Source organism: Lutra lutra, chromosome 4, assembly GCF_902655055.1.
Source record: "Lutra lutra chromosome 4, mLutLut1.2, whole genome shotgun sequence".
In the NCBI taxonomy this organism is placed as follows: domain Eukaryota; kingdom Metazoa; phylum Chordata; class Mammalia; order Carnivora; family Mustelidae; genus Lutra; species Lutra lutra.
In genome coordinates, this window is record NC_062281.1 from 70,285,305 (window position 1) to 70,429,483 (window position 144,179).

A 144,179-nucleotide genomic window follows, 5' to 3' on the forward strand; every position below is an offset into this window, starting at 1 on the left:
GACAAATCTTTTATTTTTTAAAGATTTGTTTATTTCAGAGAGAGAGAGAGAGCACACATGCAAGTCTGGGGGAAGGGCAGAGGGAGAGAATCCCCAGGAAACTACATTGAGTGCAGAGTCTGACACAGGGCCAGATCTCACAACCCTGAGATCGTGACCTGAGATGAAATCAAGAGTTTAGATGCTTAACCAACTGAGCCACCCATGCATCCCCGGACAAATGTTTGAAATCTCAGTTTTTCATCTGCTACCCTGTTGTGTCACAGGCAATCAAATGATTCACACAGAAAAAGTGTTGAGCTACAATAGTGGGTTTCCAAAATAAAACAATAGGGATAAATTGTTGAGTCTTAGTATCACCACTCATCCATGGATACTAGAGGACGGCTTTAGAAATTCACGTTAGTGTCAGTAAATGGACATTGTAATTTGAAGGAATTCTTCCAACTGCCCGCACTTATCGACAATATCCAAATAGTTGGTTTTGTTACAAATTAGATAGTGCTGAATATTTGAGGTTAGTAACATCTACTTCTGTGTCTGGTGTTCATGACACCGTACTAATAAACAAATTTCTCAACATTCCCCCCGCATATTTTCTCTTGCTATTGGGTCCCAATTGCCTGGCCTGAGGCTACCAGATTATTTTACTGGGCTGCCACATTTAAAAGTTGATGGCCCAACTGTTTTCATGTTTTACTGAGTTATTTGTCTGATTAAACCCATTGTTAAACAAACAAGTCAGTATGGCAACTCAGAATGGCAGTTGTATCAGATTGCAATTTACACCTTCAGAAAGGGATTTAGGAGAATATTGTTTTGACACATTCCTTTCACTTTTAAATCTTCATTCAGATTTATGGCTTTGCTCCTTTCTTTTAATCTTGACAATATGGAGCAGTTTTAAACTGGGGAAAAAAAATTAATGCTAATTTCATTGTTTTTAAAAAGATCTAATTTCAAAATAGTGGTAAAGGACCTGAGAGACCTCCATTTTATACTAACTGACATACAGAGCAGTTAGGACCCTCGTCCAAAAGTACAAGGCCAATGGGTGGCAAGGTCAAGTTTCCCTGAAACATGGACCTGGGATTGCTCCACCCAGAACTTGCTGTTGAAGATATTATTCCGTTTCACTGACACTGGGCTACCATTTTAAGAAGCAAGTTGCAAGACTCATGGATTCTGCTACTTTACTTTTATAACTTCTTTACCTAATCGAAGTATTTTATGATTGGCATTTAAGTGTCTCATAAAAGACTGCACACTTCTATGGTTTTCTCAACATGTCAATGTTAGTAAAATATTACAAATTATGACAAAAATAATACTATATATCATACCTTTAGTCATCCCATGCCAAATTCAGAGGATACTTAAATGGCATATGGAGAAGAATTTTGCATCACTTATGCTCCTGCAAAATACGTTCATTTTTTTTTCTCTACAAGAAAGTTGTAGGAAGTTCTTTCCCCATTTGTCATTTAATCAGAGTAAACTTTAGGTACCATCCAGTCTAAAGGCAGAAAGATAAAAGTGTTGATTTCTGGAAGTGCTAACCCCCTTGTATTTATGGAACTGTGCTTGTCTCAAAATAACACTTGTGTTGGTAAATGTTTCTTGGTTTATGGGTTTTAGATTCCAACTTATTTCAATTTATTCCAGTAAGCAGCTACTTTATGTACACAGCAGAATTAAGCATAGAAGAAACCAACACTTCATTAATGTTAGTTTTTTGCTAATTCTTTCATATGCTTTGAACTTTCTCAGTTCCACGTCATTGTCCCTTCTGCTCCTTCCACTGGTAAGCCCTCCCCCATGTTGCTTATGTCACAGTTCTGCTCGGTTTTTAAGGTAGACCTTAAATGTCACTATTCTCCTGAAGTCTTACCTCATACTTGTACCTTACTAAATGTATCTGTGTTTCATGACCCACCTTTTAACTTCTATCATAAAGTATAACATATTTTCCTTTATTAAAATTATTTGTGAATAATTGTGAATATATCTCCACAATGAAATTTGAAGTGCTTTAAGGAAAAAAAAAAAAAAACAATAGATCTCCTGTTTTTGTTTCCTTAAACAAAAACTTAATACAATGTCTTGCATGGAAGAAAATTATAACATAGCCTGGTTAAGTAAACAGATGTTCATAATTATTCAGTCAAATGGCTGAGCCCAGAAAATTTTAATGTTTCTGTAGAGGCTGCTTTGAGGCAACAGACTTGAGCAAAGGAACCCTGATCAGTGCAAAAGGGCCCACAGTAAACCCCTGGCTGAAGACAGGCAGGTCCATCAGGTGACCCACCCCAAAACATCCATAGGCCCTAACTCACCAATGGGCTATTTAACAACCATACATAAGGGGACACCTGGGTGGCTCAGTGGGTTAAGCCTCTGCCTTCAGCTCAGGTCATGATCTCAGGGTCCTGGGATCAAGCCCCGAGGGCTCTCTGCTCAGCAGGGAGCCTGCTTCCCCCTCTCTCTCTGCCTGCCTCTCTGCCTACTTGTGATCTCTCTGTCAAATGAATAAAATCTTAAAAAAAAAAAAACAAAAAACAAAAAACAAAAACAAAAAAACCAACCAGACATAGGGACCAAGGAAGGAAAACTCTATAAGATCCCAAACCTCCTCACCTCCCCCTTTAAATACAAACCTCACCCACTGCCATGTTGCTGTCAGTCTCAGCTTCCTGCTTTGCTGTCCTAACCATCCCCCACCACACCCCACCCCAACTCACTTGCTTTGTATTCCAGAAACTTCTATCTCCTTTGTTCTGCATCAGGTGAATCCTTTCACCACCTGTGCCACTGGCTTCCACCCTATAGGGTCATCTCACATCCTGTCTGGAGAGACATCACAGTTTCCAGGTGACCATATCCCTCCACATAGTTTCTCATTCTCTGCTTAGACCTCTGTAGGGATGAGGTAAGTAAAACTTCCTGCTTCTTTTACCTGTAATTGATGCCTTAGTATTTCATTTAAAACATTACACATTGCACCATGAAGGAACCACAGCAATCAAATATCAGGAAGAAACAATTTATTCAGGAATAATGAACTAATTTTCTATAAGCAGGAGAGAACTCTAGGTTACACTTTTTTAACACTCTAGGAAAAGTAAAGTATCTAGTTAAAAGATTTTATTCCATGAGTGCCTTCAGTGTTAGCAGATGCATCTCCTAAAACTGGAAATGTTTGATTCACCGATATTTACTGGATTGATTGTACTTGGCAAGTGTAGCAGAGTTACAGCCATTGTAAAATGATTTAGGGAGTAAATTTTGCTCAGAAATTACTTTCCAGAAAAAGTCACAAAATTCTTCTGCAGCATGATAACAACTTTTTCCCCTCCCTAGCAAACCTTAAAATGTAAAGTCTCACCTCAATAGTTCAAAGCTCCCTTCAATAAATTCACAAGTATCTGTCAACTGTATTCATATATACATACTGTTTAACTTTGTAATGAACACTGAAAAGGAAATGCTTTTATATTTTCATTTAAAGGAGAATGGTAGAGAATGTAGTTTCAATTCTCAAATTTAGGCACATTCAGGAAACAAAATACTCAATAATTTTAATTGGCTTTAAATTTACAAGATACTTAACCTGTCATCCTTTGTCAGCTCTGAAGATGTTACCAGTGTATTGAGTGCTTATTTGGAATCAAAGCATGCAATTCCGTGAGTGTTTTTGCTAGAACCAAAGTGATACTGATCCTTTCACCTCTAAAAGGCTTACCCTTGGGGGGCCTGGGTGGCTTAGTCAGTTGAGAGTCTGCCTTCAGCTCAGGTCATGATCCCAGGGGTCCTGGGATCCAACCCCACATATAGCTCCCTGCTCAGTGGGGAGCCTGCTTCTGCCTCTCCTTCTGCCCCTCCCCACTGTTCATGCTCTCTCTCACTCTCTCTCAAATAAATAAATAAAATCTTAGGGGAATAATAAAAGCTTACCCTTTGCAAGTCACGCTAAGAACGGCATGCTTTCTTTTTTGAGATTATCAAAGCCTTTAAATTCTTTACTACATTACTTTTACTAGCACACATGACATACTGGATTCTCAGAGATATTTAGTTCAATCTTCTATATTTTGGCTTAACTTGTATTCGATGCTACAGTGAAGTCTTCCCTCCAAAGGAGAGTCTCTTTGTCTCTCTTATTTTCTATGCGTTTCCAGGATCTAGCAGAAATTCAAATACATTTGAGAAGAGAGTGACTTAGTGACTTCTAGATAGCCTGTGTTTGGCAGGATACCACAGGAGTACAATATTTTTTAAGGTTTTGGACAAGCACGTGATTTACCCTCTTTTTAAATGGCTGTGGTCCCCTGTGTGGTTTTTCTTTACTATGTCTTGGATTACAATATCTGGATGGTATATTTGCCCCTAGAATGGAGAGATGAAGAGCTATCCTGTGGAAGGCTCACCTATGGTCCAGAACAGAGAACCTTACAGGTAAACCTGAAATTACTTTGTGTCCAGCCTGATATGCAGAGATGTTTTTATTTCTCTCATCCCCTCCAATGATGAACACATTTGCCTGGAAATTAAATAGTAACAGTAATAATAATAATAATAATAATAAATTCATTGAGTTTCTCTTACATGTTCCCTATACTATTAATTAATGTTTGTCACAATAATCCTATAAATTGGGTACTATTATTATCCACATTTTGCAGATGAGGAGACTACAACATAACTTAAATAAGGGAGAAAAACATTAAACAAGTCATTATCCAAAAGTATATATATATATACACACACACACACACACACACATATTTGATTACAGCTGTCCTAGTGCTACCAAGAAAGTATAGAATGTAGTAAAGAGGTATAACAGGGATTTGGAATCAGGGAAATCCTCTCCAAGGAATGCTGAACAAGAGTTTTAATGAGAAAAATTGGTGTGAAAGGCAAACATGAATATGATATTTTCTCTGTACTTAAAGATCATCTGGATTAGTCAGGGAGATATACAGTAGTGAGTTAATGCACATGACTTAAGTATTCTAATAAAAGTACGAAGAGCAAGCTATGTATGGACAGTGGAGAAAACAATTAGTTACTTAATTCCCTGGACTTCAGCTGTAATCTCTTGTGATTATCCCAACCCTCCTATGAAGTAAGAAGGGCATTATCATTTCTGTTTTCAGTGTGATTGCAGAGAGAGGCATTATAAAGGCCAGTGACTTGCCCAAAAATGCACACTAAGTTCATGCTGGGGTTGAGTATGCCTTCTCATTGATTTCTGTTTTCTAAATATCATACTATGACCTATATTAATTAAGTATTGATATTTTAAAAAGCAGCTGTGCCATTTTGGCTTGCACACATTTCAGGACATTTCTTACAATAAAAAATTGAGCAAAGTAATGTTTTCTTTATTCAAACTCTTCAAAATATTTACCAGTAAGGGGGGTAAGTAAGGGACACCTGGGTGGTTTGGTCAGTTAAGCATCTGCCCAGGGTCCTGGGATTGAGTTACCATAGGGCTTCCTGGTCAGCAGGGAGCCTGCTTCTCCCTTTTACTCTGCTGCTTTCTCTGCTTGTGTTCTCTCTTTCTCTCAAATAAATAAATACTTTTTTTTTTAAAGAGGTAGGGTTTTTTTTTTCTTTTAGCTCTAGATGAGATTATTTCATCTTCTCATGATTCAGAAATCTTCAGATGCAAGTTTGCAAGAGTTAAATAAATTCCTTCTTCATTTTTAAATAGTCACAAAACCTATAGATTGGTAAATTGAGAATTCTTATTATGTCTATCTCATAACAAACCAATTTTTTTTTTTCTGGAAAATCTACCAATATCTGAGCTGTAGAGCCATTCCCCACGTGTGGCTCTCACTCCATTCACGGCCTCCTCTCTTCTTTTCCCTACATTCTATGGTATTTCTCACAACACCTACAAATATCTGTGCATTACCTAAGAAAGAAAATCTAATCTTTTTTCCTACCAAAAAAAAAAAAGAAAGAAAGAAAGAAAAAAAGAAAGAAAGAGAGAAAGAAAATAATGTCACCAACTAGGATGGAATAGTAGGCGAGCTATCTGATAATTCTTTATGGACAGCAAGTGCTCAAAAGCAGTCACAAACCACAGTGAATTTACCTGGGTTCCATTTAATGAAGTTTTCTGAATAAAAATAAATCCATATTTTAAAAGCATTGTACAATATGTCACATTTCAAGAAAGAGAAATATTTCTGAATGTAATCCCTGATAGAATATTGGAGCATTCTGTACAAAGTTCGTTAAAGTTAACAGAATTTGTATTACTATGTACTACGTGCCCCTTGAATATGCACCATGGAATTAATTAATTTCAAGACCTTGTGAGACTTACAAGGATAGAATTTCAAGACAGAGCTGAATAGCTGAAAGTATGTTAAGAAGAAAGGATATTATAAGCAGGAAATATGAACAACAATAAACAAGTGAATGCCTTTAAATCTAATAAAATATTTCTCACTGAAGATTGTATCTCCTTAAATAGAAAACATAATTGTTGCTACTCCATAAATGTTTTATTTGGTGGAATGTGTTTGCTAGAAAATTATTTTGCTTCTTTACATCTGTAATGGCTTGTTTGGAAGGTTTTTAAAATAATATCAAAAATTTTATATCAAAGCATATAGAGTTTATTTTAATGTAATTATTTACCACACTAATAAAATTTTAGCTACTATGTAATTTTCTTTAGTTCTATAAGAGGAAATTGCAAATTATAAATATTAAAAATTTAGAAATACTAAAAGCTTTAAGTCATATAGAACCTTCATCTTCTAAGTATCTTAGGAAAAATAACTGCTTCAGAAACACTTCTACCTGCGAAGGAATCCTGTTTTTTCCTACCTGACGTCTAACAGCAAGGAAAACATCTTAGATTACTGCTTACTGTAGTCAAAGAGGTTTTGGCTATGAGAAATAGATCAATTTCAAATTAGTTCAAGAAATGGAGAGTGTGTGTGTGTATGGGTGTGTGTATGTGTTGCCTGTGCCTGTGTGTGCTTTGGGGATGAGGGAGATGAGAAGTGGTTGTCAGAGACTCGGGATTTGGACAGCATCCAAGAACAGAGAATGCAGTGTGAATGGGTCTCATAGGTATCAGAAAACTACCAGGAACCTAGGTCATCCTCCTTCTTTTTACTTACAGGCCTTGATTTCTTCTATGCATCTGTTATTCATTATTTTTCTCTGCGCGTTTCTCTGTTCTTCAGTCTGTCTACCAAACACCTTCTTTTGCTTCCTCTTTAGTTTATGCATGATCCAAAATTGTCCATCCCATCTCTCAAGACCAAATGGATTTCTAATTCTAGAATACACTACCAACTGACTTGAATTTAAAATTTTGCCTCAGTTTCAAACTCCCAAGGAAGGAATCCAACTGATCTTTATATCTTTGTTTAAACTAGATCTTACATAGGTTTTTAAGACATGTCTACCTCTGGTCCAATCAGACATACTAAAGAAGAGTTTTTCATTTCAAAAGGCTATGGGCAGAGCCCTTTAAAGAAAATTCTTTAAAAGAAAACCCTTTAACAATGAAACATGGGATCCATGTTAAGGAAAATCCTTTAAAAGGAAAACCTTTAAAGACAGCCCTTTAAAAATGAAACATGGGACCAACATAGAGGTTTAGGAAAATGTGGTATTTATGTAACAAGCTGTAGGGAATCTGTGGACCACCTTGAAGAAAGCCCATGGCTGTCATCAGATGATCAATGTGCCCCATTTCTCCTCCTCACCCACTCCCCAAATTAAGAATCACTTCTTTAAAGAAACTTTCATGCTTATTCCCACAGTCCCCCCCCCCCTCCGCATTGCACCTTAAATTATTGGCATCAATTATTAAGGGCTGTGGAGAAAATTACCAAGATAGATAATTATCATGTAACAGATATGGTAGAGTCATTTATGTCATGTTGTTTATTTTTATTTTCTTTTTCTCTATTAATTTCTTGGATAATCGCTTTATGTATCCCCTTTTACATAAACTACACTGTTGGTAATAATGACATAAAATGAAAATCTGCCCCAAAGGGCTTCAGTAACCTGATCAATGAACATTTATTGAATATCTATAGTATACTTAGATTGCTAGAAGCTCTAGGGTACAATAGAAAAAGAAGTCCTAGTGTATGCTCCTGGAATTAGAGAGAGGGAGCATCTGGATGTGAAACTGCTGCTGAGCAAGAAACATTAAGAAAATGCTAAGCTATGTGTGTGAAAAAGATCCTACAAGGTTGAGACCTTGAAGGTCCTCTCAAGCTCCTCCCCACTTTACACATCAGGGACCTGAAACCCATAAATACTCAGGGATTTGTCTAAGTGATTGAAAAATATAAAAGTCCAAGTCAAGGCTCTTTCTAGAGTTCTTTCTAGGCCATTTCTAATGTCAATATCAAGGTTGGCATTAATCATTGCATGAAGAGTTAAAGAATCAAGGTATTAATATGGGTGGACAATGAGGAGAGAAATGAACTGGACTTCTAGTAACAGGTGACCCATAGAGATGAGCAAAGAGGTAGGGGGATACAATCAAATGGGCAGTAGCTTTTAGCAATGGCTGGAAGCATGGATTGGAATGACAGACTGTCATGACAGAAGGAAAAGAGGGAAGGTTCAGTACAGAAACCTGCTTTAAGGGAGGTGAGGTCCATAGGGGCAGAAGTAGGGTGTGAAATAATTCATGATGAATCATTCATCTGCCTTGAGATTTATGGCCAAAGGCTATTGGCATTGTCATATGTGCTTTTTGTTTAGTTTTGGGTTTCGGTTCTGTGCCCTCACACACATGCACACAGCAAGTTAGATAGTGAGGTTGTTCAGTGTCGTTGGAAGGGAAGATATGTAGTTTTGCCATTGTGGTGAATTTTGTGGAACTAATTCAACTGGTGGTACTTGGTGTCAAGTTACATAATCCCCTTATTCCATTCAATCGTACTGTTTTCCAGCTTGATTTCATACAACAGTGAAATTTTCTTCACACATCTTAGATTTAATTTCTTCACTTCTAAAAACTAATTTTTCAAATCACATCTTCAAAACAGTATCACTCATATTTTATAACAGGACATAGTTAATCAGAAGCATTAATGTTTTTCAAAACATCCGACTCTTGGAACTAAAGTTGTATTTTTAAATAGAAAATACTTTAAAGGGTTGTACCTGTAAATAAGCTAGATGCCTTGAGAAAAGATTATAAAAATGGCCCTTCTTTGGGAGCAAATTTTAAAATGAAACTAACCAAAAATATGATCGATATAAAACATCCACAGCAAACACCTATTTCAGCCACATCATACCCCCCCAAAAAACATTTTAAAACCTTTTTAAAAATAGAATTTTATGTTAGTTTATATTCTAGTAGAGAGAGTGTTTTTTTTTTCTTTCTCTAATATTATTAATCTACAGAACAGAAATATGATGGGACACATTGGGTATTCAAGACAGGGCCCACCCCTGACCACTCTCCAATTGCATTGAAATTAGAGACTGTGTGAATAATAAACTTATCTTCTGCATTTTACTGATCACTTTATGGAAAAGGAAGGAATAGATTTCAAATATCAAATATTATCCCTTCACATATACACTTGCTGTTCTCTTAGAGGTAATTGGCTGAAATATAATTATTATTCATCATCTATCCTGAAAAATTTAAACAGAAGGGGGCAAGACAGTGTGCCCCCACTCATCTCTCCCAACACAAAGTACTGCCTGATTCTAATTACAATTTTAACCACTAGCTGCTGATTCTTTTATGGGTGGTGAGGTAATCCAATCAGGTGGATTGGAAGCTCATGTTAAACACACCACACATAGAAATTAAAGTATGACTGATGGGCTTTAAAGCTGTTAATCAATATGTAGAGATAACGAATTCAATTCCTTTGTGTTTCCCCCCTTCTAAATCATTGCCCTAAAGCTTATTTGAAGTTCCCATTCTTCCGTGTAAGGAAATATAGGTGTCAGGCTCACTTTTACCTCTTTTGCAACTTTTCAGATTGCTAGTTGGCTGAATTAGGTCTGCCTAACTTGTATTTTTTTTTTAATTAGAGGATTTGAGGTAATAGTATATTCACTAGGTATATTTACAGGTCAAGGCATTCCAGGTTTCATTAATGTGCAGGTCTACACGGCGTTAATCTACATCTGTAAGATATTCACTCTAAGATATACTGGGTTTATTTCTTGAAGTACCTTTTTAACTGATTCATTTAGAAGCATGCAAATAGCCAATTATCTTTACCTCGAAAGCCATTAAGAGTCTACCTGCATCAGGGACAGGCGACTGTGGCTAAACCATGATTATAAATTGGCAGCTTACCCCTTAGTGCTTATAAGCACTAAGGCTGGGATGAGGCACATAAGCAATTAAAAACATTCCCAAAATTGAAAGTGTATTTTCCTTTGAGAAATGTTCTTGGTTTTGGATGATGATGCTATATATGGGGTTTTCAGCTGCACATTCTCTTGTGCATGAAAGCAAGCCATATAATTTGGAGACATCTTAAAAGAGCTCCAGTAGAAACAAATGAGCTTTTATTTTTTGATCAGCATACTCTCATTTTTCTTAGGACTTGAAATTAATGGGAGTTGGGGAGGTGGGGTCCAGATGGCTGTGTGATACATGTAAGAAGAATTTTGGTTTTAGAAAGTTATTTACTTTGTGATGAATTATTAATGTCTTTAAAGATACAGGATGAGGAGGAAACCTTAGAAGGAAAGAAGCATTAGCCATTTTAAGCAATGGTTTTTCTCCTAACATGGATGAAGAACACTGGTTTCAGTCCAGTGGGTTTTGCTTAGAATATAGAGTTGTCAGGGGCACCTGGGTGGCTCAGTCAGTTGGGCATCTAACTCTTGATCTCAGCTCAGGTCTTGATTTCAGGGTCATGAGTTCAGGTCTTGCGTTGGGCTCTGCACTGGGTGTGGAACCTACTTAATGATAAATATATATATAGAGAGAATCTGTCTATATATATTTATAGCAATGTCTGAGTTTTAAAAACTCATGGGATTCTCCATGACCTCTCTCAAAAGAGTGAACATACACAGATTGACTTAATACAAATCTATTTGAATTAATGCTCAGTGGTTTGTAATTAAAGTGAATGACCATGAAGTGTTTTGTGACCATAAGTTTACACACATAAACCAAATTTTTAGACTTCTGATTTGGTCTCCATCTCTTAATTATTACCATATGCTTAGATTGAAGCATGAAATTTTATCATTGCCTAGATGCATGCACTTCTCACTGCTCTACTGTCCTGCTCTGCTAGGACTTCCAGACCCAACTTCATCCTTGCCCTTGACTGTGTCATGTGTCTATTTATTTGGCTCTAACTTATATTTCTGAGTTGTTGTTGTTTTTTTTTTTTTTTTAAGATGTACTTATTTATTTAAGAGAAGGAGAGAAAATGTGTGAGAGTGGGAGGAGGGGCAGACGGAAAAGAGAGAGAGTGAATCTCAAGCAGACTATCCACTGAGCACAGAGCCCAGCACATATTTGGCTCTCACAACCCCGAGATGAAATCAAGATGAACTGAGCTCAAATCAAGATTGATGTTTTAATTGACTGAGCCACCCAGGTGCCCTGCCAGGCTTCATTCCTGATCTTAACTCCCTCACTGGGTATGATTAAAAAAGCAAACAACTTTTGTATTTGAAAATGAGTGTAACACTCACATTCTGTCATAGATCCTGACTAGGCTATGGTAGCCACAGCTTGGGACAGACAGACTTGAATTATTTTCCTGTTTTCAAGACAGTGGGAGGGGTTACAGTTGATGTATCTATGGTTTTATAAAATATTAAGATGTTATTGCTTATAACTATCATGTATAAGAAAATAAACACAGCTAAAGAGGAAAAACTATATCCTAGATGATGGAGGGATGGAGTAAAATAGCACTGCTCTAAGACCTAGGCCTGACATTTACTATTTTCAGTAGCCTCAAATTCTTTCCTATAAAATGAGGAATTTCTAATCTTCTATTCATTCCATGATTACTACGTATATTGGCTTTTCCCCCAGTTTATACCTAAACAATTCTCTAAGGTATGTGCCATTTTACAGATAAGGAGAATAAAGCTTCACAAGTAAGCAATAGAGCCCAGATCCAATCCCCAGCCTAGTGTGCATTTTTAGGCAGTGGATAGACTCTTGCTTAATCACTTCCTTTCAGAAAGGACTCTACGATAATCCACCTTCCAGGTCTACCTGATTGTCCACTGAATGTTCTCTGTGGGTCTCTGGAACTAGTGTTCACAATAACTTGAAAGCTAATTTAATATGAATTCACAAGGCCAAGTTATGCATGTAGTGGGATAATGTAGCTGGACCTAAAGTGAGATCAGTTCAGATATAATAGATAGGGGCAAAAGGAAAGGGAAGCAGTTAGTACATGATGCAGATTTAAGGAGATTATGAAAAAATGGAGAAAAATGAGATGGTTCCCAACCAGTCTTAGGGACTATCTCTAAGCCCTTATATAAGAGATAAAAGGATGGATGAGGAATCTTGTGAGATTTGGGCTGCAAGCAATGCTGTTTCAGAGCCTCCCCCCAACCCGTGATTCAAAAAGTATAAAAAATGGGGGTGAAATTCTTCCATTTCTACATGGAAATCAATAGTTTCCCATGGAGGATGTGTAAGGAGCCCTTGCCAGGATAGTAGCAAGTTGAGGGAAATCAGTGGCAGCAAGGCCAGTATGGAAGGATTTCTTCAAAGGACTTCTATTCAATGGGTTTCAGTGAGGACAAACGAAAGGAAAGGACTGAGCGTTTCTGAAAACATGTGACATACCCCAAGGTACTCCCAGAAATAACTGGTGTGAATTTAACAGGAGTGCTGATGTGGTATAGTCCTGCACGTAGGAGCCATTGCAAGCCAAATTTGGTAATTATGTTCATATGACCTTGCTGATAGTCAAGTTGGGAATGGGAAGCCTAGGGATCTTCTCTTTTCTCTCTCCTAGAATGTAAATATATATAGTATATGTTATATACTAGTATGCTGTGTGTGTGTGTGTGTGTATGTGTGTGTGTATGTATGTGTGTGTGTGTGTGTGTGCATATTTTTTTTTTCTTTCCTCAGCAGTGGGTGGAATTCTTTTTTTTTTTTTTTTTTGAAAGTGGGTGGAATTCTTAATGCAATGCAAATTCCAGTGCAAGTGAATATCACTTCCATTTGCATTGTACTGAGAGAAATGTTGTAAACACTAACAGTTTATTAATTCCATTGAATGGTGATAATGTATGCCTGTTAAGTGGCTCTTTTTTAAGGATTAAATCATATCCTTTAGGTGACCTGATTTTGTTCCCCTATCACAAACGATTCACAAGGAAAATTAAAGATGCTAAATAAGGTCCCTTATGTTGCCTAGTTCCTATGATAATAAGAGCTGCCATCTTAAAGTTAACACACCGCATGAAGGCTTCAGTCCTCCCGGCACACCACTTGAATTCCTGAATTATTAAGTGGCACATAGGAGGTCTGCGAAATACCATTCACTTTCCCAAAGTATCTGATATATTTGCCGACTGGTGAATGCTACTGTGTCTGTATTGATATGAGGGCCCCTTGTATTTCTACTTCCCCTATTTTTGCTTTTCCAGGATCAGTTGGGGGGTGGGGGCAGACTGGCCACCATCTCTTCAAGTTCCACCTCTAATCTGTAAATCAGATACTCATGAGAGGTGATAATTAGGCAAAAAGTAGACAAGCTCTGTGCTAAGCTCAGAGATTCTTTCCATATTTCCCTTTGGTTTTCCCAGTTCGCCAAAATCCCATAGTCCCCTGTACTCTGAGTCTTGCTTGCCTGCTCAGCATGGTGCTTGAGGCTTGCTTGACTCTTAAAGGTAAACTAACTGTCTGATCATCAAACACTGTCTGATCTTTCCTGTTGACAAATGAACTTGGGTTTTCACTGCTCTCCCTATGGAGATCTGCCTGATTTCTCAACCCAAGACTCCACTTCCATCCGTTTCTAATGGCCTCTCTTTATTTCTTCCCAAACAAGGTAACCATAAAAGAAGTTAGCTATGCATGAAAAACATTATTAATTTTAAGTTGAGCCAACACTATGAACTTAACACTTAAAAAACATTAAAATCAGAAGATTAAATAACAACCTTAAGGAATAGTTCGCAACACCTCCTGGTGTTTGCTTCCTTTTATTAGCTAATAAGAGTAACGATAACAGCTATCATATTTTGAGTGTGCACGCATACTGGTAGGGTCTGACATTTCTCATACATAATCTCATTTAATTCTCTCCCCATGATGCTAGGGAAGTATATATAATATCATTTTGCAGATGGCATATTAAAAAGTACTGCATCTTTCTTGCCCTCTATGAACAATAAGGTAAGCAATTCAACTCAATGAATTTATGCAACAGTTGTGTCCTTTTAATTGCTATAGTAATTCTTGCTTGCCAATTCAAATAAATCCTCAAATACTGGAATTTCAGTTTGGGAAAGAAGTTTGGGAAGGCCACAAGTTTTTCCTTAAGCCACAACAATTACTGCCAGTGTGTTCAGTGGCAAAGGTCAGCTAGAATACACAGCAGAATTAAAGACATATTTATGGGCCTCATCCCTGATCCCTTTTACCAAGGGAGAGGGGAGAGTGGGGGTCTGAAAGTTAACTGGATGGTTCTGTGACCACCCTGGGCTAAAATAGTCCCTGAACTATTTTAGAAGATTTAACTGAAGAGCTGAGTATGTTTCTAGAAGCTGGTGGGGGACGGTGAGATTTTTCTGTTCAGTCACTATTGCCTGAGAGAGTTTAGGCTTCGCTTTTGCTTCTACCTGTCACTCAGGCTTAGCTGATGCCCTCTGAGTTTCTCTTCTCTGTAATGTGGTCAAGTGACCTTTCAAAGCACAGAAGATGGATCTCATTTTACCCTGAACCCAGCCAGTCACACAGGTAAGTCACACACTTAATCACTCATAATGCAAACTGCTCTCAGAAAGCTACCTTCCATTCCAGCAGTGGGCTGTCCCTGAGGCTGAGCGTCAGGGAATTCAGAGGACTCAGTATGGGCTGCAGCAGAGCTAAATATCCTTCCAGTATTCCCTTCTAGAAAACTGGAAAAAAAAAGTTTATACTGTAAAAGTTACAATAACTTATGTGATCAACACAAATCTCACATGTCTTTAGCATAATAATGAATAAATATAATATCGAGTATTTACCAGAACTTATTGCACACTAATTAGATTGCATCCTTTCAGGATATTTTGGCTTTAGAGCCTGTTGCTCATCTTGCAGAGGCACCTGTTGAAAGGCTTTATTCATGTATTTATTTTAATGTAAAGGAATGAGGACCCTGGCACCATACTTAGCCCTCAAGGGAAGAAAGCCAGGCTAATATGCTGAGAGTGTAGTAGATGGAAAGAGTGAATTATTAACTGTAGGAGGAACGTTCACAGCATAGGCAATTCTGGAAACATCTACCTGACTGCTCTCTCCAAGGAAAGATCTAGATTTTGTTATTCTTATCCTCCAGGTCTCTTTAGACAACACAATTTCCCATCTGTGAGTCGGGAGTCCTGAACCCCAGAGGGAAGATTAAGGAGAGTAAGTAAGCAGAATATTTGACCAAACCCTCCACCGTGAGTCAGGTTCTACCCAGCATATGTCTTCCAACTACAAAAATGTTTTGAATTTTTATTTTATTTTATTTTATTCTTATTATTTTGAGAGAGAGAGTGTGTGTGTGCATACCATGCAAGAGAGAGCAGGGGAGGGGCTGGGAGAGAGGGAGAGAGAGAATCCCAAGCAGGCTCCATGCTCAGTGGGAGCCCAATCCAGGATTGATCTCAAGACCCTGAGGTCATTACCTGAGCCAAAATCAAGAGTCCAACTGAGCCACCCAGGTGCTTCCCCAAGGATAGAAATATTGGACTCTCGATGTGCTAACCAATAAGGAAAAACCAACTCTTACAAAAAGAAAAGTAGCCTTCTAGATTTGGGCCTCTTGATTTCTTATATGTTTACTGTTTATTGACTTCAGTTTGAATTGCAATTATTTCTAACGGGCCTACTACTCAAGAACGTAAATCGTGCTTATTGTGTTTTTCTTTCTTGGGGTTCAATTTTGAGACTTTTAAGAAGAGTTTGGAAAGCAAAAGAGAAAGTGGTAGGATTGGCTAAAACAGCCACCGATCAAAATGTCAGCTTCTTTGCTAGTCAAGAAACAGAAAGTAGTTAACTGACACATGACTTTCGAGTAAGTCACAATTCTATTGAGTAAGACTGAATCCTTGGAGACAGGCTATGCGATGCTGTAAAATGGGAGGTAGCTCCTTTCCACTGGAACAATTACAGGCGATGCATATGCCCAGGTGACTGGTGATGGTGATGATGAATTCCCAGTTGGCTGGGGAGACAGCTACCCAGAAGCCTGAAGCCAAATGTAATGAATATCATTAGGGACATGCCAATGCTGCACACAGGAAGAGAAGTTATGGCTGCAGCCTCTGAGATTTACCACCATGGGAACTTTCCTCTCATCACAATAAACTTGGGGGAATAATAGCTACTATCCAGTAATCAAAGTTTCAAGGATATTGCGGTGGACCCCCTTTTGACAATGACCTTTTTTCAGGAATAAGTATAGTCTTTACCTCAGAGGTCCTCAGTTCTTATTGAAAGAATAAATAAATATCTCCTTTATTATTTTGTCAACAAATTGGGAAGTCTAATACTTCAAAGCGTGCTTAGAAAAGTTTTCCGTAAGTAGCTTCCATTATGTATGAAATTAAAATGAAGGTTCAATTGAACCTTAAGAGAATTCTCTGTAGGGGCACCTGGGTGACTCAGATGGTTGAGTGTCTGCCTTCAGCGGGGTCATGATCCTGGGGTCCTGGGATCGAGTCTCACATTGGGCTCCCTGCTCCTTGGGAAGCCTGTTTCTCCCTCTGCTTCTCTCTCTCTCTCTCAGTCTCTCATGAATAAATAAATAAAATCTCTAAAAAGTTGTTCTCTGTAGTAGTGGAGAACTTCCAATTTGAGCTGAAATTCCTTCAAACCAATGCAAAGGTTTAGTCCAATAATCTAGTATCCCAGGGCCTTATGTCCCTAGTAGATTATGGATATTTTTCATAGTCAAATAAAAGCTGGCTTGCATTCAAGGAAGGCATTTAGTGATTCTACCCACTTCATAAAATGTGTGGCTTGTATTTTATTTCAGCTCATTTTTATACCTTTTAATATGCAGTCTGATTTCATTTATATTTTTTAATGTCATATTTCTACTTTGAAAATATTGAAATCACAGATGTCTCCTTCCTTTATCCTTGAAAACTATTGGAATCATCTGTAAACAATTTGAAATGATAGTATATACATTTACAATGTTATATAAAATATAAAACCTGAATATTTACTAGAAGGTTTTTATGTTTGAAGAGCCATGTGTATGTATGTATGTATGACGAGCCATATTCCTACAAGCAAGTTATACAATTCAAACTCTCTTTCATAAAATATAATGTGTGGTGACATCCACAACAATGGCAAAGTTTAGTGGTTTTTTGAACAAGACCATCAACTGCAATATTCTAGTGGAGAGCTGTTTATACTTGGTTCGTTAAGTAGCACAGAAGAGCACACTGATCTTGAAGGGGCTGGCTTATGGGTTGGAAAGGATGGCATCTTCAAAAATCCTTTGTCTCCATTTTTTTTTTAAATAATAAATGCTGAAGATACTTTGACTCCATAAAAAAAAAATGGTATGTTTGGTAACTTCTATAAGGTATAGAAAGTGGACAGCAGAGGCATGCATCTTGGTTCTGGGTGGGCATTACAGTATTAAGGAAAGTAGAGGAAGAAGAGAACGCCTAGGACACAAGGTTTGGAACATTGATATTTAAAGTGATTGAGAGAAGAAGAGATGCAGAAGAAAAGGGAAGACAATAGGAATTGATGGAGAAGAGAATAAAAGCAAAGCCAAGAAAAAAAATTATTTTCCAGACAAGGAAGTAGTAAAAACGTCAACAATGAGTAGGAAGAACTCTTCCCTGGATCTGATAGGAGACAACTATGCCCCTAATAATAACTTCAGCTCCAGCTCTAAAAGTCTATGACTATTCTAAGCCATCCACGCTTAAGAGAATTTCCCCTTCCCCCCGCCCTTTTGCCATAGTAACCTGTTACTGGATCCCTCCAAGACTTCTAAAACTAGAACAGGAGGCTACAGAAAAATTAAGTCCAAATGCTAACTAACAATATTTCAATTAAACTTTTATGAGGAAATACATTCCTCAACTGATCAAAAACCACCAGATGATATTAAGATCGCATCTTCAGATTTGGAGATAATTTGAACGGTGTAAATATGGTGACTGGTATTTGTAAATAACAAGGGAAATCAATAACCTTTGTGCAATAAACCTTGTATTATAAGTAACGGGAGTTAGCAAAGAATTAGTTTTTTCCCCTGCAACTGGGAAATTTATAACATTAGCTGCATGAAAAGTTGAAAGAAGGGAACTTTACAAAGAAATTCATACACTGGGGTGCCTGGGTTGCTCAGTGGGTTAAGTAAGCCTCTGCCTTGGGCTCAGGTCATGATCTCAGGGTCCTGGGATCGAGCCCTGCATTGGGCTCTCTGCTCAGCAGGGAGCCTGCTTCCCCCTCTCTCTCTGCCTGCCTCTGCCTACTTGTGATCTCTCTCTGTGTGTCAAATAAATAAATAAAATATTAAAAAAAAAAAGAAATCCATACATTGGATAACTTTATATAAGGATTAGAGTAATTAAATGAGCAAGGGAAAAATATGTTTAATGAGAGATTTGTCTCTACCATTAAGTAGTGGACTAGCTCTTGAAGAAAAAGAAAAAGGACCAGGGATAATGTGTCAATCAGAGTTAAATCAAGAAAACAAAAATCAGGGATGCCTGGGTGGCTCAGTTGGTTAAGCATCTGTTTCAGTTCAGGTGCTGATCCCAGGGTCCATCCTGGGTTGGAGCCATGCACTGGGCTCCTTGCTCAGCAGGAGTCTGCTTCTCCCTCTGCCTGCTGCTCCCCCTGTTGTGCTCTCTCTCTCTTTCTCTTCCTCTCTAACAAATAAATAAATCAAATCTTGAAAAAAAAAAAAAAGAAGAAGAAGAAGAAAGCAAAAATCGCTCTTAGTATTTAAAACAGAATTTAACGCCAAAAAATATTTATGTAGGTGATAGGAGTTGAGAAGCCAAGCCTGAGGAGGGGATCTCCATGATGGAATTCAGAGAGTAGCAACCATAGGAGGCTGCTATCCCCTAAGCTGGATGGACCAGAGAGAAGAGGCAATATCCTTAGTCTCCTTGAGTGCTTGGGCTGAATAATGACCAAAAGACGAGCAGTCTAGACCTAACTTAAAAGGATCCTTAATCTCCCAGTGCACCCAGGAAAACCTTTTGGTAGTTATGCGTCCTGGAAACATTGGTTAATGGAATGAGGGCAAAGTCCTTCCAGGATTGCAGAGTCTTAGGAAAATTTATGGGCTTTGAAAATAGCAGGGTGGGAGTAGATCCGGTTATTTTTCAATTCCATTCTAAGAAATAAGTTATAATAACATATTATGCCATTTTTTCAGCTGAAATGCCCCCTGTAATAATGAGAATTAATTTGAATGAGATAAGAAAGTGTGAACCTGAAAATGGGACCTTCAATTTCTAATTTGGAGATGGTTCCCAAGAGCTCTCATCCAGTAATCTTGACTTTCTTTTGGTGAACTCTAGGTGGCTATGGCATTTGTCACTAGCACAAGAAAGATCTCTAGTTCCATTTGGAATCATTCAATAATTTGTCACATAAATCATGCTTAGATCCCTTCTATCTAGCATCAGAATCAAATCAAATATTCATGTAGGGATATCTTCAGTGTCCTCACCTCTGTGGTTAGGTGCAAATCCTAACAGAAGTCCAGAAAACAAAAGACTAAAGGATCTACAAGCCATTTTTACCCTTCTTTTAGGGTTAGACAACCTGAAAAACCAAAGTTATCTAAGAGGTAAACAGAACACTTTGGACTTTGTGGCCGCTAGTGTCTGGGGACTCCAGAAATGTGCTTTTCCTAGACTATAGGGGTTCTGGGGTGCTCTGGGGGATATGTGGGAACTGGGGAAATAGGTCAAGATCAGAGCCTGGAGCACAGCAAAGTAAATGGTAGACTATTGGGGGGTTTTGAACCTGGAGTATTCATGACTAAGGCTTTAGGAAAAAATAATCCAAAATGGATGTTAGCGATAGACCAACATCTCACATTGACAAAATTCTCAGAATTGTTATTTAATGTTGCATTTTGACCATGCAGCTATTGTTTAATTATACTTAATTGTATAGAGTTATATTTTAACCTTTAAAATTATTCTACAATGAATCAGAGTAAAAATGTGATTGAAAGATGAAGAGTTGATTTCAATTTTTTTCTTAAACACAAATAATGTCACCTATGCTCAATGCTTTAGAACTTCTTAGATATGTAAAATGATTTCTGAAGCTCTATCATAAACATGTCACTGATGACAATTTCTTTAGCTTGTCTGCTAAAATCTGCAAAATTCTGAACTAATCACCAACTTAAATATACCTATTTCCAAAAAGGATGTAAGGGGGCTTAAATTGGAATATAATTTTAGTGAAAGAACAGATAAAATATTATTTCTTCATAGTAGTACTTACACAAAAACTTTCTGAACTATTCATACTACAAGGGGCATATCCACAACACTCGGATATTAGAACCATAGAGGGGAAAATTCCATCTCTGATTAGCTAGATATGAATTGGGTCAAAGAAAACATGCTTTATGTTTTAGTTTCAGGTTAGAATTCATTTTTGAAAAAAAAACTAGGAATCAAAACTATATGTGACATATCTGGGACAAACACATACGCAAACAATGATTTTATTATACTGCATTATTTCCCCAGGAATAGTCACAGAACATATTACATACCTTTCAAAGAATGAAGCTATTTGGAATTGATCTCTTTAGGCTAATGTGGATTGTCATAGTATGTCAGCACAAATCCTATCATTTGGGGAAATCTCAAGATAATAAAATAATTTAACTGTGCGATCTGCAAAATTTGGGAGGCCACTTTCCTAATCTTTGAGCATTGTCTTCCTCCTTTCAAGTCCTCCCCTTCTTATCTCCTGGTCTTTACACTCACTCTCTCTTATTTTCAATCCATCCCTCTCTTCCTCCCTCCCTCTTTGCAATTTTTTTAGTCTTTTCATCTTTGAAACGAGATTGGAAAGCAGAGGCAGCCAGAGGAAAATACATGGTTCATTTTCTTCTAAATATACTCACATTTCTATTCAAAATAATAGGTTCCTTCTATAATTGTTTTAGAAGCAGTAAGCTGACTCACAAACCACAGCTAATAACTAAAGCAACTCAATTTAGCCCTTTCTAGCAACTGCCTAAGGCACTGGCTAATGGTGAGAGAAAGCCACAAAGAATGTTCCAAAGGGGGAAAAACAGCTACAATTAAATAGCTTTTGTTAAACTAATGTTTTAAAAGGCATATACTACAATTTTTAAGTGGGCCAAAGTTAGCAAGAGTTTCTAGAAGAAAGGAACGGGGAAGGTCATTCTCCTTCTTTCTCTCACACCCTGCACAAAAAGGAGCACTGATTTGAACTGATCAAAGCTGGGAAGATGGATTGGGCTCCAGTCACTGAGGATAGAGCTTTCAAAGGATTACACTGTTCGCAGTATTTGCTTGTAACTTCACAGACTGTCTCTAGGACACACAAGAAACTGATAACCTCCAAGGAATAGAACTGGGGTTCCCAGAGAGATTTTGATACAGTTTGAATTTTGTCACACGAATGTATAGCCAACACGACTTAAAATATATGTCTACAAATTCTTTGACATTCCTCTCCTCAAGAGGCCCTACATAATTCACCTCTTGGTGAGTGTGAGCTGGACTTACTGATTTGCTTTTATCAATTAAAATATGACAGAAGAATGGGATGTCACTTCGAATATTGGGTTGTAACAAGCTCGCAGCTCCTGTTTTGGGCACTCTTTCTGGAATCACTCACTGGGGAGTAAGCCAGATGCCGTGAGGTGTGAGCAGGGTGATAAGGGGCCCGTATGGAGTCACCTGAAGTGTCTTCTCTTCAGAGAGTGAAGAGAGCTTGAAGGAAGATTCTCCGTTTCTTCAACTGCCTGACTCCAACCTAGTAAGAAACCCTGATTGAGAATCATCCAGCTAGCCCCTCCCAATTTCCTGACCTAGAGAAAGCTGGAGAAAAATTTGAAATAATAACTGTTTGTTGTTTAAACTGCTAAATCTCAGAGAAATTTGTTAGAGAGCAACAGATGACTAATACAAGACTAAAAGTATAAGCAAACAGATTAGTTAATTAATTAAATGGAAATGGGAAGTCATTGTACACCCATGTGTTCTCTTTGGTCTAACTCGCTTCTACTGTGCTTGAGTGGGTGACAATATTGAAGCTGCTCTGGAAAGAGATGATCTGTCTTTTCTCTCAGCCACTGCTTCCATCTCTCTGTATTTAAAGAATAAAGGACTGCTTTGAGATGGATTTTCCAGACCCAGTCAAGTTACTTTGTTGTTTGGCTTCTCATGTATCTCCCATTTTGGCTATGCTTGCACATAAGTTACCTGATTGAAGATATCTTTCCTGTGTCTGAAAAGACCTGATGATACTGTAATGGGTTTTTTCCACTCCGTGAAAATGGAAGGAAAATATACACACTTCATCTCTCACTTTTCCCAATGTTTCTCCCTAATATCTGACCCCAGTTGGAGAAGGGAATGAGTTACATAGGTCTTTAGGTCAAAGTGGAAATTGTGGCCACCAGAATATGCTTCTCATATCTCCTGCTTTGGGTATGGAGGGTAATTAATGGATAGCCCTAGTTGCCATGTCTTGAATCTATCACCGAGCCCAAACTCCTCATGACTACTCTCACTGAAAGACAGAACATGATAGGGATACAGAGGTGGGTCCATTCCTGCAAAATGGGGGATCTGTCTGACAGGGGACTTCTCAGACAGGTAACTTTGACCCAAGAACTTCCCGTTGGCCTGACCAAAAGATGTTTAAAACTTGTTGAAGTCTGCCAGTCTATCTCACCTCCCTACCTTCTCTTTCTCCTCCGCAGAGGTGACTGCCCAGTTGTCCCCTTCTAGAAACCTCCCCTCTTTTCCATCACATGTGTTTTTCCCAATAAATCTTTTTGCAGCTAACCTTGGACTCTCTTTCTCGGAAGACCCAACTAATGCATTCTCCTTCCATTCTAAGGTACTCAGGATAACCGAGCTTTAATAAAGAAAGGAAATTTCTATTAGATCATGTGTTATATCATTAATATTCTGGATCATGGTTTGGGAGCCAATCCCCTAAATAGTGATTAAGTATTAATTTGCCTTACTTTGTTCACTGTGCACATATGTTGATCACAATTTTGATAGCAAAGGTAGTTTACCAAAGATAGAGTGGACACAGATGGCTGGATTCCTACTCATTCTCCATTACCTTAGTCAGATCCATTATATATCAGGGCAGTGGTACACCAGCCAAAAATAAAATTACTTTTTCATGTCTACCTTACAGATATACTAGCCAATGAGTTATAAGAAGAGATTATTTGGTAGGACTTTTAGGTACCTTTGATAGGCGGAGACAGAAGCTGCCTTTTCTTCCCTCTTTCTCCTGTATAAAATGAGGATGGGAGGGCTACATTTGAGAGGTCATCTAGTGAACACAATGTGACTCTGAGACTAGAACTCACCCCTGAAATATGGTAGAGATTTCTCTTATGTGAAGGTGAAAAAATTTCTTCCTGCTAAAGATGCAATTAATTGAGGTCATTGTTACCATCAGTAGAACCCAATTCTAATTGGTGGAGATATTCAATTATTTTTTAGTCTCTGACCAATTATCATCTCTGTCCACCAACTTCTTAATTGTATCCCATTGACCCCAAAAGCTGGTATAGTTAATAGCACCCCATTTCAGAAAGGCTTACATTTTACTTTAAGCAAAACCAGGGTAGAAAAATCTGACATTGTGAGTACTCCATATTAGAGAATGGTTAGTCACATTATAAAAGATTTTATATCCCAAAGGGATTTACTTTAACATTCTATTAAGTAAAGTCTACTGTATTTCAATATTAGTTCCTATATCATTAAATTCATGACAGATACTGCTGTTGGGGAAAGGGAGAAGAAGCCTGTCAGAGAAAGTTACAACTAAATTCTTTAAAGTTTTTCCCATTGAAGAGGAATGAGAGAGGGAGATGAAGGCACTGCTAATGGAAGGTTGTTATCACCACCATTAACTCTATCAATTTTTCACCCCAACCCATGGTACTTTGCTAGATAGCTGCTGACTGTATTATTCACAGACCGATAATAGAGCTTTCTAGTTGTCTACCAAAATCTGTTTTTCTCCCATTTGTCCATAGTAATAGGGTTAAAACACAGCAATAATGATCCAGATAGAAACTACATTTCCCAGGCTTTCTTGCAGTGAGGGCTGGGCCTGAAATTAATTTATGAGCTTTACCTGCTTAGAAGAAAATAGTTTTCACTAAACTTCCACTCTTTCCTTTTCTTGTAAGCTGAAAGAGGAAGGTGACCACCACACTCAGCATTAACCATGTAGAGGGGACAAAATGGAAGGGCCTTGGGTGCTTAAATTATTCATTAGAACAGAGCTGCCCCACAAGGCTACATTGCTCACCTCATGGCTCTTAGAAGAAAAAAAAATTCTTCAAGCCATTGCAATTTGAAGCCTCTTTGTTTTAACAATTTCATTGTTTTCCTAAAATTAAGCCTTATAATATGGCTTTGCTTATTACCCTGAAATCTTAAAAAAAAAAAAAAAAAGTGTGTGTGTGTACAGGTTAAGATGCTTTCAGGACCTCTAAGAACCACAGATTCATCTGTATTTTATTTCCCATAACACAAATATACTAGTTCCTTATGAATTCAAATTAGATTAAAGAAACAAAACTCATGAGAACGTATCATAGAATCTTACCATCAACAATAACCTCTTCTCTTTAGTTAGCAATGTTTTAATCAGTAAAGATACAGTCTGTTGTGGGTTTATTTCTCAGTCACACAGTTCAGGGTTTGTCAAAGAGGATGGGTTCTGGAAAGCACCATGAATAAGAATCATGTGGTTTGAGAATTGTGATTCTAGTTTAATGGTGGATTACCATGGCCCTATTTCAATGATGGCCAGGGTGGGTGAAGTGACACTTCTTAACCTTGGTGATATTAGGATGTCCATGAGGATAGAGTTGCTCATCAAAATCAGATTGTTTCTTTATATGTGGTTCTTAGTCTCATCAAACCAAAGAGTGGTTTCCAATTATCCCTACTGAAATGATACACTAAGAGGTAAGGTTGTAGTAAAAGGGCTCTGAGTAGACTGCTTTCAGATTAATCAACATGGTGAAGACATATTTGTCCATCTCAATGCTTGGTGATACCTGTTTAATTTTTGTTATTTCAAGTATATTAGTAATAATTTATTTTGGTATGTAGTTAAAGTACATCAGATGTTCCTTGTATATGATTACACATTAAAATACAAATTTATTTAATTTTTATGAGCACTAAAATAGTTTTTTTGAGTATAACCCAACTTATTGGACAATCCTTTTCACAGGACTTCTTGGGTACATAAGAATGTATAGAATTTTAATGTAATTTTTTAATTAAAGAATTTTATTTATTTATTTGAGAGAGAGAGAGCATGAACAGAGGGAACAGCAGAGAGAGAAGACTCCCTAGTGAATGTGCAGCCCAAAGCAGGGCTCTATCCCAGGACCCTGAGATCATAACCTGGGCCAATGGCAGACAATTAATTGACTGAGACACCCAGGTGCTCCAATGTAATTTTTAATGTGATTATAGAAGCAGTATGTTTTACCTGGAGAACTCAAAAAAAAATTAAGGAATAAGACAAAATTTACCATAAATTTTGCTAGCCAGAAATACCTACTCTTAACAATTTGGTATACAGTAAATCATTATAAAAGCTCTGAGATAAGTATGTACAGGACCCAGTGGATTCACAGAAGAAGTGGTGGTACATTTCACACAGACTAAGATGAGTAAGACAAAGAATGACCCTAAAAATTCAGTCCTGAGAAATTAGTAGGATGCTCTGAGTGGCAGTGAATGGCTATCCCATCCCAGACAAAGGCAGCAGTCTAAGATAAGTAAGAAATGTGTGTGGGGTGCCTGGGTGGCTCAGTAGGTTAAAGCCTCTGCTTTCGGCTCAGGTCATGATCCCAGGGTCCTGGGATCAAGCCCCACATTGGACTCTCTGCTCCACGGGGAGCCTGCTTCCTCCTCTCTCTCTCTGCCTGCCTCTCTGCCTACCTGTGACCTCTGTCTGTCAAGCAAATTAATAAAATCTTAAAAAAAAAAAAAAAGAAATGTGTGTGAAGGAAAGAAACTGCAAGTTAAGTAACTTTAAGAAATTTTCTAGAGATGGAGCACATTATGCAAAAAAAAAAGAAAATTATACTTTAGGGGATAACTTTATTACAGGTCATAGAAAGTGGCACAGATTTAAATATGCCACTCACTCTGCTAATCACTGTATCTAGAAGGGTATATGCTTACAAAAGCCCTATGAGGTATATTCACTGTAGCTCCTACTTCATAAAAGTGGAAACGGAGACTCAGAGAGGTCAGATGATATGTACAAGGTAATAAGTGGTAAAAAAAGTAGCTAAACTTGAAAATGATGTTCACTGTATGGTGACAGGTGGTAGGTACAGTCACTGTTGTGAGCATTGAGTAATGTATAGAGTTGTCGAATCACAATGTTGTACACCTGAAAGTGATATAACATTGTATGTCACTATATGTCAATAGCAAAATTTAAATATACAAATAAGTAAATAAAAATTAAAAAACCGGATACCTGGGTGGCTCAGTTGGTCGAGCAACCAACTCTTGGTTTTGGCTAGGGTCATGATATCAGGGTCATGACCTGAAGCCCATCATCAGGCTTCATGCTCAGTGGGGAGTCTGCTTGAGAGTCTTTCCCTCCTTTTCCCTCTGCCCTTCCCCCAATTTGTGCCTACATATGGTTGTGCGCTCTCTCTCTCTCTCTCTCTCTCTCGCTGTCAAATAAATAAATAAATAAAATCTTAAAAACAAATGTTACAAGGGCACCTGGGTGGCTCAGTGGGTTAAGTTTCTGCCTTTGGCTCAGGTCATGATCTCAGGGTGCTGGGATTGAGCCCCACATTGGGCTCTCTGCTCAGCAGGGAGGCTGCTTCACCCTCTCTCTGCCTGCCTCTCTGCCTACTTGTAATCTCTCTCTCTCTGTCAAATAAATAAATAAAATCTTAAAAAAAATGTTACAAAGGGGGAAGCGAAAATTGTGTCTACCTGACTAAAATTTTTAACTTAAGGTAAAGTTGGAGAGATTAGCCAGATATAAAGTATACATCTGAGAGTTGGAAATTTATAAGAAATGAGAATCTATTAGATTCTGAAAAGGCTCATATAATCCAGTTGGTTTTCAAATGTCAGGCTAGGACAGTAAAACTGGAACTCAGGAGAATGGTTAGGGGACCGTTGCAGTGATGGGTTGTGGGGAGGGGATGAAGAGAGCCAAAGCCACAAGGGATAGGAGCCTGAGACCCATGCAAGCTGTGGTGAATGAAATAATCCATTGGAATTTATGACTGATGAGGTGGGAGTAATGAAGGAAAAAGAGAATAGTCTAGGTCAATGGCTATCAGACTTTAACTGAGCATCAGAAGCCCCAGGAGGGCTTGTTAAAGGAAACATTATGCAACCATTCCAGGTGTCTAGTTCATTGGTCTGCGGTGGGACCTGAGAATTTGCATTTCTAACAAGTTCCCAGTTGGCGTTGATTGCATTTGTTTTAGAACTACACTTTCAGAACTCTGCATTAAATTAGGAAAAAGATGTTTTGTACTTGTCGAATACAATGCAAAGATACCCAGGTATGAGCTGTATTTATCTTTCTGGTGCCCAGAAATGTAGTTTCGACTAAAGATTGAGTTTCGGAGTTACCAACATAAAGGATGGTACAAGATAAGCATCCAGAATTTAATTTCCATAGGTGTTCAGTAAATATGTGGTTAAGTAAATTAATAAAAAGATAAAAGAGAAGAGGCAAATATAAAAGAGGATTAACACTTACATGCCTAACAGAGGAGGAGAAAGCTTGAGGGATAAAACAGATGAGAAGAAATGAAGGGGGGTCAGAGTGTTGGAGGAGACAGAGGAGGGTAGTGTCATTGTCAAGAAGGAAAGTGCCAGGAGAAGGGGTATCAAATATTTAGAAGAGATTGGAGGGGAAAGTATTTTGACTCTGGCAATTAATAGATGACTCATTACCTTTCCCCGTGATGTGACGGAAATTAATCGCAGAATTAATTACATGGAAGAAAATAGAAAAATTGTTTCTAGACCAGGACAGTCCAATAGAACGATGAAGTGAGCCCCACATGTAATTTTAAGTGTTCTTAAGGCCATGTTCAAAAGGTAAAAACAAACAGAATAAATTGGTTTTAATAATATATTTTATTTATCCCAATACATCCAATATACTATTGTTTCAGTATTAAAAGTATGAAAGATTTTACATCCTTTTCATAGGAATTACCTAAAATCTGGTGTATATTTTAAATGCATAGTGCATCGAAATTCAGACCCGCCACACATCAAACACTCTGTAGCCACACAGAACTAGTGTTACTGCCTTGAGTGCAGGGTAATGGCCTGTCCTTTTATGGGGTTGACTGTCAAAGAAAAGGAAGAAGTAAGGTACTAGTTAGAGCAAAACAGAGTTGAGAGTTGAGAGTCTTAATCTTCATTCTTTCTAGCCTCTCCCCTTTCCTTCTTTCTTGCCTCCTCATTCTGCTGTAAATTTGCATGTTTATATCCTGTGAACATAGGGACTCTGTGATTTGTTACACTTCATCTTCAAAAGTTTTTATAAAATATTGCATATGTATGAAATTATATATAACAAAAACATAACAACATAACGTAGTATTTACCAACCATACTTCTCTTGACATCCTTGCATATTCCTGTGTAAGTGAATAACCCTCCCTATTCTCCCAGTTTAATCATGATCTGAAATTTTGTATTTATTGTTCCTCTACTTTTCTTTATGTACTACAATATTTTTAGATATCTCTAAATAAAATATAATTTTTGTGTGTTTTTAAGCTTTATAATACAGTATCATATGTGTATTTTTCCACATACTATTTTTGTTCAAAATACATTTTTGAGAATTTAATGCACATTACTGGAGTTTATTTTTATTGTATCCCATTTTTAAAGTATATCACGGAAACTGTATTAACGTCTCTATTGATGGATATTTGAGTTATATGTTATTTTATGCTTCTATGAATCTTACCATTAAACATCAATTTCCTTATACTTACCACCTGGTTAGTGAGATAGGGAGAGAGAGAGAGAGAGAGAGAGACCAACTCTCAATTCTGATTTCTCTAGATTACATAACTAAGAATGAAATCATGTATTCTCACCTTTATTAAATAATGTCAAATTATTCCCAAAGTATTCATATTAAGTTTTATTTCCCACTAATAGTTATCATTGATCCACATACTTAACAACATTTGATATTGTCAGACCACAATTTTTGTGAGTCTGGTAAATGTATGATACTTCATTGTGATTTTAATCTTTTTCTTGATTACTATTGAAGACTTTCATATATTTGTCTTTTCTGTTTCCTTCTCTTTCACATACATGTAAATATTTTTTGTCTCTCTTCTGTTTCATTTTTTCTTTGTTTGCTTTTTTATTTATAAGAGTTATCTATGGAGGAGTCAAGATGGCGGAGAAGTAGCAGGCTGAGACTACTTCGGGTAGCGGGAGATCAGCTAAATAGCTTATCTAAAGATTGCAAACACCTACAAATCCAACGGGAGATTGAAGAGAAGAAGAACAGCAATTCCAGAAACAGAAAATCAACCACTTTCTGCAAGGTAGGACTGGCGGAGAAGTGAATCCAAAGCGATGGGAAGATACCGCGGGGGGAGGGGCCGGCTCCCGGCGGACAAACGGAGCAAAATCAGGACTTTTAAAAGTGTGTTCCGCTGAGGGACATTGCTCCAGAGGCTTAACTGGGGTGAAGCCCAGGCGGGGTCAGCGCGGCCTCAGGTCCCGCAGGGTCGCAGAAGGATCGGGGGTGTCTGAGTGTCGCAGAGCTTACCGGTATTAGAACGGGGAAGCCGGCTACAGAGACAGAGCCGAGGAGTGACTCTCAGCTCGGGGTTGCCTTGAACCGGTCGCAGGCTTGGTCAGCTCGGAGCGTGGCCGGAGGCCAGGGTGGCGGGAGTCATTGGGCGCTGTTCTCTGAGGGTGCACTGAGGAGTAGGGCCCCGGGCTCTTGGCTCCTCCGGGCCAGAGACCGGGAGGCCGCCATCTTTATTCCCGTCCTCTGGAACTCTACAGAAAGCGCTCAGGGAACAAAAGCTCCCGAAAGCAAACCAGAGCGGATTACTCAGCGCGGCCCTGGGTAAGGGCGGTGCAACTCCGCCTGGGGCAAAGACGCTGAGAATCACTACAACAGGCCCCTCCCCCAGAAGATCAACGGGAAACCCAGCCAGGACCAAGTTCACCTACCAAGGAGAGCGGCGGAATTCCAGAGGAGAAGAAGCAAAGCACGGAACTCATTGCTTTCTCCCCATGATTTTTTAGCCTTGCAGTTAATTTAATTTTTTTTTCTTTTTCAATTTTTTTTTCTTTTTCTCTTCTTCTGCTAAATTTTTTTAACTTTTACCGTTTTCTTTTTTTAACGTTTTTTAAATAGTTTATCTAATATATATATTTTTTTCCTCTTTTTATATTTTTTCTTTACCGGCTTTCTTTTTTTTTAATAGTTTCTTCTTTTTTTTTTTTTCTTTCTTTCTGAACCCCTTTTTATCCCCTTTCTCCCCCCTCACAATTCGGGATCTCTTCTGATTTGATTAAGCATATTTTCTTGGGGTTGTTGCCACACTTTTAGTATTTTACTTGCTCCTTCATAAACTCTTATCTGGACAAAATGACAAGGCGGAAAAATTCACAACAAAAAAAAGAACAAGAGGCAGTACCAAAGGCTAGGGACCTAATCAATACAGACATTGGTAATATGTCAGATCTAGAGTTCAGAATGACGATTCTCAAGGTTCTAGCCGGGCTTGAAAAAGGCATGGAAGATATTAAAGCAACCCTCTCTGGAGATATAAAAGCCCTTTCTGGAGAAATAAAAGAACTAAAATCTAACCAAGTTGAAATCAAAAAAGCTATTAATGAGGTGCAATAAAAAATGGAGGCTCTCACTGCTAGGATAAATGAGGCAGAAGAAAGAATTAGTGATATAGAACACCAAATGACAGAGAATAAAGAAGCTGAGCAAAAGAGGGACAACAGCTACTGGACCACGAGGGGAGAATTCGAGAGATAAGTGACACCATAAGACGAAACAACATTAGAATAATTGGGATTCCAGAAGAAGAGGAAACAGAGAGGGGAGCAGAAGGTATATTGGAGAGAATTATTGGAGAGAATTTCCCCAATATGGCAAAGGGAACAAGCATCAAAATCCAGGAGGTTCAGAGGACCCCCCTCAAAATCAATAAGAATAGGTCCACACCCCGTCACCTAATAGTAAAATTTACAAGTCTTAGTGACAAAGAAAAGATTCTGAAAGCAGCCCGGGAAAAGAAGTCTGTAACGTACAATGGTAAAAGTATTAGATTGGCAGCAAACTTATCCACAGAGACCTGGCAGGCCAGAAAGAGCTGGCATGATATATTCAGAGTACTAAATGAGAAAAACATGCAGCCAAGAATACTATATCCAGCTAGGCTATCATTGAAAATAGAAGGAGAGATTAAAAGCTTCCAGGACAAACAAAAGCTGAAAGAATTTGCAAATACCAAACCAGCTCTACAGGAAATATTGAAAGGGGTCCTCTAAGCAAAGAGAGACCCTAAAAGTAGTAGATCAGAAAGAAACAGAGACAATATACAATAACAGTCACCTTACAGGCAATACAATGGCACTAAATTCATATCTCTCAATACTTACCCTGAATGTTAATGGGCTAAATGCCCCAATCAAAAACACAGGGTATCAGAATGGATAAAAAACCAAAACCCATCTATATGTTGCCTACAAGAAACTCATCTTAAACCCGAAGACACCTCCAGGTTTAAAGTGAGGGGGTGGAAAAGAATTTACCATGCTAATGGACATCAGAAGAAAGCAGGAGTGGCAATCCTTATATCAGATCAATTAGATTTTAAGCCAAAGACTATAATAAGAGATGAGGAAGGACACTATATCATACTCAAAGGAACTGTCCAACAAGAAGATCTAACAATTTTAAATATCTATGCCCCTAACGTGGGAGCAGCCAACTATATAAACCAATTAATAACAAAATCAAAGAAACACATCGACAAGAATACAATAATAGTAGGGGATTTTAACACTCCCCTCACTGAAATGGACAGATAATCCAAGCAAAAGATCAACAAGGAAATCAAAGCCTTAAATGACACACTGGACCAGATGGACATCACAGATCTATTCAGAACATTTCATCCCAAAGCAACAGAATACACATTCTTCTCTAGTGCACATGGAACATTCTCCAGAATAGATCACATTCTTGGTCCTAAATCAAGTCTCAACCGGTATCAAAAGATTGGGATCATTCCCTGCATATTTTCAGACCACAATGCTCTAAAGCTAGAACTCAATCACAAGAGGAAATTTGGAAAGAACCCAAATACATGGAGACTAAACAGCATCCTTCTAAAGAATGAATGGGTCAACCAGGAAATTAAAGAAGAATTGAAAAAATTCATGGAAACAAATGATAATGAAAACACAATGGTTCAAAATCTGTGGGACACAACAAAGGCAGTCCTGAGAGGAAAATATATAGCGGTACAGGCCTTTCTCAAGAAACAAGAAAGGTTTCAGGTACACAACCTAACCCTACACCTAAAGGAGCTGGAGAAAGAACAAGAAAGAAACCCTAAACCCAGCAGGAGAAGAGAAATCATAAAGATCAGAGCAGAAATCAATGAAATAGAAACCAAAAAAACAATAGAACAAATCAACGAAACTAGGAGCTGGTTCTTTGAAAGAATTAATAAGATTGATAAACCCCTGGCCAGACTTATCAAAAAGAAAAGAGAAAGGACCCAAATCAATAAAATCATGAATGAAAGAGGAGAGATCACAACGAACACCAAAGAAATACAGACAATTATAAGAACATACTATGAGCAACTCTACGCCAACAAATTTGACAATCTGGAAGAAATGGATGCATTCCTAGAGACATATAAACTACCACAACTGAACCAGGAAGAAATAGAAAGCCTGAACAGACCCATAACCAGTAAGGAGATTGAAACAGTCATCAAAAATCTCCAAACAAACAAAAGCCCAGGGCCAGATGGCTTCCCGGGGGAATTCTACCAAACATTTAAAGAAGAACTAATTCCTATTCTCCTGAAACTGTTCCAAAAAATAGAAATAGAAGGAAAACTTCCAAACTCATTTTATGAGGCCAGCATCACCTTGATCCCAAAACCAGACAAGGATCCCAACAAAAAAGAGAACTACAGACCAATATCCTTGATGAACACAGATGCAAAAATTCTCGCCAAAATACTAGCCAATAGGATTCAACAGTACATTAAAAGGATTATTCACCACGACCAAGTGGGATTTATTCCAGGGCTGCAAGGTTGGTTCAACATCCGCAAATCAATCAATGTGATACAACACATTAATAAAAGAAAGAACAAGAACCATATGAAACTCTCCATAGATTCTGAAAAAGCATTTGACAAAGTACAGCATCCCTTCCTGATCAAAACTCTTCAAAGTGTAGGGATAGAGGGCACATACCTCAATATTATCAAAGCCATCTATGAAAAACCCATCGCAAATATCATTCTCAATGGAGAAAAACTGAAAGCTTTTCCGCTAAGGTCAGGAACACGGCAGGGATGTCCGTTATCACCACTGCTATTCAACATAGTACTAGAAGTCCTAGCCTCAGCAATCAGACAACAAAAGGAAATTAAAGGCATCCAAACCGGCAAAGAAGAAGTCAAACTATCACTCTTCGCAGATGATATGATACTATATGTGGAAAACCCAAAAGACTCCACCCCAAAACTGCTAGAACTTCTACAGGAATTCAGTAAAGTGTCAGGATATAAAATCAATGCACAGAAATCAGTTGCATTTCTCTACACCAACAACAAGACAGAAGAAAGAGAAATTAAGGAGTCCATCCCATTTACAATTGCACCCAAAACTATAAGATACCTAGGAATAAACCTAACCAAAGAGACTAAGAATCTATACTCAGAAAACTATAAAGTACTCATGAAAGAAATTGAGGAAGACACAAAGAAATGGAAAAATGTTCCATGCTCCTGGATTGGAAGAATAAATATTGTAAAAATGTCTATGCTACCTAAAGCAATCTACACATTTGATGCAATTCCTATCAAAGTACCATCCATTTTTTTCAAAGAAATGGAACAAATAATCCTAAAATTTATATGGAACCAGAAAAGACCTCGAATAGCCAAAGGAATATTGAAAAAGAAAGCCAAAGTTGGTGGCATCACAATTCCGGACTTCAAGCTCTATTACAAAGCTGTCATCATCAAGACAGCATGGTACTGGCACAAGAACAGACACATAGATCAATGGAACAGAATAGAGAGCCCAGAAATGGACCCTCAACTCTATGGTCAACTCATCTTCGACAAAGCAGGAAAGAATGTCCAATGGAACAAAGACAGCCCCTTCAATAAATGGTGTTGGTAAAATTGGACAGCCACATGCAGAAAAATGAAACTGGATCATTTCCTTACACCACACACGAAAATAGACTCAAAATGGATGAAGGATCTCAATGTGAGAAAGGAATCCATCAAAATCCTTGAGGAGAACACAGGCAGCAACCTCTTCGACCACAGCCGCAGCAACATCTTCCTAGGAACATCACCAAAGGCAAGGGAAGCAAGGGCAAAAATGAACTTTTGGGATTTTATCAAGATCAAAAGCTTTTGCACAGCAAAGGAAACAGTGAACAAAACCAAAAGACAACTGACAGAATGGGAGAAGATATTTGCAAATGACATATCAGATAAAGGGCCAGTGTCCAAAATCTATAAAGAACTTAGCAAACTCAACACCCAAAGAACAAATAATCCAATCAAGAAATGGGCAGAGGACATGAACAGACATTTCTGCAAAGAAGACATCCAGATGACCAACAGACAGACACATGAAAAAGTGCTCCATATCACTCGGCATCAGGGAAATACAAATCAAAACCACCATGAGATATCACCTCACACCAGTCAGAATGGCTAAAATTAACAAGTCAGGAAATGACAGATGCTGGCGAGGATGCGGAGAAAGGGGAACCCTCCTACACTGTTGGTGGGAATGCAAGCTGGTGCAACCACTCTGGAAAACAGCATGGAGGTTCCTCAAAATGTTGAAAATAGAACTACCCTATGACCCTGCAATTGCACTGCTGGGTATTTACCCTAAAGATACAAACATAGTGATCCCAAGGGGCACGTGCACCCGAATGTTTATAGCAGCAATGTCTACAATAGCCAAACTATGGAAAGAACCTAGATGTCCATCAACAGACGAATGGATAAAGAAGATGTGGTATATATACACAATGGAATACTATGCAGCCATCAAAAGAAATGAAATCTTGCCATTTGCGATGACATGGATGGAACTAGAGGGTATCATGCTTAGCGAAATAAGTCAATCGGAGAAAGACAACTATCATATGATCTCCCTGATATGAGGGAGAGGAGATGCAACATGGGGGGTTGAGGGGGTAGGAGAAGAGTAAATGAAACAAGATGGGATTGGGAGGGAGACAAACCATAAGTGACTCTTAATCTCACAAAACAAACTGAGGGTTGATGGGGGGAGGGGGTTGGGAGAGGGGTGGGGTTATGGATATTGGGGAGGGTATGTGCTATGGTGAGTGTTGTGAAGTGTGTAAACCTGGCGATTCGCAGACCTGTACCCCTGGGGATAAAAATATATGTTTATAAAGCTATAAAAAAAAAAAAAAAAGAAAGAAAGAAAGGATGAATACCCAAGTTTTGTAGCAACATGGGGGTACTGGAAGAGATTATGCTGAGTGAAATAAGTCAAGCAGAGAGAGTCAATTATCATATGGTTTCACTTATTTGTGGAGCCTGACAAATAGCATGGAGGACAAGGGGAGATGGAGAGGAGAAGGGAGTTGAGGGAAATTGGAAGGGGAGGTGAACCATGAGAGACTATGGACTCTGAAAAACGATCTGAGAATTTTGAAGGGGTGGGGGGTGGGAGGTTGGGGGCACCAGGTGGTGGGTATTGTAGAGGGCACGGATTGCATGGAGCACTGGGTGTGGTGCAAAAATAATGAATACTGTTATGCTGAAAAAAATAAAAAATTAAAAAAAAAAAAAGAGTTATCTATATGGCCTGCATACTGATCACTTGTCAGTTTTATTGTTGGCAAAAACCTTGTCACATATGAGTCTTGTTTTTTCACATTTTGTGTGTGTGTGTGTGTGTGTGTGTGTGAGACCTTCTTTTAATTAAAGAAAATCTAGCCTAGGAGCACCTGAGTGGCTCAGTTAGTTAGGTGCCCAACTCTTGATTTTGGCTCAGGTCATGATCTCAGGGTCCTGAGATCCAGGCCCACGTCAAGCCAGTTCCCACCCTTTCCCTCTGCCCCCGCCCACATCTCTCCCTGTGTTTAAAAAACAAAAAAACAAAACAAAACAAAACAAAATGCAAATCATAAATGCCCAGTTGATGAATGATGATTTTTTAAATGAAAAACTTCTGTATAGAACAACTAAATATTGTCACAACCTAAATCCTTCCAACAGTCATTGTTCCAAAAAAAGGTAACCAATATTCTGACTTCTATTATAATAGTTGAGTTTTTTTTTTTATTTTTACATAAATGAAATACAACAGAGTGAACTATTTTGTACCTGGATTCTTTTTTTTTTAAAACAGTGCTTGAGGGGCACCTGGGTGGCTTAGTCGGTTAAGCATCTGCCTTCAGCTGGGATCATGATCCCAGGATCCTGAGATCGAGCCCCAAATTGGGCTCCCTGCTCAGCAGAGAGCCTACTTCTCCCTCTCCCTCTACTGTTCCCCCTGCTTGTGTGCTCGCTGTCTGTCAAAGAAATAAATAAAATCTTCAAGACAAAACAAAACAAACAGTGCTTGAATTCATTCATGTTGGTGCTAAGAATTCATGTACTAAGAATTTGTTATCTTTCAATACTGGATCATGTTCTATTGTGTAAACATACTACAATTTATATAGCCATTTGCTGGAGAGCATTGGAGTCATTTTCTGTTAGGAGCATTTGAAAATAATGTTACAGACATTCTTATGCATGTCTTTTCATATACACATCATTGAGAGTACCTATATCTACAATTTTAGTAGTTACTGCCAAACAGATTTTGAAGTTGTTAAATTAGATTTTACTCTCACTACCAGTGTACAATAGTTCTTGTTGTTCCATATCCTTATTAAGATACTGCTATGTAGTCTTTTTAACTTCAGACATTTCTGTAGATTTAGACTAGTACCATATTTTGATATCACCATGTTCTTTTTTTTTTTTTTTTTTCCTCTTTAATCAGCATGTTCTTGCTGTCTAAATGTAGTTGAGTACCTTTTCATGTTTGGTCACTTTGATACCAACTTTTTGTGAAGTAACTGTTTCAATGCTTTTTCCTATTTAATTTATTAGATTGTTGATTATTTCTATTAATGTGTTGGGGTTTCTTCTGGATAGGAGATCTTTGGCAGACACACGCATTCCAAACCTTCTTCTCACTTTGTGGTTTGCATTTTCAATCTCCTAATAGTGTTCTTTTGATGAACAAATGTTCTTAATTTATTCAAAGTAAAATTTTCCCATTTCTTCTTTTATGGGCAAGTAATTTTTTTGTCCATTTTAAGAAATCCTGCCCACCCCAAGGTCATGAACATATCTTCTAGTAGCTCTAAGTTATCTGAGTTATCTTCTAAGTTATTTACCTAAGTTATCTTCCAGTAGCTTTATTACTTTAGATTTCATAATTAGGTCTATAATTCATCGGAATTTATTTTTCCTGTGGGGTAAAATAAGGCTAAAGTTCAATTTCCTTGCGGAGAGCTACTTTACCCAGTATCACTTATTGAAATGACAATCTTTTCTTCCCCGAATTGTAGTGGAAACTTCAGCAAACTCAGGTGACTTCGTGCACATTTTTGAACTGCTATTCTATTGTGTTAGTCCATCAAACTGCCCAGTGTACCTACCATACTGTTTTAACTAAAACGGATTTTCAGTAAGTCTCCATATTGAGTAGTGTAAGCCTTCCAAATGTGTTCTGTTTTATTCAAATGTCTTTTTATTTTTTTTATTTTTTATTTTATTTATTTAATGAATTAATTAACTTACTTTTTGACACAGAGAGAGACAGAGGGAGAGGGACCACAAGCAGGGGGAGCTGGAGAGGGAGAAGCAGGCTTCCCACTGAGCACGGAGGCTAATGTGGGGCTCTATCCCAAGACCCTGAGATCAGGTCCTGAGCCAAAGGCAGATGCTTAAGGACTGAGTCACCAGGCACCCGGTCTTTTGAATGTTCTGGAAACTTTCACTTTCATACTAATTTTGAATCTTAACTTCAAAGCTTCTTCTCCACACACAAAAAATTACTTGAAATTTTTATTGGAATTGCAATGCATTTTGAGTTCAGAGAAAACTGGCATCTTTACAATATCAAATCTTTTAATACAAAAATATGGCATGTCTTTGCATTTGTTTAGAGTTTTTGTAATTTCTTTCAATAATGGTTGGTAGATTTTCAGTACAGGGAACACTTTTCTTAGTTTTCTCCTAAGTATTATTTAAAAATTCCATGTTTACTATTACTTGTCACTAATACACAGAAATAGTTTAATTTCTCTGTATGTTAAGTGTGCATCTAACCATATGCTAACTTCATTTATTAATTCTAATAGCTTATCTGTAGAGTCTTCAGATTATCTACATATATTATCCTGTTGTCCTGAATCATGACATCTTCCTTTCTTTTCAGCTTTGCAGAAGCTGTTTGTTTGCTTTATTGCAATTGTTAAAAAATCCTGTCTTAATATAGACCATAGGATCATCCAAAATAGATGTGGTTTTAAGAATTCCTTCTCATATTCTGCATGTATATGAAACACCTGGAGATTTTAAAATGCAAATTCTCATTGAGTAAGTCTGGAGTGGGGCCCAGGATTCTATATTTCCAGCAAGCTCCCAGGGCAGACAGATGCTGTCCATATAGAAATGTTTCTTTAAGTAGCAAAGATGTATGGAAATCTTTGTCTGATTCTCACTACAAGGGGTGAAGCATTTAATATTTGAGCTCTAAGTCTGATGTGTAATAGAGGTTTGGCTTGTTTATTTACAGATATCATGTAACAGATTAATAAATTATTATTTCTACTTATTAAAATTACTAGTAACTACTGAAATTTATAAAATTATTTTGCTTTTAATGAAATCATCGTATAATTGTTCCACAGTATTCCATTAATGAGGTGAATTGCCCTTATCGATTTTCAGACTTTAATCAACCTTGCATTCTTGAAATCATTTCTACTAGGTCATGAAATATTATTCCTTTTATTCATTGCTGGATTCGACTTGCTAATATGTTGTTCAGAACTTTCATATCTATGTTCATAAGTGATATTGGAATGTAATTTTCATTTCTTTTGATATACCTATTAGGTTATGGTATTATTACAACTTTGATCTCATAATTAATACAGTTTGGGAGTGGTCTCTCCATTTTTACTTTCTGAAAGAATTTGTGTAAGAACAGTTTTATTTTGTCCTTAAATGTTTGAAAGAATTTATGGGTAAAACCAGCTAGGCCTGGAATTTTCTTTCTGTAAGGTTTTTAATTAGAATTAAAATTATTAGATAGAGAATTTTCACACTGTTTTCCTAAGATTTTTTCCTTTTATTTAAAATTTTAAATTAAAATTTAAAAAAATATTTTATTTATTTATTTGTCAGGGAGAGAGAGCACAAGCAGGGGGAACGGCAGGCAGAGGGAGAAGCCCAGTATGGGACTTGATCCCAGGACCCTAGGATTACAACCTGAGCCAAAGGCAGATGTTTAATGACTGAGCCACCCAGGCAGCCCTCACATTAAAATTTTTATAATGTAGTCTTATGATCTGAAGAATCTGTAGTGATTCTTTCTTCATTCCTGAGATTGGAATTTGTACCATCTTTTTTGGGGTAAATCTTGCCAAATATTTATCAATTATGCTATATTTTTAAAGAAACTGACTTGTAGTATGGGTAATTCTCCATTTCCTTCTATTTCATTGATTTTTGTATTCTTTATTTCCTTCTTTTTGTTTTCTTTGCGTTTCTATTGCTACCCTTTCTCTTAACTTTTTGAGCCAAATTTAAACGATTGAATTTTCACCCTTTCTACTCCTCAAATATAATGTGTTTAAAATGATAAATTTGGGGGGCACGTGGGTGGCTGAGTCAGTTAGGCATCGGACTCTTGGTTTTGACTCAGGTCATGATCTCAGAGTGCTGCTTTGGGCTCTGTGCTGGGTGTGGAGCCACAGACCCTTCCCGCTCCTCTCCCCCACCCCCCACCCTCACCTCCACTTACACATGTGCATTTTCTCTCTCTCAATCTCTCTCTTTAAAAAAAACAAAAACAAACAAACAAACAAAAACCCTATAAATTTTATTCTAATTATGAGTTTAGTTTTATAAGTTTGGACATAGTTATGTTTATTATTATACAATAAAAATAGTTTCTTTTATCATTAATAGGTTTTCTTCCATACTTTTTGTTTTGGTCAATTTGTTCAACTGCTACTTGTATTTCCTCTCATTTCCATGGATGGGTTTTTAGGCTAATGTTTTGCTATTGTTTTCAAGATTAATTTTACTGCGATCAGAAAACATGTTCTGAATTATTTTCATTCTTTGAAAGTTTGAGGGATTGGTTTTGTGCACAATAGATGATCAGTTTGGATAAATAGTCCATATGCACCTTTACCTCTCCCTTACCAGCACATTTTTTTTTAATTTGTTATCATGCCTTTTAATTCTATATGAATTTTAGGTCTAAAACACTATTCTTATATTTGTTTAATCATATAACATTTATTTTTACCCACATATTTACCTTAAACTTGTTTCTTTGTTACTTCCTGCAATTTTGTGTTCCTGTCTAGAATAATTTTTCTTCTGCCTGAAAAGTCCCTTTATTTTTTTTTTTCCTTAATTCAGATTACTGGCAATAAATTCAATTGTAACAGTGTTTTCTTACCTGGAAATTTCTACACTGGTAAAGTTTTTCCTAGATAATTTTCTAAAGTATAAAATTTTAGGTTGTCATCTATTTTTTTTCCTTTATTTTCCTCTTTAAAATTGTCATTCTTTTTTTTTTTTAAAGATTTTATTTATTTATTTGACAGACAGAGATCACAAGTAGGCAGAGTGGCAGGCAGAGAGAGAGAGGAGGAAGCAGGCTCCCTGCTGAGCAGAGAGCCTGATGCAGGGCTTGATCCCAGGACCTGAGCCGAAGGCAGAGGCTTTAACCCACTGAGCCACCCAGGTGACCCTAAAATTGTCATTCTGTTGCCAGTGGCATCTATTGTCTCTGATTAAAATTAAAAAATTAGTTATTCTCCATACTGTTTCTTCCTTGATGGTAATGTGTTTTATTTTTTTCTGGCTTCCTTTAACTTTACTTTTTGTCTCTTTCTTTCAGAATTCTTATTCTGATGCATCCAGAAGTGGTTTGTTTGTATTTATTCTACTAGGGGTTCACATTTTTTCTTGAATTTGTGGGTTGATGTCTTCTCTCAGTTCTAATGATACATTTTTGTCGTGATTTCATTGTCATTATTTCAAATATTTCATCTGTTATGCTTTCTCTTTTCTGACTTTCTGAGACATTTATTAGACCTTTTCACATTTCTGATGTTTCTTATACTCTTTTACAAAATTTCCATCTTTCTTGATCTTCCTATTTGAGTCAGATATTTTCTACTATCCTATATTCTACTTTACAAAATGTCATTATTTCAAATATTGCATCTGTTATGCTTTCTCTTTTCTGACTTTCTGAGACATTTATTAGACCTTTTCACATTTCTGATGTTTCTTATACTCTTTTACAAAATTTCCATCTTTCTTGATCTTCCTATTTGAGTCAGATATTTTCTACTATCCTATATTCTACTTTACAAAAATATTCTTCTGCTGTGTCCAGTCTAGGTCAAACAGTTACTGGTTCTTAATTTTCGTTATTAGATTTTGTGAGTTTATAATTTCTGCTTGATCCTTTTTATGGATGTCATTTTCTAGGGAATATTTCATTTTGAACATATGAAATATATTATAATATTCAACAAATATTTCATATGTTTTTCTCAAACATGATAATTACTATTATTTTAAAGTTTGTGTCTGATTACTCCAATGATTGGGTCATCTGGAAATTTTGAATTAGTTTTCTTTCTCTTGACTTTTTGGTATGCCTGTAAATTTTTTATGCTTAATGACAGATACCAGACGAGAAAAGTGGAGAAGACTCTGGAGGATAAGCACCTCATTTTCTGTCAAGCAGCCTGAGTTGGAACAGATCACCTTAATCCAATCAAGGAATGAACCAACTGAACTGAAGTTTTATAAATTACTTTCTACCTCTGGCTCTCCCCTGTTTCCAGGCTTAGATCTTCTGGGTTTTCACTGATTGTCTGGGATTCTTCCTACTTGCAAGTCTTGAAGTCTACTGAGAACTACTGAAAACTCAGCTCCCGTGTAGTAGCTTCTATATGTCTGTTTTGCTTCTCACCTTGAGCAATATTAGAATTTATAAAATGTCTCTAGAGGGAAAATGTACATATCTTGAACTCCTTTCTCTGTGCATTCTTTCTCTCAAGGATCTTTTTCTTATGCTTCAGAACCACCATTATGTATATCTACCTCTATCTGTATCTACATCTCTACATAATATTATTGTATATATAGATAGTCAAATATTGATAATGTTTAGAAATTCAGACTCTATGTTGGAAAATAAAGAGAGAGCTTTTGATTGCCTGAGGTACCAGAAGAACTTGGAAGTGCTTTAGTTTAAATGTTTTGTTTTTATAGAAATCTACTTAAATGTTGTCACAAAAATATATAGTTCTAATTTCAACAAATAAATAGAACGCTAAACTTAATTACATCCAGGATATACATAACTGAACATACTTCTTAATTGGACATGAACAGAAACCAAATGGTCAGGCAATAGTGAAACTCAAAATGAAAAACAACCACACTGAGAAAGAGTAACCGTGCTCTGGCATACAGAACACCTGGTACTGAGATTTTTCAAAATGGCTGATTTTGACTCACTGACAGTTAGTGTTAGCATTTTTAAAGTTGGTTGTTTTTATTAGCTGAAGAGTAAAGTTGGCATCCTGTTGAGATGAGTTTCAGTGAGGTTTACGGTTGTTCTTTTCATTTCTGGGCTCTTGTCCTATGAGATATTATCCATTTCAAAAAGTTGTGCTATTTCAGCAATTTCTTGTTCAACATTGACAGTTGCCATTCCACAAATATTAGAGAGATTGAAAAGGCCTATAAGATCATTAAATCCATCCCCCTGGCACTGTTGGCGAAGCAAGTGAAGCAAAACTATTTTTTTGTGTGTGGGTTATATTTGGTCTGGTCGTTTCTAGTAAAATAATATGGAGTGAATTGGGTGGTGGGAGTCTAGCTAAGTGAAAAGTTTCTGCAGGAATCTTCAGTGTTTCCTTTCTTTCTTATCAGTCTGAATATCATTAATCATTAGGTGCCTATTTTATATCTCAAATACATATTTTAAAACCATTTCTGAGGTATGACTTCTCTTCATTTAAGTCCCTCATCTGGTTAATTTAAACACTGACCAGATAATCTGGAACTGAGTGGAATCCCACAACCAATAGTCTTAGAAACCTACTACTTCTATGTGTAAAATGATGAAAAATAAAGACTGCGTTACTTTTATTTTAAGGATAGTAGTTTCACAAGTATTTGTATTTTTACTAAGGTTTAAAGGTGACAAAAGTGTTTTGTTCTGGTTAATATTAAATTATTATTTAAATAACTATTATTGATTTTAGTCAAATTTACTCTTTTGTATTAATGCTCCATATGAGAATACTATTGAAGAAGCATCTGTGTATACTTATTTGAACATCAGTGGTGTCTATTTATTATATTTCATTAATATTAACTAAATTTACATTTATATTTAAACATCTTACAAGTATCTACCATATTGTAAGATTTTAACAGACCTATCTCAAGTATAAAAATAGTTAAAATAATAAACATCATATTTAAACATAAGAAATTCTTTATAATCATATTATTAGCAAAATACTTTCTGACCTTACTTGTTATTAAATATTATTTAATTAAATCACCAAAATTATTTCATAGCAGGAGATTTGTAATACAAATCAGCCACATATAAATGAGTAACAATCTCCCTTAGGCAATATCAAAACATCACTCCCAATGAATAAATTAAAGGAAGAAATTGCAAGAAAATAAATAAGATATCAACTATTACACTGTCATTAATGTCACCTAGTTCTTAAAATTTGGCTTCTAAACTCTTAAACTAGGGAATAAAACAATTAAACCTTATTCATTTTTTTGTTTGCTCGTTTTAAAGATTTATTTGTTTATTTGAGAGAGAGAGAGAGAGAACGTGCACACTGTGGGGAAGGTCAGAGGGAGAGAGAGAACCTTAAGCAGGATCCATGCCCAGTAGAGTCTGATGTGGGTGTCGATCTCACAACCCTGGAATCAGGACCTCAGCCAAAACAGGAGTCAGACACTTAATGGACTGAGCCACCCAGATGTCCCTAAAACTGATTCTTTAGAGCTTTACTATATCAGTTTTAAAATGTTTGATTATATTGTTTGGAAAGCACAAAAAGCCAAATATTTTATTTTAAAAAAATCCTTTAGCAGCTCTCAAAATGTTACAGAATTAATTGTGGAACAATGGTCACATGCTTGTTACTACATTTTGGGCACAAAATAATTCAATATTATAGCACCATACACTCAGATCACACTCGGTAAATAGGTGTCACAGGCAATCTCACTCTTAAGGAGGACTTATGATGACAATATTAAGTTCAGTCTGGTAAAGGTTGTAACTGTTCCCATTTTAGTATCAAATAATGAAATGTCAGTTCCAAGACACTACTCCTCTCGCACTGCTTTGAACATGAAACCCAATATGCTATTTGAATAATTGAGCAGATCTTCACTAGCAAAAACAAAGTTCTCTTGCCATAACATTTAAAGAATATGCATGAAAAAATTTTCATAGGTATAGTCCTTCTATTGAAAGAATAACTATGGAAATCGACATGAGATACTATGTTATGCTGTCATTAATACTTTCAAGTTTTCAACAAGACCGAGGATGTTTGGCAGGAGACAATGACAAATGAGTAAGTAAGCAAGACTTCAGGTAAACTCATTGAGTCAAAGAAAGTCACTCTTGAAGGATGAAGAAAACCTTTCCTAAGTAAGAGTTGACACATTTTTCACCCTCTGGAAGGTACATTAAATTCTATACTTCCACTACCTAAGTTCTGGGAGCTATGTCCCTTCACCTGGACTCAGGAGAATGGATTTTTCTCATAAGGTAAGCACCATGATGTATGGAGTGCAACTGTATTGGAAATGCCTTGATACATATTTTGCACATATCATTGCCCCTGAATAAGAAACATCTTTTTTATGTGATGCCCCCCAGTATGAAGACTGCTTCAGAAAGAAAAACTCATAGTGCTGGATTTATTAAAAAACTGTGTTTTGATTCCTAACATAATGCTCTCCTAAAGAACATTCAAATGTAAATCTGATCACACACCAAATTCATCTTCACTATCTTCTCTACCTTCTATGCTTCATGTCTCTACTTTCTACACTTCTCCACTTTTTCCCTTCACTACATCTCTTCACCTCCTCATTCTCCACTGAGGAAGCATCCTTACTGTGATTGTATGTTAAAATCTTAAATCTTTAGGGACTTTGTAGATCATCTGCTCCTATCTCTCATTTAAGGAGAAACAAGACACAAGAGCAACACTTGATTTTCCCGAGTTGCATTAGGTAGCAGTAAAGTTATCATCACTAGATGCAAAATAGTCATGAGACCCAAGTCTGTGTTGCACCCTGTGGCCTGTGGTTTTCCATGAACTGTGATGTCTTGAGGGCTGGCGTGCCCATTCCCAGGCGTGATTCTTGTCCTAGAGATGATGTTCACCTCTTGACTTTTGTGTCGCTGCCCAACTGACTCCTACACTGAATGCTGCAAGAAATTCCAGATTTCCTACTTTGAAAGAACAACTATAAAAAAAGACATCAACATAATTGCACAAATTCAGGGCAGCATCATTAATTTTGGTTTATAAACTTAGGAGAACACAACTTTTAATGCTAGAAAGCTGGATTAGGAATCAAGAAGCTAGTTTCTGATTTGCTCTAAGTACCTTGGAAAGTTTGGGTAAATTTCTTAATCCTTCTGTTTCTCATTTCCCATATCTGGAATTTAAGAGGATTTGTACTAGATGACTCTTAAGGTCCCTTCTTGCTAGAAATCTGTGATTCTTTATCATGCAAAGTAAAGTGGAAAACAGATAACCACATAGGTGTAACAAAGGGTAAACAAGGCTCAATACTTCGCTTTATTTGTCTGCATATTTCAGACGAAAATAATTTCTTAATCCTGAATCACCAGTACAATTGTGTCTGCTTTGACTTTACTCTGTGTGCCGATGCAGCCAAAACCCCATGCTTCATTCATACATAGAGTCTGGTAGACCATGGAAACAGAACGCTAGATTGAGCTATGTGAAATTGGCATACACTGTACTTATATTAAATGGATCCACATTCCCTGTGGCAGAATCGGAAAGGCAATGCACACAAATATAAATAAATGGAAAACTTCAAGGCTTGTTTATGTAACTACATTCCAGTGTATGTATGAAGACATTGCAATTAGGAAAACTTTGCTTGTCAAAACTGGTCATTTAAAATTTGTTCTCACTTCCTTCTCTCTGTGATTTTTTTTTAGCAATGATTTTTAATCACCTCCTTCACCAAAAATAAGTTTAAGTGTCTCTTCAATTCATTTGCACTTTTACTTTCTTAGCTTTTCCTGACAGCTTTTTCTTGTACGTGGCATTAAATAGTTCTGCTCTGGTTCCCCTGTATTAACCCTGGGGCTGAATTTTGCCTTGACACACATCCTAACGCATTGCTAGTACAGTAAACTTTCATTGAGTCCTTTAAATAAGATTTGAGACTATTATTAGAACAGTACATGCATCTAAACAATGATCTGCCCGCCATTTTCTATATTTCAAAAGTTTTCCTGCCAACACTCAATTTTTAAAATTGCAACTATTAAATCTCCTATTTCCAATGAAGCTAAAATGGAAATAGTTTCCAAATAAATGTTGCCCTTTACTGCACCCCATCCTCATGCCTGGTATCTTTCATTTTCTGTTCAGTCCAGCAGTGGACACTGTATTCAAAGTAGGAATCAAGCAAATGCCTTATGAAGGTTCAGTATCTCTCTTCATTCTCATCTCCTCCCCCTTTGATGAGATAACCTAGTATATCCGGGTTGCTTTTCTAATGAAGTTCTGCTCTATGCTGATGGTTTTACAGATTTTCCCACAATATCCTCCAAATCCTTTTCTGGGTGTATGTTCTGCATAATTGGCTCCTTGATCCTGTACTTCTTAGTTTGTCTCTTTGTACCTGAACTGCATTTAGCATCCTCTGCTTTAATCACCCACAATTCAAATCCTTTTCAATCTGGTAATATTGCACCTTATTATTTGCTAAGACTTCAATTTTAGTATCACTAGCAAATTCAATGATCTTTTCTCCTCTGAATATGTCCCCAAATATGTAGGCCTTATTCCCAGAGCTCTGGAAAGCTTGCTATTTCTAACCCCTTTCAAAGCTGAACTTGCCATCTACAACTGCCTTCCGTCTACTACTCTTAAATTAGTTTTCCGCTGCAATATGCTATTTTACCTCCCATTCCCTGGGTCTGCCTTAGATATAAATCTCTGATGTGAAACCTTGTCAAATGTTTTTTGAACACAATTTTTTCTTATCTGTTGAGGCAGTGGTGCTGTCCAAGAGAGGCTGACAATTAGAGAAATATGGCCTCCTGTGCGTGAGTCCATCTTGATGATCTCTAAGCAATCTTGCTAGGATTCTCTGTTTACATTTGGAGAAATCCAAGCAGTCTCTTAAAATGGACAAACAGATAAAGCAAGCCATAAGCATTTCCTGTTTTATTTTCTTAAACTTTCAGGGACAGAAGACTAAGGCCCAACTTTTCCATGTCTGTTCTGGAGGTTACTATATGTTGGTAAGGTGGCCTTTGTAGTGTAGGCTCAGATCTGGAGCAGAGTGTAGTTTTGTGCCGTGTGGAAGTTTGTGCACAGATGAGGGGTGGCCTGGCAAAGCAGTCTGGACAGACTGGTGGCTACAGTACCATTGGTGATGACTTGCTAGACCTTGTTAAGTATTTACCACATGTCAAACCTTGTTCTAAGTCATTTCCATTCTTTTAACCTAAGAGTGAATAGACTTCCAGAAAAGCTGTGAAAATGATATAGAGAATTCCTGTATACCTTCCACCCAGCTTCCCTATTGTCAGCCTCTTGCATAATCAAAGCATGATCACTAAGACTTGGAAAGTAACATGGGTGTAATACTATTAACTAAACTATAGACTATGGACATTTTTCCAAATGTGTCCTCTAATGTCTTTTTTTCTGCATTAAGTTGTGCCCTCGGAGTCTTCTTCAATCTGTGACAATTCCTTGTCTCTTCCTGTCTGGTCTGTGTCAATCTTCTCTTATCTGTCATGATTTGACATTTTTGAAGTGTACTGGTTGGGCATTTTGTAGAATATCACCTAATTATTTTCTTTTCCTGATGTTTTCTTATAGCTACCTTAAGATTATGCATTTTTTGGCAATAATGTCACAGAAGTGATGTGCCCTTCTCAGTGTCTTATCAAGGGATGATGCTAGCCTTGATCATTTGATAAGATGGTGTCTGACAGGTTTCTCCACAGTAAAGTTACTATTTTTCCTTTTGTAATTAATAAGTACTGGGGGGAGATATTTTGAGATTATGCAAATACCACATTTCTCCTCAAACTTCTGCTCACCAGTTTGAGCATACATTAGAGTAACTTACCTATAACAATTATTACCCTAGTGGTTGTCCATTGGTGATTTCAACTTCCCTCTTTTATTTCATATTTATTCATTGGAATTCTTCTGTTAGCAAGATCTTTCCTTTCTCCTCTCTTTATTTATTCACTTACTCAGTTTTGCACCTACCTTAATATGAAGCCATGGATATTTATTTCAAGGGCGATGTGTAAAAGGGTCTCTGTAGAATTCAGCAACATAAAAAATATATGGCTAATTATGTGTGAAAACATTGGCAATGTCTGTTTAGGAGAAAATAGGTCTAAAAAATATGCTTAGACAGATATTCAGCGTGAATAGATTGTCTGATGGAGAAAATGGCTTCCCAGAACTGTCCCAACAGCCTCATTGGATTTGCCTCATTGGATTTAAAACAAAAGAACATCATCATTCCTGGACCTCACCTCATGAAATGTCAGGTTGGAGGAAGGTAAAACAGATATGTATAGATTCAGTATTGGAGATGATCAAGTAGCTGCTAACTCTAACAATTCAGGAACAGAGCAGGTAGCAGGATGTGATAATGGAAAGAAGCAAAAAATTGCCTGCAAGCTGTCTATGGAGGAAGTCAAGTCTGGGAAGTGGGACATACTGGCATAGAGCAGAGGAAATTGAAACTGATAGAGGGATGATGGAATAACCTTGCCAAACGCACCTTGCTCACCCAAAGCTGTCATTAATAAGTTGCTGACACAGTCCCAGAACTTATTCCTGATGCACCAGAGCTTGGCAATCAACAAAACTGAATCCCAGGAGTATAGGGCTGAGGCCACTGACATAATTCCTGCCCCTGTCACACCCAGCTCAGAGCCAGCACAAGCCTGGGCCTACAGGGCTGTCTGCCAACATACTCAGTTGCAGGGAGTAGAAGAAGACAAAGGCAGGAGAAATGAAATAGATGGCAGAAACTCAGCATTTTATAGCAATCATTTCATTGACAGCATCTATTCATTCATTATTCTATATGTCCCTTCATTTTTTGAATAAATATTTATGGAAGTCATACCATATTCCAAGCATTGTGCTAAGCTCTGAGAGCCCAAAGGCAAACAAGTTATGATCCCTGTTCTCAAGAGGTGTTTATAATCTTCACCTTCTCTCTAAATCCCTGTTTGAGAGTTGCTGCCTCCGATTTATTCATTCATTAACAACAAAAATATATGTAATGAAGATCTATTGTGACTCTACGGAGATATACCAATAAAAGTCTCTGCACTTGTTCTAAAAGAGCTCATAGGTGATAAGCACAACTGTTATACGGTGTGATAAGTGTTACAATAGTGATGGGCACAGGATCTGTGACAACAAATGGAAGAGGCTCCTAACATAGACCGGGAAGTGTCAAAGGTTTCTTCACAGCAAAGGCACTAGCCTGAGTCATGAAAAAAGGGGAAGGTTTGCAAGATAAGTAGGTATCAAGAGGACGGCAATTCTGGATGCAAGAGACAGCAAAGCTCATTTATTTTAGAAATGCAAGTCACCGAGTAAGATTGAATTATAAAGTTCAAGGAGAAAATAGGTAAAATATGAGAGTGGAGAAGCAGGCAGAGCCAGATAACAAAGCACCTTGGAAAATATTCTACAGTTTAAAGTCTATCCTGAAGGCCACAAGAAGCTATTTAAGCAAAAGAGGTGACTAAATCAGGTTTAGATTTTGAGCAATCATTTTGGAAGCAGTGTAAAGAATAGATTTGAGAGACCTAAAACAATAGACAAGGAGGTAATAAAGAAGGCCATTAAAATAAATCAGGCAAGACTTCTGGGTATATATTCAAAGGAAATGAAAACAGGATATTGACAAGATATCTGCATCCTCATGTTCATTGCAGCATTATTCACAATAGCCAAGACACGGAAACAACCTAAGGGTCTGTCACCAGATGAGTGGATTAAGAAGACATAAGCTATAAATATAGATATCCAATTGTATATTATTTGGCCATGAAAAAGAAGGAAATCCTGCCATTTGTAACAACATGGATGGACCCTGAGGGCATTATGCTAAGGGAAATAAACCAGACAGAGAAAGACAAGTACAGCACGGTATTACTTATAATACAGAATCTAAATAAAAGGCCAAACTTAGAAACAGAGAGTAAAAAAGTGGTTGCCAGGAGCTAGAAGGTGAGGGAAATAGGGAGGGTTTGTGACAGGGCACAAACTTTCAGCTATAAAATGAATGAAGTCTGAAGAGCTAATGCCTAACATGGTGACTGAAGTTGGTAACTCTATATTGTGTAGTTTGAATTTGCTCAGAGAGTAGAACTCGAATGTTCTCGTGCACACACAGAAAGTTAAATATATGAGGTGGTGGATGCATTGATTCAACTAGATTGGCAGAGGAATCCTTTCATAGTGTAAGCATATATCAAATCATCATGACATACACTTTGCATGTTTTACAAATTTACTTGTCCATTAGGCCCATAAGGCTGAAAAATTAATAAGTAAATTACATATAGTACTAATAAACTGGTAGGACATATAGAAATCATATTTCTTAAATTAGAAAATAAATAAACATATCAGGCAAGAAATGACTAAACAAGAAAAGGAATAGAAAACGTAGCCATGGCCTTAGAGAGAATGGAATGGATTCCATATCATTAAGAAGTCAAGATACAATGATAGACTGATGGTGTAGTTGGGGACAATTTGACTTAAAAAACAGGGTACTATTCTCAGAGAGAAGGAAAACAAGATGTGTAGCAAATTTAAGTGAAAAATCAGCATATATATCAAATTAGAGGTGTCTGTAAAAAAAAAAAAAATCAGGAAATGTCCACTTAGGAGTCACGATTCTAGGACTTAGGAGAAATGAGCCTCATGTAGAGCTTTTTGGAGTCTGTCTGATACTTGAATGTGCATATGAATCACCTGGGAATTTTATTAAGATGGAACTTCTGATTCCTTGGTAGGTCTGAGGTGGGGCCTGAGGTTCTCTGTTTCTGACAGAATGTCACATGATGAGGAAGAGGTTGGTCTGTGTACCACATTGTAACTAGAACTGTTTTGAAAAACTTGCTGTGACACATTTTCTTAAGCCCCATCCCCAGAGATTCTGATTTGATGGTGAGGGTTGGGCCCATGAAATCGCTTTTCCAATAAGCTCCCAGTAACATCAGTGCTGCTGGTCTGAGGATCCCACTCTGAGAGACTCCCTGTTTCTAGATGGTGTGCACATGATTTCTATGTGCTCAGAGTGTCAGGGAATCATTTTTAGTATATAGAAACAAACAAAAAAAGTCTTTCTCCAAAGCAGGGAAAGAATAAATAAAATAAGGGGAAGTAGCAAACACTGTCCCCCAGGGCCTGCAGTGGGCATCTGAGAAAGGAAACACTATCCAGATTTTGGCAGAATAAGAAACCAGGTTCCAAAGAGAAAGAATAAACATCATCCAAGTAACACAACTAAGCTGAAGGCCTGAGGTTCAAAGTGAAATTGACTCTGTCTCTAGTGTTTTCCACCATGAAGAGCACCTCTCATGGACCCCTTTCCTAGGCTCCTCATATTAAATCTTTAAAAATTTAGACAAAGAAAAGGGATTATTGGAATTTATCCTACTTATTAACAGAGTCATTATCCAATGCCCTCGATCTTGAGCAGACTCATGCAAGTCTAGGATTACCTGCTGAATGAAAGTGACCAATACTCACCAGTCATCTTCAGTGAAGAACTGGTTTCCTTCAAGTATTGTCTTCTCCTCAGCTAAGAGAAGATCTGAGACCCAAACATCTCTGTGACATTGCCTTCATGACATCCTTCCCAGCCTTTATGTACTGTGATCAAGAGCCAAGAGAACCAGGACTTCCCCAAATTCCATCACCCATGTAAATGTTATTAAATCCAACTTTATTTGCAAGGGATCTAGCAATCACAGTTTACACCCTTACATAGAAAGGACTTCCTTCATCTTTGTGAGACATAATCAAAGGTCTCAAAGAAGAAACATTGACTTTGCTAGTAGCTGCCCTGGGATCTGAACCAGGGCTCTGAATTTAGTTCCTTTTCCTGCTACTTAGGAAAGTTTCTTTATAATGGCCCCCAAAGTTGAATCCCTCCCTTTTTTCCCCACAGACATCTCTTACAAATTCTATACATTTTGTGGACCAGACTGTATCTGGTGTTTGTTTTGAGAGACTGCACAATTTTGGGCCGCCTTCAGAAAACTCTCTTAGCTTTATAGAAATTATCATGCACACTGCCTTTTTCCTTCCAACTAGCAAAAGACCTGCTCATGGCTCAGTCACACACACAAAAATAATAATAATATATGTCCAAAAAGTGAAAAGCCATTGCTCTCCCTTTGCCATGGCAGTATTGCATAATAAGCAAACGGACAATAGAGAATTCTGCAGAAAGTCCTGCAGATTCCAGCACAGAGACAGACCAAAACCATTACATGGTATTAGAACTATAATCCTACATGACCTTTAAAATATATTTTACCTTCACTGTTGTAATGACCAAAACTGTGTTCTAACCAAGCCACCAAAACTGCTAATGCATATGAGGGAAAGTATTTAAGGAAAGAGGTTATAAGACTTGTCAATGATTCCCTCTCTCTTGAGCGGGCGCACACACACACACACACACACACACACACTCACACACTGTTTTTTACACTCTCTCATGCACACTCTTTCATACATATGCACACGCTCTGACACACACACTCCCTCTCTCACACACACACTCATACGTGCACTCTCATACACAGACCATCACTAAAAGGAAAAACTACCAATTATTTTCTCCTCACAAGATTAAATTCAATTCCAAACAGTCTTAAGGCAATGGAAAAAGGTGGAAAACTTCCTGAGAGATCAGTGAAAGCTTTCAAGAATACTTGTGATTAAGGAATTGATTGCTTTTAAGGCTATTGAATTCTCAATTTTGCAAGCCTATGAAAGCAGAGAACACCTGGGTTGGTTTGGATATTTGTGCAAAAAGGGTAGGTTATTGATATCTCTCAAGACCTTGTATCATGGACATTGAATATTGTACACATGAAATACTATTTTGCATTGCTACTGTTTCTAAAGGATAAGTGATAATCTTTACACAATAAAATATAATGTTTCAAATTATAAATTTTAAATGTGTGTTTTATTAATCAATTTATATATGATCTTGACAAGTAAAATGATTTACACTTATATAATTCTTTTACTTCGAGAATATTTTATATAAATATATATATTTAATTTCATACCTCATAGCTAAGTAAGTCATTTTTAGACAGTCATATCATCGACGATTTATGGATGAGCAAAGTAAAGCAAAAAAGGACTAGGTGAATTTTCTAAGTTTAGAAAAGAAGCTAGGGCCAGAATCAGAATGATAGGCCAGGTTGCCTGTCTCCCATTTTCAGCATCATTATCCAAACAAACTGTCAAACGACATGAAGACTTTTGGTATGTATGCTGCTGTACCTACCAGCCAGAATTATTTTTTGATTGTAACTTTAATAATTTCAGACATCTTTAATTCTCAAAGTTAATTGCTTCCTATATTGGTAAGTAAAAATCAAATTCTGAAATTCAGACAAATAAAATACACTTGAAGAAGAAGGAGAGGAGGAGGAGAATCCTAAGGATGCCTGAATATGACACTCACACTGAGAAATCACCACCCCAAGTACCATGTACTCACTCAATCTAACTTAAATACAAATGTGATATAGTAGCCACTAGAAAATGAAATTGTTCCAGACTTAAGGGGCTTATAATGTGAAATGAATATTAGATAAAATTAAAAGTATGGAATATGCTTGTATGCAACTGATGAAACACTAAATTCTACCCCTGAAACTAATAATACACTATATGATAACTAAACTGAATATAAATTAAAAAATTTAAGTGTGGAATATGCATATTTTAAGCAAGCTATTATCAGTATTATATGATGCCAACTTTTTTTGCAGCGATTATCAGTCCACAGTGATAGCAACGAGATTACTGTGAGGTACTTCTAATATGTCATTAATTCTTTCAAAGTTTCAGTTGGAACAAACAGATTATTAATAAGGCACTGCCAAATAGAAAAGTTGGAGGATAAATCAAATGGATATACTTAATATGAAAAATTGAAATCATATAAAAAGTATATTTGAGCATTTTAATTCTTTTAAGAATCAAAAGATTAAATAACTAGAATCATAAGAAAAAAATCATGGGCTTCACATGGCATTCTCTCATGCCCAATATGCTGCTGTGCTTTTTATGGGAAATTATAGCTGCCAGAGTTAATTTAATTTAATATAATTTAATTGTTGAATTTGTATTTTCTACACATCATTGGAGGCCCTAAAGCAATGATATGTTTTTCTTTAAATAAATAATTTCCTCTAACAGTTTAAAGAAATGATTGGCTTAGAAGACATTAGTAGACTGTAGAGAACAACGAAAATATACAAAGTATCACACAGAAAGATTTCCCTGACACCAATTCACCAATGAAAGCACTGAAATAATTAAGTAGTTTGTTTTTCTCCTTTTATAAAAATGTAATTTAGTCCTAAATTCTCCCCAAGCATAAATGCCACAGTTACAGAGCTTGGTATAGATGTTATGTGCCCCTCACAACTAGCTTTTCTTTGCCCCACTTTCCATCATGCACTTCATGCTCCACCATCTTGCACTGACCCCTCTAAGTGCATTGATTATTGTGTAGAAACAAGTGCCTTCCATTTAATTTATTCATGAAACAAACTGTCATTAATGTCAACAAAAACAGAGTAGTCCTTAATTTTAAACAGGTTAATGGACTTACTTAAGGACACAAAATTTAATGAAAAGAAGAATGAAACATGAAGAAAAATTACCTTATACCTGGCTTGAGTTACGAACAGTTGGGTATTTGACTCCTCTGGATATCATCTATCTTCAAGTCACATCTTCTCTCTTCCTACCTCCCCAAAAGCCCTCATCTTAATAGGGCTCCTGGTCTGAATCTCAAGGGGTCCAGAGAAAAAAGGATATGCCTGCCCTTGAAAATTCTTACTTCCTTTCCTTTTTGAAGGCTGAAGGATATACCTAAAAGAAAATGATTCAGTAATGAAATGGAATACACACTCACACACACACAAACACATATATTTCACCTTATATATTTTTCAAATTCTTACTATGTTTTGGGAACTGTATACTTCTTTAGTCATCATTACATACTAGTGTAGGCAACATTATTATTTGCATTTTACCAATGGGAAAAACAAGGCAAATAAAATTAATAACTTGTCCAATGCCGCACAGCAAATAAAGGCACAATTTGAATTTCTTCCTTGGTTATGATTAACACTGAACTGGTTTTGAATAAGATGTTCAATTGCCATACCTTAGTCTTTGTGATGCCTGGGCTCTGTGCAGGCATTCATCGAGCCATCCATGACCACACTTGATTGTATACACACTTGTATATAAAATTCATGACAAATTCACCTCTCAATCTCAAAGATTGCTTTGGTATCCAGACTTTCCCAGGCAGCCAAATGCCCCTCCCTTCTCAGGAGCAGCAGGAAACTGCATTTCTTCTCTATTTCTACCATTGGGGTGACTCAGTGAAAGTTCCTTAGGCCCATGTGACACTGACCCACACACCCAATTTTAACTCTTCCATGTCATTATGGTTGTAGAATAGAGTTCCCAAAAGTTCCTATTGAAGGTAATAGTGAAGGTGGTCAGTGAGGCCCCTTCTCAAAGAACTTTAACAGTCACTATCACTTACAGTGATGTGTAGGGAGTTGGCCCATATCAACTTGTATGGCCCAATTGCCACACCTCCTCCCAACTCTGCACTGAGTGATGGCACATCGGTATCTTGAAATTAGCCATGGCAAGAGTATTTATAACATAGAAGTTGAAAAACATTATAATTCACAGCTTTTTCCCCTCAAAAGTTGATTATTAAACATTTACAAGTATTGCTTATGCTTCTCTTTGAATTCCTTTGGCTTTCCTCATCCAGAAATTATATTGTTTATTATTTCTTTTTCCTCTTTTTCTGTGGATAAGGGTGAACAAAACTAGATCCATATGCATTCATTCAAATATTTTAGTCTTATACTTATTCTAATCCTTCTTGAACTATCAGAGACCTTATTATCTAGTGGTCAAAATGAGGACAGGTAATAGGTTAAAAGAAAGTAGAAAAGAAAGTAGGGAAAATCTGGTTCATACTTCACAAAATATACTCACAGAAGTAATGTGATGCAATTGCACATGGAACATGTCCCAGCACTTTCAGATGGGCACAGTGTTATCAGAAAAGTGTAGTTGTTCTGAGGGTCCTGAAACTCAAAGGGTGGTCTTCTTTAGAGCATTCAGGGTCTGACACATGCTTGCTACTTTTGGATGCTCCCTGCCCTTAATGCCCTTAATTAAGATCCTGGTGACCAAAAAAAGAAAAGAAAAGAAAAAAGAAAAAATCACAAAGATTTCCATATCCAGGGATTTGGAGCAGGCATGTCTTCCCTATTCATCCCACTAAGTACAATGACAGACTATGAAGTATATGTAAAACAAAATAAAAAGACTTAAAGGTGAAGAAAGGAACAACCAGCTAAACATCTGAGTCATGAGAAATGACACAGTGAAGAGTTCCCTGTTTTGTTTTGTTTCTTTCTTCATATATTTCAGAGATGCGGCTGAAGAAGTCAGCAACCCAAGACACAGACAAAAGAACCCCCCAAAAAAGCCTGTCTGTCTAAGAAAAGGACCAGAAAAAGGGCACCTAGGAAGACAGAAAACATTTAGATAATCATTGTTCTATTCTAGCCAAACACCACTAACAAACAAACAAAATGCATCCTCACCCCCAACCACGACAGAAAAGCCCAAGTATGCAGCCCAGACTTGAGGCAGCACCCCTGAGGCTATAACAAGAAGCCCAACATCTTTGCTGGGGTGGTGTCATGGAAGGTCAAGTGGTGATCTGAAATGTTCATGCTAATCAGGTGATAATGGAACTCTTCTTTCCCCTCATGCTTTAATGGAGATGATGGAGACAATATGGGGGTCCTGAACTTCCACTCCCCCAACTGAGGCCACCCTTAACGTGATGCTGGTGGAGACCACCTGGGAAGTCAAATTTCTGTTCCCACCTAGTAGTAGAGTAAAGCTAGGATGTAAAATGGGGGGTCATTGGGGATCCTAAATTTTAGGATTTAGGATCCTAAATCCTAGCAGTAGCAAGGTGGCACCCTCCTCCCCATGCTAGAGTGATGTCAAAAAGCAAACTAAAAGAGAAGATTAAAATAAGATAAAAAAATTTCCTAAGAGGATACAAAAATGAACAAGTTTTAACAAAAAATTACGCATCATGCCAAGACCAGGAGATCTCAAACTGAAGGAGAAAAAGATGGTCAATAGATAACATCTGGGAAAACTGGATATGCACATGCAAAAGAATGAAAAGGGTCCTTATACGCCATTCAAAAAAATGAACTGAAATGGATTAAAGATTTCAATGGAAGACCTGTAATAAAACTCCTAGAAGAAAACAAGGAAGAAGTTTGTTGACATTGGTCATTACAGAGATTTTTTGGATTTGACACCAAAAGCAAAGGCAACAAAAGCAACAATAAATTAATGAGATGACATCAAACTAAAAAGCTTCTGCAACAACAAAGGAAACCATCAACAAAATGCAAAGGCAGCCTATGGAATGGGAGAAAATATTTGCAAACTATCTAATGAAAAGGAGTTAGTATCTAAAATATATAAGGAGCTCAAACTATTCAGCAAAAGAAGAAAAGAAAAGGAAAAAAAAGTCAGATTACAAAATGAGCAGATGACTTGAATAGACATTTCCAAAGAAGACATACAAATGGCCAACAGGCACTGAAAAAAAATACTCTCATCACTAATCACCAGGGAAATATCAATTACAATCACAATGAGATAGTACCTTACCCCTGTTTGAATGGTTACTATCAAAGGCAGAAGAGATAGCAAGTATTTCAGAGAAGGCAGACAAAAGGAAACACTTCCAGACTGTGGGGATGTAAACTGGTGCAGCCTCTATGGAAAATAGTATAGACATTCCCCCTCAAATTAAAAATGGAACTACCATATGATCCAGAAATCCCATTTCCAGGTATATATATCTGAAGCAAATACAATAATTATCTTCAAGAGACATCTGCACATCTGTGTTCTTTGAAGCATTATTTACAAGAGCCAAGACATGGAAACAACCTAAATGTCCATAGTAAGAAAAAATGTGATATAGAAAGAAACGGAATATTATTTAAACTATAAAAAGATAGAAATTCTGCCTTTTGAAGCAACATAAATGGACCTTGAGGGCATTATGCTAAGTGAAGTAAGTCAGACAGTATAGGACAAATGCTATATGATCTCACTTATATGTAAAATCTAAAAAGAAAAAGAAAAAAAAATGAACACCCAGAACAAAGAGAAGAAAGGCAATTGCCAGTGGCAGGAAAATAGGAGAAGGGGGAAGATTGTTGGTCAAAAGGTACAGACTTTCAACTATAAGATAAATTCTGGGTATCTCATGGGCATTATAGTGACTACAGTTAACAATACTGTATGTAAATTTGTATATATACTGTATTATATACTTATATTGCTAAGAGAGTAGAAATTAAATGTACTCATAAGGAAAAGTGGATACATAATACATACAGTGATAGATGCACATAAGATAATAGAACTGTTAACTAATCTTACTCGTATATATTTTGCAATATATATGAGCATGAAATCATCACATTGTACACCTTAAACTTATGCAATATTATGTCAATTATGTCTCAATAAATCTGGGGAAAAAAATAAAAACACGTGTAAAAAAATAGATGCCAACATCAAGTTGACAAAGCTATTAGAATATTCTGACAAAATTTTAAAGTAGCAATGATATAATTGATTCAATAAGCAATTACAAAAACACTTGAAAGAGATAAAAAGGAGAGATAAACACATCTACAGTTGTTGTTGGATACTTCAACATTCTTCATTCAAAAAGTGCTAGAACAACTAGATAGAACATCAGCAAGGATCCAGAACTCAAAAACACTATCCACCAACAGGTGCTAATTGACATTTATTGAACACTCCATTCAACAACATTAGAATACATGCTCTTTTCAAGTGCCAAGATAGATCACTTCTTATTCTATAAAACAAATCTCAATGGTTTTAAATAAATTGAAATCATACAGTGTGTTCTCTGACCCAGTGAAGTCAAATTAGAAACCTGTAATAGAAAGACGCTAGAAGGGATGCCTGGGTGGCTCAGTGGGTTAAGCCTCTGCCTTCGGCTCAGGTCATGACTCAGGGTCCTTGGATGGAGCCCGCATCGGGCTCTCTGCTCAGCAGGGAGCTTGCTTCCCACTCTCTTTCTGCCTGCCTCTCTGCCTACTCATGATCTGTCAAATAAATAAATAAATAAAAATCTTAAAAAAAAAAAAAAGAAAGAAAGAAAGACACTAGGAAATTCTCCAAACATCTAGAAACCAAACAGCACCCTTTTAAATAGTCCATTAATCAAAAGAAATTGGTCTAAGGAGAAATGAAAACAAAACAAACATTCAAACTGAATGAAACTAAAAAGGCAACATAGTTTGATTTCCTAGACAAATAATATCTTTCTCCTATTTCCTAACTGTGGCCATTAGTGCCCCTATGACCATGGGGGGAAAGGAGAGGAGAGAAGAATAAAAGAGAGGAGAGGAAAGGAAAACTCTGACCTACTTCAAGTTTAAAAAAAAAAAAGTTAATATTCTTATATATATATATATATGTATATATGTATGTATTTAAGATTTTATTTATTTATTTGACAGAGAGAGACATCACAAGTAGGCAGAAAGGCAGTCAGAGAGAGGGGGGAAACAGGCTCCCCGCCAAGCAAAAGCCTGATGTGGGACTCAATCCCAGGACTCTGAGACCATGACCAGAGCCAAAGGCAGAAGCTTAACCCACTGCACCACCCAGGTGCTCCAACATTCTAAAACTTTTTGAGAAAGAAACATGGGAGTAATCTTTTCAGGATCCAGGACTGAGCATGGAACTGGTAGTCTTGACAATGAAAGTGTGATCAATAAAAGGAAACATTGACAAGTTGAAAAATTTTGCTCCATGAAAGACCTTATTAAAAGAATGAAAAGACAAGCTACATAGTGAAGAAAATATTTGCAAAACCCGTATCTGATAAAGGACTAGTACCAAGAATACATAAAACTCTCAAACTCAATGGTAAAAACAAACAATCCAATTAGAAATTGAACAAAAGACTTGAAGAGACATTTCACTAAAAACAAGCACATGAAAAGATAATCAACATCATTAACCAGTAATGAAATCCAAATTAAAACCTCAATGAGCTATCACTACACACCTACTGGTATGGTAAAAACAAAAAAAAAAAAAAAAAAAAAAAAAAAAAAAGACACCAAAAGCTGTAAAGATGCACAGAACAGGAACACGCACACGCTAAGGGTGAAAGGTACGGTGTTGGCAATTTATCAGATTCTTAAAAACTCAACATCAAACTATCATACAACCTGGCATGTATCCTGGAGGAAAGATAACTTACGTTCCCACAAATACCTGCAGGTTAACGTTTATAGAAGCTTAATTCAGAATAGCCCAAAACTGAAATGGCCCAGATGTCCTTCAATGAGTGAAGGTTAAAGAATCTGTTCTTTGAATTAAAGAATTAAGAATTAATTAAGATTAAGAATTTGATTAAAGAATCATACCATGAACACTATTTGGGGATAAGAAGGAACAAACTATTGCATGTAACAACCTGGGTGAAATCCCAGAGAATTATGTTGAGAGGAAAAAACCCAATCTCCAAAGGTTATACATGGTATGATTCCATTATATAACACCCTTGAGGTGGCAAAGTTATAGAAATAGAGGACAGGTTTGTGGTCACTAACGTGTAAGGAGAGGGTGGGCATGGGAAGTATGGATGCCGTTACAAAATGGCAACCAGAGCATCTGGTGAGGGTGAGTTTTCTGCATCTTGAACATCAATACCTCTGTCTTGCTTGTGATGTCGTAGTATAGGTTTGTGAGATGTGATCACTAGGGGAAGCTGCATAAAAGGTACGTAACCTCTCTCTGTAAAACTTTGTGCAAATCTACAATTATCTCAAAATGTAAAAGTTTTGTCAAAAAGAAAGTCAGGCACCCAAATTAGGAGGAAACCCGAGGCTGAGGCACTGCCTGGTCCTGTCAGCTTGCCAGTTCTGTCTGAGCCACGTTCACCCCTGTGATGTCCTGCAAACACCCACCAAAAGCAGCTCTGACACCCTTGCTGTGCTCCGGGGATTTGACTCAGACACTGGGTCATATAATACCTCTCATCCTATGCTTCCCAGACCTGCCTGGCTTCTGGCCTTCTGCTTTGTTTTTCTGCTTGTAATTTCAAATCATTTCTTTATTCCTGCCAATGAAACCCTTTCTCTGTCTTCAGTCATTCACTGATTTCCTGGACAAACAATCTCTTTCTCCTGTCTCCTGACTGTGGCCATTAGTGTCCCTTTGGCCACAGGGAGAGAAAGGTCTCCGGCGCTCCAGCCGGTAGGTGAGACTGTCCTGGAGGAGGGAGTGTAACACTGAAGCTGACTGATGAGGCAGAGGGTCACTAAGATACCGTAGCCAAAAATTTGAAAGTGAGGTGGTCTCTCCCTCCTTGCTCTTTGTGAATCTTCCCTCTTCTGTGGTTAGAAGGCTTTTTGAACAAGGCAGTGGCCTATGCTCTGAGCTAGACCCAGGAAACGAAGTGTTTCCTTTTCCTCAAGTCATCCACATTCTTTCTGCCTCTAGAACCAAAGCTAAACAAACAAGCAGAGGGATGGAATTTGAGATTTTTCCAGTTTAAGCTATCGAGTGCCACACTCTTAAAATCATGAAAGGTTCTCTTAAAAACAAAGCAAAACACAACTCTATATTCTCTCTTTCATTAACTGTCAGTAATGGATGCCGATACTCCCTAAATGGACACTCTGATCTCTGGCCTCATGGGCCCCACATTCAGTGTGGCTGAGGGGAGGCACAGACAACCTGATTCTGTTGGCTTTATTTAAAACAATAAAAGGAGACAGAGCAGTAGTACCTGTGCTCTGACTTCAGCCATTACTAACAAAGATTCTCACTGAAGCTATCTGAACCGATGTCATTTTTTTTTCCCCAGATGGCCCATGTGTTTTTTCAGAGAAGAGCTGCACACACGATACGTCTTGGCTGCATAGCACAGGCTTCTCAGGAAGAACTGGATGGCAGAGTCCTAGAACTGCATAGGAGCTGATCTCTGAGGAAGAAGAGGTGGTTTCCTCCACTCAACCCTCTCAATCAAGCTCCTCACCTCTGTGCGCAAGCCGCAGGCCCTCTCTGGCAGACGCTCGCTTCTCCAACCTGATCAGGATGCAGGCACGGTTCTGAACCTGCTCTCTGGGCATGTTTTATTTTCTACCGTTCCAGCAAACCCATCACTGAATTTACTCTGGTAAGAAGCAATTGTAAAATCAACTCGTGTGGTACAAACAAAGCAGGGGAGAAATGGTGGTGCTCCTTCCAACACCCTGTCTCTGGGCAGAAGAGAGCAAAGGAGAGGAAAAAGAGCAGACACCCCAGTCATCAGTGTCCAAAGTGACTTGTGTGGATGTCTGCTGAAATCAGAGACACTTTTTAAAATAAGTCCAACAACTGTGCTGGCTTTCTTCCATCCCCTCCCCTCAGGTTTCTCCCACGGTCTCAAATTGCATCAAATTCCATTCTCTAATTTTTCATGTGAATTTTAGAAAAATCTCCAACCGTCTTTGGGAATGTTTACTCTAAATTTTTTTTTCCTTTTTTAAGCTGAAGAATCTTTGTCTCAAAGGATCATAAAATATTAAACATTTCCCTAAATCTAAAAAGGGAATGACATCACACAGTAGTATTTCAAAGGTCCAGTCACAGTCTGACCACGTTCCGCAAGAGGACAAGATAGAAGAATACCAGGCGGAAATAGTTTAAGAATGGTTGTTTCCCAAAAATGTCAACTAAGCCATAATTTCCATGTTCATAAAAATTAACATAGGGTGCTCTTTCAGGAAAAAAAAAAAATAAATCAAAATATTCTGTCTCCCTGGTTGTTTTGCATCCGTGTTTGGAGCCAGACATACTTTTCGTGATGGTTCTAACTCCTCTCTCTTATGGGTCCCCCTTGCACCTGCACTCAGTGTTTCCATTTTATTTCCAGCTCTCCCTTCATACCCAGGAGGTGACTCATTTTTGGGTGGTAAAACGAGCAAGAATATACCCACGGCTTGAAAATTTTCAAATCAGTGTTAAGTGAATGCAGAAGATTATCCTTAAAATACCTGTCACAACTCAGGTGGCATCTGTTTCAAGAGCACAAATAATCCAATATTTTGTCATCTCATCATTCGTGGCTTTTGAGAGAAAAGAGCAGAACAAGCTATAAGTGAAACCAAATAAACAAATTTTGGTTTCAGCAAGGACGACCAACCAATCTATTTTAAAATCTGAAAATATAATCACCTTACTTGCCTGTGTGAAGGTGCATGTATTTTGACAAAGTTTTAAAGACTGTGTTTCCTGAATTAACATGTTTGTCCAAATACCAGTTGATTTAAAGTGAGAATGAAGAAGACATCGGTGCTCCACTATATATAAGCTATCTGTAAGAAATTACACACTTACATATATATATATATATAAACTTTCTAAGTGATCAGTAAGGCTTCTTAATCCGTATAATTAAAACGAACTTAAGCTTTATGTTAGAGCCCGGTTAACACCTTTGGAGAATTTGAAATAGATAAAAACCACGAATAGTACATTTTACATCTTTTGTAGTTCATTTTCTATTTGTACAAACAAAACAAAATATAAATGTCTATCTTAAAGGTTGCCATGCAAGTTGCCGGGATGCATGATTCTATATAATTCTATCACTCCCATACTCATATCAATATTTAGAAATTTGCTCTTGAGAGAGATTGATTTACCATATGTGGTGATAACAACCATTACGAACTCCCAATATTTCACAAACCACGATATAAATTGACTTTACTTCACACTCCTGGATGCCATTAGACTCCTCCCCTACCAGGGAAATTGTTTCCATGGTAACCGAAAGGGAAAAAGCACAGGGAGGGGAAAAAAAGGCACAGAAAGCTAATGAAATGAGAGATCTATGGAATAAACAAAATATGGGCAAGTGTTGGATGTCATAACACTTTTATTGTTTTTAGATTCCACATACTTCTGGAGACACTAAGTTCTGCCCAACAACCGGCAGGGCTGCCTGTTTCCCAGTATGGAGGATGCCTTGCAAATGGAGAAATGGAGTCGGCTGAATCTTTCTATCCACACCAACTCTGTAGAAAGCGTGTGGTCATGGCTGGACTGATTCAGAGCACGGCAGATAGTTAGCTTGGAAGCAGAGCTGTTCACAGGAGCATGGAATCGCCCTTCCTAAGGTAGCTGCAGTTCTTTTTCTAGCCACACACAGAATTCTCCAGTGGGTGTCTGAGCGCTAAAATCCATTCAGACCATTTGGGGCGCTCCGGAAGTTCTCTAGAATGAAACATTAGGCAACACCTGCTTTTATCTTTTTCTTCATGTTGCTGAAGTAAAATATGCAGCTAATGTAATTTAATTTTTACTAGATTCTGCATATATGTGGCTTTCAGAGTGAACTCAGGGGAACACACATTACTCATAAACATATACTTTTTAATTAATTTTTCTTTGTAATTCAAAGTAGATGTCTAATGCATTCATGGAACGATATGCACTCCCTCTGGGGGGCAATTTTAATACCTGCAATTCCCTAGCTTGTTAATCAAAGATGTTTTAGCCTTGTAGATAATTTATATCTGCTTAATGTTCAGAAGGTTGAAATTGCAGCCATATGAAAAAAAAATTATTGCCTCTGACAAAATCAGAGAAGATAAAAACGCCATGCAAATTCTACAGACATGGAAAATGGTGGAAATATCCTTTCTTTCTGAGCTGCTTTTTGTGAAAATATTTTGTGGCTTTATAGGGGGGAAAAAAGCAGCTTTTTTTTTTTTTTTTTTCTGGAAAACACAGTGAAACTGCTTGGGTAAAAATGCAGCAATGGCCAGAAATCTCCATCTCAGAACATTCCTATTTCTAGTACATTTATATTTTGGAAGAATACTTTTTTTTTGCTTCTTAAGAAAAATATTATTGGCAATAAAATTTACATGTGAAAAATTTAGATTCTTGTGCGCATTCAGCTTAGGTTTAAGTTCAGCTTTGCTAGCTCTGAGGCTCCCTGTGTTTCTCTCCTGTTATGGTCCTATGTGACCCTGTCATTAAGCTCAGTTTTCTCCAGCACATAGTGAGACAAGGTGAGAAGAATGGTCCAGCTACACCCTGGGCAGTGGCTTTAGATCCGGAACTGTGGAGAAGAGGCATCATAAGTCAGAGAGGAACAGGGACGGGAACACCATGTGCTCTCCATCTGGGATCCTTCTGCATGGTGCGGCCCTGCTCCTTGAGATATGTGCCTGCTCATGTGAGCAATTGTACGTATACAAATACGTTCACCTGGACACACTGATGCGCACGCACACACACACATATACACATATACACTCTGCCTTGTAGGTACATAGCTACATCATTTTTTAAAAGATTTTATTTATGGGGCACCTGGGTGGCTCAGTGGGTTAAGCCGCTGCCTTCGGCTCAGGTCATGATCTCAGGGTCCTGGGATCGAGTCCCACATCAGGAGCTCTGCTCAGCGGGGAGCCTGCTTCCCTCTCTCTCTCTCTCTCTGCCTGCCTCTCTGCCTACTTGTGATCTGTCCCTGTCAAATAAATGAATAAATAAAATCTTAAAAAAAAAAGATTTTATTTATTAGACAGAGAAGGAGAGAGAGCACAAGCAGGGGGAGTGGCAGGCAAAGGGAGAGGGAGAAGCAGACTCCCTGCTGAGCAAGGATTCCCCGCCCCCCCCCCCCCCCCCCCCCCGCCATGGAGGACTCAATCCGAGGACTCTAGGATCATGACCTGAGCCCAGACCAGAAGCTCAAACGACTGAGCCACCCAAGAGCTCCAAATAGCTACATTTTAACTGAAAATGGCATCTCTACGGGTGGGGGGCAAGGAATAGAATGGTGGACCCTTAGAGATATAAGGAAGGTTTGAGAACTCTGCATCTGACCTCCCACAGTGGGGAGGAAGGAGTTCCCTTGTAACAGAGCTGATTGTGGATAACTCAGCTTGGGCTTACACATCCAGGGAGAGGGCACTAGTACTATATGAGCCAAGTTAGAGCATTGTGAGACTGCGTGAAGTTATTACAAAAAGACCTTTTATATAATCTCACATCTACCTTTAGCCAGTATTATACTCTGAAACCAAATAGAAAAAGATGAATTTTTTTTTCAACTGCCCAGCGGTCCTTAAATCTGTTTAACACAATTGCCTTCCCCTTTTCTTGAGCAAAACGTCTCCCTTTGCCTCCTTTATTCCTCTCATGATAGGGCTTCGGGGACCCTCCTATCTCGGTCAACCTACTTGAGCCACTTTGGCACCCAAACTGGATACGGTACTCTAGATATGGTTATTATTTACACAGGTGAGAGTGCAGGCAACTCTGTTTTCATTTATTAGCAGTTTGCTTTTATTGGTGCCATAGAAAATCAGATGTGGCTGTACTTTCACAGCCAGGACATGCTGCCAGCTCACCCTGGACTTACCAGTTACCTTTACACTCTTAGATCTCTTTACTGCTAGAAGTCTGGTCTTCCCACTCTGCACTGGGCAGCTGACATTCTGAGGCTAACTGCAGAACACTATGTTTATCGCCGTTACAATTTATTTCACAGGTTAAGCCTTTCTTTTAGCCTGTTCATATCATTTTCAGTCCTCAGTGCTATTATTTTAGTATTTGCTGTTAAACTGCGATGTTGAGTCAGTCACAGAGTTGGACAGGATGTGATTCATGACTTAGTCGAAGTCCTCAGTAAAATTTTACACAGGCCCAGGTGAAGAATGGATGTCTGGGCTGCTACCAGCGACTTCTGTTGGAGTAACCAGAATATAGGTTCTCTGATGTTTAATCCACTGCGAACTCACCTAGCTGTGCTATCAGACCACATTTCTAAACTTCACTCGTAGGAAAACTATGGAAGAGTTTACCTTTTGAAATTAAGGAGTATTCACCTTTGCTCATTTACTGTTTACTGTGCGCATCAAGAGAAATGTGCTGAATTTGATGTGACCCATACACATTGTGTTGCTTTATTGGGCATTTCTTCTTAGTGGAAGCTTTCTGATACAGCTATCTTGCACTAGAGACATTATTTTAATAGTTTGATCTGAACATTTATCTCTCTTTATTTAGAAGCTTCCCACTCTTATAAGAAAATCTCTTGCCAGATGCATTTTTTCCTGACCATCATATCGCCAGTCCCTTATCAAGAACCCAGGCCTTAGTGTCACAACCTCTAGTTCAACCCCACCTTCACAGTTATTTCTTAGATCTGTTAGATGATATTTTGAGAGGCCATTTTGATGCGGTGGACATTTTGTGGCTCTGGGCATGAGAGATGAAGTGAGGAACAGAGATGTTGCAATTACTACTTGGTAATTACTTGTTTACACAAACGTTTTCTTTTTAGAACCAGAAAATGCCCATGATACCAAAGTCTGCATCAAAATAGTTATTTGGATACCTTTCACCTGGCTCTCTCAGGTTCAGCTTCTGACCTCAGCTCTGTTGAAGGGGATCCTGCTCTGTATCACTTCACACACCTCACACCCAGCCCCGGCCCTACGAACTTGGCCTTCTGACCCGGCCTGCTGACTCCTACTTGCCAATGCAAAGAATTCAGATAAATGTGGAAATCAATTGAGCTACTTTTACACAATTCTGACTAGTTCTGGTTTTTTCATATTTATTATGTAGGGGGGGAACCAACCCTTCTTTATGCTGCTCACAGTCTCTTCTCCAGGCTACACAAGAACAGAATCTGGGACAAGCAGCACAGAGTAAAATGATTTGAGAGAGCATAAGAGTTCAAATATGGAGCCTGGTAATACAAATATGGTAGTAGCTAGAGTTTGGAACAGGAGCATATTCCACAGATTTTATACAGTTATTTTTGTATAATAGGACTACAAGCTTTCAGATGGCTAAAGAAAAATGTAGAACACTACCAGAAATCAGCGATGGACCAGTGCAAGGGGAAAGACTATTTCTGTTAAGGATTACTGTGAGTTTGGAAGGCTTTGAAAGGAACTGGGACAGTGAAAAGATATTTGATTCAGTTCTTGAGAGATGTTAAAATTTCCCAACATCCTGGCCTTTTTCGAGTCTTCTTCCAAACTGCACAAGACAGCAAAATATACTATCAGGGCAGATATTCTGTGCCTTTATCCATTGCCCCTCGATGATTCAAAACATACATGTCCAGCCCCTGGCCTCTCCTCTCGGCTGCAAGGTAATAAATCTAACTCCTATCAATATGTCAAAGGACAGGTCCAAACTAGGATGCTTGATTTACCTTCTTTCCCAAGTCTGCTCCTTATATCGCTAAATAAGGATTCTCTACATTCCCTCTTTCAGTAAGTAGCACCATCATCTCTTTATCTACAAAGTCAAAAACATAGGACTCTTCCTTAAGTCCTTCATCACCCACACCCCATTTAGCAGGAAATCCTATTAGCACTTTCTTATAAATATATTCCAAATGAGCTACTACTTCTTATGTCATCTGCTGTCATCTGAGTCCAAACCATCGTCATTCCTTAATTGGTCTCCTTTACTAGCATCCTAATAGGTCTATGTGTTACCCTCTAGAGAGTTTACATTTTTCCTTTGTTCAAAACCCTTTGGTGGCTTTCTATTGTAGAGAAACAAAATAATGTGCAAATTCTTGCAAGGCCTACTCAGTCCCATATCATCTGGTCCCTGAGAACCTCTCTATCTCCTATCTACCACTGATGATCACTGTGCTGTCCTTTTCACTGTTCACTTTCTCCAAAACTTTTCCCACCTCCATCTCCTTTGTACTCACTTTTTGGCTGCCCAGAGCTTTCCTCCTTCAGATCTTCACACTACAAGTTCTTTCTTATTCAGGTCTCTGGTCAAATATCCTTCTGTGACAGTGGCTTCCAATCACCCTACTTACCATTTTTTCTTTCTTTCTTTCTTTCTTTCTTTCTTTCTTTCTTTCTTTCTTTCCTTTACGATTTTATCTTAAGGTAAATAGATTTATTACCTTGAGGTAATTACCTTATTTGACAGAGAGAGAGAGAGATCACAAGAGGCAGAGAGGCAGGCAGAAGCAGACTCCCCGCCAAGCAGAGAGCCCAATGCTGGGCTTGATCCAGGACTCTGAGATCAGGACCTAAGCCGAAGGCAGAGACTTAACCCACTGAGCCATCCAGGTGGCCCCTACTTAACATTTCTGAAGCTCACTCTTGATCTCATTGCTCTATAGTATCTTCTTCATTGTACTTGCTATCTAATGTCTTACTTACTGATCTACTTCTCCACTCATTTATTACCTATTTCTCCCACTAAAATGTAAGGTCTGTGAGAACAGAAACCTAATATGTCTATTTCACTTCCACATCTCTTGTGCCTGAAACCCGGTACTCACGAAATACCTGATGAATGATGTAATGCAATGAAAATCTACCTCTCTTTAATTTCTATTCCTCTTATTTAAATGATCTAAGCGATGCTTTCTGAATATTAACAATGCATAAAATCTTAGCTCACCATGACAGCATAGACTATTACTGATTCCAACAGAATTTATTTAGCTACTCAAACAACTGAAATAACAATTATTGACTTATAACAGGAAAATGTTCCTAGCAAACATTTTCACTAGAAGCCAATTATATATTTTTTAAAGATTTATATATTTATTTTAGAGAGGGAGAGGGAACAGGGACAGGAGCAGAAAGACGGGGAGAGAGAGAGAATCTCAAGCAGATTCCCTGCTGAGCATGGAGACTGATGCAGGGCTCAGTCCCATGACTCTGAGAGAATGACCTGAGACAAAGTTGCAAGTCAGAAACTTAACCAAATGAGCCACCCAGGCACCCCTAGAAAACGTTAGTACTTTTAATCTTTTATAAGAAATTATGACGTGAGGTTACAACTTGACACAAAGTACAGTGAATGGCCAGAGAAATAAAAAAAATTTTCCTTGGTAATCTTACCTTATTTCTTACAGATATCCTTGAAAACATCATAAGTTATATTTAAAAATCAATAGGAAATACTTCTAAATCATACTTTATAACTTGGGAGATATGATTTAACTGGGAATGATCTCAAAATCCATATTTGAACAGTAGTATGCATAAGATTAAATAAAAAACTATTCATAGATCACTAAACACATACCTGACAGAAACTCACTTTGAGCATGTATACCAAATTTGTACAGAGACATATCAGACAGCAGAAGCTCATTCAGGTGGAATATATAGTAGACAAAAAACCAGAAGGCCTGGATGCAAACAGGCTGACCATCAACCAACTTAACAGACCTATAAAAAGCAATTCAATTAAATATATAGTAGCTAGTGTGTCTACTGAGCAATTACTATAGGCCAGGAACTCAGTTCTAGGAACTTTATAAGCAATGGTCCCATGTCTTGAATCCCTTTTTCAATATGACCTGAACATTAATAAGCATTTTTATAATGGATCTAATGAAGAAACTTATAACATGTTAATTTTCCCAACTTAAGAAAGCCAAAGGTTAGCTAGTTGTGGGGGAAGATGATGTTAGGAAAAACAAAACAAAACTTCAGACTCAGGAGTGGAATTTGAGCAGTATGAGGAGTATTATTCAAATATCTCAATCTTATGAGAAAAGGCAAACTTTGGAGCAAATTAGTAGCTGCTTCTCAGAAACTGGGAATCTATAGTAGAAATAACAGAAATAGATACTGAGAAATGAGAAATGAGAAAGAACCAGGTGTAGAGGAAGTCCTTTACTTGCAATGTTCCAGGTCTTTCCTTGGTCTATGAGCCTCCACATAGACTGGCCTATCATGCTCCTGACTCATCTCCTACTATTCTCAGCCACCTTGGCTTCCTGCTGTGCCTCCCAAGCTCCTGGCACGCTCTGTCTCAGAGCCTTTGGACTTGTCTCATCTCTGCCTGGAATGCTCCCCTCAGCCATCCTCATAAACTCCCTCATCTCTCAAGTGTTCACTCATTTGTTACCTTCTCAATGCTTACCCTGACTATCCTATTAATACAGAAACCATCTACCTCCAGTACCACCAATTCCCTAACTCTGCTTAACCTTCAAGTTTTTCCATAGCATTTACATCTTCTCGTATATTATGTCATTTACTGTTTTTATAATGTATAGTATCTATTTCTCTACTCTGAAATTTAGGGTCTAAGTGGACATGGATTTTTCCCTGTTATAATAGATTCTCTAAAAATGGCCTCTTTTTTTCACCCGTCCCTGTATTAATTTGCTAGGGTTGCCTATGCACTGGGTGGCTTAAGCAACAGAAATTAATTTTCCTATAGTTCTAGAGGTTAGAACCCCAAAATCATGGTAGTAGCAGGTTTGGTTTCTCTCCTTGGCTTGCAGATGGCTGCCTTCTAATTGTGTCCTCATATGGTCTTTCCTCTGTGTGCATGAATCCCTAGTGTGTCTTTGTGTGTCCCAATTGCCCTTTCTTATCTTCAATCTTACCAGTCAGATTGGATTAAGACCCACCCTAACAGTCTCATTTTAAAGTCATCACTTCTCAAAGGCTCTATCTCAAAAAGATAGTCACATCTGAAAAAATGGAGATAAGGACTTCAATATATGAATTTTGCAGGGGACAGGTCAGCCCATAATATACTATATATCCATCTATTTTTCACATAACTTTGTAGCACTGTCCCACTCTGACTTTGGGCTTGGCCTTGAGATTTGCTTTGGTCAACAGCATGTTAAGAAATATGACACAAGTAAAGGCTTGAGAAGCACATGTATGATTGGATTTGTTCACCCTTGCTCTTCTGCCATGGCTCTGAGAACATGTCTAGACTGGCCAGTTGAAGAATGAATGAGACCTACAGAACAAAAATAAATTTCCAAGTTTTCCAGCTATGGTCATCTAAGATCAGTAACAGCCAAGTGACCCCCAGCTGTGTGAGAAAAACCAGCCAAGATCAACAGAGCCAGCAAGTGAACATAGGAGAATATCTCAGGCATGACTAGCCAAGCTTATTATTTCCTCTTCAGTACCAACGTCACTTCCACAGAGTGGTGGGCAAGAGCTGCCTGAGCAACCCTTCCATGCCCCTTCCAGCCTTTCACCTCAGGACTTCTTATATCCTCTCATAGAATTTATGTTTTCCTTTGTAGTGTTTTCCATAGCACGTGCTTACAAATGTGTGTGATTAATACTCTGAGTACACCTCTAATGCTAGATTTTGACGCCACAAAGGTAACATGTCCAGCTCAGTATTACATTCTTAGAATCTAGGATAACACTCCCAACAAGGTTAGTACACAATAAATACTTGTTGAAAATTAGGGCAGTGACCAAGTATTATTTATTGTGTGTCTATTTATTAATAGATGTCCCTGATGGAGATAAATCACAAATGAAACAAAGTACTGCTGAAATAAAACATATAAAATAAGTCTGGTCATTACTAAAGAATTTCAGAGTTTCCCTTACTTAAGGAAGGTTTTCAATAAATATTTGTTAAATGGATAGACGGCCTCAAAGAAAACATTCTGAAAAAATGATGTTTATGTTCCAAACCCTGAAGTTTTGGATTAATATGTTAATAAAGTTTTTGCAGGCTTTCTCTGCTGAATAAAATTCCAATAACAGCAGCTCACATTATTGATCAGCTTTTGGCAATCCTGTCATGCCACTCACAACATCAGACCTTGGAAAGAAATGAAGGATGAAGGGATTTGGAGGCAGCATATATCTATAGATTTTGAAATAATGCTTAGATGCTGAGCTACTTCAGAATGAATATAAGACAAATTATAAAAATGTTGTTTCACGAACTTCAGGAAGCCTGGACACAAGCTTGGGGGGTTTGATCCAAATAGAGAATTCAACATAGAGGAACAGCATTTGGAACAACCCAGCCATATAGGAGTCACTGAGAGAAAGTGAGGGTAGCTGGAGGACATTGAGCCTCCAGCTCAATGAAGATGAGGTGCAGGACTGCACAGAGACCAGATTATGTACATCTCAGAGGACCATTAAATATATTCATCCTTGTCCTAAGTACAGCGGGAAGCTATCAAATATTTCCTGAGCTATAATCTCTCCAGCCAGCATGGAGAGGATGGACGGGAAAGCAGAGTGGGATGAAGCTATTGTGATGGTCCAGTCCTACTTGACACAGCTTGTGGGAGAGAGCCTGGCCACAGCAACCTGCTGTTTCTTTTCAATGGGCATATATAGAAATGTGTTTTGAAATAAGCAAAGTCTTCTTCTAAAGAGAATAATAGACTAGACTTAGACTTTTGCTTGAGGCTCTATATAACTATTAGCAGAGCCTCATCAATAAACTATAATCCCTACTAAACAAGGCTGTGAGCATCAGCAAAACTTTAGTACCTACCACTACACCTGGCAACAGCACTGCTAATGGATATTTGCTGAATAAATGACCAAAAGAATCAAGGGTTACAAAAAAGGTTATAAACACTGAGTGACTCTAAGAAGCATGTTGAAAGTAGCCGAGAAAACCATTTTCCTTTCTGAACCTCAAGTTTCATTACTTGCAAGAATCCAATAATTCCTTTCGTTTTTTTAAGCTTCTGCACATATATATGCTGAGCCATCAATTAAGATAAACTACACAAAATGCCTACTCTGCAAAGTTTGCCTGCCTCTGGCTCATGCTCCATTTCAATACTGGCATAACCAAAATAACTAATGTGGTTGTTCGATTCTAGGGTCAGCAACTTGTTCTCTCTCAATTTCTAAATCCCAAGGCAAACAGCTTTGAGATACTAGAATGAGAAGAGCTAAAAAGAAATTGCCAGTTCTTTTGTTCCCTTATTAAGTCTGGAGTATTCTATTTAATCATATCTTCCTCTAGGAGAAATCAACTATTTGAAGAAAAATACATTCCTGGTATCTGAATTCTGTCTTTCAGTAAGGAGCAAAGATCAAAGAGGGTGCATTTTCTAATCTTTGAACATTAACAATGTCCCTTGTACTGCAAAATGGAATTACTTAGAGCTGTTATGGAGACCCCTGTAGTTTTGAGCATATAAATGGAATGTCTTAATACAGCATATGAAATTAATTGTAACATATTTAATAGCCCTCAAATAAATTTGAAAGAATAAGGTATTTGGCACTTGGATATTTATTTAAAACATTTCACCAAGTGCACGGAGCTCTGTAATAAGTCTGAAATATTTAACACAGATAAGATATCTTACCCAAGCTCAGCATTTTTTCCTGATGTTTGTAATTTTTGCTATAAGAAAATTGGACAGTTTTATCACCAGGTAATATTTGTTAACCAGCGTCTGACAAAGGGAAAAAGATGGATGACTGCTAGATCAGCATGTGGCCTGCCAAGAAAATAAAAGGACACTCATAGTAAGTGATTTTAATCTGCTGGTCAGTGCCCTATTCAGAATGTCATATTTTTTTTATGAAAATGCAAAAGAAAAAGTTCATAACACACAGTGGTGACATATATAACTTCTGTTTCATGATTTGCAAAGAGTAGGCACCTCATTGACTGGTTGGATTTATTCTCTGTATTTGAAAGATAGCCCTTGGATTACCCAAAGAGAACCTTCTCATTTTTGTAATTGCTTTATCATTCCAAGGGGATTCTGGTGCATGGCTCATCCATCCCCTTTTTGTAATGCCCCCTATATTTTGCCTCTTAATCAAAGGACACTTTCCCCAAGAATGCATTTACAGAAAATTGAGATACACATTCTGTATGGATGAAGGCAACTGTGTCATCTACATTTTCCACGATTCAGCCATGCCCTTTGTTCTTGGACATGATAGAAAATCTGTTTTCACTCTCAATTGGAAAGCCAGCATGAGTTAGACCAGATGGCTGTTGACCTTCAGGCAATAGAGAATGGGAGAGATTCCCAACTGTTCTCATTACTCTGGGCAGTGACCTCCTTTGGAGCAACAGCCGCAAGAAGCTGACACCTAGAAAACTTACTTTCTCCTTGAACACTAGACACATTACTGGTTGTGTACTGAGATCTCTAGTTACCTAATCTTCATGGTGTCCATGTCTCATGTCTGTGTTTACACATATTACTCTTTATTCAATGAAGTCAAGCCGCTGGTGTTCCAAATGTCTTGATAAGAGAAGACAGCTGAGTTCAGGTGTCTGATGATGTTACAAATGTTTTCCCCATTTTTATATCCGTGTGCACAACACAATAAATAGATCACCGTATATACTCACAGTGTGTGTGTTTCATTGAATGATTTAAAGATAAATGAATGCTAGTCACCGTACTTTATATTATCCATGAGATATTTTCAGAAAATGTACATATCATAATACATTGTAAGCACCTATCTTTTTCATCTTTTTTATTGTGTTATGTGTTAACATAACATGTGTTGATGACTATGTGTTAGTCATCATACAGTACATCATTAGTTTTTGATGTAGTGTTCCATGATTCATTGTTTGCGTTTAACACCCAGTGCTCCTATCTTAATTGTTTCCCAGTAACACCAGTAAGATAGCTTCTGTTATTATTCTTTTTTGCTCGATGAAAATGTTGGTATTATGTAACTAGTAGTGGAAGAAATGGGACTGGATCAAGTCTATCTGATGAAATCTGATGCTCCAATCTTTAACTGCAATATTCTCTTATTTCCTCTTTTCTTATCATAGGGAGATGACTAGCTGGGATTAAAATTATATCCCAAAACCATGGAATAGTTTGCCTGTAAATTTTCTTTCAGAGCCCATGGGTGCTTATTATTCATTTATTTACATAGTTAAAAATAATAAATGGCTATACATGAGATATATCTGTACACTTGGTATGAGATTGAAAGAACGATGAATGCCGGACAGAGGTTGGGATCAAAGTATTTTCCTCTTCTCTTTCTATCAGGTTGCCTTTTAGATCTGGTGATCTGACATCTCCCCCCAGGACATCTGAGTGTGCCGAATTATCAGTACTCTGTCTCTTTCCTACTGTCTAACCAAGAGAAAACTGACATCTTGCTGTGCTGGGTCTCTAGCTATCTGTACTGCATAATTAAATAAATAAAATGGAAAGAACTAGGTCATTGGAGTAAATGTATGCGTTTATTGAGCCATAGATGAAGGGATATCTAAAATGTGTCCCCCATTATGGAATGTATCTGAATCCAGTGTTATGTCACATATTGGTTGAAACCACAGGCAGAGCAGCCCTTGTCACCCACACAGCCATACAAGTATAGCTTCATGGCTAATTGCATTCTCACACAAGATGATAGTAAGTAGAATTTTGTTTCTCTGTTGATCTTAAAGCCATCCCCTTTCTTTACATCTTAGTGCCATAATTATATCACCTGGCTCAGAACAAGCAACCATCCCTTAGAAGCTAGAGAAGAGTGGGATGGACCTCTGTTATGAAGAGAAAGAAAATCCTATATGGCCATATCTTAGCGGGACTGAAGGAGTGAAGGAGTAGCCTATAGCTGTTGTTCCCCATCATTCAAAACAATTGACACCATGGTTTCATCACTGGACCCATTTGGGCTGGTCTTATAAGATGGTGGTCCCAAGTCAGAATGAGTAAAAAATGTCCATTTTACTCCCATGCCCATCTTTATCCCTTCCATAGCAGCAACTCACAAAGCTAAGAACATTCCTCTTCAAACACTGTGTCTTCTTTCTCATGGTACCGCTTATCCATTCTAAGAATGTCAGTTAGCAAGTATTTACCAGTGTAAAGGAAAGATCTTTTTTTTTTTAAATTTTGCAACACATTCAGAAGGAAACCATTATAAATCTTTAAGGGCTTAGTTTTTTAATATTAGGAAAAGTGTAATTGAGCAGAAGGTTATTTACTGGGTACTTTTGAAAAGACCAAATAATAGCTTTTCAGCATATCCTACATTAAACAGCATCAAAATGATGCATGAAAATAGTATCTGACAATGACTTGGTAACTATGTGTATACATGGTTATAACATTTTAATGCATCTGCCTGCATTCTAGACTCCATTCACAAAATCATTCTGACATACTTAGGGATATTTTTACTTGAATTTATATTTATTATTTGGCACAAACTTAGTCATTCCACGATATCATTTTACAACTAACAGAACTGATATGAAACCATGTTGGATTTGAAAGAAATTATTCAATCAGTATCTGAGGTACTAAAAAACAGCCACATTTTTAAAAATATTCTCTTGTTACACTGCTAAGAAAACTCACTTAACACAATTCATACATGTCATACTCTCATTCTTAAAAATGCATAAAGACAGAGCTTTTCTGTCTCTGAAATAGTTGTTTGCAATGCTGGTTTGCAAGGAAGAAAGGTACCCTCTGTCTTCTTTTGGCTTAAATCCAATCAAAATAACAATAGATTTCAAGGGTCAACTCTTAAATGTTGGTTTGAGCTGCTTGGAACATTGGGAAGAATTTTGAGGCTCCATCCAGGCACAGAGTAAAAAGTGTTAATACCAATTAGTGATGTCTGCCTTGGGAGCACAAGTGAGGAAGAAGATCCCCTATGCCCTATATTTGTCATCTCTGATTTAAGGCTATCTTAAATATAATCACATTTATTGAATTGAATTATATGAAAAAATAGTTGCACACAGTGAAAGTCAGTGATTTGTGTTTTTTGGGTATCACATTTTGAGGATATTTAAATTTTGTTTTTGCTAAATGATACAAAAAATAAGCCATGACAGAAATCTCATCAGAAAAAAAAAAAAAAAAAGAAATCTCATCAGCTTAATAATAACTTTTGTATTGCACTTTCCAGCTTACGAAGCATAAACACTTTTCATAGATATGATCTCATGTGCTTGAACAAACCTGTGAAGTAGGTATTACCTTTTCCCTATTTATATATGTTGGCACTAAGACACGAAGAGTTTTGATAACTTTTCCAAATTGTACCCAGGATGAAAATACTTGCCTCAGAAAAATAGCATGATGTGGTTTTGGGGAATATCCAAATAATTCTGAGAATAGTATATTCTCTCATCATGAAGGGTTTAAAATCAATCTGACAGAATACATTCTGGACCATCCAGGTCACAGTTGATACATGTAGCTTCACTATACAGTCCAGCCAAAAAAAAGTGGACAATTTTCTACATGTGTTCCTTTGTTCTCAAATGTCCCCTGTCCATTTTTATCATCTGGCTAGGTCTTAACTCCCTTTCAAGACCACTTAAACATGAATTTCTTCTAAATGTCTTACTTTTCCTTCCCAGAACTGAATTAAGGTGTCATTTTCTTTTCTTTTCTTTTCTTTTTTCTTTTCTTTTCTTTTCTTTCCTTTTCTTTTCTTTTTTCTTTCTTTCTTTCTTTCTTTTTTTTTTTTTAGGGTTTTATTTATTTATTTGGCAGACAGAGATCACAAGTCGGCAGAGAAGCAGGCAGGGTTGGGGGTTGGGAGCAGGCTCCCTGCTGAGCAGATGTGGGGCTCGATCCCAGGACCCTGAGATCATGACTTGAGCAGACAGCAGAGCCTTAACCCACTGAGGCACCCAGGCACCCCTGCCATTTGCTATACATCAACCGACTAAGGAATGTTCTACCATAACCTCACACCAGGAAGTTTTAACTCTGAGTCTTCTTTTGAAAGACAAAAAGGTGCTTTTACTTAATTATTCCGAGTTCCAGAACATTCACTGGTCCATATGGGATCATCATGCCTTAAAACACACAAAGATATACCTGAAAGCACTATTTTTTTACCTCTCTTGAAAAATTCTTCTTCTCCTACCTTAGTATGTTAAGTGGACTCTAGAAGGAGCTAGTTCCTAGAGGCCATTCAGGAAAACCTCTCTCTTCTACTCCACAGAGTGGATGGGTTTTAGACAAAAAGTATTTTTTCCCCACATATCTTATGGTTCTTGGTGCTATAGTATATGGAATCGATTCTCCAATTTCCCTTTCTATATTTTCATTGTTAGTGTATAAGAAAGCAACTGACTTCTGTACATTGATTTTGTATCCTGCCACATTCCTGAATTGCTATATGAATTCTAGTGGTTTGGGGGTGGAGTCTTTGGGTTTTTCATATAAAGTATCATGTCATCTGTGAAGAGAGAGAGTTTGACTTCTTCTTTGCCAATGTGAATGCTTTTTATTTCTTTTTGTTATCTGATTGCTGTTGCTAGGACTTCTAGTACTATGTTGAACAACAGTTCCGAGAGTGGGCATCCTTGTGTTCCTGATCTCACAGGGAAGGCTGTCAACTTTCCCCATTGAGGATGATATTCACTGTGGATTTTTTATAGATAGATTTTATGAAGTTGAGGAATGTTCCCTATATCCCTATACTTTGAATGGTTTTAATCAGAAATGGATGTTGTATTTTGTCAAATGCTTTACCTGCATCAACTGAGAGGACGATATTTTCTCTTTTCTTATTGTTCTATCACATTGATTGATTTGCAAAAGTTGAACCACTTTTGCATCCTATGGATAAATCCCACCTGGTCATGGTGAATAACCTTTTTAATGTACTGTTGGATCCTATTAGCCAGGATCTAGTTGAGAATCTTGGCATCCATATTCATCAGGGATATTGGTCTGAAATTCTCCCTCCTAAGGGGGTCTTTGCCTGGTTTGGGGATCAGGGTAATGCTGGCTTCATAAAAAGAATCTGGAAGCTTTCCTTCTGTTTCTATTTTTTGAAACAGCTTCAGAAAAATAGGTATTATTTCCTCTTTGAATGTTTGATAGAATTCACCAGGGAATCTGTCATGTCCTGGGCTCTTGTTTTTGGGGAGGTTTTTGATCACTGCTTCAATCTCGTTATTAGATATTGGTCTATTCAGGTTGTCAATTTCTTCCTGATTCAGTTTTGGAAGTTATAGGTTTCCAGGAATGCATCCATTTCATCTAGATTGCTTAACTTATTGGCATATAACTGTATAGAAGAACAAAACTCAACCATTCTCTTGCACTGTACACAAAGATAAACTCAAAATGGATAAAAGACCTCAATGTGAGATAGGAATCTATCAAAATCATAGAGAAGAACATAAGCAGTAACCTCTTCGACATCAGCCACAGCAAATTCTTTCAAGACATGTCCCCAAAGGCAAAGGAAACAAAGGCAAAAATGAACTTTTGGGACTTTGTCAAGATCAAAAGCTTCTGCACAGCAAAAGAAACAGTCAACAAAACAAAGAGGCAACCCATGGAATGAAAGCCACTACAGACAAAGGGCTAACATCAATAAAGAACTCTTCAAACTCAACACACACAAAAGAGATAATCACTTCAAAAAATGGGTAGAAGACATGAACAGACACTTCTCTAAAGAAGACATACAAATGGATAATAGACACATGAAAAAATGTTCATCATCATTAGCCATCTGGGAAATTCAAATCAAAACTACATTGAGGTATCACCTGACACCAGTTAGAATGGCCAAAATCAATAAGACAGTAAACAAGTGTTGGAGAGGTTGTGGAGAAAGGGGAACCCTCTTACACTACTGGTAGGAATGCAAGTTGGTGCAGTCACTTTGGAAAACAGTGTGGAGATCCCTTAAGAAATTAAAAATAGAGCTACACTATGACCCTGCAATTGCACTACTGGGTATTTACCCCAAAGATACAGGTAGTGAAAAAAAGGACGATCTGTACCCCAATGTTCATAGCAGCAGTGTCCACAATCACCAAACTGTGGGAAGAGCCAAGATGCCCTTCAACAGATGAATGGATAAAGAAGACATCGTCCATATATACAATGGAGTATTATGCCTCCATCAGAAAGGATGAATACCCAACTTTTGTATCAACATGGATGGGACTGGAGGAGATTATGCTGAGTGAAATAAGTCAAGCAGAGAGTGTCAATTACCATATGGTTTCACTTACTTGTGGAGCATAAGGAATAACAGAGAGGACGGAGGGAGTTGGGAAGGAGAAGTGGGTTGGGGGAAATCGAAGAGGGAGACAAAGTATGAGAGACTGTGGACTCTGAGAAACAAACAGGGTTTTGGAGGGGAGGGGAGTGGAAAGTTGGGTGAGCCTGGTGGTGGGTATTAAGGAGGGCACATATTGCATGGAGCACTGGGTGTGGTGCATAAAAAATGAATTTTGGAACACACACACACACACAAAAATTAAATTTTTTAAGAAAGTACTTTTTTCTCTTTTCTTCTTCCTCACTCCTTCTCTGCTTCCAGAGACTAGCTCCAAGATTCAGAACATGGAGATAAGATCTCTTTACTAAAAATCCCCACATGAATCAGGCTCAAGAAACACGCTCCAATCCAATTTTCATAGAAACTCTGTTAGATTATTAAATACGTACAAAGCCATGAAAGCTTATCTTGATACTTACTCTGCTATGTTCTTGTGGGGGTAATTCCTCTAAAAGGGATTATTGACATGGAAGAATTTAGGCATTCCAGATTCCTTGGCTAAAATAGTATCTACTAACTTAAAGCCCACAACTATAATATCCTTATATAGATTTCTATTATTGCATTTACAAATTAATATGAATAAAGTACACCTTGTGACTCAGAACCCACTAAGTACTTTTTCTTCAGTGTTATGTTTTTGGATCTCTATCCCTTTTTTTATTTAATCAATTATTTGATTCAGTAATTTCCTATATGTTATCTTGATCAATACAGTTTAAAATCGTATCAAAGTCTTTGAACCCATTCACTGGAATGTATAAAGATAGTTCCCCTGTAGTTTTGAGGAGGTAAAATAATAATCACATGTTTATTGGAAGGGTCACTGTGAACAACTACTGTTAACTATTGTCATGAATTTTGTTTTACTGATTTTATCATGATGTATAGTAAAACACTGGTGCTTATATTAGAGCTGAAGGGCCAAGATATCAAGTCATTCCTGTCATTATATCCTTTCCTTTTATTAAATATCTTCGGAATCCTCTGTCTTTGCAATATATATGTATGTCTGTGTATGTGTGTGTGTATACAAACATATTTATATATGTATATTATATACATATATGTATATATTTATATATGTTTATGTGTATATATATATGGGCACGTGTGTGTACACATAAATATATAATATATAAATGTATAAACATATATATGTGTGTGTGTATATATATATGTATGTGTTTGTGTGTGTGTGTATATGAAGAGAGACAACTTAGTTAGGACTCACCACACTTTTATACTGCTTGTTTGTGGATTATTTTTAAATGACTAGAAAAGCAAGGAAGACTAATATTGTGAGGGATACATCAAGATTGAGAACATTTAAGTGTCTGTGCTAATACACGGCAAATATAGTTCACTATAGGTAAATGCAAAATAATGAGCTTTCGAGTAAAGAATATAAAATTGGAAATATCTGCTTAATGGAAAGGTGCTGCAGCATGCTGATTAGAAACACATTTGAGTCGTTGCTGCAAAATTGTCTCCATTTAGCCTTTAGCCTAACATGGAATTGTGGAGAAATACTGAGTAAAATTAAAAAAAAAATAGTATTGTAAATCAAAGGTAGAATTACTGTAATAAAAAGTAAGTATACATTTGCTCGTAGAAAATACAAAGCATGGGTCACCTCATTTTTTTTAAAGATTTATTTATTTATTTGACAGAGAGATAGAGAGCACAACCAGGCAGAGGGAGAAGGAGAAGCAGACTCTCCACTGAGCAGGGAGCCGGACGGAGGGCTTGATCCCAGGACCCCCTAGGATCATGACCTGAGCTTCACAAAGGCAACTGCTTAACCAACTGAGCCACCCAGGCGCTCCGGTCACCTCATTTTTAAACCAAAATATCAAAATAGTTGAAATGATCCGCTTGCTGGGTCCAAAATAACTCTGGAGTTCAACACAAGTTCTATGAAACCGAAAGATAAAGTTCCTGTTGTAACGTAATTATAATAGAAACAGACTGAAAAGTAAAGAGACTCAATGTATAAAAATTATAAAAAGAGAAAGCAAATATAAAATTTATTTCACAAAATTACATAAATAAGACTGTTTTAAAAATATGGGGCACCAAAAAAAAAAAAAATATGGGGCACCTGGGTAATGCAGTTGGTTTAAGCGTCTGACTCTTGGTTGTGGCTCAGGTTGTGATTTTGAGATCCAGCTCCAAACTGGTCTCCATGCTCAGTGCAGAATCCACTTTAGACTGTCTCTCCCTTTCCCTCTGCCCCTTCCCACCACACATGCTCTCTCTTTCTCTCTCTTTCAAATAAATAAATAAATATTTTAAAAAATAAAAATTAATAACAGTGAAAAATCTTGACCCAAGACAGTGAGCAAAACAAAGACACAATTAAATGTTGCCCAAGTAAGGACTGGAGAATCTTGAATGAAACAAATCTGACTGCAATAGGAAAATCAATGGAATCAAATTTAACTATCAGTTTTTGAAATAACACTGATATATTTAGTGATATAATTTGTATATATTTATATGGTTTACATTAATATTAATATAAGTTAATTCCACAGATGAAGTGAGCTGTCTTGCAAACCCCAAGACTATCAGTTGTGTATCCATTTATTGAGAAAATCTTTACCCAAAGTACAAATGCTTTCCCTCAAGTATAGAGTCCAAAATGTTGCAAATTTTGCTTAATCTGCATCCAAATAATGACAATATAAGAGTTTTGTAAGACTTCTGTCTCAAAGAGAAAAGCCTAGTGTCTTAATGATGAGATTAGAGGGGCGCCTGGGTGGCTCAGTGGGTTAAGCCGCTGCCTTTGGCTCAGGTCATGATCCCAGGTCCTGGGTTCGAGCCCCACATCGGGCTTTCTGCTCAGCAGGGAGCCTGCTTCCCTCCTCTCTCTCTCTGCCTGCCTCTCTGCCTACTTGTGATTTCTCTCTGTCAAATAAAAAAAAAAAAAAAAAAAATCTTAAAAAAAAAAATGATGAGATTAGAAGCATTGAGCAAAATTGCTTTTTGATTCACAGAAAAAGAGAAAGCTTCCTTAGCAAAAGTGAAGATCACAAGAGTCCCATTGTTGTGTCTAGATAATTTACTATATTTTTTACTTTCAGGAAAAGGATGGGTGACTGAATTAATATATTCTGGTATAAAAACCAAACATAGGTTTTCATCAATAAATTAGGACATTTTTTTCATTTTTGAAATTATTTTTATAATTTCCTGAGATCTCATCAGAATTTTCACTCTATCCGTTAGTCTTTATACCTAGATCCAAATACTTCACATATATTATATCTATGGAAGCTTTTCTAACTACTTAGCCAGCTATTAAACTTCACCTTTTCAAAACATTTTCCACAACTAATAAATTTTTCTTTGAGGCCATTGCTGTTCTTTAGATAAATTTCCATTGTTTACCATAATTGATTACCATAATATAACAGTATGGATGTTAATGAAAAACCCCAAACACAAATCTGTATACAGTGTGAGAAAAGAGCACCCAAAATGTCTGGATGTTTGAAGAAAGATACAAGACTTCAGTTTCACTTACATTGATTGAGTGATTTTTCCCGCCCCCAGCGTCTATTTTGTACAAAGACCTCTGATTTCTAAAATGTGAAAGTCCACAAAATGTATAATTCTAACTCAAATCATCAAAGGTGGACAGCTTCATGTCCTTTGCTCCGGGGGTTATCATGGCCTCTTCAGTGCACCGAACATCTCTCTAGAGGAGCTTCTGGGACTGTTTATCTGGTTTATGTGACTGTGAGGTCTAGGGCAGTTAGGTTTCAGGAAGTCATTGGCTGGAATAACCTACAAAAATCGGCCATGGTATGGTAGGTTAGGCCTGAACGTAACATCCCAGAGATTGCACCCGCTTCTTCCAACTGACCTTCAGAGTCTGCACATTGAGAACGTGGTCTGGAGAGAAGGAGCATTTGCAGAGCATCTCTGTCTGGTTCTCAGACTGAATCCTACAGCAGCTGCTCAGTGCTCTTTTATGTTTATTATCTCTCTGAGCTCCTTAATCCTCCCATCATCTCTATGAGGCCAGCTATACTATTATCCTCAGCGTACAAATGGGTAAAGTTTGAGAAAATGAATCATCTGTCCCTGAAAAGCTGTGCTTATCTCCTCATGGGCTTCATCAAGGCCACCTGGTATTTGGTTTAATCTCGGGGGTGGGCTAGCCAAGGGCTCAGGGAGAAGGAAGAAATAGGAAAACTAAATCTATGTTTTGCTGAAAGGGAAGACTGGCAGGGACTTCATTCCAGAGTTATCTCTTTCCTCTACAAGTATATGACCTTGACTAACTCTCAAGGCATCTCTCTAACCTGGGCTAGAGGGGTAGAATGAGAGCCCCCACTGAATCTCCTCCTGACATTTTTTCTAAATCCTCTCTACAAAGGGAATATTGTATTCACTTTCTAAATCTCCAAATAATTAACTAGGGATTTGACAAACTCAACCTGGCCAGTATCAATCCCCCCAAAGACTCTATCTCAATGTCTGTGTTTGGTTAATGTTCATTGCCTTTATTCATTCTTTCAACAAATGTTTACCCAGCACCTAGTGTGTTTCCTATGCTGTGTTTGATATCAAGGAACTATAAAAGGGATAAACTTTCTTCAGGCAGGACATTTTATTTCCTATTAGATAAAATAACTAATAAATGTGATACGATAAGATAAATTGCATGATCAAGATAAGCACAAGATATAATGGGAATGTAGAAGAATGAAACTTACTCAAACTGAAAAAGGTCAGGGAAGGACTTTTCGTGGTTTTGAAGGGTGAGGAAGGGTTGGTAGAGAGAAGTATGTGTAAAGGAACAAAGCTGTGGGTAAGATGCTGGTATGCTATTATGACTGGAGGAACATTAACAGAATCACAAGAGAAGATGAAAGTAGAAAGGAAGACAGGAGCCCTGATATGAAATATGAATTTTATCCTGAGGGCAGTGAAAAGCCATGAAGGATTAAAAAAAAAAAAAAAGGTATACATTTGATAAAGATCACTCTGACAAGCAGTGTGGAGAATGGGTGGGAAGAAGGGTGATCTCACACGTGAAGGAGTAACTGACACAGCTAAGAAGGAATTAGAAAATTGCAGTCTCCACCACGGCCCATGAAAATTATTTGTAAGCTGGAGAAAAGGTGATTTTCCTGTCTCTTTAAGAACCATGCAAACCGGACTTGATAACTAAGTTGCGTATTAGCCATATCTGATTATGCTTCATGTCATATCCTCCAGGTCAAATGCAAGTTCAAAGTTAGAATGTGCTCTGGCTTCTGAATGCCCTTGTATCCAATTCTAATAGTGTTTGTATGTTTACCAAGAGGAAATATATGTTTCCTTTAAAAAAGTTATTTGTAACTAGAGACAAAACCCATCAACCTCTGTAAAGGGAGAAATCTGATAGGAAGGTCATTAGATAATTTGTGCAGATTCAGCCAGGAATATACCTTTATTTGCATATAATTGCACATTTAGAAAACACCTAGTGGCCATAGCATTCCAGCACAATTCGATATGAATGAAAATATGTTTTAGTCTGTAAGAAAGCCCAAGGCACTGTGGAAGATATCTGGTTCCCTGATCTCTAGGTTAAAATTTATCATTTGTAAATGGAAAAACTAGATTCTACACTGGGTCTGATATTTTGAACTCCAGTTTATTAAGACAATGTCTGATATAATGTGTTCTCTGCATTTCTCAGGTGAGCAATGAAGAATCAGAGAGATTAAGTGATTTGTTAAGGGGAGCATAATAAGGACATCCGTGTAAAGGAAGATTTGACTCTCTGCTTATGCGTTTCATTCCATATCAAAAGCTTTATTTGCAAATGCTTTATATTTTACAAAATGCTTCCAATACATTTTACATGATCCATTTTATAGATGTGAAAACTGAGTACAAGAGCTATAAAGCTATTACATCACTTACAGGTGTAAGGCTAAGAAGTACTCAGCACAGCAGAAAACCCATCTTCAAAATAGAGAGTTTGCCTCCTTCCCCCATGTCTTGTTCCTCTTGAATATATTCCATAGAAAATGAAACTGGGAAATCACACGAAAGTGGACTGAGAGAAAGGGAAGGACAGAAAGCTCAAGCATTTTAAATTTTCTCCCTTCGTGACTCATTCCTGAGACTTGCACCCACACATAAAATCTTTCTTCTATAGGAAGCCAATGAGGAGCCCTCTTGTATTAAACTCTATGGAAAATTATGGTTGAAACAATGAACACAGAACATTTTAGCAACAGCTTTTGATATTTGTGTTTTATATAAGCAATTAGAGACTCATGTATGTATGAGAATTCACACAAACATGCACACACACGCACACATACACCAAGTATATATTATGTTATTATTACCAAAAATCCAAAAAAAGTGAAAAGAACCAAGATTCCTGTAAATTCCATTAGTTAGCTATTTATTAACATAAGCTGTGCAACACTAAGGAATAAAAGTCATAGGCTTCCTGGTCTTCTTCCTAATGACTAAATAAATTTAATTATCTATTTGATGACTTTGAATAACTAAATTTTCTAGTGAGCATTAATGGGAAAATGCATGCTAAGTTAAAATGATAATTATAAAAAAAACCTGCAACATTAAAGCATCCCCAGTAACTTTATCAATTTATAAAATGTCTAAAGTATTAAAAATAAAATAAAGGTACATGGGTTCTAGGGCTGCTTCTGGCTCTTATTAAGTTGTTACCTTAGGCTAGTCTCCTCATGCTCTTTATCTATTAAAATTAGATGGTAATTTCTTCCTATTTCTACCTCATGCATTGTTTTAATATGTGGTATGGTTTATGTAAAAAGTGTTTTGAAAATTATGGAATGCCACAGTATGATGTGTTATTAGAGCTATCATTTATTTATTTAGACTGAACCACTCTGTACACTGTGGTTTTTTCAAGGGATAAAAATTTGGTTAAGAAGAGGCATAAAAATTACAAAGTATTTTCATCAAATTGATAATGACTGTAAGTCTGTAGATACATTAATGTAATAGCAAAGATAGTCCATTAAAAAAAAAACTAGAAACAACTTCTTGTTTCTGATATTTCTATATGGAAAGATGTTCATGTCACACATATAGTGTGCCTTGCTTTATGGTTCCTTGATCTTCTCCATTCTAAAGACCTTCAAGTACTCCATTACAGCAACCTACTAAAATATCATCATTACCCTACACAGCTTAGCTTCTGAGATCTTAATCTCCCAAAGTTCCCTCTTTTACCATAACTTTCCTTCATCAAACCCTCATTTTTCTCTCAGGTTTACCCATCTGTTTTCTAATATCACCAAGGCCACCAGATCCTTGACGCTTTCATTCCTCATCAGTCAGCGTCTTTGTACTTCACTATTAAGCGATGAGCCCATAGCCTATCTCTAAAATCACTCACCATTGCTCTCAATCCTTTTGCTCCCTTTTCTTTCTGTCCTAGTGTTCCAGTACATTCTCAGTGTTGGATAAAAACAGAGATCCAGCTCTGTAGGTACAAGTGAACTGCACTATCCCTATGTTGCTGCTGGACAACATAGCTATATAATTCCAGTTTGATACCGCAAATCATATTGACCTAAGTAGGTCACTAACAAAGCCAAGACTATCCTCAGTCTCTGGAGTTGATTGGACCTCATTTTACAGACACCGTATATTACTTGAGGAGTACATTTGTCACATTATGATCTGCATCAAGATAACATTTTTATATACTCCCTCTGTGCTAATACGGAAACCTTTATTTCAAATACAGCTACCTTCATGTACCTCAAAGAGCTGCTTCAGGCCCTGCTCCTCATGATCCTCTTCTAAAACTTCTCACTGTCCTCTGGTTTCTGAGTCTTTGTCTGCTTTGGCTTTCCATCTCTTTCTGCCTTAGTCTCTTGATGAGCTGTTGACTAGCTTTCCTGTTTATCAGGACAATGCCTTGGACCAACATCCAAAAACTCAATAACTCACTCTTGACTCAGCCTGCAGACCTTTGCAAAGATGGGAACTTCAAGCCTCAGCATGCCCGAGAGGGATGGTCAGACAGACATATGTATTATGACTACTTCTTTGTATGTCTATCTCATCTAGCAGACAGTGAGGCACTTAAGACCAAGAAATGTAGTTGAAGGAATTCAAGATGTTAACAGTTAAAGGAATAGCCTACAATAGTGTCTTCTGTGGACAACTTGCTTCAGAGTCATCCGGGATTTTTAAAAATATATCTTTTCCTGGACCTGATCCAATACTCATCATACTGCCAGATGATTCTTCTATACCGTTTGAGAAGCTCTGCTCTAAAGGGACATGTATAACAGTAATGAGAAATTTAAGTGCCCTAGAGGCAACAAGCAGACTGTAAAAAGTAGAACAAAATGTGGGTCCTGTGTTAGGCTAAAAAACTCCTACTATTCACTTCTAGAAAGTTGGTGTCCCCTCACAAGTGCATCCAGGGTTCACAAACTTAAATTTTCTGATGCCAGAAACCTGGATTTTTATGTAAAATCTGCTGATTTTAATACAATGGCAAATAACTCACACTTAAATTTTAAAGAAAGCAACAAAATAAAACAAAAAAATGGTTTGAATTACAGAACATGTGTCTATAGTCAGTTTCTAATTCTTACATTAGAGCAACCTGAACAAATATAACTGAAAGACACATATTTGAGGTCCAAAAAATTAGAAAACAAGTATTGGAGGGCCAAGTGAGGAAGGGAGGATGCACTTGAAACTGTCTACAAAGAAAGAGAAGAATGAAGAAGGGGTCATGAGAAGAGGGGATTACAAATGAAGGCTGGGCTGCAGTGTCAGAAGGCGTGGAGAGGCCAAGCAGGACAAGGCTGATAATAGACAATTGGCAATTAGGAGGTCAGTGGTGACTTTGGTGAAAGCACTTTCAGAGTGGTAGGGCAGAAACTAGATCATAATGAGCTGAGAATGTGTGGGATTAAAAGGAGGTGGAGAGGGGAGAGGAAGAAGCAGAGAGAGAGAGAGAGAGAGAGAGGTCAAGTGTAGATTATTCCTCTCAGGCGTTTAACAATAAAATAAAGTTAAGGAAGGAGATAAGATAGTACATCAAGAGAAGACAATGCAAAGAAAACTACTTTGAACACATTTTTGCTGAAATACGACACATACAGAAACATGCATGAATCCTAAGTCAATTCTCCCAAAACATTCATTTCTGTGGCCATCACTAGGGTGTAGACACAGAGTCTTAGAATATTACCAGCCCCACAGAATCCTTCCCTCTGCCCTCTCAACCATGTCTCTTTTCTTCATCACCAAGAGTAAATGCTATTCTGACTTCTGAAACCACAAGTTAGTATGGTGTTTAGCAAACTTTGTATAAATGGAATAGTAGGTTCCATTTATACAAATAATTTATTTGTCAAATAAATCTACAATACAATTATACAAATACAATACTTATACAATATAATTGTATACAATACAATTTATACAAATAAATCTACAATAGTAGATTATAATCTTAAGAGTTTGCTTATTCGGGGGTGTCTGGGTGGCTTGGTCAGTTAAAGTCTGCCTTCAGTTCGGGTCATGATCCCAAGGTCCTGGGGTTGAGCTCCTTGCTCCCAGCTCAGTGGGGAGCCTGCTTCTCCCTCTCCCTCTACCCTCCCTTGCTCCCCCCAACTTGAGTGTGCTCTCTCTCTCTCTCAAATAAATAAATAAAATCTTTTTAAAAAATGGAGACCTTGCTAAAATCACATATTCTAATAATTTATCTAAGAATTTTTAAATTTCCTACATAAACAATCAGGTTGTTTCAGAATCAGGAGTTTTATTTCTTTGTTTCTAATCCTTGTCCTAATAGGTCTTTTCTTTCTTCATCAAACTAAAACTTCCATACAGTGTTGAAAAGAAGGATGATAATGGTCATTCTTCCCTTGGTTCTGATCTTGCAGGGAAAACCTTCAACATTTCATCATTGATTATGCTTAGATTATTGATTTTTAACTTTTTTTTCCTTTTAGTAAACAAATTTAAGGTTTTAGCTGCATCTGGTATGTTTTGATATGAAATAATTCAAAATATTTCTAAAATTTCCATTTTATTTTCTCTTAACCCACTAGGAACATAGAAGCATTTAATATTTCCAAAATACAGGTATTTTCTAGTTGTCTTCCTTATTTTTTATTTCACTGTGATCAGAGATCATAATATTATAATTTTTGAAATATGTAATTGGAAATATGAGATTTACTTTATGGGCCAGTACATGCCTAATTTTTGTAAAACTTGTATGTAAATTGGGAAAAAAATACATTCTTCAGTTTTAGCAATATCCTATACATCTCATATAGGTCAAGTTTGTTAATCATGCTATTTAAATAAATATACATTTAACATTTGTGTGATTATTTTATGAATTATAAAAAGAAGTATATTAAAATCTCCTTCTGTGATTATATGTTTATTTCCTTCCAGAGTTCTCTTAATTTAGGGCTCATATAACTTTAAGCCACATTATTAGTTACATGTTAATTTAGAACTGTTATATTTCCAATGAATCAAATCTTTTGTTATTGTAAAGTGTTATAAGGCATTATTATTTATATTATCCATATTCATTTATATTGTGCAAGTGATTGTTATTTTGTCCTTTATTTCTTACCTCACCTCCAAATATTCATCTTAAATTATCTTCCTTTTGCCTGAAGAATTTTCTTTAGACTCATATCCTGGTGAAAATTCTTCCAGGTTTTCTTCATCTGACAAGGTTTTTTATTGCCTTTATTTTTTTAAGGACCTATGCATTGTGTATAGAACTTAAAAGTAGAAGTTACTGTCTTTTGATACATTGGGGGTAGAATTACTTTGTCTTTCGGCTTTTATTTTTTATGTTGACCAATTGACTATCTGTCTGATTGTGGCTCTTTTTAAAGTAATGCATCATTTTATATTTGGATGTTGTTAAGATACTTGTCCTCATATTTGGTTTTTAGAAATTGTTCTGTTGTATACACAATTTCTTTGTCTCAATCCAGTTTCCCTCATTAGAGTTCAGAGTGCTTCTTAAACTTAATAGCTTGAATTTAGCTGTTGAATTAGCTTCTGTTCTTAGCTTTAGAAAATGTTCAGTCATTATCCTTTTAAAGATCTTTTCTATGTAGAGACTTCAATTACATGTATGTATGTTATTTTGGTTCTATGTCTATGCCTTTTACATTTTCTTTCTTTTTGTGTTATCCATCCTTCTGCCATTCTCTATTCCATTGTGGCTATTTTCTTCTGTCCTATCTTCAAACTCACTAATTCCTTCTTCAGTTATTTCTTTTCTGCTATGATTCCTAATTATTGAAAGCTGAATTTTGATTCAAGAATTGTTCAGTTTCAAAATTTCAATTTGTTCCTATTTATTATTTTCAGTTCTATGTAAAATTATCAAAGTAATTTTCATTTCATTGATCATATTAGATATAATTAATTTAAAGTCATTGTTTAATAATTCTAAAAATCTCCCATGTGTCTTCTTCTGTTATTTGGAACTTTTTCTTTCAATTTTTCACCAACTTTTTGGTTTCTTCACTTGCCTGATTATTTTTGATTGAGAGCTGCTTGTGCTATATGAAAAATAATAGAGATAATTTAAAACCTGAACTTTTTTTTATCATCCACCAGAGCAGATTTACCTGTATTTCTCATAGGTGGCCAGAAACATTAGCAAACTTGGATCATCTTAGGGCAACCTTGGTATCAGATTATCCAAAGCTAGTTTTTGGTTTCTTTAAGAACAGCTTTATCTCTAGCTTAAACTTATTCCTAGAATATTGACCTTTGATTTTCAATCTAAAGTCTGGGTGATTTGCAATGGTTCAAGTAAAAAATGATGGTGGCTTGGACAAGTGTGGTAACAATAGACTTAGTGCTCAGATTCAAAATATATTTTGTAGATTGAGACAATAGGATTTTCTGGTGGTTTAGATATAAGAAGAGATGAAAAACTACCCCTAAGTCTTGGACATGAATGATCAAACATAATGTACTAAGATAAATAAGAATGACAAAAGCTTTTTTGTGCAATATAAAGAATTTTATTTCCACACAGACAGCACACAAACTTTTCCTCTGCAAGCTACCTCTGAAGCACAAATCTAGAATACCTTTCAGGTGGTAGCTGAAGGACTGGCTCCAGTTTTAAAATTAGAAACCTGGGGTGCCTGGGTGGCTCAGTGGGTTAAAGCCTCTGCCTTCAGCTCGGGTCGTAGTCCCAGGGTCCTGGGATTGAGCCCCACATCAGGCTCTCTGCTCAGCAGGGAGCCTGCTTCCTCCTCTCTCCGACTGCCTCTGCCTACTTGTAATCTCTGTCTATCAAATAAATAAATAAAATATTTTAAAAATAAATAAATAAATAAATAAATTAAATAAAATAAAATTAGAAACCTTACCCAGTCATCACAGTATTGTCTTTTCTATTTAAAATTCCTGCTAATTCAATTGAGTTTGTTGACAAACTCAACCAGTCACAACACAAGGAAGTTTATCATGCATTATTTCACTATGAGTTTTATTGTAGTATTCTCACAATAATAAACAACCATCCCATTTTAGGGGATGGATAAACAACAAAGACACAGAGAGGTGAAAAATTTGTCTAAAGTCACATAGTATATTGGTGGGGGGAGGCAGATTTGCAGCTAGGTCTATGGAGCTCCAAAGCTTGCGCACCTTTCCAGTTCATTACACTAGCTCTGATACTCTGTAGACCATGGAAAATGTAAGCTAAAGAGCTTAAAAAAATCATGAGGAAGGAATTTAGAAAATAATTTATTCTGCATTCATCAAAATCTAAGAGAGTCTTCCTGAAATATTTCTTTCATTTTTCTCTCTGCTTGTATGGTTGGAACCATCCTGGAGATATTGGTAATCTGAACCTAAACTAATGTGTTCCTGTTGAATGGCAGAGCTCCTGGCCTCCATGATCTCTCTCTCTTGTGATCACTTGATGGGCAATCTTAGAATTGCTCTAGGACCAAACACAGTTCAGGGCACTGGGGTAGCACTAACAGAATATTTGTGGATGGATGTAAGTAAGCAAACAAACAAACAAAAACATCATCTTCAGTGAGGCTTTGAAGGCCTATGTGCCACCCCCACCCAAGCTTTCATCCATCTTCTTGACCCTCTCAACCAATCCATTCTAATCCCTCTCTTACATGGAAAAAAAAAAATGTTTTATTTTGAACATGTTAAATTTGAGAAGCTTATGATATGTCTGCTACTTGCCATGCAAATAAACTGGGGCAATAGAATGTCTTTATCATCATATCTACTCCAGAGTATATCTGTTCACAATCCAATAATGAGAGAACAATTTCTAACTTAGACTTCTAAGGGTCCTTCTTGTTCTACTGATCACTAAGACTCAATCATGGCACCACAGGCAGGACCTCATGTATATATTCCTCTCTGAGAAGACTATTCACTCATGTCTTTTCAGTGTAACTTCTACTGCATTAGTAGTTGTACTATAGATACTATAAAAAGGATAGTAATACAGTTAACTCTTGAACAACACAGGTTTGATTGCATGGATCCACTTACACAAAGATTTTTTTCCATAAATACAGTGCAGTAATGTAAATATATTTTTTTCTTCCTTATGATGTTCTTAATAACATTTTTTTCCTCTAGCTTACTTTATTGTAAAAGTACAGTATATGATATATATAACAACCAAAATCTGTTAATTGAGGGTTGATTCTATCAATGCGTCTTCTGTCAACAGTAGGCTATTAGTAGTTAAGTTTTAGGGGAGTCAAAAGTTATATGTGGATTTTCAACTGCACACCTATTTCTGATTATTCAAGAGGCAACTGTACATTCAAGACTGGGAATAGAAAGAAAAGGACTGTGGCCAGAATTTAGCCTATGGGTGCTAAAATGTACAATAAAGGGTGAAGAAGTGCAAAGCTAGAGATCCAAGCACCATCTGTCATTAAGCCCTGGAAATGTACCTTGCCTGGGAGCACCATCACAAAGAGCATCTAAAGGTAATGAATGACAGCACATGTGAATTGACAAAACTGTGAAGTCATTTGTATGTTTTTATTTTTACAAACACAAATCCATGGGGTCTTGTACAACATTTCCTCATAGAGTAACCTTTAAAAAGGTTATATTATTCCATTGTGGAGAATTATCCAAATAGACACTTCTGTCTTTAGGGACTGAGAAGAATACTTTGTCCAATTTAAATCAGTAGTACTGGTGTATGTATTATATCTTGAGATACATTTCTCACCTGCAACTAGCTTGGGCAGCTAGAGGGTTCAAAATATACAAAGTTTAGTTTTCCAAATTATTTGGAAGAGTCACAGCATTGTCAAGAAAAATTCCTGCTGAAGTCCCACAAAGTACTATTTAACATTTAAAGTAACAATATCTTTGTTATTTCAGTTGCTATAGACATCTGTAAGAAAACAAAGGGTTTGAAAGACTAGAAAATTGGTAATCAGTCTCTTCATTACTGTTATCCTCCTTTTTCAGAAAGTGTGGCACTAAGAAGATGACTGGTACCTGGTGGAGAACATGGTAAATTTGAGTCTTAAAAAGGAATAATAGAAAAATATCATGAATTTGACTGACTTTGAGTAGACTTGCTTATAAATTCATTGAAGTTATAAAATAGCCCTTTCAAGATGTACTGTTATGCTATGTATTTTCTGTGTTTTAATGGGAATATTTATAATTATATTGGATTAAAATGTTATAAATTCAATTATAATGTTATTTATGACAACATATGACAAAGCCACAGAGCTAAAGTTTCTAAGGTTGCCTTTCTCCTGCTCACTTTTCACTACAGTAGAACTAAGCTCAGTGTTCTTTATATAAGGTCAAATAATATGTTCTCTATTTTGCTGTCTTTGCTTATTGCTGGTTGTCATTTTTCTTTTTTGCTTTAAAAAGTTTGAAATATAATTATTGGATGATTGTATTAAGTGTAACTTCAAAGAATCATGGAGGAATTGGATTTTCATGGGGTTTGCAAACAAACGAGTCTACTCTTCATATCAAGGTTGGGAAAATCTAAATATTTAATCGCTTGTAGGTAACATGAGTTAAGGTTCTTAATTCAACATCAATGGGCATTTTTCTGTGGCATAGAATAATCATATGTATTTAATGTCTTCTTAGAAAAAAGAGAAAATTCTCCTTCAGCTCTACCACCCTCTCTAATTTAAGCAAGAGGCCAACAATTGGTAATAGCAATGATAAATCTTTTTCTAACTGTTTTCTATCTGTTTAAATTAAGAAATATACAAAAACAACGGATAGTGACTCCCTGAGAAACAAATTCACTGGAGCAGAGATCAGATAAACAAGTATTTGTACTTTTTACCACAATCTACAATGTTAGTTGTAGCTATACAACTAATATTAAAAAGAGATGTTCATTAGCAATTAGGTTCAGAGATCTTTATAGCATGATCAATTCAATACTAAAATTCTATAAGACAAGGATTTTAATAATGTGGTTTGAGTTATGTTTTATTTAAATCTATCACTCTCAAATCTATTATTGAAAATGTTAAGTCACTGTTGAAATCCTCTGCTAGTTGTATTCTTTAAAATTGCTCCTTTTCTTGTCAACAATACAGAAATGTCCATGTTGAGTAAAAAAGGGGGAAAATACGAATTTTTCTTCTTTCTAAACAAAGAAATCATAAAGAAATTATAGAAAAATTAAAAAGATCATAATTATTTCTGTCCCAAAGATCACATTATAAGATGTTTATAAAATAGCTTTCAATTCCTTTTTTTTAATGAACTGCTATATGCTAGTGAGAACATATTAGAACAAGAGATAATCTGACATAAGGCAATACTGGCAATAGAATGAAACAATGGCTTTTGTCAAGGGCAACTGGAATGAAAGGGTAAAGAAGTTATATGAGATAAAATGAATTTTACCCATGCTGTAACATTCAATCTGAATCTTCTCTGGATGTTCTGATGAGAAAGGTTAAAATGTATTGGATTATTTTACTACATAAATGTAATTTAAAGGAGAGAGTAAGGGCAACAGACTAAGTAACAATCATACTTCTATCATTTTCTATAGATGTTGTATAATTTAACTCCCAGGTTTTTTTTTTTTTTTTTAAGATTTTATTTATTTATTTGACAGACAGAGATCACAAGTAGGCAGAGAAGCAGGTAGAGAGAGAGAGGGAGAAGCAGGCTTCCGGCTGAGCAGAGAGCCCGATGCGGGGCTCGATCCCAGGACCTGGGATCACGACCTGAGCCGAAGGCAGAGGCTTTAACCCACTGAGTCACCCAGGCGCCCCAACTCCCAGGTTTTTAAACGAACAATTTTCTCCCTACGATATGCTTGGAATAATTACTTCTTCATTCCATTGGTCAAAGCCAGAAGAAAATTTTGTTGGAGTAATTTGGGTTCATTTTTCTTAAAAGAATATGCACAAATTTGGGGAACCCAAAAACCCCAATGTTTTACATATAAAGTATAAAAAGAGGATGGTGCATTTCACGTCTATGTATGGGCATTACACACGCATGTGTGCAGGCCCACACCACATGCACGTTCCCTGTGCTTGGTGCAAATATGGCACAAAACCCTAATCTTTTCACTGTGAGAATCTCCCGGGCAGTGCAGAACTCATACCTCCCTCACAGAGGCATGAAACATACAACTTTTACTCTGTAAAGTGAATTTAATATTATGTTCAATTAACCAAAATGCATTTTTAAAATTTTTTTCCAAACTTCAAATACTTAAAATAAGAAGTGAAGGAGAGTCAGATAGGGTAGAAAACTATCAATTATTTTCCTGTCAATAAAATAGCACAGCACTTTCTAATAGAAATGCAATGCAGGATAATTTTTAATTTTAGTGTTACATTAAAAAAACCCCACAATCTAAAAAGAAACAGGTGAAACATTACTAATATATTTTATATAACCCAAGAGAGCCAAAATATTTTCATCGCAACATATCTTCAATATAAAGTAATTAATGAGATATTTTACATGTTTTTTTTCCTTATTAATTCTTCAAAATTCAGTATGGATATTAAGTTTATAGAACGTCCACTTTGGACCTGGTATTTCAAATGCTTTGTAGCCACATGAAGTTGTATAAAGATGACCACTGATTATCTTCTTTCAATCTCTTTCCCAAACTCCTAACTCTTATCTCCAATTGCTACTGTTAATTTCCAGCTATATATAATAAACCATGACTGACAGTAATATTTGTCCTCCTCCTCTAATTTCATGGCTTCACTGTTTAGATTCTCTATTTTGGTGGATAGCTTTATTATCTACACTCCCGTCATTGTTCAAATTAGAAACCTGAAGGATATGCTCTACTTTTCCCTCTTCCTCATTCATCTTCAATTGAATAAGGTCAAAAACATCCTGAGTTTGCACTCTTTTGTTTCTCCACTGTCTCAACATCATTCAAAGCCTTAAATATCATGTGTCTGGATTATTAAGGACATCCTAACTCGTCTCTCTCCCATCCATCAATCCCCACTACTTCAATCCACCCTCTACACTGAAGGGAAACTGGTCTCTTGAGCACACGTACTATTAATTAACTTTTTAAAAAATTAACATTGAATTACATTGCTCTTTTAAATAAAGATCTCATAGAGATTCTTCTGGCTATATTTTTGTTAAAAAAAAAAACACATGTCACATCTTCTCTATGTACTAATTATTGGAAATATAGCAGCAAACAGGACAAACAGTCTTCCTATTTTCAAGGAGTTTAAGTGAAGTGCCCATGAAATGCCCACTAGGACAAAAGGGAAGTTTTTAAAAATATGACTCCCTGCTACATGTCCAGTTTTCCCTGATCTAGTAAATACATGACTGAGTGAACTACAGACTTCCCCCCGCATAGCACCAAGGCTTTCAAAAAATAGTTTCATCAGAATTTTTGGAAGGCTATTCAAACTTTATTTTTTCTTAGGTAACTAATGACTACTCAACTTTATCACCACATAAAGCTGAGATTTTATATAAAACTTTAAATGGAAGAGAAATGGTTCAACTTTAAACAAGAGTGTTATATACCATTATTATATACCATTTTATGATAATATTTTGCCTATGAATTATAATAGTATTGATCTGAGATCTCTTTTTTGCTTCAATACCCTCATTTCTGCGTAGTTCTAAATCTTATTCATTGAACTGTTTCTTGCCTGTTTTCATTCCTATGGAAATCTACTAAAAATTACCTTTGGGTTATGAGAAATAAGACATCTTTTAGAGGACATATTCCACTCTGTAAATCCATATGAATCATACTACAAAGTTGGATTATCGTTAAAATACTGAGTTATAGAGCTTCGAGCTCTTACTTTGGATCCTTTGGATCTGGCTAGAGGAGAAGGAAATAAAGAGTGTGAAGAATTGTGCATGAAGTTTTATGGGCCAGACCTGAAAATGGCAAACTTCATTTCTGCCAACTACTTCATTGACCAGAATGCAGTCACATGGTCTGGGAAATAGAGTCTTCCTGGATGCCAAGGAGAAAAAAGAAAAGGTTTTTCCATATTTGCATATATTTGCTCATTTCTTTTCTGTGAGGAAGTGAATATTTCTATCCTCACTTCATAAATGAAGTTAGGAGGTACTAAGGAGCTTGCTTAAGATGGCATAGCCAAACAACAGGGATGGATAAAATTCAGACCTGAGGAGCCTGACCCAACCATTTAGCAGTCTACAAATTGTTTCAGGCTGCTTATTCCTTTCTTGGTCCTCTCAAAAATAAAGGGGAGACAGCGGTTGCCTTATTTTCACTTCCTGACTCTTTGTAGTAATAAGTTTGATAAATTTGAAAGAAACATCCAAGCATGCTTGACTCAGTGCCCCTAATCTATATAGACCAGCCTATTTTCCAAATGTTTCTGTTCATCTTCCTGCTGTACTTGAAATGCCTGCCTAACCAGGGAAACACTTTAATGCTCTGCCTGAGACTAGTGTTTGGGAGTGGAAAGAAGGTTACACAGGATGTGAATCTTAGAAGGACCTGGCCATGGATCCAAACCACGTCCCCAGTAAAACTTCTCACTAGTATAGCTAATATCGTCATCTTTCTCCATCTCCATCCTTTCTCCCTGATGGTTCCAAGTTTGTTGGAAAGAATGGGGGTATGGCTGTTCTAATAGTAATCTACTATTTTATTTCTTCTCCTAGAGTAGTAATTTATTAGTATGCAAAAGAAAAAAAAAAATCAGTGTATCCTAAGTTGACTAACTGACTCCCAGAAGGAAATGTAGCTGCCGGAAAATCTAAGACAATTAAAGCCCTAACAGCTTTTTTATATTGTATAATACTGGACACTTATTCTTAACCAGGCTATTTAGCTAATGTTGGTTATAACCAGTAATGGGGTAGTACCTTGAAATGAGTGGTTAGTAATGTAACTGATTTCAAGGACAGTTTTGTCTTTCTTTAGAATGTATAGAAACTTAACATCTCATGATGGCATGGTAACTAATGCAGATACTCACACGAGAGGGGAAACTGAGCTCAGAGAGATGACACAAGACAAAAAGTTTGTGGCAAAAGACAAATAAGGACAAAGGACTCCTGGGACTTGGTCCAGTTTCCATTATTTAATTTTTGAGAGCAAATATATTCTTTATTATGAATAACTTACTTCACTTGTAGTGAAACAAAGTATCCCAACATATGCTCAACAACAGAAGGTTATATTTCACTTCGATTAATCCACGAAGTGAATCTAACTGCAATTAATGAAGACTGGATTTTAAATTATTTTTTCTAATACAATTTTTTAATGAATATTTCTTTTTCCACAGTGGAAAACAAATATGAAGGAAACTCAAGTAAATATCCTCTAAGTCATACATGAGTGCAAAGCCAAGTTAGAAAATAAGCTAAAGTCCCTCTCTACCACTTAGAAGTACAACGTAATAAAATTCATTATAATAGCATTCTAGTTTTGTCATAAAACTGTAACAAACCATAGTTACAACATGAAAAATAGAGTAACTAATATTTTGCCTAGTAAAACTATAGTAAATTGGTTCTAGTAATAGCAACACTATAATAATTATACTGAAAAATAGCTGCAAGTTACGATCTGTATATTTACTACGCCATTATAATAATTATAGTTCTACCATAGATTTCTTCTATACAAAAGCTAAATTTACTCTAGTAATTGCATTCTCTTTTCTCTTCCACATAATTATAAGAATATTAAAGTGTAACTTTTGATTTGAAGTATGAAAGCTTCAAGTTTGTTATTTTTTACCATTATTAGATGATTGGGAATTAGGGAAGATTATGCAAAGAAGAAAAACACAAGATTTTTCCAAGAACAAATACATTTACCTGTGTAAGACCAGTGAATTGTTAGAAATACAGCAAAACCAAAAGGTGTTATTACCCAAATTTAAGTGTAAAAAAAGTTGTCTTAATATGTAGAATACATAAAAATTCCAAATAACTCAACCAAAAGAAACTCTTTGTTTTTTGTTGTCTCCAAGAAAAGTCTCTCTTCCTTTCTCCTGAGTGGTGACATGGACCAGTGCACCCGGATTCCTCCTGCTGCTCCAGCCTTCAGACAAGGGTAAGGGCTCATCACCCCTGAAAGGTAAAGGATTTCTAAGGAAAAAATGACCTAAAGGGGCTTGCTGACATTCATCAGGAAATGCAGTATACTGTTGAATGTTAAAGAGCCTAGGAAGAAATCAAAGCAGTTCCTTGGCCATAGCTAATCATAAATCATTAGATATAGACATTTTTATTATGAGGATTCAAGTCAAAAATTTTTTAAAAAAAGAAACTTCAGCTTCCATAGAAAGTAAGACTCTTCCCTCCATCATTTTCTTCTACTTGTCCTTAAAGTAGCGTGAGCATACTATTGCAGACTGGCTAATCAAAAGAAATGAAATCTTGCCATTTACAACAACATGGCTGGAACTGAGAGTATTATGCTGAGTGAAATAAGTCAGAGAAAGACAATTATCATATGATTTCTCTGATATGAGGAATTTGAGAGGCAGGGCAGGGAGTCGTGGGGTGTAGGGAAGGAAAAAATGAAACAAGAAGGGATCAGGAGGGCGACAAACCATAAGAGATTCTTAGTCTCACAAAACAAACTGAGGTTTTCTGGGGGGTGGGAGGGAGGGTAAGGGTTATTGGGTTATGGACACTGGGGAGGGTATGTGCTATGGTGAGTGCTGTGAAATGTGTAAGCCTGATGATTCACAGACCTGTACCCCTGGGGCAAAGAATACATTATATGTTAATAAAAGTAATTTGATAAAAAAAAAAAAAAACCAGACTGGCTAGATGTTCACCAAATCTGTTTCCATTTCCAGGACATAGAGTTAAACTATATTTCCCAGCCTGTTTTTAATTAGGTGGGGGCCATTGGACTCTGTTTTGTTTTGGCCAAGGGAACATTCGCCACTTCCAGGACCCCACCCTTGTGAGATCTTCATTGAGGTGTCCCTCCTACAGCTTGTAGAGATGAGAGCAATGCAAAATGAAAAGAACCAAGTCCCTGTGTCTCCAGTTCATAGGAGATCTTCCCAACCCACATGGGCTGTAAGGTGGGCAAGCAATTTATCTTTACTGTATTAAGCCATTGATAATATGATGTTGTTTCTTATAGCACTTAACCTTCCCTGATATAAGCTCAAGTTCCACTGTTATCTCTACATTCTGCTTTAATATGATTTTAGAAGCAACCACAGAAAGCAACTTTAACTGTGTTATTTTTTTCTTTCTCTGCCCTACCTCACTCCTTCCTGATTGGCTGGCCTTCCTTCCTACCTTTCCTCCTCCTTTCCTTCCTACCTTCCTTCCTTCCTTCCTTCCTTCCTCTCTTCCCTTGTTTTCCTTCCCTGCTAATGGAGATGTGTAGGTAGAGGGTTGTAATTTTCCCTTTAGCCCTTATTTCCTTGTTCTTCCTTTCTTTCATCCCTCAGTACCATCTCTTTGCTTGTGTTTTGAATTCTATTTAGAATAATATTATAAACTCAGATGTGTAATGTTTTGACTGTAACCTCTTAAGAACTTCTGCTGAATATCTATACAAATCCAGTCCTGAGATTTAAGCAATAAAAGGTTTGTGTATAAACTGTCTAAATAGCTTGAGGATGTATTACAGCAGTGAATTTCCTGTTATTTAACACTACTTAAGGTAAGGCAGAAAAACACCAATGATTTTAATTTTGAGCTCTATAATTCCTAAGGCAGAAAGAGAATTACGTTTCATTATGTTTACAGTTTTTGTTCTGTATTTCCTGCCTATTGCTTGTTTTCAGAACTTGCATCGTGTTGTCTTCCTTCAACCCAGTTTTTTATACACACCTCTGCTGTGAGGTTCCAGACAACTGCTTTCACTTCCTGGGAGAGAAGCTGCATATCCAGCTTCCCAACCCCACAATAATTGCCACATTTTATAAGAATTGTTTCAGCACTTTTCCCAAATTGAAAAGGATCACTTCCCTGTGTTCCCATTGCCTTTGTTTTCTGAAATGGAATTCATCTTACTGTACCCCTTATAGCCTATTACAAGGTATTATCCAGAACACACAAATATCTGTCAGGTCTTTCTGCCCTTAGCAATTTTCCCTTTCAACCAAAAACTCGAGAGAAGAAAAAGCAGTAAAGCCTCAAGTGCAATATATGTATGTGTATTAGACTGGGCTTATTATTTTTTAATTGCCTAGAAGTGAACTTTTTTTTTTTTTAATAGAAATTGTCAAAAGCAAGTTTCACTTGAAATGACATTTGGATTTCTTTTTTTATACCTTGCTGACATGAGATAATCTGGTTAATTTGTTTGGAAGACAGCCAGCATGGGAACACTTTGCTGCTACTGATCTGTTGGTTTGGATTGGAAAGGCTCCAACAGCATTGCTGAGGAGATGTCTGACCCAAGTATTTCAGTTCTCTTTTCCCCAGTCTACAGCAAACATCTGGAGTCATCTTGGACTGAGATTTGACCCCGGAATCTTTAACACAGTGCTAAATGCGGTTTGCTATCCTTTGGTCAGAATTAAAGCTTGAGTCCGAACCTACCTGCTGTCTCTTTACTTCCACATTTCTGAACATGAGTTTTAAGATCAGAAAGGCCTATATTCACATCTCTGCCACTAACATGTTATTAATCAAAAGAATATTTGGGGAACTGGTATTTCCTCATGGAGGATAACAATTGGCCTCTAAAAGTGAGGCTGGCACCCTTCTTTCTTCTTATTTTACCCAGCCCTCCTTGGGCAGGAACATGGGCTCAGAGGGGTAAGGTCATAACTGGGTGAGGCACCTGCTGTCTCACAGATCTAGAGTCCTGACAATTTCCCCTTTACCAAACTCCATTTGGAATTGCTGGTTTCCTTTAAATGCAAAAGGTCTGACTTTTACCCTCCTTTAATCAGAGTACACCAGTCAAAGGGTGGCTACACTTATGTCCAGAGCATTTATACCTGCCCTTCTTCTAATAGCAACCACTTCTATTCAGGGCACTTCTCTTGCCTCTTGCTATAGCAAAAACATACCCAAATGCATTCCTATGTGCATGCACATACATGACGTCAGAGCCAGGTAAGACATCTTGATGTATATGTCAGTTACCCAAAACAATGTCTTGCACATGATTAAGTATGATGTACATGTTAGTTCACTTCTTTTTCTGAGTGCCTGTATTATTTTTTGCTCTTTTAATTATTTTATACTTTATTAAAGAGACTGGGGGTGGAAGGGTGTCTTATTCAAATAGAATTCTAATGAACTCCACCTAAGGTGGTGAGTGGTTGAAATGCTAAGTACTCTTAGATTTTATGAATGGAAATCCCTGATCACTAGGAACAGGCCTATTAGGGAAGGTTTTCTTTAAAAAGTTTTTTTTTTCCTTAATTATGTAAATATAAAGGGTAAATAGCTACCCAGTATTGAGAGGACAATGGAATAAGAATGATCAGGAATACGTTTGTTTTTTAGAATTCCATCCCCCCTTTGGTATACAGAGAACTGGAGACTATGACCAATTTACAGACGATACTCAGAAGGCTTCAAATACAAGGAGATAACAAGGGTGAATGTGGGTGCTCTACTTAAGGTCCAATGGCAAGGAAGAGCAGTAACGCTCCTAAAATTCAATTATCTGGAGAAAAGGAAGAATCTAGGTTAATGTTCTGCTCTTTCAACAAGGGATTAAGTGTTCATTAGACAGAGTTTTTTGTATGTCTGTTCATTTGTCACTGTTCATGCCAGATCCTGGAAGCTTCTACTGACCCAGCCTCACTGGCACAGTAGCTGGAGTTTGGGGAATGAAGGCCAAGCCTGTGAGTATGGATTAAAGAGAGCCGGAATGTGGGCACTTTTGCAACACTGGCAGAGATTTGAGCATGGCGGGCAACTTGGCACAGTAGACTGGTGTCTCCACGTGGGAGCAGCAGGCCATGACAGTGCTGAGATTCTAGATCCTTGCAGACCAGGTACTGTGCTCAAGTCGGGACAGTTTCTGCTCCAGGAGAGACCGAACCCCCCACAGGGGTTCTTGGGCCTTTGGTGTAGGGGAATTCAAGACAAACATCCAGGATTTCACTGCTCATATGATTTCCTTGTTCAAGTGGTTAATTGAAAAAAGTTAAAAATGGATGTTTATGAACTGAACTAGTGAAGCAAGACATTGGGTAAGTTTATATTGGGTAAGTATGAGGTTGTCTATTCCCCTTATTTCCTGCTCTATGATATAGGGAACAGGAGAAGCTAATCTCTGCTTCCATAAATGGCAAAAGTTTTATTGACTATTACCTATAAAAAAGAGGCTAACAAAAACACTCCAAATTCAAATATATAAATGACAATTCAGAACTATGCATATAAGGATCTTCAAAATTTATCATTATAGGTAGTGAGACTTTTTATAATAATGTGGATAATTAGAGCCCACCGGCTGCCGTGAAGCCATAATTCTACACAAGGCACTCGATTTGAGACATTAACCTTGAGAAGTGGCATAGAATCGTGACAAGTGTTGATTCAAGAGCCTGACTGCCAAGTTGTTCTTGCAGCTCTGACACTTGCTACCTTTGTGCCTTAACTTCTCCAGCCCTCAGTGTCCAAAGTAGGAAGCTGGGAGGGTAATAATGGGACCTATCTTACAGATCTGATGTCAGAATTGAATGACTATATAAAGTTCTTAAAAGAGTGCCTGGCTCAGCATAATAATTACATATTGTTATCGTTATTATTGTTGTAGTTTTCCCAGTAGCAATGACACTAGTATTAGGTCACTTGACTTGGATGGGAAGGAACGTTAGGCCCTTCTTTTTCAGATAAAAGGAACTGTAGCCTAAGATGAAAATGGAGAAAGGGAAAGGAAAAAAAAAATTCAAAATGGGACAAATAGTTGATAGCACAGAAATACTAATTTGAAACATTCGAGAAGAAAAAAATTTTCCAACAGTTTTACACATTTAAGGAGTATGCAAAATAAAATCCTGAACCAATATGTAAAAACAACAACAACAACAAAACTTTGTAAAATGGAAGTCCAGATTCATTATATCTCAACTGGATTCCCCTCCCAGCACATTAATGCCTTTTTTGGTATTCAAATATGAAATAGCCACCAAAAACATCCTCCCCACTCCCCTTTAGCCACAGGGTCCCAGGGATGCAAGCAGTTAGCTTATAGCCACTGGCTGTTAGTGACTAAACAAGATGATCATTAGTAATAATTACCACACTTTAAAAAAATTAAATATAATGCATTTTGCTCTCTCATTGTATTAAGGAGACATGCCTCTGGTGTGAGCACAAGTAGGAACTACAGTCACAAAAATAACCTATAAAACTGAAAGGAGTGGTGATTTTTTGGTGGCTTGCCATTGACTTCCTCTTTGTACTCATTCTCCTTCCCCGTACAATGACTTGTATCAAAGTTACAGTAAAAAGGGGGTATGAAAAATATTAGTTTTGTCATAATATATAAGGGGAAAACGGGAAAAAAATAGCTTTTTTTGTAAGATAGAGACATACATAGTTCGAAGAGAAAGATTTTTTTTAATTTTTTTATTTTTTCAGCATAACAGTATTCATTATTTTTGCACCACACCCAGTGCTCCATGCAATCCGTGCCCTCTACAATATCCACCACCTGGTGCCCCCAACCTCCCACCCCCCACCCCTTCAAAATTCTCAGAACGTTTTTCAGAGTCCATAGTCTCTCATGGTTCACCTCCCCTTCCAATTTCCCTCAACTCCCTTCTCCTCTCCATCTCCCCTTGTCCTCCATGCTATTTGTTATGCTCCACAAATAAGTGAAACAATATGATAATTGACTCTCTCTGCTTGACTTATTTCACTCAGCATAATCTCTTCCAGTCCCGTCCATGTTGCTACAAAACTTGGGTATTCATCCTTTCTTTTTTCTTTTTTTTTTTACAGCTTTATAAACATATATTTTTATCCCCAGGGGTACAGGTCTACGATTCGCCAGGTTTACACACTTCACAGCACTCACCATAGCACATACCCTCCCCAATATCCATAACCCCACACCCCTCTCCCAACCCCCTCCGCTCATCAACCCTCAGTTTGTTTTGTGAGATTAAGAGTCACTTATGGTTTGTCTCCCTCCCAATCCCATCTTGTTTCATTTACTCTTCTCCTACCCCCTCAACCCCCCATGTTGCATCTCCTCTCCCTCATATCAGGGAGATCATATGATAGTTGTCTTTCTCCGATTGACTTATTTCGCTAAGCATGATACCCTCTAGTTCCATCCACGTCGTCGCAAATGGCAAGATTTCATTTCTTTTGATGGCTGCATAGTATTCCATTGTGTATATATACCACATCTTCTTTATCCATTCGTCTGTTGATGGACATCTAGGTTCTTTCCATAGTTTGGCTATTGTAGACATTGCTGCTATAAACATTCGGGTGCATGTGCCCCTTCGGATCACTACGTTTGTATCTTTAGGGTAAATACCCAGCAGTGCAATTGCAGGGTCATAGGGTAGTTCTATTTTCAACATTTTGAGGAACCTCCATGCTGTTTTCCAGAGTGGTTGCACCAGCTTGCATTCCCACCAACAGTGTAGGAGGGTTCCCCTTTCTCCGCATCCTCGCCAGCATCTGTCATTTCCTGACTTGTTAATTTTAGCCATTCTGACTGGTGTGAGGTGATATCTCATGGTGGTTTTGATTTGTATTTCCCTGATGCCGAGTGATATGGAGCACTTTTTCATGTGTCTGTTGGCCATCTGGATGTCTTCTTTGCAGAAATGTCTGTTCATGTCCTCTGCCCATTTCTTGATTGGATTATTTGTTCTTTGGGTGTTGAGTTTGCTAAGTTCTTTATAGATTTTGGACACTAGCCCTTTATCGGATATGTCATTTGCAAATATCTTCTCCCATTCTGTCAGTTGTCTTTTGGTTTTGTTAACTGTTTCCTTTGCTGTGCAAAAGCTTTTGATCTTGATAAAATCCCAATAGTTCATTTTTGCCCTTGCTTCCCTTGCCTTTGGTGATGTTCCTAGGAAGATGTTGCTGTGGCTGAGGTCGAAGAGGTTGCTGCCTGTATTCTCCTCGAGGATTTTGATGGATTCCTTTCTCACATTGAGATCCTTCATCCATTTTGAGTCTATTTTCGTGTGTGGTGTAAGGAAATGATCCAGTTTCATTTTTCTGCATGTGGCTGTCCAATTTTCCCAACACCATTTATTGAAGAGGCTGTCTTTTTTCCATTGGACATTCTTTCCTGCTTTGTCGAAGATGAGTTGACCATAGAGTTGAGGGTCCATTTCTGGGCTCTCTATTCTGTTCCATTGATCTATGTGTCTGTTTTTGTGCCAGTACCATGCTGTCTTGATGATGACAGCTTTGTAATAGAGCTTGAAGTCCGGAATTGTGATGCCACCAACTTTGGCTTTCTTTTTCAATATTCCTTTGGCTATTCGAGGTCTTCTCTGGTTCCATATAAATTTTAGGATTCTTTGTTCCATTTCTTTGAAAAAAATGGATGTTACTTTGATAGGAAATTGCATTAAATGTGTAGATTGCTTTAGGTAGCATAGACATTTTCACAATATTTATTCTTCCAATCCAGGAGCATGGAACATTTTTCCATTTCTTTGTGTCTTCCTCAATTTCTTTCATGAGTACTTTATAGTTTTCTGAGTATAGATTCTTAGTCTCTTTGGTTAGGTTTATTCCTAGGTATCTTATAGTTTTGGGTGCAATTGTAAATGGGATGGACTCCTTAATTCCTCTTTCTTCTGTCTTGTTGTTGGTGTAGAGAAATGCAACTGATTTCTGTGCATTGATTTTATATCCTGACACTTGACTGAATTCCTGTACAAGTTCTAGCAGTTTTGGAGTGGAGTCTTTTGGGTTTTCCACATATAGTATCATATCATCTGCAAAGAGTGATAGTTTGACTTCTTCTTTGCCCATTCGGATGCCTTTAATTTCCTTTTGTTGTCTGATTGCTGAGGCTAGGACTTCTAGTATTATGTTGAATAGCAGTGGTGATAACGGACATCCCTGCCGTGTTCCTGACCTTAGCGGAAAAGCTTTCAGTTTTTCTCCATTGAGAATGATATTTGCCGTGGGTTTTTCATAGATGGCTTTGATAATATCGAGGTATGTGCCCTCTATCCCTACACTTTGAAGAGTTTTGATCAGGAAGGGGTGCTGTACTTTGTCAAATGCTTTTTCAGCATCTATGGAGAGTATCATATGGTTCTTGTTCTTTCTTTTATTAATGTGTTGTATCACATTGATTGATTTGCGGATGTTGAACCAACCTTGCATCCCTGGAATAAATCCCACTTGGTCGTGGTGAATAATCCTTTTAATGTACTGTTGAATCCTATTGGCTAGTATTTTGGCGAGAATTTTTGCATCTGTGTTCATCAAGGATATTGGTCTGTAGTTCTCTTTTTTGTTGGGATCCTTGTCTGGTTTTGGGATCAAGGTGATGCTGGCCTCATAAAATGAGTTTGGAAGTTTTCCTTCTATTTCTATTTTTTGGAACAGTTTCAGGAGAATAGGAATTAGTTCTTCTTTAAATGTTTGGTAGAATTCCCCCGGGAAGCCGTCTGGCCCTGGGCTTTTGTTTGTTTGGAGATTTTTGATGACTGTTTCAATCTCCTTACTGGTTATGGGTCTGTTCAGGCTTTCTATTTCTTCCTGGTTCAGTTGTGGTAGTTTATATGTCTCTAGGAATGCATCCATTTCTTCCAGATTGTCAAATTTGTTGGCATAGAGTTGCTCATAGTATGTTCTTATAATTGTCTGTATTTCTTTGGTGTTCGTTGTGATCTCTCCTCTTTCATTCATGATTTTATTTATTTGGGTCCTTTCTCTTTTCTTTTTGATAAGTCTGGCCAGGGGTTTATCAATCTTATTAATTCTTTCAAAGAACCAGCTCCTAGTTTCGTTGATTTGTTCTATTGTTTTTTTGGTTTCTATTTCATTGATGTCTGCTCTAATCTTTATGATTTCTCTTCTCCTGCTGGGTTTAGGGTTTCTTTCTTGTTCTTTCTCCAGCTCCTTTAGGTGTAGGGTTAGGTTGTGTACCTGAGATCTTTCTTGTTTCTTGAGAAAGGCTTGTACCGCTATATATTTTCCTCTCAGGACTGCCTTTGTTGTGTCCCACAGATTCGGAACCATTGTGTTTTCATTATCATTTGTTTCCATAAATTTTTTCAATTCTTCTTTAATTTCCTGGTTGACCCATTCATTCTTTAGAAGGATGCTGTTTAGTCTCCATGTATTTGGGTTCTTTCCAAATTTCCTCTTGTGATTGAGTTCTAGCTTTAGAGCATTGTGGTCTGAAAATATGCAGGGAATGATCCCAATCTTTTGATACCGGTTGAGACTTGATTTAGGACCAAGAATGTGATCTATTCTGGAGAACGTTCCATGTGCACTAGAGAAGAATGTGTATTCTGTTGCTTTGGGATGAAATGTTCTGAATATATCTGTGATGTCCATCTGGTCCAGTGTGTCATTTAAGGCCTTGATTTCCTTGTTGATCTTTTGCTTGGATGATCTGTCCATTTCAGTGAGGGGAGTGTTAAAGTCCCCTTCTATTATTGTATTATTGTCGATGTGTTTCTTTGATTTTGTTATTAATTGGTTTTTATAGTTGGCTGCTCTCACATTTGGGGCATAGATATTTAAAATTGTTAGATCTTCTTGTTGGACAGTTCCTTTGAGTATGAATTAGTGTCCTTCCTCATCTCTTATTATAGTCTTTGGCTTAAAATCTAATTGATCTGCTATAAGGATTGCCACTCCTGCTTTCTTCTGATGTCCATTAGCATGGTAAATTCTTTTCCACCCTCTCACTTTAAACCTGGAGGTGTCTTCAGGTTTAAGATGAGTTTCTTGTAGGCAACATATAGATGGGTTTTGTTTTTTTATCCATTCTGATACCCTGTGTCTTTTGATTGGGGCATTTAGCCCATTAACATTCAGGGTAAGTATTGAGAGATATGAATTTAGTGCCATTGTATTGCCTGTAAGGTGACTATTATTGTATATTGTCTCTGTTTCTTTCTGATCTACTACTTTTAGGGTCTCTCTTTGCTTAGAGGACCCCTTTCAATATTTCCTGTAGAGCTGGTTTGGTATTTGCAAATTCTTTCAGTTTTTGTTTGTCCTGGAAGCTTTTAATCTCTCCTTCGATTTTCAATGATAGCCTAGCTGGATATAGTATTCTTGGCTGCATGTTTTTCTCATTTAGTACTCTGAATATATCATGCCAGCTCTCTGGCCTGCCAGGTCTCTGTGGATAAGTCTGCTGCCAGTCTAATATTTTTACCATTGTACGTTACAGACTTCTTTTCCCGGGCTGCTTTCAGGATCTTTTCTTTGTCACTAAGACTTGTAAATTTTACTATTAGGTGACGGGGTGTGGACCTATTCTTATTGATTTTGAGGGGGGTTCTCTGAACCTCTTGAATTTTGATGCTTGTTCCCTTTGCCATATTAGGGAAATTCTCTCCAATAATTCTCTCCAATATACCTTCTGCTCCCCTCTCTGTTTCCTCTTCTTCTGGAATCCCAATTATACTAATGTTGTTTCGTCTTATTGTCACTTATCTCTCGAATTCTCCCCTCGTGATCCAGTAGCTGTTTGTCCCTCTTTTGCTCAGCTTCTTTATTCTCTGTCATTTGGTCTTCTATATCGCTAATTCTTTCTTCTGCCTCATTTATCCTAGCAGTGAGAGCCTCCATTTTTTATTGCACCTCATTAATAGCTTTTTTTATTTCAACTTGGTTAGATTTTAGTTCTTTTATTTCTCCAGAAAAGGCTTTTATATCTCCCGAGAGGGTTGCTTTAATATCTTCCATGCCTTTTTCAAGCCCGGCTAGAACCTTGAGAATCGTCATTCTGAACTCTATATCTGACATATTACCAATGTCTGTATTGATTAGGTCCCTAGCCTTTGGTACTGCCTCTTGTTCTTTTTTTTGTTGTGAATTTTTCCGCCTTGTCATTTTGTCCAGATAAGAGTTTATGAAGGAGCAAGTAAAATACTAAAAGGGTGGCAACAACCCCAGGAAAATATGCTTTAGCAAATCAGAAGAGATCCCAAATTGTGAGGGGGGAGAAAGGGGACAAAAAGGGGTTCAAAAAGAAAAAAAAAAAAAAGAAACTATTTAAAAAAAGAAAGCCGATAAAGAGAAAATATAAAAAGAGGAAAAAAATATATATATATATTAGATAAACTATTTAAAAAACGTTAAAAAAGAAAACGGTAAAAGTTAAAAAAATTTAGCAGAAGAAGAGAAAAAGAAAAAAAATTGAAAAAGAAAAAAAAATTAAATTAACTGCAAGGCTAAAAAATCATGGGGAGAAAGCCATGAGTTCCGTGCTTTGCTTTCTTCTCCTCTGGAATTCCGCTGCTCTCCTTGGTATTGAAACTGTACTCCTTGGTAAGTGAACTTGGTCCTGGCTGGGTTTCCCGTTGATCTTCTGGGGGAGGGGCCTGTTGTAGTGATTCTCAAGTGTCTTTGCCCCAGGCGGAGTTGCACCGCCCTTACCCGGGGCCGCGCTGAGTAATCCGCTCTGGTTTGCTTTCGGGAGCTTTTGTTCCCTGAGCGCTTTCCGTAGAGTTCCAGAGACAGAAATGAAGATGGCGGCCTCCCAGTCTCCGGCCCGGAGGAGCCGAGAGCCCGGGGCCCCACTCCTTAGTGCGCCCTCAGAGAACAGCGCCCAATGACTCCCATCACCCTGGCCTCCGGCCGTGCTCCAAGCTGACCGAGCCTGCGACCGGTTCAAGGCAACCCCGAGCTGAGAGTCACTCCTCGGCTCTGTCTCTGTAGCCGGCTTCCCGGTTCTAATATCGGTAAGCTCTGCGACACTCAGACACCCCCGATCCTTCTGCGACCCTGTGGGACCTGAGGCCGCGCTGACCCCGCCTGGGCTTCACCCCAGTTAAGCCTCTGGAGCGATGTCCCTCAGCGGAACACACTTTTAAAAGTCCTGATTTTGTGCTCCGTTGCTCCGCCGCTCGCCGGGAGCCGGCCCCTCCCCCCGTGGTCTATCTTCCCGTCGCTTTGGATTCACTTCTCCGCCAGTCCTACCTTTCAGATAGTGGTTGATTTTCTGTTTCTAGAATTGCTGTTCTTCTTCTCTTCAATCTCCCGTTGGATTTGTAGGTGTTTGCAATCTTTAGATAAGCTATTTAGCTGATCTCCCGCTACCCGAATTAGTCTCAGCCTGCTACTTCTCCGCCATCTTGACTCCTCTCGAGAAAGATTTTTTTTTAAGTTATGCCTACTCTAACAGTCTATATGTGTGCTAATTTAGTTGTAGTTGTATTATTACCAAACTACCAATTAAATTTGGTAGTCCTTTTCTCTCAAGTCTTTTATTTCTTCTTTTATTTCTTTTTGGTTTATGAGAAGGGATCCAAGTGCCAAAAACTTGCTATTTCATAAAACTGATTCATTACTTGATTTTTATTTTTTAAAACTGTATCAAAAACTGATCCAAAGTGTTCGTGTATCTCAATTCAGAAACCAAAAGTGACTAATGATCTGACCTCGTTGAGGAGACTGGGATTAGTTAATGAATCATTCATTATTCTCTGACTTGCTCAGAGTCTCTAAAAATGGGCCCATTTTTTTCCTTCATTTTTCAATTGGCTCTGTCTGCTAATTTTAAGTTTTTACTTTTTTTTTTTGTATGAAGGGAATGGTCTTCATATAGCTTTTAAATGACCCAAAGGAGAAACCAGAGTTCACAATTTGGAAAAGCTAATGCTTCAAATTAGTAACTGCATCTGACATCAACAGCTATGATTAGAAGCAAACTCCTGCCAACATGACTGATGGCACCAAAAAGGGAAAGGAAAGCAGAGGTACCTGTGAAAAAGCAACCCATGGGAGGTGAAAGGAGAGTCCGGACAGTATTGGACAACATGAAATTACTACATCACAATTTTTAAAAATGGGGATAATATTCATTCACACAAATGCAACTGTCAAGAGGATTAAGGGACCATACAAAATTGCTTTATGACCTCATGGTAATACATGATTCAATACATGAATGTCACAGGGTCTTCTACTGGGAGCTCATTAGGTGGGTCATCATGTTCTGGGACATATACTGGGACAAACTTCTTAGAAAATATGCCATTTTTCTTTTGCTTTTTTGAATAATTTGTTTACTCTGATTATAAAAAGCATGCATTGGAGAAAACCTAAAAGGAAAGAAAACCTTTCCTATAGGAAAGAATAAAGAAACCAAACATAATCTCACAATCCAGAGATAACCTTTGTTAATTATTTTATATTTTTTTCTTGCACATATGTGTGTATGTGTTAATGTTACAATATAGAAAGACATTTTTGTTTGCTTTTAAAACTATATATATTTTTTAAGATTTTATTTATTTATTTCATGGAGAGAGAGAGAAAGGAGGAGTAGAGGCAGAGGGAGGAGCAGGGAGCCCGACGTGGGGCTGGATCCCAGGACCCAGGGATCATGAACTCAGCAGAAGGCAGACATTCAACTGACTGAGCCACTCAGGCACCCCTAAAACTATATTTTAATATATTAATAGTAACTGTTATTTGTATGAAATTTAGAAAATTGGGGGGGGAATTCAAAAAAAGAAAAATTCATAATTCTACTTTCTCTATATTTAGGTATCTTGGTCAATGTTATTATTTTTTTCTTTATATGTATATTTGCTAATACTCTACATCCTATTTTAACTTATTTTTTTAATTCAACATCATATCATGTACAGCTTACCAAGTCATCAAAAGTGTTTCTATAACATGTCTCTTATCATTCCACTGAATGGCTATACCATTGTTTAGCCAACATATAACAGGATATTTGAATTATATGAATACCTAACACTTTTTCAATAATAGATTTTTATAAATTGAGAGCCATGGTCATGAGTATTTGAGAGTAGTATGTGATAGTAATAACTAACTCATCTGCAACTAGAAAACCAAGAAATTCATTATGGTGTTCGCATCTAACAACATCAACAATACTAAGCCTGCCTAGTGGCCATTGACTGAATTATTAACTTACTAAAAGAAGTCTGACAAAATAGCAGCAGTTTTAATCCAGAGTAGCCAACCGTGGCCCAGACAGAAAGGTCTGTATATCCTCTTTCCTGTAGGACAGTGCTGTTATTTACTAATTTACTGAAGAGAATAATAAGAGGGATAGTTGGTATTTTATAATCAAACATCATTTCACAAATGTCCATTTGCAAATTAATATTAATCATTGGAATTAATTACTATTTACAGCAACTGTATGAAAAAATTTTTTTTGTTTGCAGGTTCTATAAATGGAAAAAATAAAAAGATATAAGACAATGTGACTTTCATACAACAACAACAGGGGAAATCACCAGCAAACAAAGCAAAAATCCTTATTTTTCCCCTTGCTTCCCCATTTAGAAAAGAATTAAAACTCAAAGCAGGAAACCCACATTAAGAATGTTTTCTTGAATAAGACTTACTTAATTCTTTATATATATTTGATGCTACCCATTCTTATAGAGAAGTTTATGCTTTTCTAAAGCATCTACATGGTCAGGGTACCAAACTAAGCAATGTATTTAGTCAAGTTTACTAAAACATTAGTTAATTTTAACTGTGTCATCAAACTGACCATTAGTGATGATTAGAAAGAACTTCAAAGAAAGAGGATGTATGTATAGTTTATGTAGGCGTATACTACACAATTTTTACATTTATCAAGTTTTTTTTATTAAACTATTCATTATTTCCATATTTGCCAAATATATTTCTGCCTCTCCAACTGACGAACTAAACCCACCCTTCCTTGTAGTCCAGCTTCTGGTCCCTGGTAGTCCCACCCTTCACTCACCGCCCCAGCCTTCCCTGAGCCACAGCACACTTTTTTAATCAAGTAAACCAAAAAATCAGTTAAATCTAACAGTATTAACAGATGGTCATAGGTATTGATTAGGTAAAGTCCCCAGGGATGAGGATTACTAAGTGTAAATATGAATTTGAGCTCTATGTATATAGCACAATTGCTTTATCCACTTTAAATGCACATATATCTTCATGTTTGGAAGAAAAATGCTGATCTATCTATAGTGTTGCAGCAGACTATCCTCTCTCCCTTCCAAAATCCTTATAAACAGACAAACTTCAGGCTCTTCTCCAGAGAAATCTTGCTGAACAGTGTTGCTAATACTGACCATTCAACTAAACCAGACAACTAGTAAACAAGTAGCAGAGATGCTCAGAAAAATCAAACTCCTTTTCTTTGATCAAAATCATTGGAAAATTCAATTAAATCCATTGAGCCGAGATCTTCAAATAGACAATACTCTAAAAGTCTTCATAGGTTTTACAGGATGAAAACAATTTCATTTTAAAAGTATAATACACAGTATAACAGAAAATGTAAAAGTATCCTCACAACAAACAGTACTCTACTAAAAATAAGCAGCAGAGAGTCAACCATGTGGAAGAGTTTCTACCTTATAAATTCCCAAGGGCTTGAAAAGGAAAGCTTAGAATAATAGCTATGTGAGGTAGAGTGGGAGAAAGGAGCCCTTCAGTAAAACAGTGTATGGTTGGGTTAGGATGTACCCAGTGAAGTTATTATTCCTTTCTTCTCTCAGATTAAACAGAATTCTTGAGCTATAAAAAGAATAAAGAAAGCTAGATAAATGCCTGTGCAGTGCTGAAAATGCTAATTATTCTTTGTTTCTAAAATACAGTGACATGGTGCTTCTAATAGAGCATGAACTTTGGGATGAGATGTTCTGTGTGCAAATCCCAGCATGTCAGACATGTGACCTTGGACTAGCAATTGAATTTCCCCTCCTTCCTTCCCTCCCTGTAAAATACAGATAGTAATACCTGCCTACCTCTCAGGGCAGATATAAGCAGAAAATGACCCACTGAGGGTGGAAAGAGCAACCTAGCATAGTACTAACCACCATATTCAGCAAATGTTAGTTTTGCTTCTTCCTTTTTAAGTACTCTCCTATAAATAACTAACCCTAGGATGTCTATATATAATATACTCTAGGATTTGGACGTTTATAGTTTACGAGACAAGTTAGAAGTCTTTCCTTAGATTACCTATGTCTTTCTCATAGTTTTCCCTGTTTTATTTTACTTGATCATCATTTGATAAATATTTACCCTTTTTTTTTCTATTTTCTGCCATTAGAATGCCAGCTTTAAGAGGGCATGAATTCTGTTCACTGGTGGAATTCCACCACCCAAAAATATTCCTTATATAATGGACACTTAATAAATATTTGTTGAAATAAAATAATAAATGGCTTATAAACTTAATTTACTTAAAGCTGTTTCCAGCTTTTCTTACTGAAAGAGTTGGCAACAAATACACCAAATTATTTATAAATAAGTACCCGAAGAGTACCGTAATATATACTTTCGCAGCTCCATATAAGATTAATAGTGCCCTGATTATAATCAACATTTAATCAATATTTAAGTGTGTTAATCTGAGCTTTTTACTAAACCTATATATATGCATGAGTATGTCTTCTGATAGCAGAAAAGTCTGATTTCTTATTTGTGTACAGAGAAATCAATGGGCCTTTTTTGGAGATAAAACACCATAATTATATATTTCATAGAAATGTATATTCATAATTTACCATAGCAAGTACTTTAGGAGTTTTGTAAAAAACAGTACTCTGGGAGCTCCTGGGTGGCTTAGTGGGTTAAAGCCTCTGCCTTCGTCTCAGGTCATGATCTCCGGGTCCTGGGATCAAGTCCCACATCGGGCTTTCTGCTCAGCAGGGAGCCTGCTTCTTCCTCTCTCTCTCTGCCTGCCTCTCTGCCTGCTTGTGATCTCTGTCTGTCAAATAAATAAGTAAAAATCTTAAAAAACAACAACACTGTACTCTGGGATTCATTAAAAAAGAAACAACATTCTCAAAATAGAGTCACTTGTGCTAAGCTCTATGTCAAATACTTACTACTTAATCTAACTACAATCTCAACCTCTCCCAGGAATGCAACCTTTACCAGTACATCTGGAATTACCTGGTCAGAACTAGTGAAGTGTTCTGCCTGATAGAACCCTGTTTTCCTCCAAAGGAAGGTGACCTTGCCTGAAACAACCCACCCTCTGCTAGAAACTTCTTAGACCTGTCTACAATGCCCTCCTTCTGCATACAAAAGTCTTCTATCTTGTTTAACCCTTCAGAGCTCCTTTCTGTTTACCAGATAGGATGCTGTCTGATTTATGAATCAGTAAATAAAGACAGTTAGATATTTGCATTTACTTAGATGAATTTTGTTTTTTTAACAGAAGTTGGTGGCAGCAGCAAAACCAAAGGAGATTTTCAACAGCTTTGGGAACCATAAAAACACAGGCATGGTATACCAGCAAAACCTTTCTCACTGTTTCCAAAGGCCTTGAGTAAACCCCTCTTCATTCTGCACTCTTTGCCAGGCTCCCAAGCTGAATGACTTTCTTGTCCTGGCAGGTCAGCTTGAGGTAGCAAACAGTTCCAAATCTCTAAGTTGGTAGTTGCGGCCATAATTCCCATTCAGTTGGAAATCCCAGTTCTTGGTTCCGTCCCCAGATTTCACATTGGGAATTGTTGGTGGTTCAATCTTTAGTCTGCAGTTCCCTATTTGTTTTCAATCAGTCCATAGTACCCATTCTATGGGGTCTCCTTGTTCAGACTTTTCCCCAATCCCCAGTGCTTTGTTGGAAATTGCTATAGTGCACATAAGACCTTCTATTGTCCAGTCCCCAGTAATGTCTCTTTGCTTGCTGCTGGCACCCACAGTTCCATTTCTTTCCTCTTCATTTTTTTTTCCTTTTAAGATTTTAGTTATTTATTTTTCTGAGAGAGAACACGAGCAGGGGCAAGGAACAGACTGAGAAGCAGACTCTCTGTGGAGCCGGGAGCTGGATGCAGGACTCCATCCCAGGACCCTGAGATCATGAACTGAGCCAAGGCAGACACTTAACTGACGGGGCCACTCAGGTGCCCAACAGTCCCATTTCTTCAGTTACTGCCAGTTTCTATTAATGTACACATGAGGCGGGGCTGCTTGGGTGGCTCAGTGGGTTAAGCCTCTGCCTTCAGCTCAGGTCATGATCTCAGGGTCCTGGGATCTAGTCCCACATCAGGCTCTCTGCTAGGCAGGGAGCCTGCTTCCTCCTCTCTCTCTTTCTCTCTCTACTTGTGATCTCTCTCTGTCAAATAAATAAAATCTTTAAAAAAAAATGTATGCATGAAGCAAAAGTTATTGCTAATAGGAAGCTTGGAAGCCAAAAAACCATAAAAATCAGTGGGCATTAATTGGGCATTTAAAAGTTGTTAGAGCACTTGCCACCTAACCCAAAGTCTCTCTTATAAGAATAAATTGGTTATAGAATCAGTTAGATTGACACTAGGTCACACTGGCCAACCTCAAGAAAATTTTCTTATGGTGACATACACTGTAAAACATCATATTGATTCCCAACCCAGTGAGTGGAACATAACTTTCCAGTATTAGTTTGGCTCTGAGAAACCCAAAGTCTTAGTAAATAAATAAGTATCCTTATATTCCAAAGAGTTAAGTAAGCCATACCTTCTGGTACACCTGCTTATTTTATGTCTAAGAGCTGCGGTAACAGAAGATGTAGGTAGCTACAAAAATGGCAGTCTTACTAAAAAACAGCTTAGAATTACAATGGCCATGATGGGGAATGTTCTGATTAGATAAGGTCACTTACTGAAGAACTGCACTTGACAGAAAGGGTTCCAAAATCAAACAGACCAATGGGACCCATATTTTTATTGGCATACATAAGCTTCCAAAAGTCTTCAAAACTCTAAAATGGCTTAAATTAAAAATTCGTTGCAAAGGGCTAATGAATATTTAAAGACAAAAGCTTGTAAAGAAAGTCAGCCAAACCATTATCTTTATACCTATGACATCTCCAAGACTAGGCACTTAAAATAACATCTGGGCCCCCCACAACAGACTCTAGGAGTCCACTGTAGAACACTGACTATAGGTTGATGTCTCAGTTGTAATAAACTTGGACATTGAAAAAGTTTATCCTCAAAGGGCCTATAAAAATTTTTCGATATTAACTCGAATGCCCTCTTATCTGCACCCAAATTAGGATTCCCCTATAGAGCCTTTCCAGAGTTCATGGGACTCTAAGGCCTTCTCCAAGAAATTCCTACCTGTTACTCCCTTAAAACAGCAAAAGGGAAACTAAAATTAAAATTAATAATAAAACAAAACTGGCCAAATTCTGGTACATACTGAAGCTACACTCTTTACTTTAAACTTCTCAGAACTTATAGATGAAATCCTAGGAAAAACCATTAGAAGCTAGCTGAAAATGAGTTCTCAACACGGTTAATTTTCTCAGATCTGTCTATATAGTACCTGAGAGAGAAAAATAAAATTTCACATTGTCCATTCCTTTCCCAATCCAAGCCATATTGATCTTTGGGAGGGGCTCTAGAGCTTATGAAGATAGTAGATTTTGCACCCTCTTTGTGGATGCCCCCTAGGTTTGTTTAATACCACAAAAAATATTTACTGTTTTCCTGGCTGAAACCTGAAAAGATATTTGAAAGGATTTAATAACTATAATCAAACATTTGGCCAAATTGGAAGCTGATATTCAGAACCCAATAGGAAATTTTATTAAACCTTCTTACCTAAGCTATATACACCCAGAGGGAAAGAAAAACCTTTCAATGTAAGTAGATGGGTGTGTCAGTCCTTTGATAGCATCTAGTCTACAACATAATTCTTCAAGGAATTAGAAGCAATTACTTTTATCCTACAGCTCTCTGTAGGATCACAAACGCAGGTCTAGAAGCTAGTCAAAATCTACCTCTCCTTTTTAACAATTAACTTCATCTCAGAAGATTGTGGTATTGTAAAAATTCTGGGCTTAGGGAACAAAGGTCCTTCTTAGAATAATTTGCATTCTTTCCCTGTGCCTTTGAGATGTAAATGTTCTACCTGGTCTTCCCCAGAAGCTCTTATCTTCTCATCTAGGCCATTGGCTTAAAAAGTAAGCTTCAGAGAGGTAATTCCTAAGAAAGAAAGAAAAAAAAAAGGCGGGAGGTAAGAAGCTTTGTAAAAATAACACACTGGGCCAGTTGAAACTCAATTACATAAGATCACTGAGCAAGCCACTTGGCTTAAAAAGGTGAATTCTTCAAGATGGTCTTTCTTTGACTTACTAGATTTTGATTGGTTTAGGTCTTGGGGACCATGGTTCCAAAGTGCGCTCCAGACATTAGGAATTATCCTGCCTATAATTATCATAGTAATCTCCCACATGCACCGCATTTTTTCATAAGCTTTAAATGGATGTTCACCACCACTAACCACCAAGCAAATGAACCCCTTAGGACTGAAAAGTCAAAAAAGAAATGAAGAGAATGATCAACTAAAAAAGAAAAGAAAAAAGAAAAGAGAAAAGAAAAGAAAAAAGAAAACCTGAAGTCATGCCTGGTGAATATCACGGAGATTTGGAAAAAAAAATAAGACCTAGGAGTATCACATAGTGGGTCAGTAAAAGCTATAAGAACAACAGGTGGGAGTGGTGCTAATTCCTTAAATTTTGATCACATCTCTCTGATAAGCTGAGAGCCTGATCAAAAGGGAGGACTGTTATGAAAGGAAAAAAAGGGGGGGGGGTTCCAAAATGGAGTCACTTGTGCTAAGCCCCATGCCAAACAAAGGTTTAATACCTAATCTAATTGCAGTTGTGATTTTAACCCATCGTTGTGGAATCACCTGGTCAGTGCTAGTGAGGTGCTAGTGAGGTGCACCTCCAAAGGAAGGTGACTTTGCCTAAAACAACCCACTCTTTCTCAGAAACTTATTCAATTTTTGCTACACTCACCACTCTCCACCTATAAGTCTTCCATTTTGTACAGCTCCTTGGAGCTCCTTTCTGTCTGCTTAGATGGGATGCCATCTGATTCATGAGTCATTAAATAAAGCCAATTAGATCTTCAAATTTACTTTATTGAATTTTGTTTTTTAACAGATTGAGTTGTCATTCATACATGTACAAACCCACAAATATAATGTCATAAATGTTTAGGTGTGTTATGTGTGCATATGTGTGTGTGCTTGTTAAGTAGATTCTGGCTGTCTATTTGTTGAATAATTCATTAATATATTCACATATGTGTATATAAAACAAGCTATAAAAAATGTTTACATGGTGAGTGTTGTGAACTGTGTAAACCTGGCGATTCGCAGACCTGTGCCCCTGGGGATAAAAATATATGTTTATAAAGCTGTAAAAAAAAAAAAAAGAAGAAAAAAGAAAGAAAGAAAGGATGAATACCCAAGTTTTGTATCAACATGGACAGGACTGGAAGAGATTATGCTGAGTGAAATAAGTCAAGCAGAGAGAGTCAATTATCATATTGTTTCACTTATTTGTGGAGCATAACAAATAGCATGGAGGACAAGGGGAGATGGAGAGGAGAAGGGAGTTGAGGGAAATTGGAAGGGGAGGTGAACCATGAGAGACTATGGACTCTGAAAAACGATCTGAGAATTTTGAAGGGGTGGGGGGTGGGAGGTTGGGGGCACCAGGTGGTGGATATTGTAGAGGGCACGGATTGCATGGAGCACTGGGTGTAGTGCAAAAATAATGAATACTGTTATGCTGAAAAAATAAAAAATTAAAAAAAAATGTTTACAAATTGTGGAATGATACCATAAATGTTGGGATAAATGGCAATTGCCAAATGTCACTGGATTGAATTGTGAAGGAAGAGGAATGCTGAAGTTTGATTAAAACAGAAGATAAATGATGTAAAGTGAACTTAAGAGAAGAAAGGTTATAAAGGTGTATATCATGTATATTAATATATATATTTAAGGTTATATAGGTGTATACATATATATATAAAGGTTATAAAGGTGTATATCATGTATATATATATAAATATATATAATACATATATTAGATATATATTAGTATATATTATATTTATATATATTGCCATAGGTGAGGGAGAGAGAGAAATGAAAATGTTTTCCATGAGTCTTTGGAAGAGAAGGATACTGGAAATAAGGGAGTGAAAAGTTATGCTTGTAGAGAGAATGTGGCCAATCTCCCTCCCCCACATCCCCCATACTTCAGTTCCTGCCAGGCAGGAACTGGAATCTTTTGTAGAGCACCATTATAGTATCAGAAAGTAACACAATCACAAAGGGGAGAAGAAAGGCTTGATCTGCAGGCCCGTGACTCTAAAAGGCCCCCCTGTGAGGATGACTGCAGCAGCACTAAGTCAGAAGAAAAGACCTACCCAGCTAAACTGTCATGTCTAAGAGAAGCTCTGAAGCCGGGGAGGAAAAACATTTCTCTCCCGAACGGCTTTCATTGATTTTATTTTTTTTAAAGTTAGTACAAGAAATAATGCCCCACATTTGTGTAATTTCTTCCTGAAGCCCGGCTCTTGAGGAAGGGCTCTCAGATCTCGCGCAAGCGTTTCTGGCTTCTCATCCCACCCACCGCAGGGAACTCACATTTCTCTCGTGAAATATGCTTGAGAGGTTATCATGAGCACTGGCAGGGGATGGCTATATCGATAGATAATCCACACCCGGCACGCCTCTTAGTGCGCACTCACACGAGTTTAGGAGCGTCTCTGTTCCCTTCCTTTATGGGTCAGAGTATTCTCATAGGGCTCCCATCCCATATCCCCTCATCCCAGCTCCTTTATTCCTCCAAGAATAGTCTGGGATCTTCCAAATCAGTGTGTTACTTTCTCAGTAAGGAAACAGGAAAGATCCAATAAAATATTATTTCATGTCCTCTAACACAGCCTCCCGCACAGGCACCCCCAACCCCCCAACACACACACCCCACCCTATCCTGCACATACGCATGCGCAATGCAGCACGATTATTTGCCCCACCTTACAATGGAATTCTGGCGGTTTCGTGGGCCTTTGCCTGTGCTAACGCCCAGTATGTTTGGAATCTGGAAGCCAAAGGAAAAATAAAAGCTAGGTATGCGCAGGAACTAGAAGGAATTATTGCCTTTTCCTGGATCAGATCTAGATAAAACATTCTCTTCTGTGATTTCCTCTCTCCAGGGCTGTGAAAAGTATCCTTAAAACGGGGAGGTAGAAGAAGGGAAAGAAAAGGTTAAAGAAAAATGGACAACCATAAAAAGATTCATAATTTACTTTTGAAATAAATCAGCAAAGGGAGGCCCAATCTGCCATTTGCTCTGAGGGCTCTGGGATCCCTCACTGAATAATGTGCCATGGCCCATTTTGATCTGCGCTGAAATTAACAATCAGTCAGCCACTTTATGAAATATTATCTTTGTTAGCCTTACCACTAACAAAAATACACTTCCAATTTTTCACATCCACACACTACATCTATTAAAGCAATCTGGGAAATTAGTTTGAGATAAACTGTACAGCAATTTTATTCATAGCTTCCCTGTATCTCACACTGTTAATCTGCATCACAGCTCACTAAATAGTGCCTAATGTTTATTGCATTTAACTGAATGTATACGATTCTGAGGGTACGCCAGGGACCGATTATCATAATTATACATGTTTCTATGGTAACCCACAAGTCTATCAGTTTTGATTCATTATATTGTTATACCTTCTAGCACTTTCTAATTATTAGGTGCCCATAAAAAGTCTCAGTCTTGCTGTTACTATAGAAATGAGCTATAGACAGGCCTCAATTGTTAACCCTTAAAGGACCAAAATATATAGACTCAGACAGCTGGTAGCTATTCACATAACTGAATAGCTAATATTTTCATCTATTACTTAAATTTGTAATTGATTTGCAGTTATTAATTTCTGAAAATAGTTCACATAAATGACTCAGGAATGATCATCTTAGATTTTAAAAAATTGCCCTGACTTTGAGGTTCCCTATTCCTGAAATATACCTTCAGGTGTGATAAAAGATACGAAACCAGTATTGCAACACAGAACTGGTGAGCACAGAGTACAAAAATCAAAAGTCTTTCAGGACCGATTTCTTATTTCATAGATAAAGACAGTTGTTGGTGTAAACATAGAATGATATGTTAAGGGAAAACTTAGATAAATCAGAATATAAGGGTGAAAACTCAAATGCATTGAGAGTCTTTAAATCAAGTGTCTAAAATTGCTTCATAGCAATATGGCTATTTAGGTATAATTTAATATTGCTACGCAAATCGCAATTTGTAATTTAATATTTTCGTTTTACTTTTTCTTCTATATTCACTAACAGAATCCTGTGAAAATTGAAAGGGACTGAGCAGTTTCATTGTCTCTCTAACCCTCCTGCTATTATAGTTTTCAATTAGAAGTGCCTTTTAATTTAGATCAGGAAAGCTCTCCTGAAGTGACAGCTCGCCCTTCACACTGCATATCTATTTATTTCGGAAGTCAACACACCATTCAATAACCTGAGAACAGCCCTGATTGCTATGCTAATAGTATTCAGAAATATGTCGACACCGATCGAAACAAGTAAACTAAGGCTAATTCATAAAGTGAATAATAAAAGGCAGAGGGAAGCCTTTCATACCTTCCACTACTTCAGCTGGAATCCCAAGCTTACAAATTTAATTTTTTCCCCTCCCTCAGGGAAATGAACACTATATGATAACCAAACTGAAATTAGATTTTACCTAATATTACAGCCTTGCCTATTTGACGCGGCTTGTTTTATTATATAAAGCTGCAGTGGGAAGCGGCGGAGACAATGACCGTGGATGTTAATGCTTGTGTGATCTAGGAGATGCTTGCTTCAGCCGCAGCTTTCTTCAGCTAAGAGCTAAATGCATTTTGCTTTTCGATGTGGGGGGGAGGAAAGGGAAAGCCATAAGAATTTTAAATGTATGCCCACATTAAAAAACAACAGCACATGTTGGGTAACCATTTTCTTCACATTACAAGCCCAAACCACCAATGTCCATAGGAGCTCCCCACCAATTAGGCATAAATCAGATTGTATAAGCAACAAAAGATATGGTCATTTGCATGTTGAAGTTCGAACTCTTTTAAAAAACAGAGACCGGACCAAAGCCTTTTGTTCACAATTCTTACATCGCCATTAGCATCAGAGAAAAGTAGATTTACCACTAAATAGAAAATTTAAAGTAGATTAAGAGTAAATTTAATCAGAGTGTTTAAAAACTCCGTTCATCAGTATATGCGAATGTTCCTGCATATGTGTATGTAGTCTGAAATTGATTCTATCTAATTCACTCTAAAATACGTCTCCTCCTATATCTAGGTGCTGGTTATCCAGAATAATTGAACTATATCTGCATAATATTTTTACTTACCCACAGAAATTAAACTGACCTTTAATAATAAACATCTAATTTCTCATCTTGTTTATACGTCCATTCCCAAGATAATCAATTACTCCACCCAATTCACCAGCACCCTCCAAAAATCTACAGATCTTTTTCATACATTTTAAACTAAGCTAATATATACATACCTTCATAAAATCTAACAAAATGTATAAACATGCAGAAAATATTACACATTTCTAGATGAGTCACAGAACTCTATGAGAAAAACAATGATACAGGGCCAAGATCTCATACACTTGATTAATAAGATTTAAGAGCAACAATAAAAGCTTCTGAAAGTGGGCATAATCTGGTGCTTTTTGAAAACACCTAAGGATCACTGTTAAGTTAGTGAATCCTGGGTGGGGGGAGTGGGGATGAGATGGGGGTCAGATACCAAGGTCACCGGGGTGATTAGGCAAAGAACACAGAGAAAGTAAGTCGTTCAAGCAGCAAGCATATTACCACCTGGGATGTCATTTATTTCCTAGAGATAGAGTTGAGTTAGGTCTCTGCATGGTAAAACCATGAATTAATTATATTCTGCCCACCCCTAGTGAGCATAAAGTGCTCAAATTTTCTTTTTGGGTGATAGGAGGAAAGATGACTTATCATTCACGGTTGGATGTTAAAATCCCAGAGGAGAAAGCCAATAAAAGCAGCTCCTAGTGACAAAAATCCAGGAGCTGTACCATCACTATCCATCAAAGTGAAGTGTTTTAGGGTTCATATTTATTTGCACCACTTTGCCACAGAGAAAAATGTCTAGTCAACTAGAGAATGGATAAATTCTTGTTTTTTGATGCTTAATAGAAAAGTGAAAAGACATTAGTGAATTGTGATTTCCTTCAGCAGAGAACGGGTTCGTTCTGAGAAGGCCGGCCAGTGGTGAAGGGAGGCTCACAGACCCACACAGCGGGCCTCAGGCATTGTTTCCAGCTCCAAGTATCAGTTCCCCAGTCCAGCAGCGGCCAGGCCCTTGACAGAGGGCCAGGCCAGGCTCCCCTTCCTTGGAGTGTCAAGGGTGAAGTGGAAAGATAACGTCGTTTATGGGGGTTTTTATTCAGGGGCCCCGGGGCAGGGGATCTTTTTCCAGTTTAATTACAAGAAATCAGAAAAGGAAATAGATGGCTTGCTCCCAGATTAGGAGACAGCCAGGAAGGGTAACAGAGTGGCGCTAGATAAAAGCAAATGAATTCTGATCCAAGGGAAGGAAGATGTTCTGGGGAGAAAAGTGGAGGAAGAAAAAGAAGACCAGGGGAGACTCCGCTAAGCAGCTACCACAAGCAAAAGTATTCACCTACCCTATTCATTCTAATACCCTCCCTTGCTGATTTTCTTTTATGCCCATTTAACATAGGTAAATGTGTGCCTTTTAACTGTCAATTGCCTAAAAAGCACTACGGTATATAATTGTCAGTGCCTGTGTAAGCACCGCGGTTCTAGGCAGGCCTGGGCTACAAAACTGAAGTGATAAAGGAGTCTTGCCAGCAGTAGATACAATGTGATCTCAACATAAGAAGAAATCAAAGTATTTTCATGTGTTTATTTTTCTCTGGGCCTGTGTGTTATTTCAGTAAAATATTATATTGCTTATTCTTGAGGAACACACACACACACACAAAACCCAAATACTTCAGCTTCTCCTATTTAAGCATGTAAAGAAAAAAGAAAAGAATATAGTCCTCTCTTTCTCTCTCTCCTGTTTTACGCTCTCTCTTTTTCGCTGCAGTGCTCGCTCTCTCTCTCTCTCTCTTTTACTTTATCGGTGTATCAGCAAAACAGTCATTATTATTCACTCAGGAAAACAGTCATTTCAAGAGGCTAATCAGCAATACTCACAGTTTATGTTTAGTTTTTATGCTACTTGGAGCTTAAAAACGAAAAAGTACCAGGATCAACAAATATTTATTTGAGTCTCACTGTCTGGCTAATAGAAAGAACTCCTTAGATAGTTTACCTATAGCATATCTGGGCTCACATTTGTTCCTTACCAGCAAGTGACTTACATTCTATGCCTCAGGCAAGACATTTATACTAAACCATTCAATATACAAGGCACTTACTGAAAACCCATGTGTCAACCAGTAAGTGCTCTGTGGCTCAGGGAAGGCTGGGGAGGTGAGTGAAGGGTGGGACTACCAGGGACCTGAACCTGGACTACAAGGGAGGGTGGATTTAGCTCATGAGTGGGAGAGGCAGAAATATATTTGACAAATCTGGAAACAGGATCTCCTAAAATGGATTGTTTATGAAGATGGAGAGAAACCAGGTATACAAGAGGATATTAACTGATTGGTTAGCCAATATGAGTATTAATGTATTGTAATAGAAAATCATTAACAACGGTTTTGAGTGGAAGATACAGTTTGTGTTTTGAGGAAGAAAAAGTTGGAAATCACATGCCAGAAGACAAAAATGAGCAAAGACTTTGGCTAAAAAGCTATTTAGAAACTCTAATACTGTTGTAGACAGGGGCTTTATAAAAATGTATTCACTGGGAGAGGAAAAAGAAATGAGCATGATGAATGAGAAATAAGATATACACATTATGTGAGGAGAGGAAGAGATCAAGGTTGAGTCCAAGCAACCGAAGCGAAGAAGCCAAGGGAAGGTTGATGCAATGGTACACATAGGTGTGAGGATAAGAGAACCAGCTTGATGGTTCATATATTGTTGGAAACTGTGCTGAAGTCCAGCAGGTAGTAGGACTATAGTTCAGAAAGTTATCTTAAGAAAAAGGTCATGAATTATCATTCTCATGAATATGCACATGTTTATTGTTTTGTGTTTCAAATGAGCTGGTATGGACATCAATGAATGAAAGAAAGTGAACTAGGCATATGATATGATATGATATGATATTTGACATCATCAGAATGAATAAAATCTACAAGAAGATGTGGAGAGAGAAAAATAAATAATAATTGAATCATATATTATTCCATCTATGAACAAAAGAAGAAGTAAAATAAGGGAAGAGAGGAAATAGAAGGAGTCACAAAGAGAAAGGAGAACAAAGACAGTAAGATGTCAAGAAGAGTAGAAAATATAATAACCCAGAGTGGGTGTCAAAGGTGAGAAAAGTTTTAGTGATATTAGGTTCATGTGTATGTGTGTGTGTGTGTGTGTGTGTGTGTGTAAAATAAGACAAAAACAAATGCATCTAAAGGCACAGGAGGAGACCCTCATGAAAAAGGACAGATTAAATGTTCCACAACCATAGTTGCTGCTTCGAGAGGAGAAGGCACATGGGGGCAAAGTAGGGAGCATCTCAGGGGGATTTTAGACCCAGAAATGGGAGTGGGGGATTTGACCTTCTTCTGAAAAGGAAAGAAGAGAAAATAGGTAACGATCCAGGGGTATTCTGAGGTTTAAAGAGAATATATATACACAAGGATATAAGTTGGGAAGAAGAAGGAATACATGCCAGATGCTCTCAAACTAGAAACAAAATGGGTGGGCAAACCAGGCTTTAAAAGAACCAACCGTATGAGGCCAAAAAGTACAATATTGGAGAGAAAGGGGGCTGGGAGCTAGCATTGTTAATGTGAACAATAGCCACCTGGATTTTTACAGCTAAGTAAAGCTTTCATCTACAAATCTTGGAAGACTACCAGGGGGGAACAGTGAGACAAACAAAAGTGTCAGCAAAAAAAGGACCATCTTAAAACTCAGTTCAATTAGACATATATTTTTTGAGCATTGATTACATGCCAGGCATGATATTAGCTATTAGCAGGAGAATTTTAATGGTATTCTAGGACCTGGAAGCTTTCAAAAAATGGAAATAAAATTTGTGCTAGTTTCTGAAAACTCTAAAAATAAGCATCCTTTGACCAGGAGGACTAGCGAAGACAAGTGACGAGATTCAAATGATCCCTCCGTTCTTTTCCGTATTCACAGATGAGAACTCTGAATTTCCAGCAAAGGAAATGAAGCAAAATTAAAAATTGAGGATTGGACAAACTAAGTTGATACTACTAATAATGCTATGGGGCCACCAAAAGTCAGGGAGAAACCATGTGGGCCCATTACTGTCTAACATTACTGTCCCTCTCTTACCAATCCCAAAGGAACACACTGAAAGGTTGTCCTACAACTGTTATATTCAAATGACTGCTCTACTGGAATGGTATCTATGTCATCTCATTTGATCTTCACATCTTTATAAAGCAGGTATTACCATCCTCATTTTACAGGTAAGGAAACTGAAGCTAAGAGACAGTAAGTAACAGCCAAGGTGAGTCGATCAGTAGGTGAGCAATGGCTGATCTCTTTTGGTCTCAACTGTCCTTTTTTGTCAAAGGCTGTATCTTTTTCCCTCTTTGCCAGTGACACTCAATCCTGGCTGCTCATCAGAATGGTGTGAAATTTCAAAACACATCAATGCCCGGGCCTCATCATAGACCAATTAAATCGGAATGTCTGGGCCTGGAGCTGGCATCTGCATGCTGAACCATCTTCCTGGTAATGCTAACAAGTAGTCACCACAGGGAACCAGTCTTCTCCAGCAAACTTTCATCCCTTTGCTTCTCCCTGACTTCCTCAAAGTCAATCTACCTTTTTATTAGTGTTTACGTTGGACAGTTAGAGCCAATACTGTATCAGTTATCTTAGATTTGCCAATTCCTGGTCACCTGTGACTGTCTCTGTTAGCCAAGAGTTTATGATTCTGTGATTGGTACATATAATGTTTTTTTTTTAATCTAAATTTAGTTGCATGTAGATCTATTTTACAGACAATAATCGTAATTCTTAGAAAACTATTTCCTACTCTTTTTCTACTAACATATATCCACCATTTTTCAAGCACTATTCTGGGGGCTCAGGGTATGGTAAGGAACAGGTAACAGCAGCTACTAAGTAGAGCCAGGATTTGAATCCAGCCTTTTAACTCTGGATTCAGTTCCCTTTCTTCTTCTTACACTTATACAGAATATATTTATGTAGCTATAATTATTAGGGAGAAAGCTATTATAAGCCCTGGGTTGCCTATGCAAACATGAAGTTTATTATTTTATATATTCTGTATATGACTCAATGTGCTCCCAAACACTTTACTACTATTCTGTCCATTCTAATTCCCCTTCCAACATAAAGCCTGAAATTCCACTATTCTTTAGAAATAGACATCAAAGAGAAAATGATGATGCTTCAGTAACTATCATTACAGAGCACCTGAAACATACCAGTTCTTTCCTACCATTAATATTGGATCAGTGGCTCACAGATGTCAAACCTAGCCCCTCTGTAATTCTCATGAGCATAGTGACAAGATGGTGACAAGATGGATGCCACAGTGCCTTCTCTCACATCTACACTCAAGGCCGACTAAAAAAGAGAAGGACTGTCTGTGCCAGTTGTGTCTGCCCCTTCCATCAAGAAAGCAAAAACATGCTCTGAATTTTCAGCTCGCTTGAGCTTACCATCTCATGTCAATGTGTTACCTGAGCATCCCCACCTACAAGGGACACTTGGCAAATGTGTTCTTAGCTTTTCTCGCCTCTTTAGAAATGGGTATAGGAGACAACTTCTAGCCTCTAGTCACACAGTCTTTAGAAGCCATATTTAAAGTGTACTGCATTTGTGAGGGGATGTGAACCATAAGGAGCGCTAGCCTTTTCTCTTCTGTTCATTCAGATTTATTAAATATGCTGAATGTTTTCTTGGAAAGCACAGAGTTTCAAACCAAGGAAACCAGACATTTCAAGACAAGAAGAGGTCGAACGCCAATGATAGCTCTTTGCATCTGGAAACACCAAAAGGAACTAAGAATTTCAGTCCTGGTGATGGGTAGTAGGGAAGACAGCTGCTCATAAACAACAGAGCTCCAAAGAAGAGGTCTGCGGAAAGGTCGTGGAAACATGAAGACACAGTTTCGATGAGAGTTGGCCCTCTCTCCATGTAAACTGATTCTAATATTGTAAAAGTCATTTCATTTTCTAACAGCTTTATTGAGATATAATTTAAATACCATATAATTCACACATTTAAAATGTACATTTCAATGGTTTTTAGCATATTCATAGATATGTGCAAACATCACCACAGCCAATTTGAGAACATTTTTATCTTCTCCAAAGAAATGCTATAACATCACCTTTCTATCCTCCAGCCCCTCCAGCTCTAAGCAACCACTAATCTGCTTTATATCTCCATAGAGTTGCTTATTCTAGACATTCATTCAAATGGAATCATATGATATGTAGCCTTTTGTGACCAACTGCTTTCACTTAGCACAATGGTTTCAAGATTCATCATGCTGTAGAATATCTCAAGTACCACATTCTTTTTTATGATGGAATAATATTCCATTGCATAGATATACTACATTTCATTTACCCATTCATTAGCTGATGGGCATCTGGATTGTTTCTACTTTTAAGGTGCCATTAAATAATGTTGCCATGAACATTTGTGTGCAAGTTTTTGTGTAGACATATATTTCCTTTTCTCTTGGGAATATACGTGGAAGTCAGATTTCTGGGTCATATGATAACTCTGTATTTACCATTTAAGGAATTGCCAGAATGCCTTCCAAAGTGTTTTCATCATTTCAAACTTCCACAAATAGCACATGAATGTTCTGATTTCTACACATCCTCACCAACATTTGTTATCTGATTTTTTTTTTTTTTTTAATTCTCACCATCCTGGTAGGTGTGAAGTGATAGCTCATTGTCATTTTGATTTGCATTTCCCTTAATACTAATGCTGTCAAGCATCTCTTTATGTATGTATTGGCCATTTTTATATCTTCTTTGGAAAAATATCTATGCAAGTCCTTTGCCCATTATTAATTGGGTTATATTTTTATTGAGTTGCACTTACTTATGTATTCTACATATAAGCCTAACATTAGATGCATGATTTGTAAATATTTTTTTCTCATTTTTTGGATTGCTTTTTTATTTTGTTGATAGTGTCCTTTGAAGCACAAATGTCTTTCATTTGGATGTTGTCCAATTTATCCTTTTTTTTCTTTTGTCATTCATGCTTTTAGTGTCATGAATATTTAGTTCTATGTATGATTCTAAGATTTTTATAGTTTTAGCTCTTACATTTGAGTTTTTGATCTATTATGAATTAATTTGTGTATATGGTGTGAGGTAAGGGTCTGACTTCATTCTTTCTCATGTGGCTATCCATTTGCTCAAAAGATTATTTTTTGGCTATTCAATGGTTTTGGTGCATTCACTGAAAGCTGTTTGACTATGGACACACAAGTCATTTCTGGTCTCTCAACTATTCCATTGATTTATATGTCTGTCCTTGTAACAACACACTATCTTGATTCCTGTTGCTTTGGAGGTAAGTTTGGAAATCAGGAAGTGAGAGTCTTTCAATTTTATTCATTTTCAAGATTGTTTTAGCTACTTTGAATCTCTTATAATTTTACGTACATTTTAGTATCAGCTTGCCAATTTCTACAAAGAAGCCACCTGAGATTCTAATAGGGATTCCACTGTATCTGTAAGTCAATTTAGGGAGCATTGTCATCTTAACAATATTAAATTTTCTGATCCATAAACTGCTTCTAATATTGTAAAAGACACTTCTTACTATCACTTTGTTTGCCTTTGTGTGGTCTATTTTCAGTTTATTGGTTGTATGTAAAGGGGCATATAATATGGAAATAGAGAATCAAAACACAGTGAGTGTATGGACAAGGAACCATAATTAAGGAATAGAACATGGTTCCTGCGAATATACCCAGGTAGAACAGTTCCCTGCAAGGTCAACCTTTTGTGTTCGAGGGGAAATCCTGGAGGAATTCCATTCCAGAGCCTCATTTGGGGTCATCTCTTTCTTCCACATGCTGCAGCCCCTGGGCTCCCTTTCTTTTTATTGCCGTGGCTGCCATGGCAACAGCTCAGATGGGCTGGAAAAGAAAAGCTGAGGCCTCTCTGGAGCCATCATTAGTGCTCCTCTGGCCAGCAGGGGGTGCCAAGAAGAGCAGCCACTCCCACCTTCTGTTTATAACTGCTCATACCCACCCCCAAGAAAGCTGAGGACTGGCAAATAACTGAAAGGTGGCATGTTACTTCTACAAAAAGAGATCGTGGGCTCTCAGGAGAGCTTTTTAAGAATTCGTGAGCATTTCACTAAGAATTCACATCAGAACAACAAAAAAATTTAGGTGTGATTACCTAGATAGGAAAAATGGAAACTTTTAAATTCTAACTGCAAAATAAGATCTTTCCAGAAATCAGAGATCATTTTCTTCTTTTATTTACTGATTTATTTATTTATTTATTTATTTATTTTTGCCACAGAGGTTTAATTTTTACATTTCCTGCTCTCGAAAGATTTTCACACGTTAGCCTCTCTTCTCTTTATGCACAGTGCATTGAACATCCTAGGGAATTAATAAATGTTTATTAAGTTGAATTCAAATGCCTGGTCTCTAGGTACTGAAGCAAATTCTATTTCCATTTAGCATATAGCAGGGGATCCCCCACCAATGCTTTCCTAGCACCATAGTATGAATTTCAAGGGGACACAGTGTTGTTCTCTTACGATTTCATTTCATCTATGCATCAGAATATTTTACCTCACACACATGGGCAGGCAAGCAGCTATCAAATTAAAATGTGATGCCAAATACACTTTAAAAGAACTGTGGAGAACAAAGTAATGGCCTCCTCTCACCCTCCCAGAGTAGAATCATGGGGATAGTCATGGATTTATATTTCTGGATTTGTATTATGTGTAATAATTTGCACATCTCTGGCCTGTGAGCTTGAAATCTCCACATCTTTGATGCCTATGATCGGCAGATTTTACCTTTGCAAATCCTTTGGTATGCAACCAGTGCTGCATGATACACATAGTTGACTAAATATTTATCAAATATTCATATAGTTACTCAGCGGATTAATTATTGAACAAGCTTCCACTGAACTATCTTTCTTTTTGCTACAGCTAATTCTCTGTTGCTCAGTTGACATATGTTCTGGGGAAACAGGGAAATAGCCAACTCAGCAAGTTTTATTACTTTCAAGGTTATGCATCTAAGTGTGGGAAAGCAAGACACACATGAAAGCCCACATTGCTGATTTGGCTTGCTTAAAAGATTGTTTAACGATATTCATGAACTTTCTAATGGGTTTGGCTTTTTCTTCTTTCCGAATAAATTTCATTTTTAAAGCAAACCTTTCATAACCTATTAACTGCTGAAGAAAGGTAATTCTTTAAATGGGTAGAAATAATTATTATTTTCATAGCAACTTATTACAAAATCTTGTCCTGTGCATCATGTCATTTATTTTTCCATGGGAAACCCAAGAAGGTTTCTCTATCCCCATTTTACAGAGAAGGCAGATGAGGTTCTGGGTTATCCATTGATTTCCCCAAATTTCTGCAGCTAATAAGTGGCCAAATTGGCCTGGAACTTGTGTTCTGTTTTATCCAATATAGCATAGTTTTGTACATTAAAGGGAGAAAATGGAAATAGTTGCTATTTGGATAAATACGTTTTTATTTTATCAATTTTTAAAATCATTTTCTGTATTTAGAATTGGAATTATGCTATGCCCAATTCTTCTCTTGTTCTACCAGGAAGAAGTTACTGTTTCCATAAATCAAAGAAGAAACAGGGGAGGGGAGAACCCTGAGATCTTTGGTTGCTCACAGAGCAGATGCTCTAGAGCTTTAGGATAGATAGAAGCATGAGCAGATTTTTGGTGACAAACTGTTCATGTCATCTCCACCAATCAGTCATCAAAACATTAGTTAACTTTAGTGAGGACTGTCGAAATAAGAAGGGAGGTGGAGAGTCAACTTCTGTCACTAGCCAAGTGTGGCATTGTATTACATAGTTCTCTTTTTTGATATCTTTAACATAGAAGTTACTCTCCCTCAGAGAATGCCAATTTCTTTATGGAGTTTGATTTCTACTTTCATTTAGATCTAAGTAATTCACTTCTCCTTCAGAGAGGGAGAATAGATCTCAAGCTACCATGTATCGTGAATCTCAGTATTTCCAGATTCAAATCCAATGCACTGTTCTCATTCCACTTCTTTTAATTAGGTCATCATTTCTTTCCCCCATTAAACATTCTAAAAAAATATTAAAGTTTACTTCTAAATGCAACATTTCTTGCCTTTTTTTAAGAACGTTACTATAACCTACCCATTTTGGCAATCTACTTAAAATCTTAACAGTAGGAATTGAAACAATATTTTTGGCATCATAACAAATAAATATATTGCAATAAAACACTTGAACATGTCTTCAAATTATCCTTTTGTGAAGAAATGTTTAAAAGCAAACTATTTTCTACAGCCGTAACAATTAATATCTGTGATAAATTGGCTAGGATTTCGAGGTTACTGACCAACCATTAATTTCTAATGTCTTATTTCAAATAAATAATAACACACGCTACAACATTATCAGCAGATGTGTTCGTGTTGTAAAACACGGATGGTATATTTAATTAGTGGTAAGTAATACAAATGCTTGACATAAACTCTCGAGACTTCAGATGTGGAGATGTTTTGTGAAAAGCTTTGAAATCCACTGGCATACGCCATTCTTTCATTCAAGACAAATATGTGGGCGAATCAGCAGGAGTCCATTCTGGTTTCCAGAGAGTGCCCTGGAGCTGTCCACAGGAAGGTGCTGGAAAAGGCAGCCGCAGATGGTTCAGGTACACAATTATTTCAGCCCGAAATGCAGCAGAATAATCAGACTCATGTTAGAGTACTGTTACCGTGTCCATGACCTGGAAACTGCTTCATGAAGGTTGCAGGGCCATCTCCAATCTCTTTGATAATTATTTTTAAAGAGATGATTTCTCTAAAAAATAGGAGAGAAGACTCAAATAAGACAAGGAATTGTGTATGTGGTCTCAGAGATAGAAATGACATTGTTAATAAGTACCTGGCTGAATTACTAAATAACTAGCATCTCATCCCAGAATATTTAAAGTTCTTTATTAAAGAATGTAAGTTCAGACTCTATGGATCTTCCTGGTATTTCCGACTCCGTGTTGGAAAATCAAATGTCATTTAAAAAATCGGCTATTTACCCCCAGTAGAATTGCCCTCCCAGTAAACTGAAAAGGAAGGGAACAAAAGGATTTGTAGTTTTAGCAATATACAAGGACTGACTTTCAGATCCATGCTAAAGGTCAGGTGTAATATTCAAAAACAAATTAAAAGGCGGCCATTCTATTGGACTCAGAAGATTCCAGCAAGCGTTGGGCACCCATGGGCATTGGCTCAAAATGTGTTTATTGTGATCACACCCCAGATGATGCTGCAAGCACTATTAAGGACCCTATTCACCACCATCCTTCTTGCATTATGTATGCAGTTATTGTTTTGCATTATGCACTATCTAAAATGATACAAAAACATTTTGCTGAAAAATAAACCACTGGTTTTATGCTTAACACCAGGATTACAAAAATGTGATGTCATGAATTATTCATATCATTCGATTTAATGTAATCATTTTCTCCCCAGCGCTAAGCCTCTGTGAATGGTGTCCTATGCAGCCACTGTTTTGAAGAACTTAATACTAGGGGGAGAAACACCTGGCATTAACTGACAGTGAATTAGGCTCATTGTCACTTTGGAAATAAAATTGCAACTTAATCTTTGATCTTCTGTACATCCTAATTCCAAGGAGTATTTATCAACACCACAAAATGAACCAACCTTAGGAATTTATAGAAATATTGACCTTGACATTTAGGCATAGACATAGACAAAAGTGCTCACATATATTTGAAATTTGAACTATAGAATGGAATTCATAATTGTTTCTTTTGAAGCAATGATGGAGTGTATTTTGAATGTGTTTACGCTAATATCAAATAGATTTTGATACACATTTATAATTTATTTGGATAAAAATCTTTCAAAGAAGTACTGACCTTAGGACAAAGCATGTTGAGAAAGATAAATACATCAATGAAATTTAGCTTACAGATTAAAGTAATTTATCTTTAAGGCAGTCCAAAAAAAAAAAAAACAAACAAAACCAAGAGTAAAGAGTGCTTCTGAATGCTTGAAACTCTATAGTGAAAGGACAGACATTGGCTTAAAACTGGTAGGAGCAACTTTTGAAAATCAGAATCCCCTTCTGGTAGCTTATCTTTGATTTTTAACCCATGCTCCAATATGGTAAAATTATTCCAAAATATTTCCATTATCCTTAAATTAGAAGATGCTTCATTGTGGGGTTGAATATAGAATTGTATTATAGTGAGAAAAGTAGAGATCCAACAAACCTGATCCCTATCCCCAGGCTTTTTCCCTGACCAACTCCTGAGCTTCTAGAAATGATAATATCACCTGCCCTCCCACCCTCAGAATGGTGTAGGGAGATCCAACTGACATAATGGGAAATAAAACACAAGAGGTGATTCACAAATATGAGGAGTTACTTCAGAAGTGTTCAAGTGGATAACTAAAGCTACTTTATAGGTATCAGTAATAAAGAAAGAAAGGCTTAAAAAAAAGGAATTCACTTAAGAAAAAAGAACACCATAACCATTTAAGAATTAAGTGGTATGCAAATCTATATGGAATAACTTACCCATGTAATTAGGAAAAGGAAGAAAAGTTTGTACATAGTGTTAGCAAAGAGCTCAATTACTATTCCAGAATAATTTTTATCTCCCATGGCACCTAGCATAGCATCATGCACACAGTTGGGACTCAGCCCCTATTGCCTGATTGATAATGAAGACAGTTACCGTGGTCAATCCAACAGTAATTGAACATTCGCTTTTTATAAGGTCAGTGTAAAATCTGTCAACTGCTCCTCCGTGATAACAAATGCCTGGAAACTTAAAACTCAGTCTTTACCAAATAATAACAAATTGACAGTGTTAACTACTTCCCAAAACAGCAATAGGGTATTCAAGGTAAGGGAGGCAGAGCAGTGAATGGAAAACATTCCTTAAGCTAATGGCTTCTTTGATTTGTTTCTACAACATAGTCTCTTTTCTACCTAATAGCCTAGGTAAAGAAAAAAATTTCTCTTTCCCCCAAATACAAATTATTAGGCATTTTGTCTATTAATCTTAGAAGCATTTCCAGCTAGTCTCATTAACATGGTGAACTGGGCCAGAAGAAACTATGTCACATTATAAGAGCTGCCTTTCTTTCATTTCAAGAGCACCTTGACCTTCTCCAGGAGTCACATCATATACTCCTATCATGGTTCTCTCTGTTTCCCAGGGCGGCCGCCCAGTCTACCAGGAGTCCGGCCCTGGCCCGGGTGGTCCTCAGAGACAGTCTGCCCAGGAAGCCTCTGGGATTGGCTTTTCATTTGCTCACTCCCACAACTCACTCACAGTTTTTATAAAAAATGATCATGTATTCAAATCCAAAAAAATGTTTGTGCTTAAAAAAAAAAAAATCTGGAGAACTGAGAACCAGAGCCAGTGCTTTAAGCCTCTCGGTGAAGCTACAGTCTAATTACTGCCTGCTGTGTGGCGCAGTTAAACACAATCAGTCAGAAAGCCTTAAAGATACAATATCCCTTTTCACAAACTGTCTGCTTGTCAATTCCAAGTCACCCCCCTGCTTTAAATCAACCAACCACAGAGCTGTTATGAACAGCAACTGATTTTCCATGCAGTGCTGCAAAACAAAATCACACCGTATCCTATTTTTAATGGCCACAGTTTTTCAACTGCATAACAAGAGTTAGCTGGCACTGCTGAGCTGAACGGTATCAAAAAAATGGGTTCAAGTAGAAATAGCATAGAACCCTTGAAGTGAACAAGTACAGACCCAATTACAAGTGCATTGTGATGCTCAGTACCAATTACATCCAAATAACAGTGGAGCAAATTTCCCCTTAATAGTTATATTGTAGACATCAACTTCTTTTATTTTTGTTCCTCCAGGATATAGCTTGATACTTAAAGGGGGGAAAAAAGGCTGAATCATAAATATTGTTTTATTAACATACAGTTTATTTATGCACAAAGTCTCTTCTAGGATGTCAGCTTGTAGGGACGTGGCCCTTCGGTCATCACAGAGAGATGTTCTTTCCAGAGAGTTCATGGTTTGTCAGGAATTTCACTTGGGAAAATCAGATTTTCTTTCTTGTGTATTGCTCATTAGAAACTATCTTTCCTCAAACAATATGCTTTTTAATTATATGAGCCTTAGGGATATAAACAGGCAGCACCAGGCATTTTTTTTTCTCTCTTTTTTAAGGAATCCTAGCCCCCCCCCTTCAAAGAGGCGGGTAAAATTAGGCATTCCATGAATTGAAGGAGCTGCCACTTGGGACCCTGGGGGCTGACATATGACAGGCTCCTTAATAGCTAGAAGAAGAAAGAAAGAGAAATGGGAAAACAAATGAGCTGAATGGAAGTTGAAGAGATGGAAAAGAAGGTGCATGCAAACAACAAATTGATCCTTAAAACTGGGATCCAAGATAAGGGAAGGCAGGAAGCAAGGGAGACCAGATTAAACAAAGCCAAGAAGAAAATGTCACTATAAAGTATGTGTTGTGTTTTGTTGACAGTCAGAGAATCACAGAAACAAGGGCTCTTCAATGTCAGTCTGTCTAACCTTGGACCACATAGTATCCCAGCAGTCACCCTTGCTCTGCTGGAACATTCTGCCACAGACAGGCAGCTTTCATTTGTTCCTTGGGTATTAACTTCGCTTTCAGTTTCTTCCAGGCCAATATGGGCACTATCATAGTAACAGAGCGCCACTTCTTTTCAAGGCCGGACACTCAGGCTTGAGGAAAGTAGCAAGAGAAATTAATGATGTCTCCAGGGCTTTATCACCATGCTTCAGAGGATGGGAGTATCATGTGAGCAAACAGATCTTTGTTATTTGTCCCTTTGCTCTGACCATTTCCTCTTTATTTGGAACTGTGAGACAGAGCACGTGGCCCAGTATTTCCCGCCAGCTTTGTGTCCTCTGCTCTTTCCTCTTTTCCACTTCAGCACGAGCCTCATCCTGAAACAAAATAAAGCCAGATAGGTGTAAGATCAAATTTAAAGTTCTTTAAAAGTTTTCATTCAGAATAAGACTTAAACTAGAGACATGCCACAGATGACAAGTAAGTGTTAGGCGCTACCAACTCATTGAACCCTCTCATTCTAGAGATGAGGAAACTGAGGTCTCAGAAGAATGTGATTCTAGAATACATCTGTCATCAGCAGGCAAGGCATCAACAGCCGTCACGCCCGGCACTGATTCCAAGACTCGTGGTAACAATGGGAATGCTATTTATTGTGCATAGTAACTCACAAATCTAGGTTATGTGAACTATAAAAAGCCTGACTCAGAGCTCCAGAGAGTAAGGAGCTAATACTATTGAAATATAGGACGCAGATTGCAGTATTAGGATGCTTGTAGGATTATTTTCCAGGGCAGCATTATCCAAAGCAGAATTAAATAGAGTCATATGTCCACTAATGAATATGTGTCAAATTTCATAATGTAAACCCAAATGACTCGTAATGACAATCAGCCTATATACTTCTGGGGATTTTTGGTGAGGGGGAGGGAGAACCAGAAGGATGGCTGAGTTGGGGGTGGAGGGGAGCTGGACTCAGGCAGGGAAAGGAGGCTGGGCCATGTGGAAGGAACTGGCAAGCGAGGGCAGCAGCACTTGCGGTCCCAGGTCCATCAGCAACCGAGGACCAGGACCAAGTCTTTGTTCACCTTTGCTGACTTTTTTTTACCCCAAGAGAAGACCTCAGGAGACCAGGGAGAAAAT